Here is a 142,759-nt window from a genome sequence, read left to right as displayed (position 1 = left end):
GTTTTTGACCAATTCTTTTAAGTGAACTAAATTGACTGAATCCTCGACCAAAATGATTTGTTCGTTTGAGTGTCCAAATGATTTGGTGCATTTCACCAAAAGCTACTGCTAGAAGTCGTTCGTGAACGAATCAGTGAACGAACCTAAAGAACTGGCGTAAATAGTTCAGAACTGTTTCCATCAGATCTTTTAGTTTCTTCAATTCCTTCATGGATTCCCTCTTTAGATTGGCAATTGATTTTGGTCAATTTGCTGTTATTTCAGTTTCTTCGCCTTAAACCGTGTTGTGCAGACATTATACATGCATGATCCCACATACACTTGACAACGCTGACATTTAAGTCAAAGCAAAATCTTTGTCAGATTAAATTGTTCATTAAAATATTTTAATTTTATTTTTTTATTTTAGATCGTTTGCATTTAAATGCTGTATTGATTCAAAATGGGATGCAATATTTAATTTTCAAATACAGGATTATTCCATATTTTCCTGGATGGGTAGCAACCTTATTTTTCCCTTTTATTGCTTAAAAGACTATGAATAAATAGTCATGATGTGATGATGTTTTAATTCACTTTGAACTGTGCCAAATGGAGTTCTATGCCATGGGATTCATACCAGGAAGCTGAAGTGTACCTCACGCTCAGGCACGCGCACATGTATGCATTTATATTATTATTATTATTCCTATTATCGCTGGTGTTTGGCCATCTTTCATGTCGGCATTTCTACCGTAACTGATACTCTTGCAGGGTGTGCAGAACGCATTATTATTATAATTGTGGTGAAAACTTGGACCTTTTAATGTTTTACAGATATCTGTCGGGACTCAGGACACTCAGCTCAAAACCTGACAGTCCATCCTGGGCATCCTGGTCACCGTAGTTAAAAGTCTCATGTGCTGTAGTACATCTTTGTCAGGCACAAACAAATAAAATTTAACAATGGCCAACTGTATTTCTTAAATAATAAGTAGCCTATACCCATAATTGATTGGGAGGGAGCGACAACAACAATGTGGAGTGTCAAACTTGTTCTAACATGGTTATACACTAGCAGCCTTCCTGCATGGACTTCAGCTGCAGGGAGTACTCACTAAATGAATCCACTGCAAGAACGAGTCGTTCGCGAATGTGAGACTCACCGGAAATCGTTCAGGATTCGGTGAACAAATCTTTTTAGTAAATGGAATCAAAAAATTTGTGTCCCTGAAAGGCATCGGAACTCCCACCACTATAAAACAGAGGACAGAAGGCACAAAAAAAACCCAATTTAAAATAAAAAATGGAAATGGTCCGGAAACTAAATTAAAAGAAAGAAAATGAGAACATTTCTGCTCAATAAATTGACTTTTATATATTTTTAAATGCTCATTTGGATTCACAAAATTTGGAGAAAACAAAGCTCCAGCATTAAAGGTGCAGTGTGTAGAATTTAGTGGCATCTAGTGGTGAGGTTGCAGATTGCAACAAACTGAATACCCCCCGCCGCCAACTCTCCCCACCCCTCCCTTTCCAACGTCGTAGGAGAAGCTGCGCAGGGTGCAATATAACACTGGTGAAGTAATGCTTAAAAGCTACTTATTCTAGGTGTGTTGTCTGATAGCAAGATAGCATTAGCAGGAAACATATTTTACTATCCGTTTGCAGAGTCAAAGACCGGATAGAAAGAAGAAGAAACAGTCTTTATTTATCACGCAACACACCACACTACAACACATGCTTGCACACACACACACATGCACATGCTTTGATGGTGGCTGGTGAAATGGATTCTCTGCTTTTGACCCATCCTGGCTTGTCCTTCCTCTGGGGGCACAGCCAGGAGCAGTGGGCAGCGTACGTGGACGCGCGGTAATGTTACAGATGTCAGAGGAAGAGGAAGAGCCAGTGTTGCAACATGGCGGTGCAACATGGCGGCCTCCATGAAGCATACCCGCTCTCTATGTAGATAAAAATGGCTCATTCTAAGGTAACACCAACACAACGATTCTTATTTTCATGCGATTATTTACTAGTGAAAACATAGTTATGAATATTATATTCCATTTCTGCCAAGTCCGTTCCACTAAATTCTACACACTGCACCTTTAATGGAAACTGTCTTGAGTTAAACTCCAGAAAGCCAGTGCATGGAAATGATGATTTGCGGTAATTTGGATGTGAAGTTATATGGAGGCATGGATCATTTGATCCAATATTCGATTTTGCACATTTGATTTAGTATTTACAATGTTGAAGCAAGTGAGATTGAACCAATTTAAGAGATTTGTTTAAGAAGAGATTGAAATTAATAAAATAACGCTTTCTGTATTTAATTGGATGTTGATGGGGCCCAGAGCCTGCGTCGTATTATAAAGGGCTGCAATAGAGATATTACTAAAACTTCTGTTTTAACTTTTTAGTTGAAGAATAGATGTTGCTGTATTGTAGATTTTTCCCTTTTTACATAATTGTAGATTATGCACATCTCAGTGGTCAGAAATCATAGGGTCAAATGGTGGCAAAATCAGGGAGAACAGGATGTGGCCCAAGGTTGACCCCTGAGGGACCCCAAATAACACGGAAACAGGCGATGGAATAAAGTCATTGATGGCAACACAATATCTGTCTGAGAATTTGGATTGGCCATTCAATAAATGCTTATTCAGTTTCTCAGTCTCTAAGGTGAAGCTATGAGACTAGGATGGAGTACCTAAGACCAGATTGAAAAAAATGACGTTTCCCTAAACAACCTCCAGAAGTTGCCCAGAAATCCACCTTTCTTGGATTTTAGACATGATTCAAAAAACGTTTCTTGATTTTGAGATGGGCAGAGGCACATTTAAAATACTCATATAGGCATATCGGACATATTGAAAAGAGGCATTACTTATTTATGTGTTAATTCAATTTATTTCCCTCAGTCATTAAATAATTAATTCTCTGGCCTTGTATTCATTCTGACCTCCATCAAATATGCATACAAAGTCAATTTATTTAATTTTCTTTAAGTTTGCATTTGCAATTGGACCAACCAATTTGCAATTTGAAGTTGCTCTCCTGTTGTGCTTGAAAGCTGTTGTTCCACCCAGAATGTCTGACTTATTCCAGGTGTGTGGGGGTATGGAATTCATAAACCTTTTCCTCGGCGACGCGGACGGAACAACTGGTTGCCACAGCAACCAACCCTGGACAATTACATTTCAAGATGTGAGTAAGTTGTGACTTAGCAATACCCTGGGAAAATCAAGTGGCTGATGGCGTCACAAATATGTATTTTTTTCTGAATCTAGTTTTAGGTCAAGCTGTTATTTTACCGAATCTGTTATTTTACCACAGTGTCTATGGCACAAACGCATTACGTAAGGTTTATACATTTCTTTTACATCACTTGTGCAGCATAACGCTGTAAATGGCCACTTTGACCGACAGAGAGAGGTGAAGAACAATGAAGCCCAACGGGTTTTTACCTCCACCCATGAAGAGAGTCCAGTGTGTGTGCATGCGCACAGGTATATAGGGCAGTGTTTCTCAACCACAACTCTAATTCCACTTACAAAATAAAAGAATAATTGAAATCAGCTTTTGTGTTGCAAGAATAATCAAACTGATCGGTCCAAGCCAGAATAGCAGCTCTGTGTTCAACAGAGCAAGATTCACTCCAAGTGACAACTATTCGAGTCACTCGATTTTCCGACTTTTTGTCCATTCAATTCAGTTGCTTTAATTCACGTTGAGCGAGGGAAAGAAGGACGACAGTTAACTATTTTCAGTGTGTGGATTGAAGACTCACTCTCCCGCCCACTCTTTTGTTGGGGTGGCTCCCGACTCCAAGTCAAGTGTTGTTCGCCTCGACCAAAACACAAGTTTACGAGTCTCGCATCACTATACAGCGCCGCAGGAATGAGTCAGAAAACCCGGAAATAAGTTTGCATTTTCGCACTTCCTATTCCCTCGTCTCGAAGTCAACGGGTTTTTTGAATGGATTTTTGGTTCGATGCCTGAAATAAGCTCTGTGGTTAACACAGACCTTAAGAGATTTTCATCTTTTGTTCTTTGACATAAAATACGTCAGTACCCCACTTGTGAATTTTGAAGCTTTTACGTGTCTTTAAAAAGGTGGTGGCTAACAAGTGGCTAAATGAGGCGACAGAGGTTGTCGGGCCCATCAAACGTCATCATGCTGAACACGGAGAGTCAACTACTCACTACTCTGCCTTTACAGCCTCTAGTTGCGTTTGTACTCGCGCTCTTGCAAACTATTCGAACTCAAACCTTCCAGGCTTTTGTGGAAGAGGTCAGCGCGCAAAATCAAATTTCAAGTTGGAAGCTTAGTGGTGACGTCATGCGACTGTGGTGTAGTTGCCTTATAGTCTAACGTCAGCTTTTTACTTTTGGTGATTGCATTTACGCTTCAAAAGTGATGAAAAGTGGTGTTCATCTGTAAAGATTATCTTGCTGAACAAAACGTGTAAGTATCATAAACTTTTGTTTGCTGCAGAGCTTTTTTTCGCCAATAATGCAAAATCCAATTAAAAAATTTGGTCGAGGGACCCAGGGCAATGCTCATGTCCGGGTTGGCCTCCAAAACTACGTCATCCCTGCAGCACTCTATTAGTAGGCCATAATTATAAGCACAGTTTGACATGTTATTCGTGGTACAGCATATTAGGGATAGGGTGCGTTGTGTCTGCGTGTGTTCTGTGCACTGATTAAAATCAGAATCAGAATTGTTTTATTTTCGCCAGGTACATTAACATGCAGTATACTAGGAATTCCTTCTTGTGAGGTTTGGTGCACTTAAGCACGGATCCATCAGAATTAAAAAATAGAGGTTAGCAGTCCGGGAAAAAAGGAGAATAAAAATAATAATAAATGAAATAGGATAATGATAAAAAATAAAAACAAAATGTAAATGTCAAATATGTACAAATTACCAGAATCATCGGAAATTTAAGATATACAAATATATAAATGCGCTACTATGCACAGGATAAATTATTGTTATGGATATAGGTTAAAAATGCTAAATTAAAATGTGAATTATTACTATGTTCTAACGATCTTATTACAGCATGTACAGTTAACACCAGTGTTATTGCATGGACATTGTGAATTAACTGTGTACTGTACTGTATTTCATATTTGCGTCTGGAAATAAAAAGCTGATAAACAAAACTCCCACTCCACGCCCAGAGCCCCGCGGCAGGTGGCGCTGAGGACTTCCTGGACTCCCTGCTGAGCAGGAGCAACTCCTTCTCCGACCCGGCCTCCCCTCTGCGGTCCCCCTCCACCAGCGACAGCGGCGTCGGCGAGGACACCCCGTTCGACCACCTCGACAGCCCTTACACCCCCGTCCCCTCGCAGTGCCTCCCCCAGGCCTCACCCCTGCTTCACCTTCCGACGGCTGACGTCTCCATCGACCTGGGTGAGACTTGCACACAGTAAAGCAAAGCAATTTGAAGCCGTGCTTGCTCCTGGTCCTGAGCTGTGTTCTGAAGACTAATTGGATACCGCGACGTGATCCATAAAATATTGCCTTGGAAAGAAACACAATGTGAACTCTTCACCGCTCTGCGCCTCGGAGGGGAGAAACCTTGGTGTAGAAATTTCTGTTGTCGCACTCCCTGTTTGGAGAATAATGAGGCGTAGTGGCTGGGTCGGAAAAAGGGTCGGAAATTTCTGAAAGATGAATAAATGTTACCCAACCTGTGCTTAACAACTTAAGAATGTTAAGAAAGCTGAAGAAATTCTCATTTTTAAAGTGATTACTCTCAACCCGAAAACACTGAAATTGCCTTAAATTCACAGTGGCCAAGCATGATGTGTGTGTTATCCCGAAGGAGCACTGCAAGATATAAATAGATCATAGGGCATTGTTCTGATCCCTGAGGGGCACGTGCAAACTATTTTGGTCGATTCGGGAAAACCTTTTGAAAAATATTGCCATTCACAGGTTGGGAACCCGGTGACACGAAAGAGAAATTTGGGCTCTCCTACTATCTCACCACAAGTCCAAATTCACAGCTGTCCGCCAGCCACGCCCTAACCGTGAAGGATCTGCTGTTATCCAACACTGGACAGAAGGTGAGAAGGAGAGAGAAAGAGAGATGTTGTTTTGAGATGTTTTTATTTGAATGTAAATGTGGTCAATATTGTCATTCACTGCAATAAACTTTACTTGAATGGAATTCAATTGGGAGTACTGGGAATCAGTTCTCTGTGTTTCCACAGACGCGGCAGAACTCCCAGAATTCCCGGCGGGAGTTAGTTCTCAGTGAGGATGAGAAGAAGCTCCTGGCAAAGGAGGGGGTGAACCTGCCAAACAAACTGCCTCTGACCAAGGTTAGCGCCAACACACGTATGCACCCACACATCAAAACCTGTCAGCAAACACTTCCACAATACACACGCACACACCCAGACACACACACACACACACACACACACTCACACACTAACATAAAAAAAACAAACTCTGCTGCACCTCCTCCATTGTATATGTCTCCTTTGATGGATAAGTTTGAAGAGAGGGTTCTGAAGAAGATCCGGAGGAAGATCCGGAACAAGCGCTCGGCTCGGGAAAGTCGGAAAAAGAAGAGGGAATACGTTGACAGCCTGGAGGAGAGGTAAGGAGGGGGCGGTGAAGGGAACGTTCTCTTTCCATGTGATATTGGATCCGTAAAAATAACCACAGCGAGGGCGGGGGCGTGGAGACAAGGAAAGACACTTTTCATTCCTATGCTGTGGTTGCAGTCGAGGTCCATAGCCATCAACGGCTCTTACGCTCATCGAAGCTGTAACCAATACAACACTTCACTCGTCTGTAGCGTCACCTTAGTCGACAGTCAGGCTGAAATCAGTCAGACTTAAATCAGCTTTGATTTAAAAAAAAAATCGACCATAATGATACCAGACAAACGTAAAGGAGTCAAGAAAATCTCCTTCGATCCGTTCTGCATTTGCTTGGGTTTATCCAAACACTTTGAGCACACACAAGTTCGCGGTGTTTACCCACTCGCTGACTAAATGTATTTTTTCCAAATTCCCAAAACATCTGACTGAGTTCTTGTATGAAAGGATATGTTAGGTACTGCTCATCACTCCCAGCGAGGTGCACGGCAAACATAGGCGAACTTAGTGAGCTCGAAATATAGGAGTGATGGGCTGGAATCCCCCCTGTTGGATAGAAGAGTAGAGCCCAGCAGGTGGATGCAGGGGAGGTGGAGGGAGTGCAGAAACACAGCAGGCAAGAAGGCAGCAGAGCGGGAAGGGCAGGAGGGATTGGCTGCTTCAATAGGCCGGCCCATTAAAGGCGTGGGGTGCCGTCAAGTTGTCTGACAGAACTAGCTCCGAAAGCTATGCATCATTTATCGTTTTCTATGATAGAATGACTTGTGCCTGCGGTTCCGCAAATGATAACACCACTGTACGGCAAGCTAAATCAGCCAAATTTCAATTAATCTGCACTGCTGAAATACAATTTAGGGGGATGGGTAACAAAAACAATAAAAAAAACGGAATGAAACACTAACTGTACCGTATTTTAATACAATGGCAGAGAATGAGTCAACGCTTCTTGTGATTTTGGGTTATCTTGTGAGATTGTTTAAGATTTTTGACAGGTTTCGGGGTTCATTTGGTAATTGAGTCTCTGGAAGAAAGGGAGATGAGTCATGGTGACGTTGGGACTCAGTGATTTCGGGACCAAGTGTGTGTGATTTCCCCTCCGTCTCCCTCATTATCTCCCTCCCCCTGCGCCCTCGTCCGTCTCTCCTCGTTGCAGGATGTCGGCCTGCAGCACGCACAACTTGCAGCTCCAAAGGAAGGTCCACGAGCTGCAGCGGAGCAACAGGTCAGCAATAGGAAAACCGTCATGCTGAACCGCACCTGACGCTGCCTATAAGATGTCCACACAATCTACTTCTTTGTGTTTGGACTTGCTGTCTGTTACTGACTGTTCTTTGTGGAAGTGTTATTTGTGCCTTTTGGCCAGGTGTAACGTCCGATATGCTAAAAAACGTAATTAGCATTAGATTGTCTCTGAGACTGGAACAGCTGACACAAAAATATGTGCTACCACAGTTGGTATTATTTTAAGGGTGCCCAACAAAATGATTTTATACATTCCAACACATACACTCATACACTAATCACTGATGAGTATTTATGTACGTAATTGATTGAAGTTCAAGCTCAACTTTATTGTCATGTCCAACGTCTTGTGCCAGACACCACAGGACATTGTTGCTGAATCTTCACTCATATTAGATCTACAAGACGTCATTTAAAAGCTTGTTCGTACTTTCGTAAGGCATGGGGTCGAGTCGGGACAATGCAGCTGTTTTATTCAATGAACGTCAGAAAATATAATCATCTTCTTCTTTCGGCTGCTCAGGTTAGGGGTCAGCAGAAAATAAAATAAATTCAATTAATACATCTACAATAAAAAATATATTTTTTATTTATTTTTACATTTATTGGTTGTTTTTGTTTTATTACCTCGGAGTGTACGTCGGCTGTTTCCCACCCAGGGCGAGGGACCGTGGACTTCTAGAAACACCCCTGTGCACTTACTTCACTGAAGGTTCCACTTGTGCCAATTAGTCCCTGCCCTGGAGTAGGAGCTAAAAAAGTCCCTCCAGAACGGCGTTCTAAGAACTACGATTGTTCCTAGTTCCTGCAGTACAGACACATAAAAAAGGGACGGTCCCTCAGAAATTTCAAAGAACTCTGAAAAAGTTCCACCTCCTCCCTTTACCTTGCCAGTGCACAGTTCACAGAAAAGGTTTCCGGTTGCATAAGCCAATCTGGTGTATTAGGGCCAAGCCAAGTCTCTGTAAAGCACACAGCAGTCCTTCATGTCCCTTTAAGAGTGGATTCGGCATTGAAGTTCGCCCAGCTTGTTATTGTTGCTGGGCTGAGCAGGACGGTGTTGTTGCCTCACCAGGACATCATCTCATCTACCCAGCCTCATTACTCCTGCCTGCAGCCATTACTCCATGGTGGTACCTGCTTGCTGTTGGCAATCTCTTCCAGTCCCGCGGCTTCCAGCTGTTAGGAACATCTAATCCTACATCCAGTAGTGGCGGTCATAGGCAATTGTGCGGGGCACATTTTGAGCAAAAAGGAAACGTCATTTAACAAAGGTGTACACGTGGCTTTCCATGTGACAATCCATTTTATATAACACTTTGAGTGAAGGAGATTCTTTCCCTCCTTGACACTAATCAGACTTTAAAAAAACCCAGGGAAAAAATGGCACAGGATTCGTCTGAAATTGAATGCGGCGACGAGTCTCTTTGATCGCATCTGTCTGTGTTTCTGTGTTGCTGGCTCTCGTTTCCACGGCGTCACAGTTCCCTGCTGGAGCAACTGAACAGGCTGCAGGCACTGCTTCCTCGTGGCCGTGTCACAACAAGCCAAGCGGGAACCTGCCTCCTGGTGAGCGCGCTCTGCCCGAGCCGCCGCCCGCCGCCAGACGCCCCACCCCCCACGCAATAATATTCGCAGCAAATGAATCATGGATACCTCTAATGCATAATAGACACACGCAGTGCCACCGAGGGCCACATCAAAAACAAATTTGCCCTCCTAGTTCTGATTGTTGTGCCAATTTCATTTTTTAAATGTGTTTCATTTTTCAACAGAATTCAGCGAAGGCTTTGAACTCTGCTCTGTGCTGCAAATTCATGTGTATAGGATGACTCATGCTATTATCTATCTACCTACCTACAGGTGCTGTTCCTCTCCTTCTCCCTCCTCCTCTCCTCGAGTCTTCAGCCTGAACAGTACAACAGGCTGAACCAAGCAGAGGACGTAGAGGCCAAAGGTCAGCCGGGATAGATATACACACACAGACATACCCATTCACTTAAGGATGCCCTAATATGGTAATATGATAAACGCACAGGGTCATCATAGTGATGTCACTACAAATTTACGCATTGATAACAGCCTTATAAGTATGGAGAAGTACCTATACTATGCGAGTACTCATACTATGTACTATATAATCGACTTAGTATGCATTGTAACCGCTCTGATTTCTATGTGTGACCCCTCCGTCAGTTCCCTCCCGCAGCCTGCAGTCAGTGGTGGAACCAGGACGGGGCCCGTCGCCAGTCTCCTCGGCCCCCGCGGGGGTGGAGCTGTCAAGAATGATGGAACAGCTCTGGTCCTGGACAGAGCTCCCGACCTCCGACAGCGACGTCCGGTTGACCCACCGCTAAGATCCCGGCCGCAGATTTGCTCACTGACCTCTCTGCAATTCTTGGGAGACCTGGGCGTTGTCGTCATTTGCGATGCACGGTCTTGCACCGGAAATCCATACCGTACGCTTCAGTGTGATGAACCTCAGATGGATTAATTAACACGTCATATTGAACATAGGAGTGGATATTAAGCTATGTATATGTAGATGTTGTGCAAAATCCCCGGAGATGAGATATTTCTCAGACAATCAGCAGCCGCAGAGATTGATCCCTTATCTCCCGCTGGGATAAGAGATCATTTTATCGTTTCCATTTTAATCTGATCTGTATGAGGCTACATTACTGTCCACACCCGAACGTTATAGTCTTTGGTGGATTAAAGCAGAGAGGATTTTCCCGATTTAACCTTTAAATGACATTAAGATGCCATTTCGCCGGCCACTGCCATAACGGAGTTCTTCCACATTGACTTATTTGCTCGTTCCGCTGTGAGGTCCCAGCACGGGGGTTGATTTATTATATTAAAAATGTACTGGATATTGCTTGCTTGATTAATCTGTGGCTGTAGAACTATTAAGATGTCCATTCATTGCTATAACTTACATATTTATTTGACATAAAAAAATAATTTATAAAGATTTCAAGTGTCAAGTGTGTTGTCTATGTGTGGCGCAGAGGCATAAAGAATAGGATATACTGTATATACATAACAACATCTAGCGAAGGGGGGAGTAAGAGCACACATGTTGCAAAGCCGTTTCCTGCCAATTTCTGGAGAGAACTGCAGCGGCAGATGACAGTGTCCATCTGTGAAAAACAAATGAAGACCTGCTGGTAATCCTTAGGAGCAGCCCGTCCCCGATTCCATTCAAACCGGGGAAGAGAATCTGCCGCCTACCTCCACCGCCTTCCGCTCCTGTCCTAGATATGTCAAAAACGCACTGATTTGTGGACCGGGCGATCGCATGCGTTACCGTCTCTTCGAAAGTTCTGCGTCTGCGGCCCAGCGCTTAAAAGGGACAGAAGGCAAGACTTAATGTGGCCCTCGCTTCGTATAGTGGAACATGTCACATCTTCTCCCTTTTTTTTTTTTGTTTTTTTTCTATTTTGCTGATGCACAGCTCAGCCCCAAGGGGTCAGGAGCTGGGAGATAAAAGACAAGGGTGAGAAATCAAAAAGGTTGACGGGAGTGAATATTCTGTGTACATGACATCCTTTATGAAAACGATGCCGGGCCACTGGAGGTGGGGGAGAAATAATAATTGCATGACTTGCGTTTATTTTTAGAGGCAGCGCTGCGACCCCGCCTTCAAGACGGGAATGATAATGCGTGTGTCTGGGGTAAAACTTTGAAAACGTGCATTTTCTTCCTCCTCCTCCTCCTCCTGCTCCTCTTCCTCCCCCTCCTCCTCCTCCTCCTCCTCCCCCTCCTCCTCTTTGCAACAGACAGACGCTCAATTTACAGATTAATGACAGAAAACTCACCTTTGGATCAACATTAATATTTCAAAACCCCAGCATTGTGAATAGAGCCATTGTTCGGGCTTCTGAGTTTTTTTAGTTTTTTTTTCAATAAAAGAACAACCCTGAAGTCAGAGCGAAGTGAAAGAAAAGAAAAAAAAATACATATTTTAAAGATTATATCAGCATAACTGATCCACAAAACCCAGCACACCATCATGTTTATGAAATGGAATTATTAATCGGGCGGCATTGCGTTATAGAGCGTTTGACGTGGGTGCGATAAAAGCGGCGGAGAATTAAGATGAAATTCCATGAACATATGAGTATATTTCACCCCAGAGCCTGGAAGAGAGGCTAGAGGGAGACGGGCTGGAAAAGGGGCAAGATCGCATGTCTACCCTAGTGTCATGTTTCCATCACCGCGGATCAGAACTGGAGCCCATAAATACCAGTGACTACTGCACAGTCATTTGGGCGGACACATACTGGAATTCAATTTTTAAATATATTTCATTACGCATTGGATTAACAAGAAGCTAATGTGGAGATGTCAGACCAACCGTATTGTTCAGAACGATTTATGAATTGGTTCACAAATCCAGACTTGCCTTTCCCCGCAGTGGCGTACTGTCCTCGGGTTAGTTTTAGTTTCAGTGTGCCCGCCTTCCTCACGCCACAACTCTTCTAAAGTCCAAGAAAATCTCCCAATCAAATGAATGTGGTTTCAATTTTGTTCCACGTAGCACGAACAAAGTCGGACAATCGTGCTCCGGGACACGATTTAATAGAGACATTTTTGTGCCTATGAGCAGCGTTACAGCGTATATCAAACCTGAAAAAAGCAATTCATGATGAAAACACAGTAGAATACAAAATCACAAATCAGGACATGTCAAACGCAATTACTTTGAAACATTTATGGCATAGGAATAATAAGTTACAGTATAAGCCGCTGGATTTGAATATCAAACGAATATTGAACGTAATGCTATATGTGTAAAGATTACGGGGCAGTTTTCGTGGACGCAGATCAGGCCTAATCCTGGACTAAAATCAGATTTCTAATTTAGACTAACTGAAATGGCCTTTCTCAGTCATGGTTTAAGAAAGACTCAGACTTGCTCTAGTCTTCTTCAAATCTAGTCTTCAAAAATCTGATTTCCCGAAGGAAGATTAGAGCTCATCTAGGTCAAAGTGAAGTCTTCAATGAAAGCTGGCCAGAGGCCAGAGGCAGGTTTATCTTTGGGTGAATGGATGTGGACCTCCAGGTCGTCCAGGTTGAACTGGACTAAGAGCAGCACCAAGACCAGACAGAAGGAGCTGGTCCAGATGTCTCTGACTTCCTAGTCTAGAACTAATTAATCTCAAATCATGCAACGTCTTAGAAAAGCGTCTCAGAAATTCTGGATTAATTTAAATAGGATTATTTTAGTCCTGAGATTAGATTAAAACCCCCTCTGTCAAACCACCCTAAGAGTGGAAAAAAACCTTCTCCACTGGGATACTCTCCACAGACATCATTGCCTCACGGCTTGTTTAACGATTGAACCTTTGCGTTCTGCAAGGACAGCCCATGCTGGACCCCATCACAACATTAATATTATTATTATTATTATTATTATTATTATTATTATTATTATTATTAATGGACTTGCACCGATTGGCAAGACAAAGGGACCAAGCTGGGAAGGATGTACAGCAGGGTAGGGTGATGAAGGATAATGATGGGAATGAGCTGACTAGTGAGGAGAGTGTGTTGAGAAGGTGGAAGGAGTACTTTGAGGAGCTGATGAATGAAGAAAATGAGAGGGAGAGTAGAGTGGATGATGTGGGGATAGTGGATCAAGAAGTGCAGCAAATTAGCAAGGATGAGGTGAGAGCAGCATTAAGCAAGATGAAGAGTGGAAAGGCAGTTGGCCCAGATGACATACTTGGGGAAGCATGGACATGTTGAGGTGAGATGGCAGTGGTGTTCCTAATGAGACTGTTTAACACCATCCTGGAAAGGGAGAGGATGACGGAGGAGTGGAGAAGAAGTGAACTGGTACCCATCTTCATAAATAAGGGAGACGTACAGAGCTATAGTAACTACAAGGGGATAAAGTTGATCAGTGGAGTGGTAAGAGTGGTACAAGATATGTATGAGGGCAGTCAGACAGTAGTAAGGTGAGCAGTAGGCATGATGAAGGCATTCAAAGTGGAGGTGGGATTGCATCAAGGATCAGCTCTGAGCCCTTTCTTGTTTGCAATGGTGATGGACATGTTAACAGATGAAATCAGGCAGGAGTCTCCGTGGACTATGATGTTCGCAGATGACATTGTAATCTGTAGCGAGAGCGGGGAGCAGGTTGAGGAGAGCCTGAAGAAGTGGAGGCATGCATTAGAGAGAAGAGGAATGAAATTCAGCAGGAATAAGACGGAAAACATGTGCCTGAATGGGAGGGAGGGCGGCGAAAAGCTCAGAATTGGGGTCAACCATCTAAAGCAGCGGAGAGTGCGGGAGAGAGGTAAGGAAGAGAGTACAGGCAGGGTGGAGTGGGTGGAGAAGAGTGTCCAGAGTGATCTGTGACAGAAGGGTTCCAGCAAGAGTGAAGGGGAAGGTCTACAGGACGGTAGTGAGACCAGCTATGTTGTACGGTTTAGAGGCGGTGGCACTGACAAAAAGGGAGGTGGCTGAACTGGAGGTGGCAGAGTTGAGGATGTTGAGGTTTTCATTGGGAGTGACAAGGACGGACAGGATTAAGAATGATTACATTAGAGGTACAGCTCAGGTCGGACAGTTTGGTGGAAAAGTGAGAGAGGCCAGATTGAGATGGTTTGGACGCGGGTGTAGGAGAGATGAGAGTTACACTGGGAGAAGGATGCTGAGGATGGAGCTGCCAGGCAAGAGGAAAAGAGGAAGGCCCAAGAGAAGGTTTATGGATGTGGCGAGGGAGGACGTGCAGGCGATTGGTGTAAGGGAGGAAGATGCGCAGAACAGAAGGTATTGGAGGCAGCTGATCCGCTGTGGCGACCCCTAACAGGAGCAGCCCAAAGAAGAAGAAGATTATTATTATTATTATTATTATTAATAATAATAATAATAATAATAATAATAATATGAGGACTTTAATCCTAAAATAAAGAAAAAATGTATCCCCCTAAGTACCCAGATATACTACCTCCTAGAAGGAAGGTTGCCCTTGGCGTTGCAGATCTTGTCTCCTGTGTTTGTTCTCCGACCAGGCAATCATGGAATTGACTTGATAACGTGGAGGAAAATATTCGGGTCTTCAATCAATTCCAATTTTGTCCAAGACCGCCATCGCAAAGGCTCCATGTTTTTTTTTCCACCCACCAAAATTTGAAAGGCCATTCAACATCCCCAGCCGAGCCACGGCATTTGAATAAAGCTCTTTGGGTCTGGAGAAGGTGGCATGTTTTGTTATTGTAAGGTTTGATTGAAATCAATGTGGGAAGCGGAATAATGAAAAGAGACATCTGACTTTCTAACTGAGACAGCCTCCACCCTAAGATCAGACCAACACCTTCACATCCCATCCAATAATAAGTGGCATTTTAATTTCTTTGCCGGTTTACGTACTGCTTTGGACATTGAGGTATTGAGGGCTGTGCATGCATCCCAATGAGGTTTTCAAGATGCCTTTCACCGCTTATAAGAAGAAAGTACGTGGGACACAGAGGTATACATCCGCTTTAGAACCTGAAATACCACCACTACCGAGGTGATATTCCTCCAAAATCAGCCGCATTACTGTTTCCTTTCAATTCGAGAGAGAAGCAGAAATCTGACAATCAGGGCCCATTTGTTGTAGATGTTTGCCATGAATGTTGATGATTTCATTTAGCAATATTGTTTGTTGTTTGGCGAAACGCGATGAAGCACTTTTCTTCCAAACATTTGAGTGTGTGAAAAGGCAGTGAGCCTTATTTATAATTTTTTTTGTTGTGGAAATCAGAGACATGCACCCTCTCTCAGGTAAAAGGAGAGTGGCTTCAAAGCACCTATTTATCATCTTCTAAAGAACAACATGCACTGATTGAACATCAGGTGCACAGCCGAACATCATATTCACCTTCACAGTAACTGGTTGGCAGTGTCAAAAAATATACTGTATACTACTTAACACAGTTGAAAAATCTACCGCCACAAGCAAAATTTAAGGAATAATACATTATGCTCTTTATGATTAATTCTGTGTGTTTAGTTCATTGCTTCTAAATACCATAATTCCAATATATGAAAAGTTTCTTTCTACTTTGTTTGTATAATCTGATGAAAACAGAGTATATGCCATCGCTAAAGAATTCTCCCAAACAGACACACACACGCACACACACACACACACACACCTTCATTGTTTACACTAATTCACCAATAAATAATACAAATATGTCTCAACATCTTACTTTAATTTTATCTCTTTTTCTTGAATTTGTTTCAAACAATATTTTTTTTATTTCATTTCAATGGTAATTTCTCACATTTGGTTTTCATTTTAAACATGACTTTTTTCTTTATTTCCCCCGATTCTAGACATTACCTTTTTCATTTAAATATTATTTATTATCATTTTAAATTCAATTAAATTATATTACCGAGAAAATGCATGATGTTCTATAGCCAAAAGGAAGAAAAGAGAGCATCACGTGAGAAAGCAGCTTCATTCTATTGAGGAATCCATAAAAACAAACCACTTCTGGGAAAATCGGAACACTGTTAACCAACAAAAACATGAAGACCTACCCATCCAAAATGGAGATGTATGGGTAAACCACTTCTCCAATCTCTTTAGTCCAAGAGAGAGGAATAAACAGCAAAAACACATACTGTGTATGAGATTAACTAAAAGTTTAGAGACAACCATAAAAGACTATCAGAACTCAGAACTCCCCAATGACACTGAAACATCTTCTTTGGGCCGCTCCCGTTAGGGGTCGCCACAGCGGATCATCTGCCTCCAATACCTTCTGTTCTGTGCATCTTCCTCCCTTACACCAACCACCTGCATGTCCTCCCTCACCACATCCATAAACCTTCTCTTTGGCCTTCCTCTTTTCCTCTTGCCTGGCAGCTCCATCCTCAGCATCCTTCTCCCAATGTAACTCTCATCTCTCCTACACACGTGTCCAAAGCACCTCAATTCGGCATTTCTCACTTTTTCACCAAACTGTCCGACCTGAGCTGTCCCTCTAATGTACTCATTCTTAATCCTGTCCATCCTTGTCACTCCCAATGGAAATCTCAAAATCCTCAACTCTGCCACCTCCAGTTCAGCCACCTGCCTTTTTGACAGTGCAACCTCCTCTAAACCGTACAACATAGCTGCTCTCACTACCGCCCTGTAGACCTTCCCCTTCACTCTTGCTGGAATCCTTCTGTCGCAGATCACTCCGGACACTCTTCTCCACCCACTCCACCCTGCCTGTACTCTCTTCTTCACATCTCTCCCGCACTCTCCGCTGCTTTGGATGGTCGACCCTAAGTGCTTGAACTCATCCGCCTTCTCCACCTCCACTCCTTGCATTCTCAGCTCCTTGCCCTCCCTCCCATTCAGGCACATGTATTCTGTCGTACTTCTGCTGACTTTCATTCCTCTTCTCTCGAATGCATGCCTCTGACTGAACCAAACTATAAGAAAACAAAAAAACAACTATTTGACACATTGGAAAGAATCAACTTAAAACCAGAGAAAACCGGAATACCATTTAATCCAAAACAGAGAATACGCAGGGGCAGATCACCTGGCCACTGTGACCAATCAAAAAACGAAGGAAAAATCCTTGACCACATACAGATTCTGCGAGCAGAGCCTGGCCGTGGAGAGCGGCCACCACAGGCAGGCGTGGCTCCCCAGAGAAGAGAGACGGTGCACCCACCGCACCCAGCGGGAGGTGGAAACCCAGCTACACCTTCTAATCACCTGCCAACGGTACCAAGACATCAGACACACTACAACCCCCCCCCCAAAAAAGGCTTTGAAAACATGCATAAATTAGAAAAAAAAACCAAAAAACGTCCATATCTGCTGGGCGAAATACAGGAATGTGCAAACACAGCAGCAAGATTTGTGAGCTGCTATGACGGGATAAGGGCGTCCAATGGAAAACAAGCACCACGAAGACTGTCCATCACCTGCCTGTTCCTGCACTGACCATCTGCACTGTGCTGATCTCTGTACATACACATACCTACTGTACACACATACACAACAAAGACTTTTAAATAAATTCATTTTAATGAAAACAATGTTTGCAGTGTTTACATAATTCTCACTCATTCGTATTCATATGTTTTTAACTGCAAGCCTACATTTTTCTTTTTTATTTTAAGTCTTTTTTTACTCATCTGGATATATATTATATATATTGTTGTCTTGTTTGTTGATTACTTTCACACTTTGGCGATGTAAATCCCCTTTAATTTGAATTGAATTGAAAAAAAAAAGAGAGAGAGAGAGAGGGCGAGGGAGAGAGGGAGAGAGAGAGGGAGATAGAGAAAGTGAGGGGGGGGTGGCAAGGGAGAGAGAGAGAGTGAGAGTGAGAGAGGAAAAGAGAGAAGGAGAGACAGAGAGAAGGGAGGGAGATAGAGAGAGAGGGGGGTCGAGAGAGGTGGGGTATAGAGAGAGAGGGGAAAGAGAGAAAGAGGGGGATAGAGAGAGAGAGAGAGGGCGAGCGGGAGAGAGAGAGAGAGAGAGAGAGAGAAAGGGGGAGATAGAGAGAGGGGGGTAGAGAGAAGAGAGACAGAGAGAGGGAGCGGGGGGGGGTATATTTAGAGAGAGAGAGGGGAGAGAGAGAGCGAGAAAGGAGATGCGCAGCAGCTGGAGCCGCATGGACCCGGGAGGAGCAGCCCCGAGGATCAGAAGGCACCCGGAGAACCAGCAGACCCCCCCCATTGTGTCCAAAAGATGATTTGAGCAACAAACAAACAAACAAACAAACAAAACAAACAAACAAAAAAGTAAACAAAACATGAAGACAACCCGGATCAACTTCCATCCAGAGCAAGCCGCAGGACGTCCGTGCAGAGCAGCATGCAGAGCAACGGCAGCGCCCTGCTCCCGGAGCTCCCCGGGCTCTGCGGGGAGGAGGAGCGGGAAGCCCTGAGGCACGGCGACGACACCGGAGCGTATGCACAGAACCTCTCCCTCCACTGCTGGCTGCACCTCCTGTCCAAAGAGTCCTCGCTGGACATGCACGGAGACGGCGCCAATCTGCCGGTAGGTGTGGCAGCCTGCGTTTGAACTCCTGTTGCTCACAGCTGTTCTGGTGGAATGAGAAATAATAGTGGTCATAGTGGTGTCAAAGGCGGGGAACGCGGGCAGCGGAGGGGGGCCAATCGCCAATTATGGGGTGGCTTGGGAATTATTTTTATTATTTTAGATATAATAGTCAATGTCATGTAAGGTGAAACACTTTCGCATACTCAGGTAGAACTTTTGTGATAGCCGAGATGTGAGAGCAGGTTGAAAGTCACTTGCTTTATTTGAGCTTTATTAACCCATGAGCCACAAATCTGACCTAAAATGAGTTTGAAACCACTGGTATAAATGATTCACTGCAATATACATAACTTAATTTGAGCTTATTTGTTTGACCCCATGGCCGGTTAAGATGAGCTACTAATGCAAAGATGCAAATTCATTCTGACCAGATTGATTCATTTATATATGTTTTAATATATATTTTTATTTTTATTCTATTTATTATTATTATCATTATTATTATTGTGCAAAATAGTAACAATAATAATTGTAATTTTTTAGGCTATTAATGCTAATTGTCTGTCCTCCTATATGTAAATGTAGTTGGCGGAATAAACGCCTGCTTGTGTTTCCTGCCAGGTGCGAGTTCTCATAGCGCTGGTCTACCTCGTGGTGTGTGTCCTGGGACTGGTGGGCAACCTGCTGGCCATGTTCCTGCTCCACTCCCACCGCAGGGGCCGCCACTCCTCCATCGACTGCTTCGTGATCAGCCTGGCGCTCACCGACCTCCAGTTTGTCCTGACTCTGCCCTTCTGGGCCGTGGACACCGTGCTGGACTTCCGCTGGCCCTTCGGCTGGATCATGTGCAAGATCGTCAGCTCCGTCACCACGCTGAACATGTACGCCAGCGTCTTTTTCCTCACCGCCATGAGTGTCACTCGCTACCACTCGCTGGTCAACTCTCTGAGGATGGACAGCCCCAGGAGAGCCGCCGTCCGTGCCAAGTGTGCCAGCCTGGCCATTTGGATGGTGTCCCTGGTGGCTACGCTGCCGCACGCTCTATACTCCACCACGGTCCAGGTATGTTATCAGCGTTTATCTCTTCATCTCGTCGTTAACACCTGTTAGAGGAATAGCAAACACTTACGCGAAGCAAACCGTGTGCCTGCAGGTGTCCGCGGACGACGAGCTGTGTTTGGTGCGGTTCTCCAACTCCGACTCGGGCCACTGGGACCACCAGGTGTTGCTGGGACTCTATCAAACCCAGAAGGTCCTGCTGGGCTTCGTGTTCCCCCTGGTGGTGATCAGCGTGTGCTACCTGCTCCTGCTGAGGTTCATCCTGAACCGGCGCGCCGTGGTGGGAGAGGTCGGCGGCTGCGTCTCCGAGAGGTCGGACTGCCGGAAGGTCCGCAGCCGGCGGCAGTCCAAGATCACCCGCTCCGTCACCGTCGTGGTTCTGTCCTTTTTCCTCTGCTGGCTGCCGAACCAAGCCCTCACTCTGTGGGGCGTGCTCATTAAGTTCGACCTGGTGCCGTTCAACAAGGCCTTCTACAACGCCCAGGCGTACGCCTTCCCCCTGACCGTGTGTCTGGCCCACACCAACAGCTGCCTCAACCCCGTGCTCTACTGCCTGATCCGCCAGGAGTACCGGGCCGGCCTGAAGGAGCTGCTGGTCCGAATCTCCCGCTCCATCCGGAATGTTCTCACCCTGGCTCTGAGGGGGAGGAGGGTGGAGGGGGTGCCGGACAGCACAGTCAAGATGCACAAAGAAATCAATATGTGATTTTCTTCTATCTTCTTTTTTTCTTTTTTTTTTTTTAAACCTGTGCTGTCAGCATGCTAGACAAACAACACAGAGTATTTGTGCCATTGCATCTAGGACAGAGTTAGTCTGCAAGTGGAGTTGAAGTTCTCAACCTGCAATGCAACTCTTTATTAATTCTTAAATCATCAAGAACTGCTGCAATAACGCTGTCCTGGGGACGACCTATACAATGACAAGAGCACAGTTTTTGGTTATAGAGAACCACCACCAACCCCTCTCTTTGGAGAACTATTTATCATGTTTGGGTCTATAAACAACTGATCACTACATCAAGAGGGGGAGATTGACAATTAAACATAGAACCAAACAACATTTACACGAAAACAAAAACATTGGACGACAACGTGTATTGAAAAGCAGTTAATTAGATCCAGGAGAACTGGAACTACAACTGGTCATGTGGCCTCTTACTGTCATAGTCATGGCAACAAATGAGGGAGAAAAGGAGAGGAATGGAACCAGGAGGGTGCTGAGGTGCACTCGAAGCAAATGTGGTGGTGTGTGTGATGGGAACGCCTGTATGTGTGTGTGTGTGTGTTTGTGTGTATATGTGTGTGTGTGTGTGTGTGTGTGTGTGTGTGTGTGTGTGTGTGTGTGTGTGTGTGTGTAAGGTGTCCACCGATGAGTGTACAGGACTAATGCCAATTGGTTGTGGTGTATAAGGTTGGTATTATGTTGTGGCGCCTCCAAGCAGCGGAAAGGCTCCCGAAGCCCCCCCCAAGCTCCGCAGTAACATAGACACGGCTGCAGGAAAGGCCCGACCACCCTGCTCTGAGGCCACAGAAGACCCACAGAAAACGGCCAGAGGGCCGTGGAGCAACCTCCATGCCCGGCCCCGAGGAGCATTACACAGTCCCAGGGAGCACGAGGAGACCCCGCACCCCAGGGGAGCACACATACCCCCCCCTAAGTATAGGTGCAAGACGGTGGCCGCAGGCGCAGAGCTCGGGCCGCAGGCACGGACAAGATCCAGGCCCGGATCCAGGCCCTGTGCCGAGCCACCGTGCCCACTCCCCGCGTAAGGGCGAGGCCTGCCCTCCCGCAGCCGACCAGACGCCCCACCCACCGTAAGCACCGAGTGCCCACCCACGTAGCAGAGTGTGCTCAGCGTGGGGCACCTGGATGTTAGCCCTCTCCCATGCCGATACAAGCCAGCAGGCCGCCAGATATACGAGCCTGATCCGAGAATTTGACTAGAGCTACCCACACACAGACACTCCTGAATGCAATCTTTTGACTTAAAGTTAAGAAAAATGAAAATAATATTTTCTCTTGCAAGTTACGTACTTGCAAGAGAAAATATGTATTTTTTTTCACATGAGCCTGTTGTTCTTGTAAAACATTTGGAGACATACCTGATGTGAAGATAGCTCATCAAACCATCCCACTTGTACAGCGTCAAGTTTAATCGCGCCATCAATCCGATCAAAAAATATTATTTTGAATAGTGGAATAACTGCTGAATATAATTTGTATTTTTGTGAGTTTGGATGTTTTGTCTTTATCACTGGTTATTATAATTGCAGACACCTTGACATTTTTCATAAAAAGATGTATTATAAAATGTGTTTATTCTTGGAAGATGAAAAAAATGACTATCATTTCCTAAATGTACACTAAGAGTTTTCTCTTTTTCTCCAAATTGTAAAGGTTTTATGACTTTGTTTAGGTAGTATTTGCAGGAAGTATCTAGCAGAAAATATGTTGTCTCTCAATGTCTGCATTGCCAAACTGCATATATATTTATGCATATATATGCATACTGTATATATACAGCATATATGCATAATGTCTCTGCATGTGTGTATGTATACTTTATGTGTGCGTATTGTGACGTAAAATTAAATTTGCCACCTTTCCTGCGGTTCCTGAATCTTTATTTGATTACAACTTCTCAACTAATCACAGTCGACAATCAAGACTGATTACAACCAGAGAGATCAGTCAGAGGCACAAAAAGCTGTTGCCTTTGGCCTTTTGCAACCTTTAAGTCTGAATCTGACTAACAGTGACTGGCTGCTGAAAGATAGGGCCCGTATGCAAATGCCATGCCGCAGTCTTCCCCATAGTCCCTTAATTGTGTTCCACGCCGCTAGTAATTACTGCTCAGATGAAACCCTGCCAGCGCCAGAGAGAGTAATTTATTCAGTCACTGATTTGCTCTGTAGGAAGCTGATGACATTGGTTTACATGGCTAAGGAGACCTGTGACTTTATAAGTCATTGAAAGAAACAGACTCAAAACTCAAAATTAAAATGGCTTGCCAAAGGCCCCCTGCTGGGAAAATCTGGCCTAATCTCCGTTCTAAACGACCTTTTCTCTGCTGCTTCACAATTTAAACAAGTAAAATCTGCTGCCATTTAATTAACTAATTTGCCTTAATTTAATAAAAAATCAAATTGATGCAATAATTAATCAAAATGAAGTGCTGATTGAAAGCACACAATAACTGTAATGACCCTTTTAACCCAGTAAGTGCAATTAACGTGTGCACAGCCTTTCTAGAGGATGTGGACGGCTGTAGAAAATCAAGCACACAGCCATTAAATCTCCCCAGACAAACATCAGCGTTAGAATGGTCCCTGAGCTCAGTGACTATTAATGTGGCAGTGGACGGCCATGCATGCCGTGCTCGAGCTCTAGTAGCAAACACACAGCACAAGCAGCGTCTGTAAGAGCTGTAATGGTGAAGTGGGAGCGTTCAGGAGCCATAACGACTCAGCCGTGAAGTGGAAAGCCACACAAGCTCACAGAGAGGGACCGAAGAGGGCTTTAAAAAAAAAACAACTGCCTGTCCTTGGTCGCGACACTGACAAATTGCTTCTGGAAGCAATGTCGGCGCAAGAACGGTTCTTTGGAAGCTTCTAGAAAATTGCTTTCTGCGGCTGGAGTGGGGTGACACCGTCATTGGATGCCGGAGGGGTCGAGTGATGGATCAGGCCTCGCTATCTGCCAGTCCAAGTTTAGGAGTAAACATCTGGGGCTGGTTTTTTCATGGTTCGGGCCTGAACCATGATATCATTATCATGCCGAAACAGGAATCCTCCTCCAACGTCATTAGTGGGGTCACTTTAAGATTTGCATACATCCCTACGGAAATGGCACGTGCGGACCCTCGACCTCCACCTCATCGATCCCCTTTGGTACGAGTTGAAATGCTGACTGCGTGTGCTCTTGTGGAATAAATGGAAGCAAATATCAAGTGGAAAGCCTTCCCAGAAGAGTGGAGCTGGGAAAGTGAGACCGACTCCTTATTAATTAATAAGCATGATTTTGAGTGGAGATGGAGGAGTCCACATGCCTTCGGCCATCTAGTGCAGGAATCAAACCAGTTCGATCACCACTCAGGCCAAAATTGCATACATTTTTCGAAGAGCCACACCTGGCAGGTACTTGCAATGTGCAAAATTGCACAGCTTCTCATCTTGAAGTGGAAAGTGTGAACAAAGCTCCACTGCCATAGCCCTGCGACCATATGCTCATCCTTGCTCCCCATAGTTCAGCCAGTATGGATCATCTCATTAGAGGTCAGAGCTCTGGTTAGAATAGAATAAAGAAAATGATAGGAGTATCCGAATATATATGCTGTGCTACACTGTGTGTAGACCTGTACTGTTTAAAATAAGACTTGCATCTCTATATGACTTTAAATTAATAAATCATTAGTAGCAATGCCATTGCCGGACACTAGAGGGAGCACTAATCTATCACAATCTGATCAACAACAATTTAAACAAGAATGCCACAATTACATGCTGAGAGGATTCCATTTTGTAAAAACTAGTTTCAATGCTTCTCCCAATTCTACAACGGCCTTTGTCTGACATTCTTTTCTGCAAAGAACAGAGCTTTTTTTTTTGTTCTGCAAACTTGGGAGTCTTTCTGCTGCAAGTTTCAATTCACCATCTTTAAGATCACAGAGGGTTGCACTTGTAATTTCCGTTGAGAGCCGAGAGAACGAACGGCCTTGTCTTGTAGAGAGATAAAACATTTAACACAAATATCAATGATCCCACCTCGAAGCAATTGGAAGAGCCCGACCAAGCCTGGTCCAAATTGTGGACATTATGTAAATCATAGGGTCTCAATAATTACTTTATTATCCCCATATTTAAACCTTTTTTTTTTTGCTATGTAAACACAAGAAATAACAATATAAAGAATTCAAGAGCACTTAAAAAAAAAGAAAGAACTAAGGAGAAGTAAAAGCTATGAATATGAACCTTTATAAATTATTAGGACTCACAGTGAATATATCTACACTAATGATAACTCTTAACAAAATACTTAACATTTTAGGGACCTAAGAGTTATCAGCGCTCTGGAATAAGCGTCACGAACAAAAACCCGCTTTCCTCAGGACAATTGGTACAGACTAGAACCACGGTGATGAATTTCAATGACATAATCAAGGTTGCGTCAGCCACAACTGGGATGGTTTGATTGATGCCGTTATGTAGTGATCAACATGCGTAGCCACATCTGAACATTTTGCTCCAAAGGTTTCAGCACAATTGTTATATATCTAATGAAGAAAATGGAACCACGATGACTTTTAACCAATTTACCCCAAAAAAATAAAAACAAGTTAAATCATTTCATTGACGGCGGTTCCTCTCCGCATATTAATTGAAAAATAGTTGAGTTGCTCTGGTAATATATTGCACCAGAGCTAAGTTGGACTTATAATTCCTAAGGGTATGAATAGTTTTTAGAGATCAGTTTTTTCTTTTTAAATAAATTGCCAAAAGGTTTTGGAATTTTTATTTTCATTTCATGATACGATGTTTGGTTGAAAAAATGCGACTTTTGGAATAAGAACCTGAGAAAAACTTGGCGGGCTGAATAGATTCCCAAGGCACTAGGTCTAAGGCTTATATTGCTTGTCCATCATGGAAATTCATTATCAGAAACATGTGAACATCCTCAAATCTTCCCACGGTTCCTCTATTAAGTCAGGCAGACATGCATTTTTGTTTCCTTGACAGCGTCCTTTGTTCTTGGGGCGCAAAACGAACAGAAACACACGTGTGAATGGTTCGCATTGAAAACCTGTGCGCATTCAAAGTTAAAAATTTGCTATAATATCTGAAGATTAAACATGAGCTTCGTGATGAAAAAAAGTCAACACAATATTGGAGCGCATTTGACTTTTATCCTGAGAAACAGTGATTAAAAAATAAAAATAAAAAAGGAACAGCATTGTAGAACCCACTGGTGTTTACACAAACCATCATTATACAATGATTACTCAAAAGTTAAAAACATAAAACAAAAAGTTCACATCGATTAAAAAAGAAAAGAGAAAGAAACCTAACGTCTCGGCAGTGTCTTTTTAAAAAAGTGTGTTTTGGTCTCTCTTGACAAACTGAATGCACACTTGGTGGAACAGTTCAACTCCCTGTGACCAGAACGAGAATCACAATCTCTTTAATGTCCTGTGCAGCCGAGGTTACGTAGCGAGGGTCGCAAAGGGGGGGGGGAAACAGGAGATAAAGTTGTGGGTGGATGAGGTTTTTTTCTTCTTCCTTTGAGACCGTGGAAACCCCAAATTGAGCACAGTTTCTGTTATTGAAGTGGTATCGGGAGGTCGGTGTGCGAGGTTTCGCGAAAGAAGGTCCCCGAATTGCTCACTTCCATTTTGTATTCAAAAGACACACAGCACCGCTTTTTGGGGCGTCGTCGTGACAAACAAACGATACAGTTCTAATAGAATCTTTAATAGAGTCTTTGTTTTGGGGGGCGCCCGACCCAACAATCTCATTTCCTGCTGGATTGAGTTCCCCACCTCTGACGGAGTTCTTAATAGAAAAAAAAAACAAAAACGGTGGCTAGTCCTCTTCTTTTACGGTCGTTGGAGACTCCGCCCTCTCCTTCTTCCCTAAAACCGTCTCCTCTGCCAGCTCTTGCGTTTGTGCTTTGGCCGGTCTCTTCCTTCCTTCCTTCTTGATCTCCTCCTTCGCCTCCCCCTCCTCTTTGAGGGGGCCGCCGGAGCTCTGGCAGACCGTGGGCCCCTCCCACTTTGGAACTTCCAATCCCAGCAGCTCCATCAGCAGCCCCATGACCTCGTCCACGTAACCGTGGATACGCAGGTGAGCGTGTTTATCCTACGGGGGGGAAAGCAGAAGTTATTAGTGGAAAATGAGATCAAAGGTTCCGCCGGCCAGCGCGAGCAATTTTCTTTGAGCACCGACACGGCGGCTCGGGCCAGAGTTTGCCGCGCCCGACTCACGTGTTTAGTGGGCTGCAGGTTGACGACGGTCAGCTTGCCGCCTTTTTTCTTGGTGAGGAGCGGAAGGTCTCCGCTGGGTTTGATCTGCAGCGATGTGCCCAGGGTCAACGCCAAGTCTGCTTGTCTAGGGATGCAGGCGGACAGTCAAATAAAAATAAACTATCAACGGATATCAAAGAAGTCCCGTATAACAAGTTAAAAATCTGTTTGTAGTCTGTACGCAGCTACCGTTCAATGTCCAAAGAGCCACGAAGAAAGAGCTTCAATGCAGAACAACTGAACGCGATCGAAGCATTTGCTTGCAGCGTTGACCTTTTTGATGAGGACCTGGCAGTCAAACACGTTCCAGGGTTTTTTCGGGCGTCAGGCACGGTGACATTAACAACGTGGCTCGGCACCAGTGCTCCAGAGCCAATGCCATTCATTCCTATTTTTCAGACCCTGGGTTTATACTGAGGTGGCTGCCCTCAGGCTGGCGGTGCTGCATCTGTCCTCAAGGCCTCTGTCCACTTTGTGAATACATTTTTCTTTTTTTTATGTTTATTTTGACCACCTTCCCCTCAAAAATACATTAGCATTTTTCCCTTTCATTGTCTTAACCCTATCTAGGGGCGGAAATTCACCACATGAGGGTCAATCAATGGCACGAGGCAAACATCCTTTCTCAGAGGCATTTGTGATGAGCCATAAAAAATGTAACAATATGTTTTTATAGATTCTTCTTGAACAGCGTCCTGCCTGCAACAACAGAGGCCTATTTCATATTAATGACAAAGCCGTATATATACAAAAACATACCCAGCAACATAATGACGAGGTGGCTTGAGTGCAAATCTTTCAAATACATGCAGAGGAGAGATTGCGACTGTACAGATTGAGTTGTTTCGTAATGGTGTCACATTTAGTGTTTCACGACAATCTGTCAAACAGGAAATGAAGAACTAAGTGTTTGGAACAAAGGTTCCTTTGTTAGGTTGCTGAGAATACAGTATATCCGCACACACACACGCGCAAATGCACAAACCCACAACTATTTTTTTCTGGGATTTCGTGGAAAACATCCATGGAACCATCTCTTAGGAATAGGAAAGAAAGGTTTGATATTTCCAATCATTTTGCAAAGAGATGCGACTTATCGCCTGGACACGCTCGACTCCTTCAGAGCAACCAAGCTTTGTAGGTTTTCTAAAAAGATAATATCTACCGGTAGGACTGCCTCCTCCGGGGGTTTGGTTGTTAAATCCTCCCTCTCACACACCAAAAAAGCCCACTCTATTCAAAAAGACTGCATTATATATACAAGGTATTATTATTATTATTATTATTATTATTATCATCATTATTATTATTATGTGGCTGAAAAGAAATAGGCCACCTGCATGTGACCTTTGAAAGAACACACGTGCATCCCAACACTCTCCACAACAACACATATATAATAAATGCACCGAGGTTACTGGAACAGGACTAGAATTGGAAAAGATCAGTGGCATATGCAGAAAATGAAAAGCCAAAAAATAAAAATAAAAAAAAAAGTAATAAATTCCATTGAGGAAAAATAACTCTCACACATTTGTATGGCTGGGATGGTAATGACAAATCTATAAAGTGCTCCAGCAAATGTCATCATACAGTATGTACGGCTGGGTTTCAACGTGCTATAATTATTCCTTCTGTTGTACAGCCTGCGGTATGTTATTTAGAAATCCAACTTGGATGTTGAAAGAACTTGAGCGGGTAAAAAGCCAGAAACTCACGAGGTGTACGATATAGAAACGATATGCCACGTGCGATCAATACCTTGCAAGCTCCTCTGCGTTACACCTTATATCCACCATCTTGTTTGGTTTGTTCGCTGTTAGCTCTGTGTCTCTGGACGTTCTATTTTTCTTTATCGTCTATTTGTAGATTTCTCATATCCAGAGGGTTCATTCTGGCAGTACAAAATGAAATTCAAGGACTTTTCAGGCACTTTGGCACAAGAGAGGCTATTTTCAAGGTAGTTCAGTCCTTCGATTTCTTAGGATGAAATTCAAGCACTTCAAGCATCTCAAGGGCTTGATAAGAACCCTGTATCCATGACGACTTGAAAAAAATAAATTAATAATAATAATAAATAACGCAGCGCTTTTGATTTCAACCACTTCCCCACTTTTCTTCCCAGCGGTATCTCACCTGCTGGCGTCTTCTGCTTTCATCAGGTCTTTTTGTGGAAGAGCGTCTTCCCAGTCCAGTATGGTGCTGATGAGCTTCCCTCTGTTTAGCGCACACACACACACACACACACACACACACACACACACACACACACACACACACACACACACACACACACACACACACACACACACACACACACACACACACCCCTTGCCATAAGCAAGGATAAATTACGCTAGCCTGACTTACGTCTCCAATTTTGGCCAATTCGGATTTTCATTCAATTGTACGTTCATAATGAACCATTGACTGTTAAATAACTTTTACATTGTCGCCCAATCTTTTTGAGTTTATATCCATGATCTGAGAAATCACATTTTCTTATATTTTGGTCTCACTGGTATATCTGCTGTAGGTCAATGAAAAATAAATCATGTGATCTGATCATACTCACGGGACAGGACAGCGACATATATGGACTACCGCTGCAATTTTCAGTTACCACAATAGTGAGATTGCTGATTTTGACACTGTGTTTATTATTGTTCATTTTTTTATTAAGGAACAATAATAGAACACGGAACTTCCTCTGAGTTCCAATAAACAAATTATGGGATTGTCACCAAGTTTCAGCATAATTGAACCTGTAACTCACTGAGTTTTAGTAGGACACAACATATAACTAACGTGGAAATGTCCGGTTCAAACTTCAGATGAAAGTCTCTTTCACTTTAAGTGCAAATATACATTTATATTATATTTATATGGTACTTGCCTTTCCAAAATAATTTGCAATCCTTGCCAAAAAAAGTAATAATAATAAATGGCCAATTCTTCTCGCTTTCATTCACTGGAAGTCCTCCTTAGCTCACCGCGCATTAAACCAACTGAATCAAATCGAACGACTCGTTTTACTGAGTGACTCGTCAAGAACCGAGTCTCAAATAAAAAATAAAAATAGAAAAAAAGAGTCAAACCTTTCATCACGAGCGGCGCTCCCCTGTGACAGCGGTAGATACGCAGTCAGTACAATGTTGGAATATTGTCAGGCGATAGATAAAAAAGTAAGTAATCTAATCTTCTTTGTTTACCTTGAATTACCTGCAAAGGTAATTTCGCTCGCTTTTTTTTTTTTTTCTTTCGCTCTTTCATTCATTACGTTGGTATCGGGTTTGAGTATCACATCATTTTTACAAGTATGAGTATATGAGCACTGTATCGGGCGTGGAAATTTGACCGCCACAGAATTGGAAAAATATATCGGTGCAGCTCACATTTTATATGCAAAACATTAGTCACATTTTTTATTTTATTATTACACCTCAGTGGATAATAAAGTTCCTCTGCGCTCACTGCGCTGCATATCAACCGATGTTGAGTGAGTGAAGTACAGAACCACATCTTAAAAAAAAAAAAAAAAGTGTTTTAAGGGCACACAAATTTGTAGAAATTGAATGTGCAGACCATTAGGGTCAGTTTAAGTGGAAAGGCAACGATTGCAACATTATAAATTATGTGCTTATCCATTTGGTAATCGATTGCCACAATGCTTTTCTGTCTTTCTAAAAGGGACCTATTAACTCACTCTTCTAACTCACTTTTTCAGTGCTTTAGTCTCTGATGGGCCAACTAACACACAAACAGTGAAGTAAACATGTCCTGAAACACCCCGTTCAGATTTTTTTTTCCTTTGTACATCACAGGGCCCACAGTAGAATTAGAACAGCCCCCATCTGAGTAACTCAAACAAATATTTTAATAGAAAGAGAAATAAATTCCAACTGTCCGTGAAGAAACTGCAGACAATGGAAATTGAAGTATTTAAAAAAATTATTCTTCCATGATTTTTTTTTTAATTAAAAAAAACAAAAAATAAAAATAAATAAATTAATAAATAAAAAGCAAACCAATTTTTATTTATTTATTTTATTTTACGTCGTTTACACCACATGAAAAAAAAAAAATCACCGTGTCCGCGATTGCCGGTGCGTCCTGGTGCTGTGTCAGTGTTTCCCACAAGCTTGGAGCACGGCAATGAAAGTCAGGAATAACTTTTAAATGAGGCCTTGTAGATCTAATATGAGTGAAGATTCAGCAACTGGAGTGCTTATTTCTCACCTCAAATTTGTTCAGAAACAGATTTTGGTGGACTGATAAGGTGAAACGAGAGAAAGTTAGGGAGTAAATACAACAAACCCAGAAGCCATGCTCAAACGCTATTGGCTCACAGAACTTTGGGCCTTGGGAGGGTGACTCCTCCCACAAAAAAAACAGCCAGTTTTGGAACAGGATTGAATAGAGGTCCTGTATATAATGGCTAGAATGCATAATCTGAGAGGTATTTTCAGAAAAAAACATCAAAGACATGTTTAGGGGACCTAGAGATAATGTGGATACATACACCACTACATGGGTCATACCTGTACAGTACATACGGTGCATTACCTGCAGGCTCTTAGTCCCCTTGAGCGGACCACGTCACAGTAGCGCCCAGTGGGTTTGAGCCCCATCACCCCGATGACCTGCTCCCTCACATACTGCCTGGGAAAAACAAACAAGATGAGAAAAAGAGAAAAAAAACCTGAAACGTTCCCTCCCCTGAGAGGAAGTTATATAAAGCCAAGGACAAACTGGAACACTCCATAGCAGGAATACAAGCTGTGTGTGTAAACAGATGGGAGTCGGAGCGTCGGAGGCTCGTTTTCAACATCTGGGTTATTGAGGGTGTCTGTGCGTGCGCCGTACCTGCCACATTTCTCGCACTCCTCCACAAACATGTTCCCGTGAAGCTCAGAAAGCAGGTCTCTGAGAGAGAGATGAAAATATAAAAAATAATGATCAGAGTCGAATGGAAGCACACGGTGCAAATTCTCTCTTTGCTTCCTCAGTTGATTTCTAGCTGCCAACTCTCACTGTTAAATATATTCAGGCGGCACTTAATAAAAAAATATAAATGAAAGTTGATGGAGTATTTCCAACAGCACACGGTGGTCAGATATGCATGCATGAAACGGGATATTGGGACACCTGGCCCAGGGACATGTACCATATGACAAAAGTCCTGACCCAAATTTCTGGCGTAATATCATGTATAAATTCAATGAGCCGTTGAAATGCCACGTACACACACACACACACACACACACACACACACACACACACACACACACACACACACACACACACACACACACACACACACACCTTTTTGGTGAAATTTCAGGATGAACCTAGAATGCACTATAAACTTTACAGGTGAACTTAATTTGACCTTCTCTAAACTTTTGAATGCACATGTCCAACTGTTCAATGTTTCAGTACGTTTTGCAGAACTTGCTGTTCTCTCCACAAGGAGCTGAACGGCAAAATTCACAACCGGTGTTTGATCCATTAATCGACCAATACATTTCCTGGTTCAATTAGAATTGGTATTTAAACAGTTCTCTTCATCATGCTGTTCACATTTTGACATCATGAGACCAAGACGACACCTAACAATTGATCAACAGTACCTCACCATTGTGAGGCTTCAAACAGGATGTTCTCAGAGGGAAGTGGCCACTGAGCTTAGAGTGTCACACACACACACCTCTCTGAGCCAAGCCATCATAGCAGCATGCTTCAAAGCCACCACCATCATACCGCTACCCAAGAAATCCCCCGCCTCAACACTGAATGACTACCGACCCATAGCACTCACGCCCGTCATGATGAAGTGCCTTGAAAGATTGGTCAAGGCCCACATAACATCCAGTCTCCCCACTACACTTGATCCATTCCAGTTTGCATGCCGTCCCAATCGCTCCACTGATGATGCCATAGCAACAGCACTCCACCTATGCCTGGCTCAACTGGAAAATAAAAACAGTTACGTGCGGATACTGTTCATGGACTTCAGTTCCGCCTTCAACACAGTCATCCCCCAACACCTGGTAAATAAACTCAGCGAAATAGGCATCAGCACCCCACTCTGCAACTGGCTACCGGACTTCCTTACCACAGGCGGTAAGAGTTGGCAAAAACTCCTCAGAGACCATCACTGTGAACACTGGAGTCCCCCAAGGATGTGTGTTGTCCCCTCTGCTGTTTACACTGGGGACGCATGACTGTTGTGCCAGATACAACTCAAACCACTTCATTAAGTTTGCAGATGACACAACAGTTGTGGGCCTCATCAGTGACGACAACGACTCAGCCTACAGAGAGGAGGTACATCAACTCATCAACTGGTGTGACAACAATAATCTCCATCTCATCTCATCAAAGTAATTTCCCCCTGGGATTATTAAAGTATTTCTGATTCTGATCTCAATGTAAACAAGACAAAATAAATAACTGTGGACTTCAAAAAGAAACACACACCACACATCCCACTCACCATCAATGGCAGTGCAGTGGAGTCTGTGAAGAGCACCAAGTTCCTGGGGGTGCACATTACAGACGACCTGACATGGTCAATCAACACCACCTCCCTAGTAAAGAAGGCACAGCAATGCCTCTACTTCCTTCGACGGATGAGGAGAGCTGACCTCCCCCCTTCCGCCCTCACCACCTTCCACAAAGGTGCCAAGGTCCCAAAGCCCTACAAAGAGTGGTGAGAACAGCAGAGAAGATCACCAAAACAGCATAGCCGTCCATCCAGGACCTGTACCCGTCTGACTGCCGCAAGAGAGCCACTAATATCATCAAGGGCCGCACCCACCCAGCACACAAACTGTTCACCCTCCTACCTTCTGGCAAGCGGTACCGCAGCATGCGGTGCAATACCTCCAGATTCAGGAACAGCTTTTTTCCAAAGGCCATCAGTCTACTAAACTCACCAAATACGACATGAACACGACACCCACAAAGACCAACTGACTGCACAATATTTAAATTTTTACAATACATATGTATTCCCTTTGGTATACATATGTATCCTCTTGCTGCTAGCTTTGTACTGCACCTTATTACCTTAATAACGTACCTCATTTGACTTCTTGAGTATATTAAGACTATCCTTAGTCTTGTTGTGTCGTTGTGTCTATTGTTGTTGTCTTTTTGCACTTTCATGTTATATGTTGTGTGTTACAAATATTACTTGCACATTTGGAGTATGGGGAAACGCAATTTTGATTACCTCTGTGTAATTACGTGTTGCATGGTAAGATTGACAATAAAGTACACTTTGAACTTGGGGAATAAGAAAGAAAAGTGTGATACTCCCAATTATTTTACAAAGAGATGCGACTTATCGTCTGGACACCCTCGACTCCATCGTAGCAACCAAGCTTTGTAGGTTTTCTAAAAAGATAATATCTAGGTCTGCCTCCTCCGGGGTTGGTTGTAAAATCCTCCTCCTCACACAGCGGGTTTAACCCCCCCCCCAAAAATCCAGTCTGTTCAAAAAGACTGCATTATAAATACAATTATTATTATGTGTGGCAGAAAAGAAATAGGCCACCGTCAAGTACACACACACACACACACACACACACACACACACACACACACACACACACACACACACACACACACACACACACACACACACACACACACACACACACACACACACACACACACACACAGCCCAATAAGTAGGTGCAAAAAATTAGAATTTCTTTGAGTCAATGTTGCTGTACGAAAGTAAATCATTTATTCAGTGTAACCGTTCTAGGAAATAACCAGAGTTATTTGTTTTGTTTGATCATGTTCCTGAATGCAAATAATAATAACAATAAACAATAATAAATAAACTTGTAGTTAGCTAGAGGACAACACCGATAACAGAATAATAACAGAATAGTTGGCATCAGATTTCATAGCGAGACAATATATCTTGGATATAATCAGCCTATTACCTGGGGAAGCCAGACCTGACATGCAGGCCGTCCACGTTCTGGCTGATCAGATACTTCAGTTTGCCGGCCCTCTGCAGCCCCAGCAGCGCCATGTGAGTCAGGCTGGGCCTCGCCGCCTCGAAGGTGGTGTCGAACTGGGGCGACTCGCCCTTCTCCTCCATTGTCCACACCCCCTTCGGCCCCCTGGAAGAGGATTCAAAGGAGGTGAGTGACAAACTCAGCCCTTAACTCGGGGTAAAAGCAGCATGGAGGGGAGAATGCACAAAAAAAGGATGCACAGACATGACGAAATGCTTGGACGTGGCTCTGAATTTTGTCACGCGACTTAAATGTATATGGTGTCTGAGCGACGCTTGGATTGGAGATATTGACGGGTAATAACGAACGGGGGTAACATTTAATAGAATTTGGAAAAATTGGTATGAATCGGCAATTAGATCAGACTTCAATGATAGAGATGATATTAAAAAGGTGTAAATCAAGATTCCCCGGTTCAATACTGCAATGTATCACTATTAATTTCTAAACTGATAAAATTTTCTGATTCTCTAATTAAACAGAAGGAAAACACAGCTTACTGGTAATGGTACAATGTGGATACAGATATAACTGTAAAAAAGGGAACTGATCCCTTTTTTAAATTTTCTGTTTACCCACTGACCCACTCTTTTATTATCACTTTGCAACATGGTCAAATACATTCCGTAGATAACCGTGTTTGGATTTTCATATACAAGATAACCGATACAATACGACAGATTTTTTTATATAAAGTTTTCATCCGTGAAATCTTGGAAATTCACGGTTGCGATGGGATGTCTTGAGAGGTGTACCCGACTGTGCCAAGTCCTACGGCGGAAACATTTGATGGGTATTTTCGCCTGGATCAGCATCAATCACAGATTCGGCAAAGCGAGGCTCCACTCTACTCCGAGCGGGCTGCTCCATCCCTTCTGATTCGAGCTGCGTGGAAGAGGATTGTCGCAAACATACATCAAAGCCGTCGCAAGCCTATTTGAAGTCCAAGGTATGAGCCACCAGTGTCGACATGAATTGCCTTTCCCCATTCACAGTCACAGTCACCAGATCCCAAAGGCTTTGTTCCGTCTTGGGGGGAATTTGAAAAGAAAATAGGCGAAACATACTGTACATCACAGGACTCGGCTGAGGAAAGGGCATGGATTCTTGGACAGCGAAATTACTTGTGGATATGAATGTCAGTCAGAGTGCTGATTAAGGGAAATGGTGGAGGTTCTATACTGGTAAAAATAATGAAAAATAAAATCCAAAATTTTCCCTGTGTTTTGATTTGGCGTATTTTAGCTTTATAGGAGTGATTATGATGATGGAGCTAGATTCTCAACATCCCCCACAACAGTGAAATCAAATCTAACTTTCGTTCATTTCAAAATACAACTGGATTCCACTACTCGTAATAACCAGGATACCAGGAGCGATGTGGTCTAACCACCATCTTGGCTACGGCAATGACTCTGGAGCACATTTGTACACATCCTGCACTTCCCTCAAGTTCCAGTCGAACTTTCACAGCCTTATTGAACATCTCTAATTTCCCCATCTCTAATTCAATCCCCGCTAAGCCGAGCCCTGTTAAAAGAGTAAGCAGCATTAACATAGAGAAATGTGGGTTACCGTTTGAGTGCTTATCGCCAGGCAAGAAAAACTAACAAATGCCGCGCTGCCGAACTTGAAAGCCGGTAAAAGGTCTGTTGATGGGATTATAGTACGTGCTACAACTTGAGACCACTCAAGGCTCGGTCTCCCTGCAGGGGCAGTGGCTTAGGGCAGGTCGTCTCGTAATAGTACGATTGCTGGTTCGATCCCCGGCTCCTCCTAGTAGCGTGCTGATGTGTCGTTGAGCAAGACACTTAACCCCTTAACTGCTCCCCGGGGGCCATCATATGGCAGCCCACTGCTCCTAGATACGTTAGTTACTGGGGATGGTAAAATGCAGAGAAATGCAATTCATTGCCTCAGTACTTGTGCTCTGTGCAATGACAATTAGTTGAATCGAATATAAATCTTTTATTCTCTATGTAATATGTATATTGGGATTCAATGCTTAATAGTCTGCACAAAGACAAACCCTTCAAAGCAGCTTGACACGCAGCTGGTCTAATTACACTTGAAATAGTCATCCCTGGGTGTGTTTATACTGCATTAAAACCTGAAAGACTGGATTAAATCTGCGATACAAACTCCGGGCATAGAGTTATTTTTATCCTTAAGCAAGGTTTGTGATCACTGTTTATGTTTTCCATGATGATTAGAAGCATTCCTAACTAAGAATTTATAAGACCTTGCCCAGGAGCACCTTCCCTGCTTACCTCATCTATATTACCATAATGCTAGTAACTACTCCATGTATGCATTGAAGCCCTGGCGGTGCTGATTTACTTGAAATTCGGATCACATATTTTTCCACTACTGTATTATGCTTAACACTGCCTGTAGCACGGAATGTAGTGGAACATTTCTGTACTCTGAGCTTGTGAATTCTACTGGCACAACCCGGGCCAGTTAAAGTGCGTTATCCACTGGCCCGGGGAGGGGGCCTGGGGGCCGTCGCAGAACTAAAGCCTTGAAACTTAATGAGAAAAATCGCTCTGCTCAGACAGGAGCAGCAGAACACACTGTTTACCTATACGTCTCATTGTTGCTGCTCTTCAGTGAGACTGGTTTGGACATGTGCTCTGAGTCTCTATCAACCTCATCTGATTAGATGTGGGTACTACAAGCAGCGGCTGGGGGGGTGAATTTGGGTTTTGGCATGATTTCTTGGGTCATTTAAATGTATAGTTACATTTGATATACAGCACAGTACAGTTGATATTTGGATTTTATTTGTCATTCAGGATTTTTTCTTTGTTCTAGCTAATGGAGCATTGTAAGACGGTTTCTTTTTTTCCCCAATTGATCAAAGTACTTTCAAGTACTTTTTTAAGCACTATATTTTCATTTAAGGGCTTCACACAAATAAGATCGATTTTCAATGCGAAAAGAAAATACAATCTTAGTCTCACTGTATATTATTTATATATATTATTAATCTCATCGTCATCTACTATTATATGTGTCCAATCCAGAAATGAAAATTACAGTAAGATTTGAATAACAAAACCAGGTGGAATAGGAGAGATTTTAAATGATCATGTTTCTTTCAAGGATTTGTTAAGCACTTCAGCACAACAGGGGCTATTTTCAAAGTATTCCAGTGCTTGAATTTCTGAGGATGAAATTCAAGCACCACAAGGATATGGTAAAAACCCTGTAATTAGAGGGTGAGATAACTGTACTCTTTAAATCTTTACATTAGGCTGTCAAGTGTGCTCTTAATGACCAGAGGAGATGAGCTGAAACCATTGTAGGTGTGTGTGTAACCTGCACTACGCATATATTATGCAATTATAATATACATTATTTCATCCGTTTGGCTATTTGTGTTCTCCTTTGACCGCTCACTGTCCTCCCAGGATGTAAAACTAATGTGCTCTCAGACACTATGTCTCTGCGTGTGTGAGAATAACTATTGTATGACACCAGGTGATCAAACCACCACACAACATGGGTTAGCTCACTGTAGAAGTGAAAAATGGAAAAGAAGGATTGCATTTTTTACCCACTTCTTTCCGATGCTCTGTAAACCCAAAGACGGCCATTTCTACTTTACTGTATCCAACAATGGAACGATGACTCGGACATCGGAGGAGACATTATTATTTCAAGGAGTTGGTGCTTTAATGCCTTGCGTTAGTTAAAACAATTTAAATCATGGCTCGATTAGAGTGAAAGTTAAAAAAATGAATGACTTCATAATGTTAATTAACAACACAACATAACATGTTAATGGAATTAATTGGTTGTTTGATTTAAATGCAAAGTGCACTAAAATGTATACAAATAAACTGTGTGTGTGTGTGTGTGTGTAATAGATAGATATAGATAGATAGATAGATAGATAGATAGATAGATAGATAGATAGATAGATAGATAGATAGATAGATAGATAGATAGATAGATAGATAGATAGATAGATAGATAGATAGATAGAGGTAATAGGCCTGTAGGGGAGGTAGACTACGCCTTCAGACAGAATGGCCGTATATGTATGAATGTATGTATATGTACAGTGGGGCAAAAAAGTATTTAGTCAGCCACCAATTGTGCAAGTTCTCCCACTTAAAAAGATGAGAGAGGCCTGTTATTTTCATCATAGGTACACCTCAACTATGAGAGACAAAATTAGAAAGAAAAACCAGAAAATCACATTGTCTGATTTTTAAAGAATTTATTTGCAAATTATGGTGGAAAAGAAGTATTTGGTCAATAACAAAAGTTCATCTCAATACTTTGTTATATACCCTTTGTTTGCAATGACAGAGGTCAAACGTTTTCTGTAAGTCTTCACAAGGTTTTCACACACTGTTGCTGGTATTTTGGCCCATTCCTCCATGCAGATCTCCTCTAGAGCAGTGATGTTTTGGGGCTGTCGCTGGGCAACACAGACTTTCAACTCCCTCCAAAGATTTTCTATGGGGTTGAGATCTGGAGACTGGCTAGGCCACTCCAGGACCCTGAAATGCTTCTTACGAAGCCACTCCTTCGTTGCCCGGGCGGTGTGTTTGGGATCATTGTCATGCTGAAAGACCCAGCCACGTTTCATCTTCAATGCCCTTGCTGATGGAAGGAGGTTTTCACTCAAAATCTCACGATACATGGCTCCATTCATTCTTTCCTTTACACAGATCAGTCGTCCTGGTCCCTTTGCATAAAAACAGCCCCAAAACATGATGTTTCCACCCCCATGCTTCACAGTAGGTATGGTGTTCTTTGGATACAACTCAGCTTTCTTTCTCCTCCAAACACGACAAGTTGGGTTTTTACCAAAAAGTTCTATTTTGGTTTCATCTGACCATATGACATTCTCCCAATCCTCTTCTGGATCATCCAAATGCTCTCCAGCAAACTTCAGACGGGCCTGGACATGTACTGGCTTAAGCAGGGGGACACATCTGGCACTGCAGGATTGAAGTCCCTGGCGGCGTAGTGTGTTACTGATGGTAGCCTTTGTTACTTTGGTCCCAGCTCTCTGCAGGTCATTCACTACGTCCCCCCGTGTGGTTCTGGGATGTTTGCTCACCGTTCTTGTGATCATTTTGACGCCACGGGGTGAGATCTTGTGTGGAGCCCCAGATCGAGGGAGATTATCAGTGGTCTTGTATGTCTTCCATTTTCTAATAATTGTTCCACAGTTGATTTCTTCACAACAAGCTGCTGACCTATTGCAGATTCGGTCTTCCCAGCCTGGTGCAGGTCTACAATTTTGTTTCTGGTGTCCTTTGACAGCTCTTTGGTCTTGGCCATAGTGGAGTTTGGAGTGTGACTGTTTGAGGTTGTGGACAGGTGTCTTTTATACTGATAACGACTTCAAACAGGTGCCATTAATACAGGAAACGAGTGGAGGACAGAGGAGCCTCTTAAAGAAAAAGTTACAGGTCTGTGAAAGCCAGAAATCTTGCTTGTTTGTAGGTGACCAAATACTTATTTTACCAAGGAATTTACCAATTAATTCATTAAAAATCCTACAATGTGACTTCCTGGATTCTTTCCCCCCATTCTGTCTCTCATAGTCGAAGTGTACCTATGATGAATTACAGGCCTCTCTCATCTTTTTAAGTGGGAGAACTTGCACAATTGGTGGCTGACTAAATACTTTTTTGCCCCACTGTATGTGCCAAATAAACCTCTTGAATCTTGAACTCAACAGCATTACTGGCCACAACTGTCTGGCAACATTGACTGTTGCAATTCCACTGTGTTAGAGGATAGGGCATTATAGACGATCGAGGTTGTAACCGTGATAGATTTTTATAAGATGATTTTATTGTTCATCTTTAAGCCCTTTAAAACATTCCAACGATAGCAATAGTTTAGTAAAGAATCTGAAAAACTTCCCCTCGTCCATCTTTACTGGCGAACTTTAACAGCCAATCCCCCAAGGACCAATCCTGCCCACATTTTTAGATTTAAAAGCATCAGCTAGATCCTAAAGGAAATACTTTTCCATTCACATTAAATTCCTGCTGTAACAAGAAAGAAATTATTTTCCAGGCCTTTCTGTTACGATCTGCACATGTATTCTAGTGACATGGTGGCACAGTGAATTGCACTGCCACCTCACAGTGAAAGGGTCCTGGGTTTGATTCCTGTATATGATCTGACCAGCGATGGACATTGAAGTTGGTCCCCAGGCGCTGTACTGTAAGCTGCCCACTGCTCCTGGCCTGCTCCCCCGGAGGAAGGGCAAGCTATGATGGGATAATTTTTTTTTATTTTTTCTCTCCACGGACTCCATCTGCGTGTGTCAGCCGTAGCTGCACGTAATGCATGTGTTGTGGTGTGTGTGTGACAATAAAGACGAGCTAAGCTTGCATTCCAATTCCAAACCGCAATGTGTTTCTTCAGACATTCTTGGCAATTTTGTCATATTCCATGACAATTTCCATGACTGGAAACTACACATTACAAAACTCCAAGTTTTCCAGGACGCAACAGAGTTATGTAGTACCCACTCTCCGGTAGTTTGGGAGTATTTTTTAAGATTTATACAACTATACCACGGTTTGATGATATCTTTTATTGTATGCACACAGTGTACTTATTAGTGCACTCATAATAAGCCTTCAATATGGTTTTAAAGATTGAATAAAATATTTTATATGCATCTCTTGATTTACTCTGATCTACTCATGATTCAAAAATGCCCCAGTGCAGATTCTCCATTATCCCAGTGTAAGGTTTGTTCTACATGTCCCTATAAACCACCTGTGTGTGTGTGTGTGTGTGTGTGTGTGTGTGTGTGTGTGTGTGTGTGTGTGTGTGTGTGTGTGTGTCACCTGAAATCCGGGATCCCAGATGAGGTGCTGATTCCCGCCCCAGAATGGACCACCAGGTACTGGGACTCCTTTATCAGCTGAGCCAGGGTTTTCACCTTCTCTTTCAGTTCTTCGGAACTATCAAATGTCTGTCACGGAGTACAGAGAGGGAGAAAGGCGGTGTGAGTATAATGCACAGGGACTAACTTCATCCATTTTCAGAGCAGAAATGACATGAACCTCACCGGATTAACAACACTGGACGTGATCTTAGATGCTAAAGCCTGGCTAACCACCGAGTTTGATAACAGAAATTGATACAATAATCACCTCGGGAAGTCCGCAAACACCTTTATCTGCGTATGGCGAGAGCCCGGCCGCGTAATTCACAGACATAGCGGGGAAACTCGTCTTGGTTCTTGAGGGAAATGTTGCCGCAAAATGTGAAGTACGCGCTCGCCTGTGTATGTGTGACGTCATCGACGAGCGCCGACTGTGCCGCCCCCCCGCTTCACCCAACGACTAAGCTTTTATTTGCAGTCTTCATTTATAGTTGTATTTAACAAAATATACAATTTATAATCTAATTTATAGTATAGTAATAGTACAGTTATTCGATATTCATGAATTTCCTGCAAAAAATGTTGTATTTGCAAAATCATATGGTTTAAAATATTACATAGATGCATACTTATATATTTTTTTATGTTTAGAAAAATAATTGGGGAAAAACAAACACTCGAATGATTAACTTTTCGAATTGATTGAAGATATTTAGCGAAACCCAAAGATTGCTTTGTTTTTCCTTTGTTTATTTGTTCACTTATTTATTTGTTTTTTTATTCCCGATGTTAAAGCATACTGGGCAGCTGTGGTGTACACAATTATTTTACAAGATACATTTTCTACTATATATTTGAAAAACAGCAAACGTCTTAATTGTGTGCACCATTTGAAAAGGGGTGGACATCTCAACGAAACACAGTTTTGTTTTTTTTCAAATTCAAAGTTGCTTCAAACGGCTATGAACCCACAGCACCACATGGCTCATTGAACATATTAATGTGGTTAACGTTTTAACAGACAATACCAATCTCTCTGGGTTATGAAATAAATTGTGTGTGTGTATATATATACATATGTGCCTGTTTCCTTTTTGGCCTACACAACTTTCTATTATGGCACTAAAATAATGTGTAGGGTATGATCACTGAAATATAAGTATAAAATAGCTAGAATTCATTTGGTGGACATCAGGCAAGAGCTGGGGTTTAACAAAGACCTGCAGTATTTATAGTTTCTATGTGTTTTCTAACTGTTAGCAGCATTGGGATTTACCACCCCCTAACGGAGGAATCTGGAATTTCGTAAAAGGTTCAAATGTGACATATCAGCTGGCTTCATTTTCAAAAGAATGAGTACTAGATTTTCAATAAAGTTCTTTATTTTTTTTTATTAAATAGCCCCCCAAAAAAAAAAAAAAACAAGAAAATAAAATTATGTGATCATCCATACAGCTAAGTGTGCATATTGGTTAGGTTTTTTTCCGCTGAAGCCGTACACCAACTTTGAAGACCACCTAAAGACTGAAGTAGCTTTTTCCTTGATGTAATAACCAAACCTATCCTGAGAATTTCATTAACAAGTCGAATCTGAGTGAATAAAAGCAATATTGCAGATGAAAAATATGCACAAAGAACAGAATGCTCTAAAATTCACAACATCGCCCCCTCACCCTCCATCAGTGCAGAACAGGAAAGTTGTTAAAAATGAAACATGGTCACCATTTTCTTTTTTAGCCTCCAAGGGGCTGTAACAACAAGCTTCACTGGCCCTGATACACCATCATTTGAAGGACGTGTTTCCCGCAGAAACCTTTTCCCCAATTAAGCCAGTCACCCCGTTATGCAGATCCAATCACTCCCAAAGACTGGTTACATGCAGAACATCTAACCAAGGGACAGGAAAGTAAAGCCCACAAGAAACAAAAACGGCAAACAGACATCAGAACAGAAAACAAACTGTTCAGAGTCATAAAAAAAGGATTTCAGCTTTCTTTCAAACTATTTTTAAGTCTCTGACTCCGTCCAGACCTCTCAGGGATGGATACTTTGGAAAAATATACCACAGATGTTTTTTTTATTCTTATTTTACCATTGGTAGGCCCCAATAACCCAGGCAACTCCATAAACATGTCTACATTGAAGAACACAACCCCACACTGAAAAGAAAGATGAAAAAAAAAAAAAAAAAAAGTCATCAGAAGACCACAGCAAAATTCAGTTACATGGCACCGAAATGTCCACAATGATCCATTGTTTGCCATCAGGTCTGCCGGACTGAAAAAGTACCTGTGATTAATGACCACAGGTCTTTTTTTTTTTTTTTGATCAAAAAAAGAAGAAAAAATAACAAACCGATTATGATCTAGGTTAACAGTCCAAACATAGAAAGAGATGAGCTTCCAATGCATGCAACAGGTGTTTGGGGGGGAAAAAAAACAAACCAAAAAGCATCCCGCCGCGAGACGGGTCCCTTCCTTAGAGGAGCGAGACACACCGTATATCTTGGAATCCTCCGTGATGCATGTTTGAAGTCAAACAAAACCGGGCGGTTAGAAGTCTTTCGTCTTCCCTCGGCCGCTGAGGCCTACAGCAGCTTCACCAGACTCGGTTACAATTCGGGGGGGCGGGAGGGGGGCGGGGGTAAAGACAGGAAAGACTAGTCCAGATTAGTAAGTGTTTGCACCAGTGCAAAGGTTGCCAGGATTTCAAACCAATAACATGTTGAGAGGATTAAACAGTTTGAAACATTGCTGGTTTTAGGTTGTGGCCTTAAAAGGTTTATGCAGCAGGTGGCAATAGTTTTGATATATTGGAAGAAGGGGTTTAAATGTTGCTATTGTGCTGGTGCAAATCTTACCAGATCAGCCTCTCGCCCTGCGGTGGATCGAGTCTGGTCTCTAAAAATGGTTCAGAGGCGCAGAAAACTCACATCTTTCTCTGCAAAAAGAACAGGGATGCTATAAAATGCTATTGTTCGTATAACTAGAACTTCTAGCGATTCAGGGAAGGGGGGTGGTGGGGGGTTGGCTAGACTGGGAGGACGCGGGCGGCGATGGCGGTTGGGGATGAGATCAAACACGTCAGGACTCTTCGTTCCCTGAGTCGTCTTCGTCGTAGCAGCAGTCGCCGTCCTCGTCCTCCAGCTCCTCGTCGTCGTAGTAGTCGTCGTAGAAGAGGTCGGAGCCTTCGTCGGGCGGCGGGGCGCGCGTGCGGACGCAGTACTCGGCGAGGGTCGTGGGCACCTTCACGCCGTCACGCTCGGCCTCCGCCTTGGTCGCCAGCACCTGTTTCCTGAGGGGAGTCGCGGACGGGGAAAGAGCTTTGGTAAGTTGAGCCCCGGCGGGTCGTTTACGATCGTTACGTTCATGGCCGCCGGGTGGCACGCCGTACCTGATGATCTCTGCGTATTCGCGGTCCTTGCCCTTGCTGTCCCTCCATTTGCGATACATGACGGAGGCGTCGACGTTGGCGGGGGAGAACGTGTTGGGTTCGTTCAGCAATGAAATCACACTCAGCAGTATAGTCCTGAGAGAGAGAGACAGGCTGGAGTGAATCAAGGGTCAAACTGGACTGGACCTCATGTCACACAGACAGTGACAGCACATGGTGTGAATATATACACTCACTGAAGTCCCTTTCCCACTTGCACTAGAAGCCGTAGCTCTACTAGCAATGTTCGGTATTGGCATCCTGTGGGAAAGGGAGCCGGTGTCGATAATGTAAATTTCCCCACTCTCCAAATAGTATAATTTCCGGCAGATAGCCACTACGGCTGTGAATGGAAGTATGTGGGAATTGAAGCAGTAACATTTCTGTAAAGAAGGGGTGGAGTCGAATCCAAATAAAGAACAAATAGTGGGTTTTTGCGAATATTTATTTAATACAAATGTAAAAATATATATATATTCGTTTTCGGAAAAAAAAATAATAATTCAGATCCGAACCGAGGAGCTTGGCTGCAAAGACGAGAAACCGAAACACGTCCAGTCTCTACGGAGACATTTCTTTATATTCTTAAATTGTATTCCTTTTCTTCTTAAAAATGCCACTCAGACCCTAGACGTTCTTTTTAAAGTTAGGGTTGTTGTGCGACCATGCAGGGGCATTGGGCACAAGTGCTTTGCTTGCCCACCGGCTGCACCGCGGCGCGGAGCTGGGGTAGGAGCGAGCGGACAGGGAGAGGTAGAACAGGTGCATACCGTTCTTTCTCTGGAGGCAGAGAGTGTGGGACAGGTTAAAAATGATCACACTGATTTAATAACTTTGGGTTTAGGGTTATTGTGTTTGGAGACGGGGGGCTCTGTTCCCTCTCAGTCAGCGGAGGGAATTATGCTATTCTCTAATCAGCTAATCGTGTGCAATTCATAAAATTATGCAGATCAAAGATCAAAAATGTGGTCTCAAGTGTTTTCGACCGTGGCATGATTGTTGGTGCCAGACGGGCTGGTTTGAGTATTTCTGTAACAGCTGATCTCTTGGAATTTGCACGTACAACATTCTTTAGAGTTTACTCAGAATGGTGTGAAAAACTAAAAACATCCAGGGAGCGGCAGTTCTACGGACGGAAACATCTGTTGATGAGAGAGGTCAACGGAGAACAGACAGACTGGTTCGTTGACAGAAAGGCCACTGTGCAGATAACCTCATAACCACTCTGTACAGTTGTGAACATTGAACTTCGAGGCTAAGCTCATTTTTTGTTGTTTGGAGTAGGGGTGTCACGATTCTCCAAATCCACGATTCGATTTGACATTCGATTTTAACATCAAGATCCGATTTAAACAAAAAAAAAAAATTCAGCACTGACGGCTATGCCAATGCTAGACTAATGAATCTTGATTTGTAAAGAAAAACACTTGTTTCTCAATAAGTAACTTTAACTTGAATATTAAAAATGATGAATAACAAATATGGGAATATTTAAACAACACACCAAAACAGTTAAGGGCTTTAGCAAAACGAGACTTTAGAATAATAAACAATAAGTTACTTATTACACTACTTTAAAGTTACTTAAAAAATTAAGCGCAGAAAAACAGATGCTATTTTTGCCAGAGGGGAACGCTGGTAGTGAAAGGCAAATTACTACCTGCAGCGCCGCAGCTCCGATCAGAGCCATCTTTTCTCCAAACAAAGCAAATAAAAACTCCAGACGTATTTAATTTACTCCCTTTTCCGCTGCTGCTCTGGAGCAGATTGTAAATTGCCCCTGAAAAAAAATCCCACCCACATTCTCACAGCCTGGTGGCAAATATTCCGCGGCCCGGCACGGCCCATGAGCCAGTGGTTGGTGGATTGTGCATTGGAGGACATTCCCTCGGTGATGGTCGGGTTTATTTCCCACTTTCATCACCACATCAGTGGAATAACTGCACATTCTGGTCCAAGGTGCACTCTCCCTGGTACACACAGTGAAACGACGGAGGAGAGGGAGATGCGCCGCAGACTTTCCACAGTGTTACCGGGGATATCTATCTTTAATGTGCATTCACTGTGCAACAAATTGGATGAACTAATATTGAATTTCATGAATTATTATTATTTTTTTGATATTCAAATTCCATTCAAATTTTGTTCCTGCAGCCCTTGTGCCAGATGGGCAGTGCAGTGTGCGTTGAGGGATGCGGCTACCAAAGGCAGCTTTCCCAACTCCGAACAAAATTTTTAAGAAAGTCGGTTTGGCGCTCTGGAGAGCCGCAGGCGACTTCCGCTGGCGCATGCTGCATTTGTTTACCAACGGATCTTGACCGCCCAGATATGGCAACCATGGCGGACAACATTACCCACAAAAATATGGGAGGATCGCTAACCTGATTGGGATTTTGAAGTTCGAAACTGAACATTCATTTAGATCAGTTTTCGATTTCGACTCTGAATCGTGACACCGCTAGGTTGGAGATTTGGTCTGATATAATTTCATTTTTGGAGCACAATATCACAGAAGCAAGCACTTCCTTTTAATCAGACAAGGGAAAAAATTATCCCTGAAATATGATGAAAATTAAAATGTATTAAAAAAAAAAAAATTATGTATGTATTTGTAATGTATTTTTAAACATTTTCTTTATCATTATTATTACTAGTATAATATGGTACACTATTGTTATTGTTCTTATTTTTATTATAATTGTTCTCCTTGGCACTTTTTGGGCTAAAAGTGTCTGGAACAGGACAACCTCTGGAGCTATGGACAGGGTTGAGGTTTCGTTAAAACAGGGACATCGCAGACGGAGAAGGAATAAGTGAAAAACAAACTTCCGGTCAGGTAGTGGAGAGAGATGAGTTTGTGGAGTAAGACGCTTTGTGACATCTTCATCCAACTGACGTTATACTGAATGTGCAGGTTGAGGCTATGAACGACCATTCGCACTGTGTGAGCTATGTGGTAAACTGCACCTGTGTGTGTTTGTGTATCGCCGCAGTTTTGTGTAATATTTTGTAAATATAAAAGCATTCTGTTCAAATATAACCCGGTGCCGCGTACATAATCTCTTGAACTTGAACTCCTGTGGCATTCGAGCCAGTCCTAACACGCTAAACTGTAAGAGTCCAAAACAGTCCAATGCATATTCAGTCTTTGTGTCCTCACACATGGAGTTTGCTTGCAGCTCCAGAACAATGAGTCCGAATCATGTCAGTTTGCTTTTAGTCCCCAAAGCTTAAAATTTGATTAAATGTCTCTGAGGGATGTGCAGTGTTTAATCTGTTTGAATGGAACCGTGTTGTGGGAACTTCCACACGGAGTGATTTCCATCCACAGAGACACCGTGAGGCAGGACTACAGGTAGTAGACAGTCACCTTCACATTTTTAGGAGAAAGTCATAACACACAACAAGGGTATCCTTGTAGTAGTAGTTCTGCGTGTCACCAGGACTCGGAAAACTCGCATCACCGCGTCATTATGTGAGCCGATAAGGCGTTCATTGGAAACTCGGAAAATTGTACTTGTTTTAGTCGTAACGCTGATGTAGGAGGAGCGCAGCACAAACTGCTACGTTCCATAGGAACTTGAACATTTGGAATTGGTGTCCATAAACGACCCTGTGTATTGCTTCCTGCAGCTATATTCACAAGGGGTCCACCCCGTAGGGATTGTTATTGTTAGGATTGAGATGTCGTTAGAACTGGGATGTCACAGAAATGTTGTGGTTGAAGTTTTGTCCAAATCCATCCACATATAAAGCGGAGATCAGTGAAAAAACAATTAAACTAGACCAAAATCTGGTGCCTCGTGCCTCACAACAGCACACAATATGTCACTGAAGAATAACATTTCACTTTGTGATGTCACATTGAGGGAATGTCCATGCAATGGCATTGGCTGTACCGCAAAGTCACTCATTACAATTAAACGGCAGACAACATTGAAACACCAGCAAATAGCTTCTGCCTCAACGATGATGTTACAGGCTATTTACCCAACATCTCTGGCATCAAATCAGGACAAACTAAAAACCTTTCTTCAACATCTGCATCCGGACTTCATCTGATGAATTTTACAATGGCGTAGCTTTCTCACCAGAGATAAATTACAGATTTACCAAAAGTTGTTAAAGACAACACACCAGTACATTTGGAAAAAATAACTTAGGTAAGGCTTTAGGCTTATTACTAAAAAAAAGGTAAGCTTATTACTGTTCATGTTGTATATTACTGTTTGTGTGTACTTTCGGTGTTGTATATTACTGTTTGTGTGTACTTTCGGTATGACAATACATGGACTAAAAAGCACAGAAACAACTTGATAATGGGTTGTCTAATGATAAATGGAATTTAAGTGAATAATTACAATTATCATCACTAACACTGTTCTTATGCTATGTAGGTTACAATCAAGACTCTTATGAGGTGGTTGTAACAGGGAGCCCACGCAAGGACACAACGAAATTGTGGTTTCCACATAAACCTCCCAATTCAGAATAATAACTTAGGTTGGACGAAGTTGCGGCCCTCGGACCACAAAGACATGCAGGTTACATTGCGTATTCACATACCTAGGAAATAATCTCTAGATAAACTGTCATTTAACACTGCTTTCAATTATGTGCTTAACCTAAATTAGTCATTTGTTTTGAACAATATTACAACTATGAATGATATCATCAGGTTGGAGAGATACATGTTAAAGTCATGAAGACGGCATTGTCAATCAAAAAAAATAGGGAATTACTGGATGCTAGGTCGGTGATGGAACGATGGTCATGAAGCTCAGCCTTTGAGAAGACAATTAAAGGCGTGACCAAAGGACAATAGTAGACAATGAAGATGCTGACAACTCGCCATCAGGACGACTGTATGTATCTCACAAGTACAAAGAACACGATCATTCTAATGAGAGCAGATGTACAAGTCGCAGAGAATGACATTGACATGAAACTCCCAGAGGAGGAACTGTTAGAAATAGTGGGCATGATAACATCCACTAGTTTGGCAAGCAATCATGTATGCATCAAGTGTGGGGAAAGTCAGGAAGTTTCAACACTGACGAAGACCACAATTGCCACAGTCGTAATAGATTACATAATCATGCCAAATTCTGCTGAGAATCAGACTGAATCCAGGTAGTTTCATGTATCACTACGGAAAATGTTCAAAATGTAATTTGTCACTTACGCGATTAAAACGGACCCTGTGCATTGCTGCCTGCAGCTATATTTATTATTATTATTATTATTATTATTATTATTATTATTTTAAATGTATGATCAAACATTAGGGTATGGTGTTTGGTGGTGGGGTATATTAGGGTGTGAGGTTTTTTTTTATATTGATGAAAATCTGAAAAATATGCAAAGGCTGAATCATTATGATTATTATTATTATTAATTATGATGAGGCAAAAAAACATTTAAAAAGGGCATCTATTCTGGTAAGTATGACTCAACAGATGTATAGACATTGTTAATGGATCATGACTTTGTTGAAACAAATATTATTTCAAAGCTTGGGAAAGAAGCTTTATGACTTTAGTGTTTACAGTATAAATAAGGTAAATTGGCATTGAAAAGAAAAAGGTTATTTCTGCACCATATTCTAGTACTTAACTCTTATTGTTAATGTTTTTTACTCTTATCTGTCCCTATCGATTAATCGTTAGGTTTCTAGGAACTTCATGTACCGGAGAAAACATACCCAACATACCCATGTGATGTGTGTATATATATATATATATATATATATATATATATATATATATATATATTGCTGTGAACAAAACACTGTGGCTTCTGACCGCCCTGAACGGTGGGTTTTCAAAGGTTTCTTCTACCCTCTACATGAGCTGAGGTCAGCTCGTCACAGATTTCTTTATATGGTCATCTGCTCCACCCGATCCACTGCGTGTTTCTCCAAACAAAACCAATAAAAAAGGGTGTGTTTTCACAAGCTTTGAGCGCGACGACGAAAGTCGGAACCAACTTGTAAATGAGTCCTTGTAGATCTAATATGAGTGAAGATTCAGCAATTGCATTGCTTGTTCCTTGCTTCAATTTTGTTCACAAACCGATTTTGGCAGACTGATAAGGTGAAATCGGAAAGTTACGGAGTAAATACAACGGAAACCGGAAGCCATGCCCAAAAGCTGAAACCCCATTGCCCCACTAAACACTGGCTGAATGCATAATTTGAGAGATATGTTAACCAAAAAAATAATAATTAAAACCTGTTTTTGGGGACCTTGTGACTTTAACTTGTGTGAAAGAGCATAATAGGTCCCCTTTAAGTCACAGGAAGAGAATAGGACCCATGGCACTAACCTGACATTCTGGGTGGGATTCCATCTCTCGGAGGGCAGCTCTCCACTCTGAGGGTCGTCCACCGGCGGGTGAAGTATGGAGATACACACGTCTCCGTTCTAAAGAAATGGGTCAAAGTCAGTCAATAAGAACAGGAAGAACAGGCTATTTCTGCTTACGATCAAAGCACAGACGGCAGTAAAGGGCACAACAACTGTTACTGTCGTGGCGTGTTTATTTCAGAATTAAGATTAAAAATAGGCCCACACTACATTAACATCACACTTGCCTCATAGATATTAGGATGCCACATCTTTGTAAGGAAGCGGAAGGCAGGTGGCGAGTATGGATAGTCTATTGGGAACTTGATCCGAGCCTGGAGAGGGAAGAATCGGTATTATTGTGGATACATTTATGAAGCATAATTTGGAGGAGCGTCAAAATAAATACCTTTAAATAAACAACCCACTCACCTTAAAATAACCCCCTTCGTAGTGAGTATTGGGGGGGCCGAAAATAGCCACTTCCCAGTTGTACAGATCTGCCTCGTCCACCAGTGTGATCTTAAACCCCTCGACGGGCTCTTCCTGGAGACTTTTCATCTCCAGCATGAGTGCTTTTTGCGAGCTGGCTACATGTGAAGGGCCGTGTTGCGCCATAACACCTCAGATACTTCAGGTCCTATGTTATCGCCAGTCGACGGATGACGAGGCTGTTTACTCGGCCAGAACCACCCAAAGAAAACCCGTCTTTGTTTACAACAACCGGGCAAATGATCAGGCCGAACCTGGCAACCCGCGACCAAGACAAACCCAACGCTCTTTGTTATACGAAACGGACGCCGAATCCAACACTAAAACGCTGAATCCCTGTCCAGACCATCGTGGCTGAACCAGCAGTTCCAGATCACGGTCACGGATAAGCCCTGGTTCTACCGACAGCTTCTGGCTAATGGAGGCAACAAGGTCTACCTCGGGCTCGGTGTTTGCAAATTCGTTCGCCTGTTCGATACAGCGATATATTAAAAAAAAAAAAAAAAAAGACTCGCTAACTAAATAAATGTATATATATTTGACCCGATAACATCCAAAAACCAATCTCTGAACTGTAGTCGCCCCCAGAATAAACTGGTCTTCGACCAGCAGCGGGTTGAATAAAGAATGTTGCTGAAAGGAATCCCCTCTCCCCCCATAAAAGCCAAAGGAGCGCGATGCATTCTGGGAATTGTCGTTCCGGATGCCCAGCGAGTTGCGTTTTATTCAGCCAAGTCCTCGGCGAGGTCACATATTACCGCGCGATAATCGCACCCTGAAAGTCAAAACGTCTTTGTATGTAGACGGTGTACGGCATCGATGATATTTTTACACACCATTCAACTCATACTAGTGACTTTAGAACTACATTCGCCACTTCCCTAACATCACAACAACATGACATGTTGTTTGTTTCCGAAGAGCAGTTTTGACCCAATTTCACATTGAAACTGTGATTGCCTAACGGTAAATTGTAAAAAATTGAAATTCCATGAAACGTTAGAATATATAAAAATTGAACCAAAAGTCAAACTTAAACAACGGCAATAAAATAAAACCAATTTATCCGCGTAGTGATGTCATTATTCGGCGCCGAAACCCACAGGAAGCCCACATTAGTGTTTTCATATTCGCCTGCACAAAACACGCACAACAACAGCATGTTAAAAATACTTTTCTGTTAAAAAAAACGCACGTCGAAATATTTTGTGCCCTTACGCTGTTTTTGCATCGCCATTGGGGCGATATTGGGTAATTTGCACGGAGAAAACCGTTTTTACGTTAACGTTACGTCCTATTTGCGCGAGTACCAAACGGACCCAATAATAAAGACACCATGGCGTCGAAACGGAGAAGTCGGCTCCGATCCAGATCTCGAAGTTGGACCAGAGATAAGGCGAGACCCAGGCTGAGCAGGTCTCGGTCGCCCGAAAACAGGTTGCCCCGGGCCGTGAGACGAGGACGGTCCGGCAGCAGGGACTCCGACAGCAGCCGCGGCTCTCCTCGCCGAGCGCGGCCTCAAAACAGAGACCGCTCGGGTTCCGGGAGCAGCTCAGACAGCGCTCACCGGCGCCCGGCGAGTCGTCTCAAAGGCAGATCAAGGGATCGATCCACGTATGTGTGACTTTGAACAAAGTATAACATTTGGTTTTGAGCGTACGTTGGTCCGCATTTACATAAAATGCAGGTCTTTAAAATGTCTTCAGGCGAGTTTTGCAAATGTGAGGCCTTCAAAAGCGTCATTGAAATAGTCTTGTATTTTAAAATTTGAGGTCTTAATTTCGACAAACAGTTTATCTGGTTTCATTTTTCCACCATTTTTGTTATTTTATTCAACCAGGAATGGCTCACTGAGACAAGAGAGTCCTGATCAGGGCAGCAGCGTCACACAAACATGTAGGGATGCAGAAAGCAAAAAAAAAATTGGTTAATTTCGTCAGTCAAATTAAAAAATAATAAATAAAAAATTCGAAAAATGTTTACATACAAGTAGATTATAATAAACTGTATTCACCAAATGTGCAACGGACAAGAAACCTATTTTAGTGAGAGTGTACACATGGTAATAATTTAAAAAATGAACTCTTAATTTTTATTCCAGTGCCTTATCATTTATCCAAGGGAAACTGTTCATATCATCATCTAGTTCATAACCTAAATTTTTACATAAGACTTTTACCTCTGTCCTGTAACAAATATAACGAACCCACCTATTATACTGCATTACTACTATACCTTAGTTCAATAAGAGATGAATAAAAGTTCTTCAGTGTAGTTAGAATTAGTATTTAAAGGCCTTAAAAAGTATAGAATTTTATACTCACTGAGCACTTTATTAAGAACGCTTGTACACCTTTTTATTCATGCAGTTATCTAATCAGCCAATCGTGTGGCAGCAGTGCAATGCATAAAGTCATGCCGATATGGATCAAAGGCTTGAGTTAATGTTCACATCAACCATCAGAATGGGGGGAAAAAATGTGATCTCAGTGTTTTAGACTCTGGCATAATTGTTGGTGCCATTCGGGCTGGTTTGAGTATTTCTGAAACCGCTGATCTCCTGGGATTTTCACGCACAACAGTCTCTAGAGTTTACTCAGAATAATGCGGGAAACAAACTTCCAGTGAGCTGCAGTTCTGTGGACGGAAGCGCCTTGTTGATGAGTTAGGTCAACGGAGAATGGCCAGACTGGTTCGAGCTGACAGAAAGGCTACACTAACTCAGATAGCTACTCTGTAAAAATGTGGTGAGCAGATAAACATCTCAGAATGCACAACACGTCGAACCTTGAGGCTACAATAGCAAAAGACCACGCCGGGTTCCACTTTTTTCAGCCAGGAACAGAAAGCTGAGGCTGCAGTGGGCACATGCTCACCAAAACTGGACAGTTGAAAACTAGAGAAAATCAGCCTGGTCTCATGAATCTCCATTTCTGCTGTGGCACACGGATGAATGAATCCATAGACCCAACTTGCTTTGTGTCAATAGTCCAGGCTGGTGGGGGTGGTGTAATGGTGTGGGGAATTTTTTTTTCTTGGCAAACTTTGGGCTTGTTAATACCAATTAATCATCACTTGAATGCCACAGCCTATTTGAGGATTGTTGCTGACCATGTGCATCCCTTCATGGCCACAATTTACCATCTTTTAATGGCTACTTCCAGCATGATAATGCACCATGTCACAAAGAAAAAGTCGTCTCAAACTCGTTTCATGAACATGACAATGAGCTCAATGTTCTTCAGTGGCCTTCCCAGTCACCAGAACTGAATCTAAGAACACCTTTGGGATGTGATAAAAAGGGAGATTCGCAGCATGGCTGTGCGGTTGACAAATCTTCAGGAATCGCGTGATGCAATCATGTCAACATGGACCAAAATCCACCAGAATGTTTCCAACATCTTGTGGAATCCATGCCAAGAAGAACTAAGGCTGTTTTGAGGGCAAAGGGGGAGGCCCTACCCAGTATAAGTATAGTGTTCCTAATAAAGTGCTCAGTAAGTGTATGTCTTGATACCAGCAGACACCCTGATTTAGCCATTTAGTGAAGCGCAATCCCGTAAAATGCATGTACTAAATGAACCTCATAACATTTAAACACCTTCTCCATTTCAGCTCAGATTCAGATGACCCCAAGTCTCGAAGGAGAAAAGAGAGGGACGGCCAGAGAGAAACCCATGGTGATCGAAGAAGAGGAAGGTCGCGGACTCCCTCCGTCTCGGGAGGAGAGAGCAGTGACAGGGAACGGAAGCGACGGCGGAGTCCTCAGAGAGGAAGAGGAAGCCCCGACATGCATGGGCGCAAGAGGGAGACAGAAAGGGAGAGCAGCATCAGGAGGAGGAGTAACAGCCGGGATCGGCGGAGAAAAGAGGACTGGAGCCGAGAGGGAGAGAGAAAGAAACAGAGCGAAGAGCGGGAGCCAGGAGGTGGGAGAGGGAGGGTAGAGGGGGAGGAGGAGGACAGGAGAAGGCGGCGCTCTGCCTCCGCCGAGTCGTCCGCCAGCTCGGGGTCAGAGCGCGAGACCCGCGGCGGCTCTCCACGGGCCAAGCGTGCCGACAAGGAGGATAAGAAGAACCAGAGAGAGATGCTGAAGGCTCTGGAGACGCCGGAGGAGAAGAGGGCCAGGAGATTGGCGAAGAAAGAGGCGAAGGAGAGGAAAAAGCGAGAGAAGATGGGCTGGAGCGAGGAATACATGGGATACACCAATGCGGACAACCCCTTCGGCGACAACAACCTGCTGGGGACCTTCAAGTGGCAGAAGGTAAGTGAAGGAGCAACAATACAATACTACCTAATTATGTAATTCATTTTCAGGGTTCTTACCAGGTTCTTGAGGCCCTTGAAGTGCTTAAATTTCATTCGGAGAAATGTAATTACTGGATGGAATAATTTCAAAATAGCCCCATTAGTGCTTGAAGTGCTTGAAAAATCCTTGGAATAAATACCATCATTGAAAACATTTGATATTTCCTCTAGTTTTGTTATTCAAATGGTCCAGAATCGCTTTTACAACATAGATTATGTCAGGTAAATGTAAATTTAATCGAGCATGGTTGGAAATAGACGCTTTTAATTAATGATAATGAGATTAATAATAGAAAAATATATATTTATAATATACACTCACTGAGCACTTTGATAGGAACACTATACTAATATTGGGTAGGGCCTCCCTTTGCTCTCAAAACAGCCTCAATTCTTCTTGGCATGGATTCCACAAGATATTGAAAACATTCCTTTTAAAATCTGGTCCATGTTGACATGATTGCATCATGCAAGTCCTCCACTGCAAGTCAGTTTCACATTCATGCTGCGAATCTCCCAGTCAATCACATCCCAAAGGTGTTCTGTTGGATTCAGATCCAGTGACTGGGAAGGCCACTGAAGAACATTCATGCTGGAAGTAGCCATTAGAAGATGGTAAATTGTGGCCATGAAGGGATGCACATGGTCAGCAACAATACTCAAATAGGCTGTGGCATTCAAGCAATGATTGATTGGTGTTAACGGGCCCAAAGTGCCAAGAAAAATAATCCTCCATGGACATCAGCCTGGACTGTTGACACAAGGCAGGTTGGGTCCATGAATTCATGCTGTTGGCACCAAATTCTGACCCTACCATCTGTGTGCCTCAGCAGAAGAGTTTTTCCAGTCCTCAGCTGTCCAGTTTTGTTGAGCCTGTGCCCACTGCAGCCTCAGCCTCTTTGTTCTTGGCTGACAGAAGTGGAACCCGATGTGGTCTTCTGCTGTCGTAGCCCATCCTCCTCAAGTTTCGAAGTGTTGTGCATTCTGACATGTTTATCTGCTCACCACAACTGTACAGAGTGTTGGCTGGACGTTTTTTGTTTTTCGCACCATTCTTAGTAAACTCTACAGACTGTTGTGTGTGAAAATCCCAGGAGATCAGCTGTTACATGACTGCTCAAAAGAGATCCCATTTCTTCCCCATTCTGATGGTTGATGTGAACATTGCACTGCTGCCACTCGATTGGCTGATGAGATAATTGATTGAAGATTTTTCTAAATTCAATTCAATTGCATGAATAAGTAGGTGTACAGGTTTTCCTAATAACATGCTCAGTGAGTGTATATACTAATATAAATAATAGACAAAACTATTTGTTTGGCCTTGAAGTCCCTGAAAATGGAAAAAAATGTGCATGACGTACTTGAAAGTCCTTGTATTTCATTTTGTAATGCCAGAATGAATATCTGAAAAATCCTGCATTTTATTTCAAGAGGAAATTGGAAAGTTTTATTTCATTTTTATTGTCATCCTACATTTGGCGGGCGTGTATCTAATCCAGTGCACTTTGATTTTGTCTTGTGCACATGTTTAGGCTTTGGACAAGAAAGGGATCGGTCACCTTGGAGAGAAAGACCTTAAAGAAAGGAACAAACGCATTCAGGAAGATAACCGCAGAGAGCTTCAGAAGGTATGACTGCATTTTTATTTTATTTTTTCTGATTTCTGATATTTCAAGTCCCCACTCTTTGCAGTTTGTTTCTTCCCACATTTTTTTCAGGCTGGTTTATTGAGCCCTTTTCACTTGTCAGAACTAAGAGATAAACCCATTGTAAAGAGATCCGGTAGTAGCCTTTAGTACTGTATAGATTTTAAATGTATTTCACCATCAATTTTGCTTAATTACCAATTCAGATACCACAAATCGCAAAATACATACCTACTGCTGCCTGAATTGCAGAACATTCAATGCCCGTCAGTACTGTGGTTAACACCGGACCAAACCTAAATCTGTGCAGGTGAAACAGCTGCGTCTGGAGCGAGAGCGAGAGAAGGCCATGAGGGAAACGGAGCTGGAGATGCTGCAGCGGGAGAAGGAGGCAGAGCATTTCAAGACCTGGGCCGAGCAAGAAGACAACTTCCATCTGCACCAGGCCAAGCTACGGTGAGGGTGGATCAGTAATAGGAATAACTTCCCCAGAACAGAGCATTAAAATTTCCAAATGGAACTTTTTCACATGAATAGATAAGCCACCATGATGAGGATTGTCCTTATTGTTGTTGGATGGATGGAATCTCGAATAGTTACGCATGAATTTTTTTTTTATTGTTTCGGCGCTATCATGGGTTCTCAAAATGGCAATAAAAACCATAATAGATAGTACTCATTACCCATGACAGTGTATACATGGTTAATCGTTAAGATAATCAATATAAACAATGGCTCAATAAGAACGTAATGGTGTTGAAATCTGTCAAATCTGTCAATCGTTTCTTACGAACTTTGTGCGTGGCGCATCTAGGTCTAAGATCCGTATCCGCGATGGCCGCGCCAAACCCATAGACCTGCTGGCCAAGTACATCAGCGCCGAAGACGACGACCTGGCCGTGGAGATGCACGAACCCTACACCTTCCTCAACGGACTCACCGTCACCGACATGGACGACCTGCTGGAGGACATCAAGGTATGTGCGTTGCCGCTAAGTGTGAAAGAGGCTTGTAGGCGGAGAGCAGAATCTGATCCTTTACACCATCCTCCTTTTACCCGGCAGGTGTACATGGAGCTGGAGCAGGGGAAGAACGTGGACTTCTGGAGGGACATGACCACCATCACAGAGGACGAGATCAGCAAGCTCAGGAAGCTGGAGGCCTCCGGGAAAGGACCAGGTACCAAGAGAGGCTTTTGGTTTCTCCTCGCGTGTGGCACAATCCTGCGATCAGTATACTCATGATCGAGACTTTTTTTTTTTTTTTTCTTTTGTTTAGATGCTTTAATTCAGGGTCTTACCAGATCCCTGAGGTGCTTGAATTTCGTCCTCAGAAATTGAACTACTGGAATACCTTGTAAATAGCCCCTTTTTATGGTGAAGTGCTTGAAAAGTCCTTGAAAGAAATGCGATTATTTAAAACCTGTCATATTCCCAGTGGTTCTGTTATTCAAATAGTAACATAATAAAAAAAAAAAATCCAGAATCCCTTTTTAACAAACATAGATTATGCCAGGGAAATGTGGAACACTAACTTCAAGACAAGCAACCAGGAGATTACAGACCCCATGCGGCATTCAACGTAAACTCGGAAAATTGTGCTGCATTTCAGAAAATCTGGGAAACTATAAAACGCACTCAACATGACTAAACCGGACCCCATGTATTGCTGCCTGCAACAATTGTTATTTTACGTGAAGTCCTTAAAAATGGAAAAAAATAGTGCTTAAAAATACTTGAAAATCCTTGAATTTCATTTTTTTATGACAGAATGAACCCTGTGAAATAAAGTTCATATTTAATACACTGACATTTTTATTGTCGCTGAACTATATAGAGTATGGTTAAGGGACATTTTTGCACCATCCTTTTCTCTTTGTGTGTGTCAACTAATTATGCTCTTTCCTGACTCTACGGGTGTGTAGTAACTCTACTTCATCATAAACCTTTCTCTGTTGTCATGGCGAGGGTAAATAGTCAGTGGGAGACTGGGACTACATTTGGGAGTTCTCACCGCTCGCCCTACCTCTGACCTCTTACCTCAGTTGACCGCCGCGACGGCATCAACACGTCGGTGAGCACCGACATCCAGACGGTGTTCAAGGGGAAAACGTACAGCCAGCTGCAGGCCATGCACCTGAACATCGAGTCGAAGATCCGAAGCGGAGGTTCCAACCTGGACATCGGTTATTGGGAGAGTCTGCTGCAGCAAGTCAGGGTGTACATGGCCAGGGCCAGGTACGCACCGGTGTGTGTGTGTGTGTGTGTGTGTGTGTGTGTGTGTGTGTGTGTGTGTGTGTGTGTGTGTGTGTGTGTGTGTGTGTGTGTGTGTGTGTGTGTGTGTGTGTGTGTGTGTGTGCACGCAATAACACAATGTTTCAACTTTTCCTTTTCTCAGATTAAGAGAGAGACACCAGGATGTGCTGCGCCAGAAGCTGTTCAAGCTGAAACAGGAACAAGGAGTTGAAAGCGAACCTCTGTTCCCCATCATTAAGGAGGAGCAGTCGGATGAGGAAGAAGTGTAAGATCCACTAAACATTACACACAGTGTTATAGGCGCTACGAGGACGCAGTAGTAGCAAAAAATATCCCAAAGTGGTACAAAAGCCTAATGTTTAATTAACTTAGTTGACCAATATGATAACAGAAAGTCATATATGATCTAAGAAAGTATATGTAATGTATTATAAGAAAATATAATACAGGGAAATATTTGTAATATATAAGAATATATAATATTTAAAAAATGTGGTTTATTAAAAGATGTGTACTATAAGAAAATATAATGCAAGGAAATATTAACATAGAATAAATTATATCTATTTTTTATGATTAAATCTTGAATAAATGTAATATAAGAAAGTTAATACAAGGAATTATTTGTAATATTAGATAATATATGTATATAAGAATATATTTGATTAAACAAAAATCAATATTTTGTGTATGATTCAATTTTGATTTAGATATAGAATATTTTCCTAATCCCGGTAGGATGGCCACCACCTCTACTCAGGTGTGTGTGTGTGTGTGTGTGTGTGTGTGTGTGTGTGTGTGTGTGTGTGTGTGTGTGTGTGTGTGTGTGTGTGTGTGTGTGTGTGTGTGTGTGTGTGTGTGGCCCCAAATCTCTTATCGCTCACATCTGGGTGTGGTTCTAATCAGGACTGGGAGCCGGACGGAACCGGAGGCTGGGGCCACCGTGGAGGAACCGGGTCCATCCACAGCGTCCTCCCCCACGGCCGGGCCGAGCAGGGATGCAGCGGAGGACGAAGAGCAAGCCGGACCCGCGGACGGCGAGGCCAAGGGGGACGGAGCCGACGGGAAGAGCGGCGAGGAGAAGGACGAGGCAGAGGAGGCGGTGCTGACCGAGGAGGACCTGATCCAGCAGAGCCAGGCGGAGTACGACTCGGGCCGCTACAGCCCCACGCTGCTCACGCCCTCTGAGCTGCCGCTGGACACGCACACCATCACCCCCGAGGAGGACGCGCACAGGCTGCACCTGGCGCGCAGGCAGCTGCAAGTCACTGGTACGAGAAAACACACACACTTTTTTTTCTTTTTTCCCTTCCTTTCTCAAACCTGCAAGATCACTGACATCATAAGCCCCTTTCACACATAGGTCCCATTAAATTACAGGGATAACCTTTTTTGGCACTAAGGGATTTTCACTATTCACCCATGCAGCTACATTCAGGAACATTTCCATCTTGTGCCTTTTCACACATGCTGTGATAATGCCAGAATAGATGGGGCGAGGGACAGTCTGTTCCAGTGTAGATGCGATTGTTTGGACAATCTGTGTTGCCAACGGATGTACAATCTGAATCCGTTTTTTTTTTTTTTGTTTGTTTTTTTCCATGGCTCTGAGACCAGCGCTTTGGGTTCCATCTTTTGGGTTAGGGTTATTTCGTCTGGGAACAGAGCTCCGTCCCCGGACGCAATAACCCTAACCCAGTGTTACTAAATCAGTGTCATCATTCATTTTCAACCTGTCGTGCACTCTCTGCCTCCAGAGAAGGAACTTTCTTCACCCGTTCCACCTCTCCCAGTCCCCTCGTGCCCTCTCGGGCTCCACGCTCAGGTGCAGCCGGCGGGCAAGCGAAGTGCTTGTGCCCGATGTCTCCGCACTCGAAGCACTTCATACTTCACAAACTGACATACACCATGTAGTGCAGCTCTCCATCCCAAACTGTAGAAGACACGTCAAGGGCCTGAGTCACATTTTTAAGAAACATAAAGACCTGTCTCCGTAGCGCCTGGACGTGTTTCAGTTTCTCATGTTTACAGCTTTTTCTTTGCAGTTAGTTTCGGACTCTGTATTTTGCAGGAAATGTTCCAGAACAGTTCAGTAATAGACTTGTGACGTGCGAAATAGACAAGATGCAGGGTTTTTACCAGGTCCTTGAAGTGCTTGACTTTCATCCACAAAAATTGAAATACTGGAAGACAGGTACTTCTTACTTAACGACCCACCATTTTAATGACCGTTCGGACTCACGACCAGCTCTCACCATTCCTTATTGTACACTGCGTACAAAACCACGGTGTCTCAGCGTCAAGCATCTCATCGCACATCATCCTTTATATACTACATATACAATACACTGTATACTATATACACTATACATACAATATGTACTATATACTATAAATACTATATACACTATATATACTATATACAATGTATACATGTCATCTCATCATTGTTCTCAGTCTCGTTCCTGCAGTCTGTCAGTATTCACTACACTAGTGTTCACAATGGCCACGCCCCCTTACCGTGAATTAACGGGTCCTCGCTTATCGACCAATTCGCTTAACCACCTAGTCCTAGGAACGGAACTCGGTCATTAAGTGAGGAGTACCTGTACTTTGAAAATAGCCCCTTTTGTGCTGAAATGCCTGAAAAGTCTTTGAAAAAAACGTGATCATTAAAAACACTTGATATTTCCCTTGGTTCTGTTCTGTCAAATCCTAATCTGATAAAACATTTCCAGAATCGCTTTTATGACATAGATCATGCCAGGGAAATGTACCTTTCATTATGTCAATGGGATTCATAATAGATATATTAATTCAGTGTACACTTTACTAGGTACACCTGTACAATCCAATGTAATCCAATACACCAGCTCAGACATAAAATATTGCTTTATGTTGCCTATAATGTTCAGATTTGTTTTGTTTTTTTATGCCGTTATAGAACCTTGATGCTAAAACATAATTGAATGAACAACTATTCAATTATATGTTTTAGCATCAAGGTTGTGGTTGGTGGTGTTGTTTCAAGTATTCTGTCCCCCTCATGTATGTCAATTGTCAAAAAAAAGAGAAACACCTCTCAATATAATGTAGTGCAGTACACCACATTGTCACAGTTCATAGTTCAGTACCTCAATTGAATTTATACATTTCTGGCTCTAAACAAAAACTGAACGTTGTAAACTTCATAAAAGTGGAATTCATGGCAGAGCTGGTGTGTTGGATTACATTGGATTGTGCAGGTGTACCTAAGGAAGTGGCCACTAAGTGTGTCATAGATATACTAATATAAATAATTGACAATGAAACTATTATATTTTAAGAAGTCCTCGAAAATGAAAAAATAGTGCATAAAAAAGGAAGTGAAAGTCCTTGAATTTCGTTTTCTAATGTTCGCAGCTCACATAAAAAAATCGGCAATGATGGCAATACAATAAAAAAAGGAAAAAATAAATATGGGAACGTGAAAATATACAGTTAATTGTACACAATAATATGTGAAAAAGATAAGTACTATAATCATCCCCGAAAAAATCTTAAAGAAGCTTTTCCATTGTGTATCTACTCAGTTTTGTAGCCTCTTTTTTTTTTTTTGCTTTCCTTCATTTTTACCATCTTTCATCTCCTACTCTGTGCTGCCGGACCCTACTCCAGTGCGGTCCTGAAGCAGAAACCTTATTTCTCCTGCGAGCGTGTTGGCAGTTCCTCCTTTTACCGTCTCTCCTCTCCCCTCTGTTCCAGGCGACACCATCGAAAGCGCAGAGGATGCCTTCGTGCGGCGCGCCAAGGAGGGCATGGGCAACGACGAGGCCCAGTTCAGCGTGGAGCTCCCCGTCACGGGCAAGATGTACCTGTGGGCCGACAAGTACCGCCCCCGCAAGCCGCGCTTCTTCAACCGCGTCCACACCGGCTTCGAGTGGAACAAGTACAACCAGACCCACTACGACTTCGACAACCCGCCGCCGAAGATCGTCCAGGGCTACAAGTTCAACATCTTCTACCCGGACCTGATCAACAAGCGCTCCACGCCGCAGTACTTCCTGGAGCCCAGTCCGGACAACAAGGACTTCGGCATCCTGAGGTTCCACGCCGGGCCGCCGTATGAGGACATCGCCTTTAAGATTGTCAACCGGGAGTGGGAGTACTCCCACCGCCACGGCTTCCGCTGCCAGTTCGCCAACGGGATTTTCCAGCTGTGGTTCCACTTCAAGAGGTACCGCTACAGGAGGTAAACCCTGGAGGCCACGTTCCTGTACCCGGTTGTTGATTACCGTTAATTTGTTTAGGTCATTTAGATGGGCTGACACAACAATGGTCTGCTTATTTGTATAACTAATTTGTATTGTATCAAACCAAAATTCTACATTAAAGATGGTTCTTTTCCCTCCTTTGTTGCTTTTTCGCCCTCGACAATACTGCAACACTTGGTATAACTCGCACATTAAAAATTTATTCTACAACCATTTTTTTGGCCAGCTAAAATTAATTGTTGAACAGAAGACACTGTGATCCCTTCTCACGAAAGCTTCCCATTAGCTGAGTTATTACCAGTTCGCCATCTTTTGAAGCGACCGGGTGATTTGGACACCTCGATTCTCTCCGCTTGAAACATTCTTGGCGAGGCTCATCGTGTTGAAACGACATCAAGGCCGCTGGCTGTGATTGGAAGCAGTGACGCACCACACAGAACAGGAAGAAAGGAGCTTTAATACGAGAGAGACAGGAACCCCTTTCGCTGGCCTGAAAACAACTCTGATGAGCTGGAAGTGAAAAGACTCCATACACAGTGTTTTCTCTGCATTCATCAAACTGGTGCAGAATGGCAGTGCAATTAAAATCCAAACTTTTTACTGATCAAAAATGGTTGAGCACAAAACTTGCATTTTTCTTTGTAAAATAACAATGTTAGGTTTTAACGAACATCCACCGTGTAAGCGCAACTTCTCTATCTGCATAAAGGCAGACGAGTGATTAGTCCAAAATCATTATGTAAATGACTTTAAAATAAACAGAGCCGGAGGAAACACTGCATTTGATCGAATATGAAAGTGAAAGTGAAAGTGTGTGTGTGTGTGTGTGTGTGTGTGTGTATATATATGTGTGTGTGTATATATATATATTAAAAAAATACAATGAGAAATCAATCTTTCAAAAACACGTGGGTTTAAAATATGAGATCAAATATCCTTTGTGTGCATATCAACCTAAAATACTATTTGAAAAAAAAAAAAAAAAGTCTTAAAAGGAAGGTCAGGGTTTTCTTGAAATTGCCAAACATTCCTCATTAATTCAAACAAAAGGAAACTTTTTCTTTTTTTTTTTTTTAATCCACCCTCTTCAAGAATCAGTTAAGTTGATTAAACCCAGTGGAGCGCCCGGTGGTTCACCTGGTAGAGTGCATACCGTTACGGCTAAGTCCAGCCAGTCCAGGTTTGAATCCGGCCCAAGGCCCTTTGCTGTTTGTCCTCTGTCTCCCTGCTTTTCCAGCCTCTACACTGTCTAATCTAATAAAGGAAAAAAAACATCAACCCAGTGAGTTCCATCAGTTAAGACGCTGGGCAGTATTTACAGAACAAGGACTTTCAGATTGTCGACTCGTCGTCAATGTACTGCAGGGAGGCCGCGCTGACGTTCTCCCCTGGGCTCTTGTGGTTACTCCCGTTGTCCACCTGAGAAACCAGCGGACTGCCCTCTCTCCGTGTTTCCTGACCCGTCTCGGTAGACCCCGCGCAGTTCTTCTCGGCGGTCTCCTTGCCCCCGCACCTCCATGGTAGAGGCAGGTGGCCTTTGTATAAGTTCCAGCCCAGCAGAACGGCGAGTAGGACCATCAGGATCCCCACGGCGGCCTGCAGACCGGCCACCGACGGGCCTCCCCTCTGGGCCTGCAGGGAGGTTTGCTCTCCCCTCCCGCTGCCGGCGGCCACACTGACCTGGTAGTTGGCCACGGTGGTGGTGTAGCCTTTAGCGCGGGTCTGCTCCAAGGACAAGCAGCTGTAGCGGCCGGCGTCGGAGGCCGAGGCGTTGAGGATGAGCAGCCCGTCTTCCAGGACCTGCAGGCGGGGCGAGGAGGGCAGGGGGAGGCTGCCCCACCGCCAGCTCGTCACCGCCAGGTTGGAAGGCGGCGGGCACCGGAGTTTGAGGTTTCCCCCCGGCCAGACTGACTGGTCTACGAGCTTCACGGGGCCTGGGGAACATAAAGACATTAGTAGATTCCAGGCTATGCAATTTCATGTTAATCCATTTGGCTACATTTTATTTTTTTGGGATGGCTTTTATTTATTCATTTATTACTTTTTTTTCCCCCCATTTTTATCACATTTTAGATATTATTTTGATATCTGTTTCTGTTTTCTATCCACGAGTAATTGTTACTTTTAGCTTTTGAATTAAATTAGTAAAAAAAAGTGTCAAAGTAATGAGAAATAAAGATGAAATTGAAAGGGTTTATAGGACAGTTGGGACTATTTATATTACTTGATAACGAACACTGTTACATTGAAAAAAGTTTTTATACATTGAAATAAAGTATTTCAAAAAAACAATGTTAATCCAACTTGGGTCACTGGGTATGAGAAATTCTCCCGTAGGCGTCCAATCATAAGAAAAGCAAACAGGGATAAGCTTCATGAAAATCTACATTCTACATGAAAGTCACATAACTGGGCCCTGAGGGGAACAAGGAACTGAATAAATACCTTCAAGGGCTTTTTTTTCTGGTTGCAATCGCACCGGCAGGAACTGTGTCAGTGCAGTTTCAGCATGATTTCTGTGTTGTATTTAGTCTGTAAACTCACCTTAGTTCACCTGATCAGTACACCAAAATCTGTTTATAAACAAATTGTAGGTGAGAAGTAAGTAACCCACTTGCTGAATCTTCACTGGTTAGATCTACATGGTGTCGTTTGAGTTTGTTCCGACTTTCGTAAAGCAAAGGCTCACATCCGGACGCCGCACTGGGAATTTTGTTTCATTCAATTAATGTCGAGAAATAAATAAAATAAATACATCTACAGTAAAAACACAATTTTTATTGTTTTTTGGGTTTTTTTGAGCAAAGTGTAAGACTGTACTTCACTGCCTAGAGCGATACAACCAGGTTGGGGCGCACTGAGTACGCCGCTCCGGTTGAGGATCGAGTCCACGGCGAGGTCTGGGGTTTTTTTTTCTCTTTTTATTTTTTTAAGATTACGTGTCAACAAAGACATGTTTACTTTAAACGAAGCGTCTTATTTTTGGCTTAGGTTGTTGTTACCGTTTCGCACGGGTTGCCAGTACCGCATTGGCTCATGTGTTCAACCAATCGCCGTGCACTTACGTCACTGACGGTTCCTCTTATGCCGGTTAGTCCCTGCCCTGTAGCAGGACCTTTAAAAAAAAAAAGACCCTAAAAAATGGCGTTCTAGGAACTACGATCGTTCCTAGTTCCTGCAGCGCGGACACACAAAAAAGGTACGGTTCCTCCAAAAGTTCTTAGAACTATGAGGAAGTTCCTATTCACGCACATTGTAACTGAAGGATGAAGAAAATGTATTCTACTCTCTGAAGGTTGGATCAACAGAACATGAGGATGAACAAACAATTATGGAGTATTCCTTTTAAAGCTTGGTCCTTATGTGACAGGAATCTGGTTTTAAGTAGCGTCCATCTTGTTGTCAGTCGTAGTTTCTTTGGTGTTAAACTCACCGGAAGCCGGGCAGAGAGTGGCATCTCCTTGTTTCGCACTCTGGATACATTTCCTGAGGAAGAAACAAACAAAACAACTTAAAAACAAGTTGAAACGACAAAAAAATCCAGACTCCTTTACGGGCGACCGGCTGCCTACCCCCGCGCTTGAGAGACGGCAACACATTTATTGGTGGTCTTGTCCCAGCCGCAGTAGGGGTCCCTGGCCAGAACGCAGTCCATACAGGACGTTGACCTGCCGCAGGTCGCCAGTGGAATCTGCACCACGCCGTACTCGGACCCTGCATACAGCTGGCCCTACACACACAAACCCATAATTAATACACAAGGCCGTGAGTAACATCAGCCCGATTCACAACATCAGCATCCCGTTACCGTGACGTCAGAAAATTTGAGGACTTTGATGGGCTCCGGCGTGGGGAAGAGCTGCACTTCCTCTATGATGAACATCTCTCCATCGTAGTTCACGGCTTTCACCAGAGTGCCTTCCTCTGGGGAAGAAAAAACCCAAAGGAATAGGATGTTGTCGTTCAAATTACGCTTGTTGAGAAGGGGTCTGGACCAGTTGACCAAATACCCCAACCACCCACCACCATACCACGCACCTGTTCCGATGAACATCACGTGGTATTTCTTGCCGTCCTCCGCCTCCACCTCGTTGGCGATGACCCGCGTGAACATGGCGCCCCTCCACACCAGCAGGGGGCGCTCGTCGATGGGCCGGACGGCCTGGTCCATGAGGGGCCTGTCTTTAATGAACTGAAGGGTCCTGTCCGGGAGGTCCAGCGTCTGATTGATGCCCTGTTTACGAGCCTCATTGTCGATGCACTAGAAGAGGAGGGGGCAGCGAAGGAAGGAGCGGGCGACCAAAAGCGAAAGCGAGGAGAGTCAGCTTCCTGCCGTGCCACAAGAGAAAAGTACAGCTTCCAAGCACGCGGGTGCACACACACACACACACACACACACACACACACACACACACACACACACACACACACACACACACACACACACACACAGACTCACAGCTCCAGGCCGAGGGGAGGGGATGTCTCCGCTGTACATAACCCACTTCACAAAGGACGTTTCCACGGTTACTGGGGTCTTGTACTTCCCTTTTGAAAACACTGCGCTTATGTCTGACACGCGGTACGCGCAAACCGCCGACACACCGGATGATTCTCTGGAACACACGAACGCACGCACGCACGCATACACACACACACACACACACGTTAAATGTGTGATAAGTTGGCTCTAAAGATAAGGCAACGCTTTAGAACTATAAAATGGCCCAAATAAAAACTACAATAGCCATGTGGCATTTCTAATACCAGCCTGTTATGAGAAAAATAAAATAGTGAAAACAGGTCGCGTAGGGGCTTATCTGAACATTCATTGGTGTCACTCTGCATTGCCTGTTGGTGTATACAATACAACCTAAATCAATATGAAAATGATTTGAGACACTTGAATAAAATGCATGAACTGAATCATTTACAGGGTGACACTGTTTGGATGCTTTCAACCGTTCATTTGTCTGAATTCTGCTTTCGCAAAAAAAAAAAAAAAAAAAAAAAAGTTAATTATTGTCATTTTTTCCCGGACAAGCAACTTTTGTGCCTGGACAAGTGAAAATGACTCTGTAAATTGACTCTGTGCCTCATAAAAGTAAAAGTGGAGCCGTGCCGTCAAGCGTCGAGCTTCCGTGCGACTCACGGCTGCGGTGTGAAGACGGCGTAGAACAGGCAGCTCCTCCAGTGCTTGCCGGAGTCGCACCAGAGGTAGGTGTCCTGGATGACGAAGGGCAGCTGGGACTCCAGCACGGGACAGTCCACCCGGGCCTTCAGGAAGGACGTCCACTTCTTCTGCAAGGTCCTCTGCCCCCCCAGGTCCCCCTGGCGGACAACACCCCAACACACAGCCGGTAAAAAAAAAAACCCAAAAAAAAACGATAAATCATGAACATTAAAATAAATAAATAATTGCAAAAATCAATTAAAAGAAGGTTCAGGTCAGAGGACGGAGTGTTGACGAAAGCAGCGGCGTCGGCACCTTGCAAATTCGAGCCACGCGAGACACCACGGGTCGGCGGACGCAGTCGTACTCGACGGCGCTCTCGCTGAAGAAGACGTAGACTTTATCGTCGTCCCCTTCACCGCTGTCCTGGCTCTCAGGCATCTGTTCCATGGAGATGAAGTTGGGCTCTGGGGAGGAGGGGAGGGATATAATGTCCAGCATAATGAGCCCCCCCCCCCCGTCGTGCAGAAAACTATAACAGCGAATGCAATGGAAGTGAGCGCTTGTGTCGCAAGATCAAAATTGCGAGGCTGCATGTTCATCTGACTGATCGGTCCCAGGCGGAATAGTGGCTTCGGCGGAACAAGTTTGACTCTGAAAGTGAGGACTATTCGCAGCGTTGACAGGTCAGACAATTTCTTTTTGAGATTGGGTCCCCGACGAGTCACTCACTTTTCCCGACTCTTTGTCGGTTTGAGCGGAGGGGACTGAACCATGAACGGGAGTCGGAGGCGTCCTGCAGCTCAGAGTTGTGAATGGAATTCTCAAGAGAACCATTTCATTCGCTCAAAATGATTTGCTTTGGTGAAATGCAAAGGGGAAATGGGTCACATTGGTTTGTTTGTTTCATTAATTTGAATGCAGGGGCCTGTTTTCCCAAGGACTTGAATTGAATCCCGAGTCATTTAAAAGATTTGTTCGCTGCGAGCGACTCGTTGGCCATTCTCCCATCGCTGACAATTAGCAGGCCATAATACAAACACGGTTATACATGTTTCTGACCGTTTTTAGCGTTGAACAGGACAGGGGTGAGATTTTATTGAATTCATTGTTCATTGATTTCATTGTCAGAAAGGAGGACAAAAGGTTGGTAAACACTGTTGGGGCGGGGCGTCTCACCGTTCAACCAGGAGCTCTTGAACTCCGTGCGTATAGAGGCGCTGGGGCTGCTGGAGCTGGTGCTGCGCATGATCACCGGCTCAGAGCCCAGGAAGTTCATCGAGGTGGCGGAATACAGGTCGCCATCTGGCACGGGGGGGGGGGGGGGGGGGAAATAAAATCCTTTACTGCAGGTCCTGTATCTTTTTTAATCATTTACCGTAATTGTCACTCACCGGCCATGATGGAGGAGTAGCTCTGGAAAGGATTAAAGGGACACATCCCCTTGCCGTCGTGTTTTCGGTTCTCCAGCGAGAGCGTTCCATCCGAGTATGACTACACAGACATCGGCACACCAGTGTGAGGGCTTTTGAAAAATTGTTTTGTTTTTGTTCAACAATTAAAATCATAAAACAAACACTTATCGTGCTGATTATGCAACAACAACAAAAAATATTGAAGAGAAACATATGACTGGTCCACAAAGAGGAAACGGCCGCTCTCAGTTCGTCTCACCATGACGTCACACTCTGGGTCAAAGGCGTTGGTGCCACAAACGTACATCTTTCCATCGTCCATCGTGTGCAGGATCCGAATGTAGTTCTTGCACTCCGTCTGTAAATACATTTTTAAAAGGCTGGCCATGACACAGTTTACAGGATAACCATGAATAACCGACCATTCATAGCCAAGACCCACCCTGAGATCTCTCCCTTTGTTTTTACATTCCTGTTGTTTCTCCATGGGCGCTTCCCATCTCACCTGGAAAAAAACAACAACAAAAAACGCAACACGATAATTACTAATTAATTTCCCAGGGCTAAGAAAACGTTCCGGCTGCTTCGTTCCAAAGTGGCTTGGTTGACAGCGTCCTCCATACTGTCAGAGGAGGTGCGTTCTCACCGAAGCGTTCTTGTTGGCGATCTGGTTCAGGTCCAGGGCGTAGATGACCTCCCGCGCCCCCAGCAGCAGGAGGCCCAGGTCTTCCCTCAGGAGCATGGTGGAGTAGTTCCAAACGCCCTCCTCGCGGAACAGGCGACCGTTGTCTCCTGGAGATGCCGTCGGAACCGTCGGTTATCTCACACGGGTACCGACCATTGATCAAAGCGCACGAGAAGCGGGCGGAGGCGCAGGCGACACTCACCGCTGTAGGGTACGGTTTTACGGGCGACGCCGTCGGGGCGGGATTCGCCCTCCAGCGCGGCGGCTGGCGCCGCGAGCCAAAGGACGCTCAGGGGAAGCAGAAGACGCATGGCTCCCTTCGCCCGAACTCCCGAACGATCTGAACCCCTTTTCTTTCTCCTTTTTTTCTGTCTGATCGGGGAAATCATCAACTGGGCGAGGAGCCGAGCGTCGTCTGGAGGGCGCTCGCCCCTTTACCGGCCTCCTCCGGCAGGGTGTCCATGGCGAGATGGATGGCACGAACCTAAAGATATAAAGAAAGGGGAGGAGGAGGAGGAGGGCTGAAACAGAGGCGATCTCGCAACGAGGAGTTTGGCAACACGGCGGTGGGCGGCGGCGCCGGCAGCGGTGTTTGTAAGCACAACACACGAAACAGGAGGTGGGGACAGTATTGGGGGGGCGGCGAGTTGCCCCGACAGCGAGTGACAAGATAACACAAAGGGGGAGAAGAAAGGAAAAGTTTTGAGAGTAATGGGTGCGGAGGGGAGCTAAAGTCAGCGTGGCAGTAATTCTGCCAGTGCCATAGTCATGGTAATGCGGGGTCGTGAAAAGCGTGGGGGGGAGGGAGGGGGGCGGAGGGGATGTCAACCCTCAGCCTCTCAGCTCTCCTGCAGAAAGCACCAAGCACACACACACACACGCACGCACACACACACAACACCATAAGACATTCAAACAGGATATTGGAACCGTGGGGGGGGGGGTCTAATCCCATCCCAATGTGAAGCCAGTACAAGCTGATCTTAATGCACCTCAGCTCAAATCAGTTACATGTCAAATTAATCGGCAGTCATTTGAAGAAATGACTGACTAGCGGGAGGAGCCTATAGGGGTGTGTTTGAGTGTGTGTGTGTGTGTGTGTGTGTGTGTGTGTGTGTGTGTGTGTGTGTGTGTGTGTGTGTGTCTCTTTCCCAATAGGTGACCGTGCTTCCTGATGGGCTGCAGCATGTTAAAGAATGCTGCTCAGATAAAATGTTTGGCTTTTTTTTTTTTTCGCCCTGAAGCCACAGCTACAACGAGTCAACACCCATCCACCGGCTCTTAGATTTATAACAAAGAACGGATATTCCATTTCAACACTGAGACAATGTTTGTTTGTTTGTTTTTATTAATGAATTAATAATGTTCGCTTTGCATAAACGCGTAAAATGATTTTTTGAATTTGTATTTCATTTTTATCCTTGATAGTCTTGATCCATATGATCCACATAAGTGGATCAATAGGAAGTTGGTCGTGTTTCTATCAACACTTACCTGTCCACACACTCCCAAGGCTGCAGCCGCCTTCCCGCAACAAATCCGGGCCACCTGCAAATCCAAAGGTTTCCCCACAAACTATAAAACGGAAAAGCAGGCGAACAAGTCCAACACACGACAAGGAGATCCGACGAGCCGCCCGCTCTCCAGTGAGAGGAATGAACCTTGCACTTCGTGAGAAACGCCCCGGGTTACTTCCCCCGCATTTCCACCACTAAGGCGCGCAACCACACCACCGGGCAAAGCGCGAGGAGCCTTCCTCTCCAGAGGCGTCCAGCTCCTTCATCTCCGTGGGACCTTCTGCGAGACCCTGCCGGGGCGGGGGTGTGGAGGTGTGGTGCAGCGAAAGAAAGAAAGAAAGAAAGTCATGTGAAGGGCTGCACCGCCTGCACTGGCCCAGCAGAGGGCGCTGATGATGATGATGATGATGATGATAATAATAATAATAATAATAACAACAACAACAACAACAACAACAACAAAAAAATAAATATTTTTTATTATAAGTGTGCCTGGCACTTATTGTTACACTACATGTTACAATGTTTTATTTGTAATAATAATAATAATAATCTTCTTCTTCTCTCGGCTGCTTCCATTAGGGGTGGCCACAGCAGATCATCTGCCAATTCCTTCTGTTCTGCGCATCTTCGTCCCTTACACCAACCGCCTGCATGTCCTCCCTCACCACATCCATAAACCTGTAAATACATAATTGCCTATTCCATATACATAAGCATATTCCCTCAATCGATTCCATTTTATTTCATTTTATTTTATTGTATTTTATTTTATTCTATATATTTTTATTCTATTCTATAAGTATTCGACTTACTGTATTACGTTTTAGGAGTCAGTTAGTTGGTCTACTAGAAATACATTTTTCCTAGGACATATTGTGAGTTATCACCGTGTGTGTTGCATTACATTTCACTGCATATATGTATGAAAGTATGTATATGTATGTAACGAATAAACCTCTTGAATCTTGAATCTCCTACACACGTGTCCAAACCATCTCAATCTGGCCTCTCTCACTTTTCCACCAAACTGTCCGACCTGAGCTGTCCCTCTAATGTACTCATTCTTAATCCTGTCCGTCCTTGTCACTCCCAATTTAAACCTCAACATCCTCAACTCTGCCACCTCCAGTTCAGCCACCTGCCTTTTTGTCAGTGCCACCGCCTCTAAACCGTACAACATAGCTGGTCTCACGACCGTCCTGTAGCCCTTCCCCTTCACTCTTGCTGGAACCCTTCTGTCACAGATCACTCCGGACACTCTTCTCCACCCACTCCACCCTGCCTGTACTCTCTTCTTCACCTCTCTCCCGCACTCTCTGCTGCTTTGGATGGTCGACCCCAAGTACTTGAACCCATCTGCCTTCTCCACCTCCACTGTTATCATTCTCAGCTTTTCGCCGCCCTCCCTCCCATTCAGGCACATGTATTCTGTCTTACCCCTGCTGACTTTCATTCCTCTTCTCTCTAATGCATGCTTCCACTTCTCCAGGCTCTGCTCAACCTGCTCCCTACTCTCGCTACAGATTACAATGTCATCTGCAAACATCAAAGTCCACGGAGACTCCTGCCTGATTTCATCTGTTAACCTGTCCATCACCATTGCAAACAAGAAAGGGCTCAGAGCTGATCCTTGATGCAATCCCACCTCCACTTTGAATGCCTTCGCTTTCTCTAAATCCACAAAGACGCAGTGCAACTCCCTCTGGCCTTCCCTGTACTTTTCCATCAGCATTCTTAAAGCAAACATTGCATCTGTAGTACTCTTTCCTGTCATGAAACCATACTGCTGCTCACTGATCCCCACCTCTCCTCTTAACCTAGCCTCCATTACCCTTTTCCATAGCTTCATGCTGTGGCTGATCAACTTTATTCCCTTGTAGTTACTACAGCTCTGTACGTCTCCCTTATTCTTGAAGATGGGTACCAGTACATTTATTCTCCACTCCTCCGTCATCCTCTCCCTTTCCAGGATGGTGTTAAACAGTCTCATTAGGAACACCACTGCCATCTCACCTCAACATGTCCATGCTTCCCCAAGTATGTCATCTGGGCCAACTGCCTTTCCACTCTTCATCTTGCTTAATGCTGCTCTCACCTCATCCTTGCTAATTTGCTACTTCTTGATCCACTATCCCCACATCATCCACTGTTCTCTCCGTCTCATTTTCTTCATTCATCAACTCCTCAAAGTACTCCTTCCACCTTCTCAACACACTCTCCTCACTAGTCAGCTCATTCCCATCATTATCCTTCATCACCCTAACCTGCTGTACATCCTTCCCAGCTTGGTCCCTTTGTCTGTCTTTTGCTCTATGCTCTCCTGTACTTCCTCATTCAACCATCAAGAGTCCTTGTCTTCCTTCCTCTTCCCACATGATACAGTGGTATCTCGACTAATGACTGCATCTACTTACGACTAATCCAAGATACGAGTAGTGATAGTCGCGAAAATTTGTATTGACTTGCGACCAACTACACCAAGATACGACCGTGGAAATTTGTAGTTGGTGCGTCTGCGGCCAGTCAGCAGTCAGTTAGCGGGCGACCTACATCGTGTGTGCATGTAGTTCATGGCTTATCGATATTTTTTTCATATTTACTGTGATTCTGCTGTGTATTTTGTTTATTTTCACCCTTCATGATTCTATAATTTATATGGGAAAAATTGCTTCGACATAAGACTGTTTTAACATACGACGGTTCTTATAAAATGAATTACGAGGTACCACTATACACCGAGTACCTTCTTGGCCGTCTCCCTCACCACTTCTGCAGTTGTTTCCCAGTCATCTGGTAACCATTCATTTCCACCTATTGCCTTCTTTACCTCTTCCCTAAATTGCATGCAACACTTCTCCTTTTTCAACTTCCACCATTTTATCTTTGGCTCTTCTTTCACTCTCTTCCTCTTCTTGGCCTCCAGAGTCACCCTACAGACCACCATCCAATGCTGCCTAGCAACACACTCCCCTACCACCACTTTGCAGTCACTAATCTCTTTCAGATTGCACCTCCTGCATAAGATGTAGTCCACCTGTGTGCACCTTCCTCCACTCTTGTATGTCACCCTGTGTTCCTCCCTCTTCTTGAAATACGTATTCACAACAGCCAATTCCATACTTTTGGCGAAATCCACCACCATCTGTCCTTCCACATTCCTCTCCTTGACACCATACCTACCCATCACCTTCTCATCACCTCTGTCTCTGATCCCTTCGCCAACATGTCCATTGAGATCTGCTCCAACAACCACTCTCTCTCCCTTGGGGACGCTCTCCACCACTACATCCAACTCAGTAAAGAATTCTTCTTTCTCTTCCATCTCACACCCAACTTGGGGAACTGACCACATTCATTATCAGCCCATCAATTTCTACCTTCATGCTCATCACTCTGTCCGACACTCTCGTCACCTCCAAAACACTCTTGACATATTCTTCCTTCAAGACTATCCCTACCCCATTTCTCCTGCCATCCACTCCATGGTAGAACAGTTTGCACCCGGCTCCGATACTCCTGGCCTTACTCCCCTTCCACATGGTCTCTGGTACACATAGTACATCTACCTTCCTTCTCTCCATCATGTCAGCCAGCTCTCTCTCTTTACCCTTCCGATTGCCAATGTTCAAAGTCCCTACTCTCAACTCTACTCTCCTACCCTTCTTCCTCTCCTGATGTCTCCAGACACCCCTTCCCCCTCTTATTCTTTTTTGGCCGACAGTAGCACAATTTCCACTGGCACCCTGTTGACTAACGGCACCAGTGGCGATCGTTGTTAACCCGGGCCTCGACCGATCCGGTATGGAAATCAGATTCGTTGTCTGCATGTTTGATTTGGCAAGGTTTTTACGCCCTTCCTGACGCAACCCTCTCTATTCATCGAGGCTTGGGACCGGGACTGATGATACACTGGCTTGTGCACCCCAGTGGCTAGATTATCAATAATAATAATAATAATAATAATATAATAATAATAATAATAATAATAATAATAATAATAATTATTATTATTTTTATTATTATTATTACTATTTATTTACTATTTATTTATTTATTAACAATTAATACATTGAATATAAATATATTTCATATATCAAAGAAAATATAATAATAATAATAATAATAATAATAATAATAATAATAATAATAATAAATAATAATAATAAAATAATTAAAAATAATAATAATGATAATAATGATAATAATAATAATAATAATAATAATCGTCATCATCATCATCATCATCATCATTATCATCATTATCATCATCATACAATAATCAAAAACAAAAAGGAAAATGTGAATCCCCCCCAACAGTACATAAACCACTAACCAGGAGAGTTATAGTAGAGATTACAATCCTCTGTGCCTTATTGCTCATAGCAAAAGTAAAATCGAGAAAAAGATGGGCCACAAAATGCAACCTTTCATTGGTAGCAATTCAATCTGGTAGATTGTGCAACTCAGAGAAGAATAAAGTCAAATGTTGGAATGTCAGCGCTCCTCTTGCATAACATTGGTCTCTTGACTTTCTGCAGATAAGAATAAGCTAATAAAGTTGAAAAAGTGATTGTGCAAAATGTTGTGTGATCATTGTTCACTATGATTGAGTTATTTACTGCATCTAATACCCTCTCATATGTCCCTTTATGAAGGCATTTTTATAAATAAATGAGGTTGTTGAGATTGAGGTGTTGAGGTTTTAGATATAACTGAAAAAAACAGAGCATCCATGCAAAAGTCTATTTAATACAGTTGATATTCAACAAATACCGTCTATTCTCAGATCACAGTGACTAAACGGACACGACACTGAAGGTACATTGTACAAATTTACAAGAAACTGGTTGGATCTGTGCGAATAATACCTCTGGTGACTAAGATGCTGGCCCGTTCTTTTTTTTTTAATTCTTCACTTATGCATTAATGATTAGATAAGGAGGTAGAAGGCAGGGCACGGCGTCAAATTCCTACCAACCAACTGTCCAAATATTATCCAGTGGAAATCTGTTTTGCCATTCGGGCAGGCCAGTCCAAAGGTATTGTTTAAGTTTATTATTCATGTGCTGGTGGGATAATACTTCTCTGGGCTCTTCAGTGGACAAACATTCAACCTTTGCATACACATAAGATTCACACGCTAGTTTACGTCTAAAATGACATTTGTAAACATTTTTGATTCACGGACCAGCGGCGCTCAGAACACTTCACAACAGCGCGCACACACAGTACCAGGGAATAAGGAATCACTTAAATATCAGCACCTTGAAATACAGTAAATACTTGAGTCGTCACTGAGCCACAACAACACAGTACAACCAGGAAAACAAAGCGATGAACGCACATGTTTTTTCTTCTTTTTGGAGAGGCCAACCGACCCGGTCCCTGAAGACCGAAGGCAGGGTTTGTCTGTTCAGCTCGGGCAGCTTTCCAAGCGGCGGACCCATGGTCACGTGTTTCCTCGGCCTGTATTTTCCACTTCCTGGTAGTCATGGTAGCAGCAGGAAAAATCAGCAGCGGCCGGAGAACAGGTGTAGTTTAAAATAGAAAACAGAAAAAAAAAAAAACAATACAAACCCAACCCCAAACCAAAATCTGGTTTAGTTATGGGGTTGTCTCTGCCTCTTTAATGGGGATTCCAGTTCAGCGGTCAACCGGTATTGGCCTGACTGGAGCGCATATCTTACGCAGCGCGACTGTCACATCGCGACTCCGAAACATTCCTCAAACTCTTCCCCCGAAGACCAAAGACAGCTGGTCGATGGAGAGCCACTCGCGTTCCCTCCCACAAGGCACGGCAGGGCAGACATACTATAGAGGTTTTTCCATAAAGCCAATGTCACTCTTGGCTCGCTCGCCTCTTCTCCAGCTTGAGCTTGAGCTCCTCGTTGAGCGCTGCGGAGACACAGGACAAGAAGAGCGGGAGACTGTCGAAAAAAGCAAAGTCAAGAGAACTGGGAAAAACGCGGCGAGACACTCACTCTGCGCTAGGGGCGAGGGGGAGAGGATGAGCCGCCGCATGGGGTTGGTGGGCGACGATGGCACCGGCGAGGTGAGGATCCGGCGGTCGGGGGCGGGAGACCTGGATAGGGGTTTACCGGACCACCGATCTGGACACACAGGTGGACGCGAAAGAGTTGTTTTCACTTATGTTTATCTGTATTTCTATGTGTTTGCGTGGGCTGGTTTTGAGACCAGGATACCTTGTTTGGGGGGAAGGGCGGGGGCCTTTGGCAGAGGGCTGGACGGCGCCGTGTGGAGCATCCTCTCTCCGTTCTCGTCGTTGGAGGAAACGTAGGCTGAGGACGACAGAAGCGGGTCCGGTACGGTCACCAGAGAACAGCGGTAATACGTACACGGGCGGTTAAAAGGTGAAAAGGGTCAGATGCACACTCACTAATGTTCTCTTCGTAGGGCTCCTCCAGCAGGAAAGGCTGGAGCGTCCCCGCGGTCTTCGCTACCAAAGCGTCTATGACCTCGTGGAGTGAAGCGCAGGGGATCTGGAGGGGAAAAGATGGCGAGTGTTAAGATGCTTCCAACGGTTTATCTCATCCTGTTCCCAGCGTGTGTATATGTTTACTCACTGGGTTTTCCACATCGATGACATAGCCTCCCTGCTCCCGTTGGGTCACACGGTAGTGTCGGAAAACTGACCTAGAAGGAGAAAGGAGAAAGTAGTATTGTGAAACACATATATATATATATATATATATTTATATATATATTTATTTATTTCAGTGTGGGGGAACCTATTGAGCGAGTTAAAACGTATACTAGCCCGGAGGGTCGGCGTTACCCGTTCAGGTCCTGCCGGGTGGTGACGGCCAGGGAGCATCCGTCCCTGCCCGGGCGGAGCAGCATGTTGCCACAGTCCGGGTGTCTCTCCAACAGGACTTCGGCCTCTGTACGGGACACTGGACGGAAACACCTGCAAGGGAGGAAGCCACGTCATGTGGCAACACACACTGCCTTATTTTGTCACGCCCCCCAACTGGGATCCGTACTCACGCCGGGATCTCTCCCACCAGGGGCACGGACAGCGGCGACGGTGGGGCGCGGGTGGGCGTGCGCGCTCTCCGCCTGGACCGCTCCTTGTCCACCACCTCCCGCAGCATCTGCAGCTGGCCGGGCAGCAGCGTGAGGCAGGCCGGGACGTTGAGCTGCAAGCACAGCGTCCGGTGTGGGTGGGTGGATTGGTGGGGTTGGATGGGTGGGGCTTTCTGCTTTGGCGCCGACAATACTGAAGGCTGGTTGGTTGTGTGAGGTGCGTGGTCATTTACTTACATCTATGACGGAGTAAAGGAAGCCTTTCCACAGCTCCCTCGATTCCAAGTTCGGGGCCTGAAAAAGAAAAAGGAAAACGATGTCAGCAACAGTTTGCGAAACTAAAAGTCTGTGGGTTGAGTCTTAATCTTGAAACGTGAACTCTCCTGATCTCAGGCCCCTTGTGTCCGGGACAGGCAAGTGTAAAAGTTTATGGCTATTATTTGTTGACATTTAAAAGTAGGTTCATTTACCCAGCCAAGACATCACTACATCAAGATAATGTTTGATAAAATGCAACAATTCCACAATACTGAGGCCTCCTTTTGAGTGGAATACAGATGACTTATTATATTTTACTCCAATATAGTACCAATATATCAAAAGATCCCTAAATTACTATTGGCCATATAAGGTACAGATGGTCGTCTACGGTACAGCCCCGATGTGTGTGCCTTCAATGACTCACTGTGAGTTTGGTCTCTCCATCCTTCATGCGCAGGATGAGTCTGGCCGCCTCCAGGTTCCGATCTCGGCTGCAGTCGTCTTTTAAGGACACAAACCCGCTCAGGTCCAACCTCTCCACATACTGGACACAACACATGGACATAAACAGACCTGGAGTTTCAGCGGCAATGGCTGAATAGAAAATGAGTACCGCGGTCCAAACTCACATGGGTGTCCTTCGCATTGTTGAAAAAGAAGAGTGCATTCCCACACAAGCAGGTCCACAGACGCCTGGATGCCTGTGATGAGAACATACAAAGTGCCCCCAAAGTCATAAGCAAAGAAAAATATGAAGATTATGATGAACAGTGTGTTGTTCTGCACGCGTGTATGTGTGTGTGTGTGTGTGTGTGTGTGTGTTTTACATCTATCATGCATAAGCTCATTTTCTTTGTCTCCTGGAGATCCCCTGTCCCAGGAGAATGATATGGGAGCCGGACCTCAGCTGGTTCCCAGTCTGTGACCATCAGCATCACATGCAATATCCTGCACCTGAGGCAGCCTGGCCGGGCCAATTAGACTGAAAGTGTCCCAGTAATAGAGGGGGCTGCCTCATTTATTTTAGTGCTCTATTCATGCATGACACCCACACGCCTTGCTAGATAGCCCAGAATATCTATTATCTAGGGCCTCTAATGCTTAAAAATGTAACGCAATAACTTTGCGTCTGTGCGAAACATTTTTCACACATATAATTATGTTCTCGGCTTTAATAAAGTTTTTGCACATGCGTGCATTTTTTCCTTTATGCATATTGCATCTGATACTTATTTAATTACAATAACTATATTTAGAATGGTGCCCATAATATTAGACGCTCCAATGACATGCACGCTTCTATTTTGTCAACATCAGCCGTGACTCATTCGTTGATACATGTGGCCATTTGATGTACATGCAATGTGCAATCCGCAAGATAATAGGAAGATAATAATAATAATAATATTTATAATCACGATGATAACAGTACAACAAATGAAAATTATGATAATAAAAATCTATCCAGCACTCTCGCTCGCCTCGCCCATTCGGACACCACCGCGAAGTTGACAGCTCCGTGTCGCCGCGGAACAGGGTGGGCTTGGCGTCTAGACTCTTCCCCACGCGCCGAAACGCCGTGACACTTCCACGCCGCCCATCCTACCTTCTCTTTGGGTCCCCGCTTCTCCAGGTAGCCCTCGTAGTAGCACGGCGGGAGCTGCGCCCGCGATCCGCCCGGGCCCGGGCGCTGCTGGACGGCTGCGACCGCCATGAGTCTCCCTGGCTGGGCACCGAGCGAGGAGACAAAGGGGCGCTCCGTGATCCTGGGTGACACGCCTTCCCGTGAAAATAACCCCACAGCTGTAACCCACCCACCCACCCACCCACCCTCGCTCGCCGGCACTGTCACGTAGAGGCAGTGCGCTCATTAAACATGTGGTAAAGAGTGAGATCACTAATGGAGTGTTTTGGTGGATCGATGATTAATGGAGTAAATGAATGGATGAGTGATGGGTGTGGGTACTGTAGTGGGAGCCGCGTCATGAATATGCAGGAGTGTTTTGATATGTCACTGATAACATGGACATGTTTATTATGGAATCAAATTAAACAACAGCATGGGACACAAAACATTTTTCCGTTCTATTTATTTTAAAGACAAAATAAACATTTACATCAACGTTATAATAATACATTTCGGGTTACACATGATGCATTCATAATAAGAGATAATCCCTACATCCTGCAGATAATCTCGGATAATCCTGTTTTTATTCATCCCACCGTGTCACAGTTACAAAAGTAAGACATAGCGTACATTAAAGGTTTTTTAGTGAAGACACATGTGGGGGCATAAAACGTGTCCCCTGAAAATCCCGTTTTGGTTCAGCGTATTAAAATAACGCTGTAATAGCCAAATAATACTTCCTTCACAGACATAGCATCTAGGGTTCTGGCTTTTGATACGATACACATACAAATCAGACACGAAAGTGTCAAAAAACAAAGTCAAATGAACACGTCAGCCGCAGCTTCTGGGATTAGCCCTTTGTTTCCACAACATCATTTGTCATCAATGTTCTACGAGGCGTGTGATAGCACAACCTGAGCCCCCTCGGAGCCCCCACCCCCGACTCCCCTCGGAGCCCCCTCGGCCTCTCATTTAGTCTGTTCCACATCTGGTCGCCACCTCGGCCCTGTGACTCAGCACGGACCCCCGAGGCCATTCGTCTAACGACACAACACAACACAAGCAGACATAGTGTTAGAAGCATGCATACAATGGGTAAAATGAAAAGAGTTCCCCCACCATCAGCCTGGGAATGAGGTTGGTGCAAAAGGGCCACCGTGGGATCATACCAGGGGGGTAAAGAATGAAAGAGGGGCAGGTGGTAAATAAAGATGAGCGGGGGGGAGGGCATAATCCTGTGCTGTCCGTCCCCCCACTGAAAAGGCCTGTCTGTTCCACTTCCCCGCTCCGAAGGAGAGGAGTGCCAATAAGGGGACAGCCAAAGGAGAAAGTTGTCATGTTTTAGTGTGTGAACAGAGTGGGTCTTCACAGTTTGCCCTTTAATAGGCTTAAACCAAACTCAACCCGGAGACAGTGGCTGGGGCCTGCGCACAATGGGATGGAGATAAGACTTTTCCCATTACGCAGAAGCCTGGTTTCAGCTCCTACAACAGTTTGTTGAATCTCCCCCCCATCATAGAACACCAAAGAAATGTTAGCACTGATAATAAAATAATAAATGTGTAATTCTAATCTATAACAGCATTTTTGAAAATTGTTCACAATTTAAGGATAGACAACGGCGTAAAAGCCACTGATCAACGTTGGTCAGTGGCACCGCCAGCGGCCTCACAAATAAGGTTGCGAAAACAGCAATCGAGGGCTGTGTTTTAAAGGCTTTCGCATCATTTTACACAGGGGGGGAAAAAAAAATAAAAAATCGATTTTCATTTGTGGTGAATATAAGGTGGGATGTCTTTGAATACAGCCGTTTCAGTGCTTGAAAACAGGTCAGATCTGCGGTGGAATGTATTGGCACAAGGCACATTTAGATTCAATACAAGATCAGAACTGCTGCTCCTCACAGGTTTGTGCAGTGATTTTTGGCGCGCACACACACACACACACACACACACACACACACACACACACACACACACACACACACACACACACACACACACACACACACACACACACACACACACACACACACACACACAGTAAACTAATAGCGACCATAGACCATGATACCACGAATTGGCAAATTTCAGGAACGATTCTTTGCCGCCCTCCACAGGCGGGTTTGAATAAGACAACAACTACCGAGGAAAGCTTGACTCCGCTTGCCGCTAGAGGGCAGCCGAGGATACTAGTTAAAACAAGCGGCCACCACATCCATTCTGCCATTACCAGAGCCTCAAGTGACACAGACAGGTCAGGGGGGAGGGGGTATGTTTTGTAGTGAATAGTAAAAAAAGATAAAAAATAAAACAGAACAATACAGGCAAAAATTACCCATACCACACAAAAACGACAAATGTAGTGTCATTTTGGGTTTAGACCTTGTTCACGGGCACCATTGAGAGGTGTAGTGTGGAATGTGCAAAGGTGTGAAAACATTAGTAATAAAAACACCCGAGGTGGGACACAAGTACCAAAGTACCAAAAAACTGGAACCGATCAACAATGTGTTTGTTTTAAATCCCGCTCGCATAGTGACTGACTCCATCTTCGTACCAGTGACATGGCTGAAAGCCGTCATAATCTTAACGGAGGTATTTGATATTAAAAAAAAAAAAAAAAAAAAAAAAGATTTGTTTTTCTATCGCCGCCATCCTCCCCATCCACTTGCCCCCACGCCCCCATGACTATGGCGGCGCTACAGCGGCACCACCACCTCCACGTAGTTGTTGGGGAAGTATCCCGACTGGTCGCGCAGGGTTCCCTCGTACCAGTTGTCGTCAATTTTGTTGGTCAAGGTGATGATGTCACCCTCGCGGAAGCCCAGCTCGCCCTCGTTCTCCGGGTCAAAGTCGTACAGGGCCTTGCAGCTGGGTGCTAGAGGAGAAAGGGAGATGTGGAGAGGGGGAAAAAAAACAGCACATCAACTGGGGACATTTTGTGCAGTGGCAGGAGGGATTAGGCAGCAGATAAAGAATGAAAAGGTGGCAGGGGGTTGACAGGTAGAAATGCCCTTTAACAAGATTAGTACATTCTCGCTTCGCCGGGTTGAATTCGCAGGAAGTATTGTCGTCGAAGGTGTGTGTTACTGGCGTGTTTTCCAGAAGGTCGTCATACAGGAGAGGCGACTGAGAGTTAGTGACTGATTCAGTTATAAAAGGAGGATCTATAGATGGGGACCGACAACATGTTTTTATTTAATTCCTATACCATAACCTTAAGGTTAATTAGTAAACACATTCAATCAGGGAAGATTGTTTTAATTGGTTTAAGGTTTCCAGAGCCGTGTCCACTCCCCCTCTTTAGCTCAGGACCTGATGGACCGGAGGACAACAGGATTAGTGGACCCCCGTAAACACCTTTTTAAAACACTCGCCTTCCTTTAATACAAACTAAAGCCCATGGAGCCTGTGCTATCATCTCCGTTTGGTGCACTCACTCGCTCTGCTCTTGATGGAGGTCCTATGGAAGGACGGACCTGGACGATAGCATTTAGATCACAGGAGAAAAAGACATGAGAATAGGAAGTTGCGATATACTGAAAACGCATGTCCACACTGACATTTCATACCGGCAGAGTAAGATGGAGCGTTTGCCAGGGCGGCTGAGTATCCTCCGTTGGAAGGCTCCGGCTCTCCATAGTCGTAGGTGGGTTTACGGGTGTGTTCACGCCTCGGACGAGACTGGGCGTCAGCCACCCTGCATCAGCGGGAATATGAACACAGAACGTCCGACGTTCAAATGAAAAAATAAATGAATTTGAGTTTAAGTTTGAACTCAATTTAGGACCATTTTTTAATTATGAAAATAAGAGCTTTTTCCATTTAATATTTACAATATAAAGAAAAAAAGGCAATTTGTTGTCATTTTGGTATTTTGTAAACACAATGTGGAGACATTCAAATTAGAAAACAAACAATCTTTCAAATCAGCGTAGGTTCCAACTCAATTTACGACAACCTTTTGTATGACAAAAAGAACCAAATAAGAACCCCTCCTCTGTTTGATATGTACAATATTAACAAAAATGCAATTTATGGATTTATTTTGTTGTACGGGGCAAAGGAAACCGGGACAGTTAGAACATTTATTTTATTTTGAGACCCAAAGTCGTTCAAAAATGTGTATTTTTCAGGGAGCGGAAAAGTCGCCCCTGTGTTTATTCAGTCACTTTAGTGAGAGGCGAACAATTCCATAGCCTTAAAAATAGAATTTCCAACTTTTAAATACATATTTAGGCCTTCTTTTTTGCTAAAGGTGTTCTCTTTCCTGCTTTTCAAAGGGGCACAAGTGGTCGCTCTATCAACCACTGATGCCCGCGTGCGCCCCCCCCCCCCCCCACGCCAAATAGTCGAATATTCGCATTGAAACAGCCGAATCCAATTAGACAACATTCTGAGCCCGGCACAGCCCACTGGAAAAATCCAGTGTCTGGTTTATGTTGACCTATTTATAGCTTTTTCATTTAATATTTCTGTCTAAACAACCAAGCCCTGTGGTCTGTGCTGTGAGGGTTTTCTTTACAGTGAGGATCATGAGAAGGTGTTTTCTTCACAGTTTTGTTCTGCACTGACCGATCTCGGAGCGTGTCAGACAGCTCCTCGAGGATCTGCGCTGCCTGCTGGTGGTACTGCAGCTGCGACTTCACCAGAGATACCAGCTGCGTGACCTGCTCCACCTGCTGGCATGCCCACAGAAAAATATAACCTTTTAAAAACCTGACAAAACGGGATCAAAACGCAAATCAAAACACCATCTGCTCACAAATGTCGCCCACGGCACCTCATAATTGCATTCGTCTCCCATGGTCACTTTTGCTTCGGCGCGAGAGCTCCGGAGTGCCGGTGCGCTCGGCCAGCCGTGAACAAAAGTCAATATGCAACAGAACAGGTTCGACTAGTTTGCAAACACCAAGTGGAAAACAGCCTTGTCACCTGAGAGATACCGCACACACTGACGTTATGCAACCTTTAAAGTACCGGCCAGAGAGGGACACACCGTTAATGAATGCCACAACGCTCCTGCTCTTAGCAAAGAATAATTCAATGGCTTGGCACCCGCCTTTAAATGGCACCTGTAGAGCTGAGCCGAGTTCTGACATTTACATTTTACCCCCCCCCCCAAAGGTGAAGTCTGTGTCTGGCATTTGCGTAAAAATACTGGATGCATCAGTCATCAGCTTTAAGATCTCCGGTTGCCAAGTACTGAATGAAGTAATGAGTAGCGACACTACAATTTTTTCGGCCTAATATTTTTTAAGGCCCATAGCCTGTGTGGGCGTGGCTCACATCTGTCTCCAGCAGGTTGTGCATGGATCCCTCGGCCAGCTCCTTGGATTCGTGGAACTTCTCCAGGGCCTGTCTGAGTTCCTCGTCTGGGATCTTCCCCTGACGCTTCTTCTTGTAGTCATAGTCCAAACGACGTCCCTCCAACTTCTTCAGCTGGTGCTAAAGAGATGGAGAATAACATGGATGTTATTCCCATTTGTTGATCATTTTGTGTGACAACTGTTAAGATGCTGGACAGTTTACAGTATTTAAACTTCAATTTGTGAGTCTTAATTCTGTCCATTTTACCTGGATGTCCTTGATGTCCTTGTCAGCGATGGCCTGCAGCGGGTCAATAAAGTTCTGCTTGACATCGATATCCAGAGAGTCCTTGGCCTCGGCCAGCCTCCTCATCGACTCTCCGACATCTATTAGCGCCCCACCTGTAGGCGCGCGCACACACACACACACACACAGGTGTTGCATGTTAATGATGGCGCATTAGCACAGTCAGGAAAGTGATGACACATACCCCCCCCCCCCTCCACATGTGACATTAGCAGGTCTTGTGTCCAGATGCCCATTAGCAGGATTCTCTCTCTCTCCCTCTCCCCCTCCTCGCCGACAGGTTTTTGGAGATCACTGAAGAAAGTCCCAGATCAGAGGAAAATAATTACGCGTTCCCATAAGTGAGAGTGTGTGGTGTGAACTGCACACAACGTGATCCGACTGCTCGCCGAGCGCTCGCAGATGGCTTGCAGATGCCGGCCAGATATCAAGCAGGTTTAATATCTGGTGATGTCGGGATTAAGTCGGGAGTGATGCAATGAGCGGAAGCCAATGACAGCAGACACGGAGTGTGTGTGTGTGTGTGTGTGTGGAAATATACCTATTTCTAGGTTTTTTATATATTTCATATTTAAATTCAGCTTTTATTCATTTATCATTTTTATACAGTTATCAAGAATCGAATAAAAAAAATGATCCTATCCCGCGCATGGTATCTCGTCATTTCCTTCTTTGTTTTTCGTAACAAAACGTAGTTTGGAGACCCAACATTACTACTCGTTCGGGTGAAAGATCTTGTAATGTGTGACCCCCTGTCACTGATCAGTCATGTAGTGTGAAACCACAACAACTTCAATATTCCTGATCACAAGACAGAAAGTTGTGTAGTGTTAACAGTACAACGATCTGACCACTTTGAAAGTCGTGTAGTGTGTGCATGGCATTAGCCCTCCATTATTCTATGGATTTTTTTCCTTTGCAGATTGATATTTACAATAACAATACATTTTGATCTCTGGCTGCCCAAAAAACATGCTTACTTGTAATGTTGCATTTTAATTATATTGTTAATGTCCCCTTGGGGTCAAATGTGTCTATCACCAATTTGGATGAAACCATTTAATAGAGTAAAAAAAAAAAAAAAAGAAGATATTAACAAATACATTTCAACTTTGTATAAAAAAGAAAAACACATTGAAATGGAAGTATGTACAGAAACCTAAACAAATAAATAGAATCACCACTCCTCAACCAAAGAGACAAGCTAATTCGACCACATAAACTTTTAAAAGTATCTATCTACACTGCTGCATGGGCTGTATGAAGTATTTGTGCCATTGATTTATACAGTATGTGTCACCTGACCACATAATAGTAATATGGCTTTAATAATTGCATTATATAGAAAAACTTTTATGAACTATTCCAAGGTGTCCCTTCGCACGTGAGTTCTAAAGAACTTTAGAAGATGAATAAAACAATTGACATTTCCTATTGCTGTGCTATCAACAAACCAGGACCTGACATGGCTGCTAAATGGAACATGACCATTTCCTGTGGTGGGACCATTAAGATTTAGTCTTAAACCTAGTACTTAATACCTTATTACCCCCCCCATTTTACCCATGTTTCGCTCAAAACTTCTAGCTTTTATCCCATCTTATCATCCATATGGCCCCATTTATCGCTCCTACACTGTTTCTTGACCTGTAGTTCACCATCCCTCCGCTCTTCTCTTACCAAAGTCGGTAGAGTCGCTCATCTCCTGCCCGTACTTGGTCATGCTCTCTCCCAGGAGGCCCTCGGGCTGGGGGTAGCCCAGGCTCCTCGCCTGCCCGCGGATTTTGGACACCGTGTTGAGCATGGTGAGCTTGGCTCTGAACGCCGGATTGGGCTGGAGGTACTCAGTGGTTTTAGAGATCAGCTCCAGCACAGCTTTGCTGGTGACATCTGCTCTCTGGTCGCATAGAAAGAGAGAAATACATAATAAACATGAATGACCCCTGCAGACAAATATTTAATGGACGTTCAAATTACTGGCACATGTATATTAACCCTCACCCTCTCCAGGTCCCTGAAGTCCTCATCTAGTTTGGTTCCCTCGGCACCACCAACCTTTTCACTCACCCTCTGGGGATACAGAAGGTAAAAATAAAGCAGTATTAACAAAGTATAACGACTGAAGTAAGATGTGTGCTCAACATTTTCTCCATCCTGTTTGACATTGAAAAACTGGTCCAGTGAAACGCCAAGGTGTTATTTTTCTGTAAAATGTTGCATAGCCTGGATAAACCAGTTCTAAAACTCTATGGCAGGGCAGTTTTTCACTTTCCTCAGTACTGACGGTTCCGTCTTCCCCTAGATGGAATTCCCTGCTTTCCACTGATAGAAGCAGTTCCATCAGGTCAGTGAAAATATGCTGCAGTTTCCTACACCACAACCCAAGTCAAGGAAACCAGTGCTCAACTTGCATCCTAAGCTTCCCTTTAGTTTCACAAACAGGAACAAACAAATACACTCTTTTGCTCACAAATAACACCCGTGGCGTACGCATTCCAAGCCTCTGACGCAGACACCAAGACAAAGTTCCCGTTTGTTGTGCTGGCTGACAAAATGGCGTCTCTCACTGAAAAAGTATGTGTTCCCTGCTTCCTTGACTTTGAAAAGTTGTCAGCTCCACACTGTGAAAAACCCCTGCGAACAGACACAGCCAATTGATTGTCCTAGTTTATAGAAACAGGCTGGGTTACATTATTTTGAAGAGGGGAAACCCTAAACATGTGTCACTATGGTCTGGGCAACTGTTGGGCTGCAAGATGTGTCAAAGGCTCAGCCATTGCATCGCTTAATCGTGACTAATAGACAGCTGTATTACGCAGGGCATTAACTCAAATGAAGATTTAAAAGATATTGACAAAGCATAATCTATGCAGCTATGTTCCCCACAAACACAAACTTAGTGTGTGTGTGGGGGGGGGGGGGCAAGATCTGACCTCACAAAAGGACAAATTCATTTTTTCCATTCCCAGTCTTAGTTCCATATACAATCACACCTTTAGATACAATTTGCTATGGATGAGGTGGAGTTGAGGGGGCAAGTGCCAAGGTATTGTATGCAGAATATAGCACTGGGTTTGGTCTCGACAGGTCTTAAAATAACTTGTCAATATTAAATACAATGAACAAATGTTGGCTGGCAGTTGGCTTAGAATAAGACAGCTACAAGGAGCTGGTTTACTCCAGGAAGACTTTCTGGTAGAGGAGTGGGTGAAGACTCTCCTCTATCAGAAAGCCTTCCTGGGGTAAACCTGCTCCTTGTAGCTGTCTGCTCTGCTTATTTTTTTAAATCTTGTTTTTATTCTCGTTTCACACTTTATTATTAGACCAATCACATTGGTAATGCTCCTGGTTTTTGCAACAGATTGGCCTTCAACTTGTTTTGACATGATGCAATACTTTTTTGTCTTGTGTGCACTAACATGGCAAAACCCATAACTCCAGCTATGCACTTACCCTAAAGCAAGGCTACTGGAGTTCAGTGTCACTGAGTTGCGCTGCGCTTCTGAATAACAAAGAACCTGCTGAACCGCAAGTGAAGGCAAGAAAACTGGTCATGCAATGCCAGGTCAGTCAAAACAAGTTGCAAAACGGCCCCAAAATAATACCCCTTTCCCACTCGATTCCCGCCTGGGGCGCTGTTGGCACCGTGCTCCGGCAGGTTATCTCCCAAATAGGAGCCTTTCTGTGTGGAGTTTGCATGTTCTCCCCGTGCTCACATGGGGTTTTCTCCACCTCACGTCAGTAAGGACCCCCACCAAAAACATGCACCCATCATCGTCTGACCAGCGATGGACACTTATCACCTGGTCCCCGGGCGCGTCCACGTATGCTGCCCACTGCTCCTGGCTGTGCCCCCGGAGGAAGGACAAGCCAGGATGGGTCAAATGCAGAGGATCCATTTCACCGGCCACCATCAAAGCATGTGCATGTGTGTGTGTGTGTGCAAGCATGTGTTGTAGTGTGGTGTGTTGCGTGACGAATAAAGACTGTTTCTTCTTTCTTTCTTTCTCTGCGCCAAAAACCCTGTAACACCACTAACATCAGACATTTGTCATCAGTGGGAAAGCTAACACCTGGGTTTCAGTCCCAGGGCAAATGACCCTGAAATAGACACCGGTTTTTAATTCGGCTCCATCTCTGATCGGCTCTGATGTAAACAGGACATCCTGGATGACCCGCTAATTTTGGCCCCTTTACCGATGCAATGCTACGCGCGTTGAAATTCCAGCCATTAAAGCATTAGACAGGAATATCCGTGTATCATTCGATCATTTCATATCCATTTAGAATCCCAAATCATATTAATGTAAATAATTAGTAAATTACTCTTTTCCCGGCATGGGGGGCCATGAAATGTTTTGAGTGTGGGGACCACAGCGGTAAACCCCCGCCCTCATCGCCAGTCTCCGAGCCACTCCAGCATGGCCACAAGCCGGTCCCTGAACCAGAGCGTCTGCGCTCCCCGCCACGAAACTACTGGTACTGTCACTGCGCATTGGGAGCTGTGTGGGTGGATACTCCATGCTACTTCTAGTGTAGCGTTGGGTCGTTCACGAACAATCAAATTCTTTTGAACGGCTCTTTTGTAGGAATAAAGGGAACGGCGTCTCGCTGGGTGATGAGCTGTTTTTTCCCCCCCAATTTCTACAGTTGTATGCCATTGTTTAAGTTGCTGTCTCCTCTACAGTTTTTTTCCCTCCATCACAATGGAACCATGACTTTTCCGATGTGTTTGTGACATCAAACATGACACACCAGAAAATAACAACAATTCTCCAGGCAATGGGAATGGGTGTCAATCGCAATGGGTGTCAATCGCTTATTTTTAGCGGGTTTTTTAAAAAAAAAACAGGTAATTGCGGCCTGCAGTGATTGGCTGGCTTGTAGCTGCTGCAGTAGTGGGCCAATCACACGTTACATTCAATCGAAGAACGCTTGTGATGATTGGCTGCGAGGAAAACCATAGAAAGTCATTTTTTTCTTGATCTGGGTACAAAAAGGATCTAATGCAGGAATCATTTGACTGGAGAAGTTTTGATACTACTTTGTATTGCATTATTTTGGTTGATACCTTAAAAAAGGTATTGAGTACCAACACCCAGCCCTATGTATTATTGATGCCTTTTTCTTGATTTTTCTGACGAAACAGATTCATTCCTTCAGCTAGGCTTGGAGACCTAGAATCTGGTTTGGGTGCAATGGTGGCATAACAAAGATTCCAATCCTCAGACTGAAGCACACGCCCTGTGCACAAGTAATGTCTCTTTGCTCAGTGATATTGCTAAAGGAATGGTAGGGATCATGAAAACATTTGCCAAACATTTTGTAGGCCATATCTTCATGAACGCGATTATTCCCGGTGCTAGGTTTTTGATTCCATAATAATTTGGCCCTATTTTTTTCGTCAGTAAACAAAATGTAACTCACAATCAAGAGAGACATACTTAATCCCATTGTAACCATCGAGTAAAAAACAATGTATATTTGGTGGTTTAAATGGTTTAAAGTACAACAATTTCACCTCAGAGCGGCTCAGGCAGTACTTAACCGATTCAAGAAGTGTATTAAGTAGGCCTATCTTGAAGATATACTGAATAGGCATTGAAAATCGGATTCTTCCTCACTCTTAGAACTTATATTCATAGGGGTTTTGAACTTTCCACACAAACCAGGAATGTTTAGTCAACATTTGTAATGAATCCCGCTGTAGTATCTATAGTCCTGCTAATAGAAAATGAAAACAAACGAGTGCTCATGGATTGTTAAAGGCAAATGGATAGAGGAGACATTGTACAAACTACCTTAATTGTGTGCAATTTCACTAGCACCTTATATATAGCAGCATTGTGGAAGTAAAATTTAGGGAGCACATAATTCAAAAGCAAAGTTTAATCTATTAATGTGCTAAAACCTACGTGTTACCATGACAACTCAACTCCAGCAAGGTATCTCCGCACTACTTTAGCATTAGCTTGCTTACAACTGGTATTATTTTAAACACGTATTAACTCTAAGCATTCAGCCTAGCATTCAAAGGTGATTGAAAGTGTTTTAAAAGTGAACACACACATCCTACTTTCTCACTAACTTTTAAAACTTCCGCGGGAAGCTAATGCTAACCGTCGCTAGCTCGTTTAGCCGAGCTGCTATTTGTCCGAGTTGATGGGAGCCGCGTTTCTTACCTGGCTCGCCTTGTAAAACTGCTTCTTAAGTCCCGCAACAGACATCTTGCACCCGTGTTACTGTCGTTTCAATGTTGGGATATTTGCCCGCGGGACCATTCGTGACTTTAAACGTTGTTTTGTCAACAAAAAAATAATAATCAAACAAAGCCTTCTCCGCACACGTCCACAGCCTTGGAGAGCAGAACTTGCCAGGTAGCCGCTTCTCCAGTGGCGGTGACGCAAGATCGGCGAACGACCCGCTCTCGGCGAACGGATCTTTTGAACGACTCAGGAATCGGCAACGGATCGGCGCAAGCGAGTGAATCTCCGACTCACAAATTGAAAATGATCACTCCGGAGTAAATCGAAAGGTCACTGCAGGACAAGGCCCAGCCATTTACACTTTAAATGCAACAACGTAAATAATATTAATAGAGAATGCAGCTAAAATAACGTATGGGTTCTGTTTGCATCCTTCCGCATTCAAAAAAAACAAAAAACAATTGAAGGCGTAATTAGATGAGTCCTGTGGGAATTCCACTCACAGCTGACGAGCCGACCGACTTTTCTGGCTCTTTTCCTCCCTCGCTCGCCCGCTTTTTATGTTGAATCGAAGGGGCGACGGGTCGGAACATTGAACGACTCTTTTTAATGAGTCCCTCGTCAAGAACCGAATCAGAAGAAATAATGCAACCTCTCATCACGATTTTCCATGTGTTGGTTCCATCCCTCAGATAAACTGGGACACACACACACACACACACACACTTCTATATTATGATCATGTGTTTGGCTTATTAATTGGAAAAGTAAAACTGTTTCTCCCATCAAGAAAGAAAACTTGCAGACACGCTGGCATATTTCAAAAGAAAAGACTTTATTACATTCTTAAAACCACATATAATGTATCCCATTGGACAATATATATATTGAGTTGTGCGACTCAAGTTACTCTTAGACTAGTAACATACCTCTTGTATATTTTGTCATGGGAGGAGGAGGGGAGGGGGGGGGGGCAAGTGTCGTTTCTTTTTTTGGAATTGTTCTATTCTTTCGATTAAAAAAAAGTAAATCACTTACTTTACCAAACAAAACAGCGGAAACAAAAAAAAGAAAAACAAAAAGCGGATAAAAGACAGACGGATAAAAGACAGACGCTATAAACGAAAATCACAGCAAAAAATAATCACCACCCCCCCCCAAAAAAAATGAAATTCATCATTGATTCCATTAAATTGATTTTTTTTTCCTCTCTCTCGCATATTCCTACGTCTTGTAAAGATCATGTTACAACATTAGATGGAAAGGGGGAGGAGGGTTGTTTTTGTTTTTTGACACTTTGTGAGTAACATTCACAAAAATAGAACGAACGTCCACAGTGACCATGGTTATGGGTCTCGTCTTAGGTGCAAAGGGCGTGAGCACAAGGCTAGAAGTGGACACTAGTGCTGGGGGGTGAGGGGTAACTGCAGAGAACACAGCTAGATCCCTGAGTAGCGCTGAGGAAGGGACAACCCTGAAGAACCTGATACTGAGATATCGCCATCTCCACCCGAACATCATGTGGATAAAATATATATATATATATATATATATAAATAAAATCCACCAATGAAAGTCTGTTGGGTCGTATTGACGTCCGATGGCTAACTCAGGGCGGCAGCTGGTGTCTCTGTCAGGCCGTAGACCGTTGCCTCGCGAGATAGATCCAAGAAAAAATAAGTGCTTGGTGTTTGGACAGGTATGGGGGGGGCAAAAATGTACAAAAATAATAGTCGCCCTGACCGGGGCAGAGCCAACGACACATAGAACAGAACCGCGGCCAAACCTGTAACCACGGAGACCTTTTCGACTGAAGAGATCCGACGACACATACCCACTTGCTGGTTTGAAGAAACATATGCGTGGGGGAGAGAATACCCCTACCCCGCCTCCGTTCCCTCCCCCGCATAATCCCCGAAAAAGAGAGTCTGAATTCATAATTCATCTTTTCTGCGTCCTCTCCGTTCGCGGGGGTTGGGGCTCCGGGAAACCACAAGAGTCACTGCAAGCGAACGCAAACATGACGAAACAGTGTCCGTCCGTCCTTGCACCCCCCCCGCGTATCGACAGTACGTGGGGGGCATCTGGGGGCTGGGGGTGGGGAGGGGGGGCTGTTGCCGTGGAAACCTGAGAGTGCGGTGAAACGGAGTCCCAACGTCTTTCCGAATCCAGCCGCCGCTCTTTCTTGTCCCGTCCTCTCCTCGTACTGCACACACGCACACACACACACTCTCGCTCTCACGATATAACCAATATACTTATCTATGTACAATATTATTTAAAATATTTTGCTTATAAATTGTGTACATTAAATTAAAGATAATCTCATCTTTTTTCCTGTCTCTAAGTGGCATGTACAAGGGGGGGGCTGAGGTTTCTCATTGCATTACACGAGCCGACGAAGGGCAGCACCGAACACCATCTTAAAAAGTGTGCGCGTGTGTGCGTGTGCGTGACACCGCGGGGGTCAATGAAAACGGCTGTTTTGTTTCCGTTTCACGGGATGAAGAAAACTACTCTATGTCTTGGTCCCGTTGAGATGGTCGGTATGACGACGCCGAACGGACGTGCTGGCTGAGAGGTGAGTAGAGGTGGAACCCGTCCCCGTGTCGTGCCGACAGTATTTGCCGAACTCTGCCCCCCCGCTCCCGAAGCAGCCAGAGTTTGTGGCTTCCTGGCTTGTGCACTGGTGCTTAAAACATTTGAGGTACATTCATGACTGACTGGTTGGTTGATCCGGTGGATCAGATATCACAACAACAAACACTAAAAAGCATTTGGGCTTGGAGCTTAACTCAGGCTGAGTGGGCTTGGTGTTATCATAATGCCCCCGTCGGCTTATGACGATGATGCTGCTACAATTTGTCGAGGGCCGCGAGCAGGCGCGCACGCGGCCTGTAGTGTAAAAAGGTGCTTCGCCCGCTGGGAAGGTGGAGGACTGGCTTGGGCTCATGGGACACTGAGTGTTTCAACTCCTGGATTGTCGATTATCTGCTGGTTGTTGAGCTTGGACGTCTATATCCTTCTCATCCCTCCTCCAGCTTCACACACACACACACTCTCTCTGGCTTGCTCCGTCTCTCGCTCTCTCCATTTCCCTGTCCAGTCTAGCTGCGGGTGGAGTCGGGGAGGGACATCTCGCTCGCGAACACTTCCCGGTACAGTGGGGGGAAGCTGTAGGCCGTCTCGGGGTGGACCAAGCGGAAAAACTCCAGTTTATCGACGTGGAGGTTGCAGATGGACTTCATGACGGGCAGCTTGGACAGCATCTGCGAGGAGAGAGGGGAAGGAAAGAAACCCGTGAAAAACCAAGCTAAACGCACACCTCATTCTGCACACGGCTGCCCGGTGTTGACGACTCGTCCCGCACCTTGTCTAGCTTCCCATCCACAGCGCCGCTCATGTGCAGACTGTGCTGAAGAGCCAGGTAGACCTTCTCCTGGAGCTTCTGGACCTTGGGGCCCTCCGTCAGCCACGGCCGATCTGCAGGAAATGCCACGTTGAGTGTCAGATAAGCACTTTAATCCCTTTTCCCTCCACTTTAACATTGTGTAACAAGAGGAGTGGAAGGTGTAATGATACTCGACAGTGTTTGGCCCATTATATCATTAGTGGGCGGGCTCCCCGCTAATCCTTAATGCCCGCCAACAAATAGGCCTAGAACGAATTTTGGCAGCCGACCCACTAGATCCTTCAGCGAGGTTCCCAATTTCCACTGCCCGCGCCCAGTGTTCTCCCGCTGTCAAAATTCATTTGCTTTGCGATTTTTCCATTATTTTCTTGTGCTGTGCATCTGTCGTTATAACAACCTGTTGCACGGAGCTGGCCAGCTGATGCCCTATTTGATCAATAGCAGAAAACCACTTTGTCATAGTCGATACATTAGATTGGTGCCTGTATTTCATTTTATTCACAGGTGCAGTGTGATCGGCTGGGTGGCTGGTTTGTTTGTTTTTGGGACCTTGGTCTTAATTGGGAAATTAGCATTTTTACGTTAAAGAAGCCTTAAAAATGCATTTTCTTCTGGCTAATTATTTTTTGTCAAATTAAAAAGTAATTGAAATTCAGGAATCAGTAATCGCATATAAATGAGTAACCTGCAACTCAGAATTTTCAGGCAAAGGAGCCCAGACCCCCCTCTACCACTACCGTTGGTTGCTTACATGCTTCAATTCTAGAATTTTCTTGTTTTCTTTGTGTATAAATAATAACGCCAGAAACAGACAGAAAAGCTCACCTGGCGATAGCAGGACGGCAGCGCTGAACAGAGCCATTTCTTCATCGGAGAGCTGTAGCCGGCACAGGCATTTCCCCAGGTCGAACACCGCGCTGACCAGGTCGTCACAGCCTGGAATGGACACAAAACGTTGTTAGACCCCGATTTCTCAACCGTCACATGGAGCCGAACTGCGCTTGAGTCCCACACTCACCGAGTGCTTTGAAGAACTGCGCGGGGGCGAACTTGCCGTCGAAGAACAGGGTGCTGTTGTTGACGTTGAAGGCTCGGCACATGCGTATGAGCAGCACCTCCAAGCAGCCTGCAGGTGTAACCACAGATAGAGGCAAAGAGGATGGAGACAGAGTGGGAGAGAGAACCAAAGTAAGCAAGTTTCAGAATTAAAGATACACAACATTAAAACCACCTAATGTGTAGGTCCCCCTCGTGTAACCAAAACAGCTTGGACCCATTGAGGCGTGGACTCCACAAGACCCATCCTTTAAGTCCTGTAAATTGTGAAGTGGGGCCCGTGAATCTGGCTTGTTGTTCCAGCACATCCCACCGATGCTCAATCGGATAGAGATCTGGGAAATTTGGAGGCCAAGTCAACACCTTGAACTCTTTGTCATGTTCCTCAAATCGTTCCTGAACATTTTTTGCAGTGTGGCAGGGCAGATTATCCTGCTGAAAGAAGCCACTGCCATCAGGGAATACCGTTGCCATGAAGGGGTAACTTGGTCTGCACCAATGTTAAGGGGGGTGGTACGTGTCAAAGTAACATCCACATGAATGCCAGGACCCAACGTTTCCCAACAGGACATTTCCCAGATCCTTACACTGCCTTCGCTGGCTTTTCTTCTTCCCATAGTGCATCCTGGTGCCATCTCTTCATCAGGTCAACGACGCACACACACACGGCCATCCAAATTATGTAAAAGAAAATGTGATTCATCAGACCAGGCCACCTTCTTCCATTGCTCCATGGTCCAGTTCTGACACTCACGTTCCCATTGTAGGCACTTTCAGTGGTGGACAGGGTTCAGTATGGGCATTTGACTGGTCTGCAGCTCCAATTTTTCCTGCTTCCAACACATCAACTTCAAGAGCTGACTGTTCACTTGCTGCCTAATATATCCCATCCCTTGACAGGTGCCATGTTGTGGCTAATCAGTGTGTGTGTGTGTGTGTGTGTGTGTGTGTGTGTGTGTGTGTGTGTGTGTGTGTGTGTGTGTGAGTGTGTGTGTGTGGTGGGCGGTTGGATGACGAGTGTGTCGTTTTGCTGCTCACCCGCTTTGAGTAGGATGATCTGATCGTTCTGGCACAGGTCCATGAAGCCGGCGATTCGCTTGGCGAACTCCACTACGTATTGGATGGCGTTGGTGATGTGGTGGGCACACTGCTGCCACATCCACTCAGCCGGCTTGAAAATAAAAATAAAAAAAAAAACAACAACATTATTCATTATTTCAAATCCATTCATACCATTCTGTCTTGCGTCGATGACAGTTCCTGGTTCTAAACTTTGAGTACAACATTACAACATAAATTTTTTTTCGCTTCAATAAATACAAGCAATAATTGTAATTGTAATCATTTAATAATACAATTTTAATCAGTTGAGATAAATAATAATTGAAAGTCATTCACTGATAATCTGCGAATGATCATGATTTTTCAGTCTAAATTCATGACCCAAAATTAAAATGGAGAATATTTACTTATTTCTTATTAAACACTTTACTTTCTATTTAATTGTCTCATCATTTAAAGCCCTTCAGTTTTCTCTAATTAAAAAAAAACTATTTTCAGGCAACACCGACTTTATGACTTTTTTAAGACACATTAAAAAATAATGTTTAATTTTCTCTTTTTTTGAATTAACTTACTGATTATATATAAATGTAAAAGATGAAGGGATTTTTTTTTTTTAAACTAGACAATTCTAACAGATCTTGCATGTGTAAGCACCTTGTTCTGAAAGCTGCGTGTTTCCTCGGGTGAGTATTGTGCCCAGGTGAAGCGTTTCATGTCATCTGCGCTGTATTGACACGTCTCCAGGTGAGACTTCAAGATGCTCTGGGTGATGCGCTCTGGAGCCAGGAAACAAAGTCCACACATCAAGAGATGCTACCACTTCACATATTGATATTCTATCGGGAAAACAAAACTAAACATACTAGTTGGAAAATCATTTCAAATCAATATTCTGTCTCAATGTATTCATTTATGTGGTAAGTAGCCATGTAATAAGCGGCATAATGTGCAGTCAGTGGTTCATTATCACCAATAACCCCTTGATCACTCAGTTGGGGGTTGTTGTACAATAATGACCGGCTGGCTGCACATTATCCCTTACTTATCTGATTAAAAGTGGTTTTGACACCACACTTTGCCCTCTCTCCAGCCACTCACCAAGGTCCATCATCGAGCAGTCATCGGGCAGATGATCCAGCAGCGAGTGCATGTGCACCAGCTGGATGCCGCTGCCGCCGTCTGCCCCATCCAGCATGGTCTGCTGAGGCGAGCTCTGGTTGGACAGGGGGGAGGACGAGGACGACGAGGAGCTGGAGGTGTTGCCGGCGCTGGCCCCGCCCCCCAGCAGGTCCAGGCTGCAGTACTCGCTGGTGTCCTCGGGGGTGAGCGGCAGGTCGAACAGGTCGGGCAGAACTGCAATGTCGTCCAGGTCGCTAATCGTGGAGCTGGAGGCGGCGCTGCTGTAGGAGCGGCTCAGACCGCCCTCGCCGTCCTCGCCCCGCACGCTGTCCTCCCGCGACAGCGACAGGCCCGTGGAGCCCTCGCTGCCGGAGCCCGTGCTCTCCTGGGACTTCTGGTGCTTCTGCACCTCGGCATACAGGCTGTCGCGCTGCTTCTTCGACATGCGGCCGAACTTGACGGCTGAATGAGAGAGAGGGCATTCCGCTATTCGTTAAAGCAAGACACACGGTGACAAGTTACAGAAGCGCTAATTATTAAGAGTGTTTTCACATATAGCCCTCTAAAAACCCACTTAAAGTGGACAAAAGAGTGGACAGTGCACAATCCACTTCCCATTCACACTAAAGACCACAACTTTGATTTGTGGGTAATCTCTTCTGGAGCAAGATGGCTGCCTTTGCATTGTGTGCTTTCCTCTGCTTTTTTAAAGGTCAAATTATTTTAGTATTTTGTATAATTATTATTATTATCATCATCATCATCATGATCATCTTCATCATTCTTAGTTTATGATGTCATTTCATATTATTGTGACCTGCTGTGATGTCAGCAATGAATGGCAAGCCTCAGGGGCAAAAGAAGTAGTGGGTGAAAATCCAGTTAAAATGGCTCAAATGATGCCATGTGTGAAAACACCCTTACATAACAACGTTTCGAACAGCCACCTTTAGGTTGGGTAAACAGTCCGTAAGAAGTGAATTCCTCACCATCTCGGCTCATGCCCAGCGCCAAACATTTCTGCAGGCGGCAGTGCTGGCAGCGGTTGCGGTTGGTCCGGTCAATCAGGCAGTTCCTCTGGCGGGAACACGAGTACATGGCATTGTTCTGCTGGCTGCGACGGAAGAAACCCTGGAGATAGACACACATCTACATGAGGTGTGTACGTTTAAGAAACAAAGCCTGTGCTGATGGGTTTTTTTTTGTGACTCCCAGTGTCCTTACCTTGCAGCCCTCGCAGGTGATGACTCCATAGTGGATTCCCGAGGACTTGTCCCCGCAGATCTTACAGGGGATGACCTCGATTTGAGCTGCAAGAAACCACAAAGTCCAAAGCGTCCACGTAAACTTTTGAATATGTCGGCTATCATTAGGTTCACTCAAAAACAACTCCACTGAGGAGAATCGCTTCAAAAGATTAAAAAAAAAAAAAAAAAAAAAAAAAAAGGAAAGAGAATGTCTGAAAAATGTTATTGCATAACGTAGTGCAAATATTCAAAGGCGCTAGCACTGGAGCCTGTTTGTTTGGCCTACGCTCCCCAGCGAGAGAGAGAGGAGAAACTCTATAGCAGGTCTCCAGCGGGACCATGTGGGAATAGTTAAAGCGAGACTGGAGAAAGTTAAGACGGAGCATTGTGCGAGGCTCATCTGCTATTTGGGTATAACGTTTGAAAAATTGATCGATACGGTTACTTCACACAAGTGCAACAGATAGACAACACAGGGTTTGCAACGTCCACGAACAAAAGCCATGCTTTGTTCTTTCGGTAAAAAAAAAAAAACCCCAAAAAAAAACCAACCGAACAACAATGTATTCTTTCACGAGCTGTTGCTCAGATTCATTTCCCGCTGTTTAAATGGTGGTCGTTTGTGGCTAAATTGCATTTGGCTGATGAGAGGATATCATTAACGGTGGAAAAGGCAAAGGAGGTATCGGAATGGAAAACTATTCAGGAGCGTGCGTTACCGTCGCTCCTCTGCACTGGAAAACCGCTCCCATTTTTATTTTTCCCTATAAAAGAAAAGCAGTCTCATGTCTCTCTTTTTCTAAAAACGGTTGACTAAAATACACAGACTGACTGGGGCAGCTGCAGGCATGCAATGGAAAAAATCCTCCCCGCTCCCTCCTGCCCTCCCTCCCTCCATCCCTCCCTCCCTCCCTCCCTCGTCTTTCCTCACCCCTCCCTCATTTGATGATTATATAACTCTTGTCTGCGAGAATTACACACACACACACACACACACACACACACACACGCGCGCACACACACACACGCCACGCAAAGTCCCGCCCCTCCCCTGGACTCCCATTGGCCAGCGGTGGTGGGAGCCAGTCCCCGATTGGCCGGCTCTTCAGCGCGGTAGCCTGCCGGCCCATGTGGCCGTTGTCCCACTGACACACTTTCCCATTGCAGGGGGGATGGGTAAGGGAGGGAGGTGGGCGCGGGCACGCAGTGCTTCCACAAGTCTCGCCGCATGGCTTCTTTTTTTTTTTTTTTTTTTTTTTTTTTTTTTTAAAAGGTGGAAGGGCAGCGCTCTCCATCACTTCCCCATGAACACCCCCCACCGCTTCCCCCGAGGCTCTTAAATTTGCCAACAATTTTTTTTTTTTTGCGTAACAAACAGAGCCCGGGCAGCGATTACGCAAGTGTCAATGTATCCGTCACAGATATTTGTTTCCTATTAAAATGTCAGAATTTTGACTTTATTCCATGCAGAGACTTTAATACGTAATGTCATACATCCAGAGTATATAAACTAGGTCAGTATTCATGGGAAGCCTAATAAACTGAAACTATCGTAACCGCTTATATTTTTCAGGTTTATTTTCCATTGTCCTGCCATATTTTTATTGTATACAGTTAACTAGGAGTTATTATATATTTCACCTTTTTCCCCATATATATTGCCAATTTTTCATATATTTATTCTATTGTTGGTTATTACTGCCTGTTGTTTTGATGTGAGTTACTGGGACATTACAATGTCCCCCGGGGATGAACAAAGTATCAATCTAAATGACCATTCTGTACCTGGCGTGAGAGTGCATACCAGCCATGCATACTTTGAACTTGCAAGATGTTTCACTCTCCCCACCACCGTCCCATTTGACATTCAGCTTCTGTTTATACCGTTTCTATTCTTGGCCTGTGGCAAGAGCCAAAATTTAAGCAGCGTCCCCCCCAATCTATCTCTCTCTCTCAAATGGAAAAAGCATTATCTTAATTTCATTTTCACTTATTTCTGTAATTCACTCATTTTCATTGGTTCTTGTTAAAGACTCATGTTGACGCACGCACGCACACGCACACACACACACACACACACACACACACACACACACACACACACACACACACACACACACACACACACACACACACACACACACACACACACACACACCTCTCAGTGAACCTCACAGATGATGTCATTGATAATACTTTATCTGGATAATAATAGTTCTAATAATCTGATGTGAATCAGTCACATAACCAAATGAGAATTGCTTAGTGAAATTTGCCCCCCCCCCCAAAAGAAACCCAACTTGGATTTTAAAGCCTGCAATTCAAATAATAATACATTCTGCGACACACCCAGCTCCTTTGAAGGATTGAAATCCCAGCAGATGGGGACAGCACAATGGCCTAAATGTGTGGGTTTTTCTTTTTTTCTCCCAAATCAGGAAACTAAATGTGTAACCTTGTTATCTTCTCCCGTTTAGTGAAAAAGGGCGTAAAAATAAACTGCTCCACTTTATGGCCGCGATGGACCCCTTCCTTGTCTTGTTATCAAACACGGAACAAGTGGGTGCGTCGGCGACAATAAGACGAATGAACCGCTTTTCATCCTCAACAGACACAGTAACAACCCGCCCCACCCCCCACCGCCGGAGCCAAAATACTCACTTTCGCATTACATAACGACTAGTTTACTTGTGACAAAAAGCCTAAATGTATATTCACACGCGTCCGCTCATGTTTTTAAAAACACACAGAGGCCGTTGACGTTAATGATGATCATTAATGATCTCTCTTCCTTTTAATTTATGGAGGTCAACGGGTGAAAAATTAAATATTAATTGGAACATTTAATCACCGCCGTTCCCCGAAGAGGAAGTAAAGTGAACAATGAAGTAAACAGAGGAAGGGAGCCAAATATGTGATTATGGCCGTCGGTGTTTATCTTCCGAGAGTAGGCCGCGGGTAATGAACAGCCATAACAGACGCGCCGGCTCAAATAACGTCAGCGCGCACGCAGGGCCGTTGCCAACACGTCCCAGCGAGTGGCCGAGAGAAGCCGGTGTGAGCGGGTTCCATGGCCGCCCCAATGAGCTCAGGCCTCCCTTGGTTTGTTTAAATTCGGATATCCTGCCAGAAAAAGGGAACCTCCCTCGACCAGAGGCCCCCCTCCCTGCGGTCCCCCTTCCTTTTAGTGCCAAGATTCTTCCCTTTCCCCTGCAAAGGAAAACCCCTTTTGCTGTCCTGCACTGCGAAAAGGACAGACTGGACTGCGAGGCCTCTGACCCATCTTTTTTGTAATACAGTACATATGGTCATAAGCATTGGGTTTCCACTCTGGTGCACACAACGCATGCACAGATTTTACTTCATAGACTACATATGAATGCAAATTTGCAGCACAATTTCCTATTCTAACAGAGCGTTAATACAGAGGTTTATTATTAATGGCATTTTTCCTATTTCTTTAGTTAATTTTTAGGTTTATTGCATATGGCCATTTTGCTCTATTGTTATTCTTATACCACCGATATTATAGTCTATTGCTATTTTTTTACGTGAACTGATGTAAGGCCGCAATTTCCCTCCGGCGATGAATTAATTATCCATCTTAACGTTTTACATGATTAAGCAGTTCATACCTATAAACTCTCATGTACAGGGACCGGCCCCTCTGAAATGAATACATTTCGAACAATATGACACAATAAAAAAAAAAGAGAGCATGTCGGGCTGCCGGCGCTATTTCAGAACAGTCGTAATTGGGCGCTGCCACTCTGCCCAAGTTCAAGATCAAGTCGGTGCCGCGTCGAAGGCGTCGCGGCCGCAGGGGGCGCTGCGCTGCGCCGCCCTTCCCTCGAGCTCCCGCCCCTCCCACCGCTGAGCGCCGTGAAATAACGCCCGCTGACATAACTGGGTCAGTGTAACAGCCAAGTCCCTCCTCCCTCCGCACACTCACGCAGGCGGCCATGCTGGCACCGCCATCACAACAACATCCCCGAAATCTGGAGGTTAATTTCTCACACTCACACACACACACACACACCCCCACACACACCCACAGACCAAGAACTTGTCACCCCACAGACTAACCCCTAACATGATCAGAATCAGAAAAATATGCGTCCATAAGTCTAACTGGGAAAATAACCAATTCACAGACCAACACATCCATATATGCACATGTTATGTGTAATAGAATCCAAATATTGGATGGGGTTAAAGTTATCCCCTTCAGCAGCTGATAATATCTGGATTACATAATTACGGTTCTGTCATAAGAGTCACTCCACTCAGCCCCCGCCCCCTCCTCCCGGTAATTGCATAACACAACACGGATCACCGTGCACAGTTTACAGATGGGAGTCCCGGGTGGGATTATGTGACCGTTATTTAACTCTGAACATGGAAACAAAACGCGCGTGTTAAATTATGCATCGTGGTGCATTTTTAAATTTGTTTTTTTTTTTTCCCAAAAGTGAACCTGATTTACGAGGAAAATAAAGAGTATGTGCAATCGCCTCTGGTTAATGAATGGCTATCTTTGTTAAAAAAAAAAAAATTGCAAACGTGCGATACACGCGCGCGCACACACACACACACACACACACACACACACACGCACGCACGCGCAACTTTCACGCTGTCCGTGCAGTCGTGACGGGCGCACGGGGAAAAGAAGAACTCGCGGTAACCGCGACCGTAGGGTGCGCATGTGGCAACGTGATCCACGACAAAACACAAAAAAAAACAAAAGAAGAAGAAAACAACACACACCGCCGTTCACCGAGTTGAGCTTGAATCCCACACGACGAAAGACAAGCCGCTCACCTCTCATTTTTCTGCTGTTATTTTTCTCCTGACAGGATCCCCGTCGACTCGACTACATGGGGCTGGCGTCCAAAGAGCGAGAATGGGAATACAAATAAACAAACAACAACACCACCACCACGCTGGAGCCACGAACGGACCGGCCGGCTGAGGCGAAAAGACGAGCAAAGGAAGCCGGCGCCGCTCGCATGCTAGGCTTTTCTCGTAGTTGTTCCTTGGGGAGGAGGAGGAGGGTGGTGGTGGTGGTGGCGGCGGCGGCGGCGGCGGCGGGGGGGTTTAACTTTCGACAGAATCCTCCCACGTCGGTTCTGGCTTTGGCTGTGACTGCTACTCCGCTGTGACTGGTCCACCCTGCTAACCCACTTCCAGGAGCGTGGACTCTCACATGATCCCGCCCGCGAGCGCCCCGCGGGAGCGCGCGCGAAGGAGGCGAGGAAGTTGCGATCGCTTTTTTTTTTGGGGTTTTTTGTTTTTTTGGTCGTTGACGCGACCGCGTCTGCGGATCGTAACTCGCGGTTTTATTTGAACCCCCCCCCCCCCTCACACACACACACACACACACACTGGTCGCGAAGTGAGGTACAGGGTTGTTGTTGTTGTTGTTGTTGTTTTTTTAAATCATTTATCTGGACTTGTGTCCAAATAGGTTTCAAGTTTTTTTTTTTTTTTTTTACAGCAATATATTTTTTGAATGCTTTTCCAAATTGCTTTTTTTTTAATGCTGATCCATATCTTAACACCATGTTTTACTACCAACCATTACCTTACTAGTTATATTATAATTATTATGTCAAATCAATTTTGTGCCGTCATCGTCTCTTTATCCCCCCCCCCCCCCCCCCCCCCAAATTTCCAATTCCAATTTTATGATTTTTAACGCAGATCCACATTTTTACACATTATTATACATACAACTATTTATTTACTAATTAGAATAATAATAATTTTCAAATTTCATTTTTTAATGGTCGACATTTTACCCAATTTACATACATTTTTGAAATTGTAATACATTTTAGATATATCAAATTTTTTCATGGCCCCATTGCTTTGAGTGAGTCTTTTGAAGAGTGGGCGTTTACACATTAATGATCAACACCAGTAAAACTTCACACAAGATTAGTTGAAGATTAAAAATAAAAATGAAGAAAAACACCAAAATCCACACTAAAATTCCCTTTAAACTTATGCATTATGCATTTTATGCATTGTATATTTTGCAGTTATGCCGAATGCATCATAATGCGCAAGAATTATGAAATATGCATGATATTCTAAAATATGAGCAATATTGTACATATTGAAATACGACTAGCAGGGGGTGAAATGCAGAATCTTGATTATGTTTACTTCACCCTATACATAGACTGTGATGCAGAAATATTGTGCGTGCATGAAAAAGGGAAAATCCTCCAGGCAAAGTTAGAACTGGCTTCAATCTACTGCTGATTTGTGGATAAAGTACTAAAATCTGATTGTACTGTGAAGGGGGGAGGGAGGGGTCTTATTCAAACTGGGTTAGTGGAGCAACATGGCAGAACTGTACCAAGGTTCTGCAGTTTTCTTTCTCTCTCTCCCTCGCTCTCTCTCTCTCTCTCTCTCACCCCCTCTTTCTTATTTTTTTATTCTTTATTTTTTTGTGTGTACTATTGGAATCCCAGTAAAGTACTACACAAGTTAAAGAAACTCAGACTCTCTCTCTTGATCCCCCCCGCCCCCTCTCCCTCACTCTTTCCCATTTTTCCTTACTGCATTCTTCTTTTTCCCCATCTTTTTCTTTTCTCTTCTCTCTCCTCTCCCGCCTTCACATTTGCAGCTCTCTATTTTTGAATAAAATGATAAATTCTCACCATTGAGCTTTACATTACAGGTTATCCCCCGTTGATTTTTACTCTCCTCTCCTCTATGCTGTTGTTCTTGCCTCTCCCTCCCCCCCTTCCACGTCTCCTCTAAAGCCCCTCTGTTCTGCGTCTCCCTTGACAACGGCAGTGACCCCCTGACCCCAGCTCTCTCTCTTACGTAACCACCAAGGGGGGTGGGGGGTGGGGGGGGGGGGGCGAGTGGGAGGAAGAGGAGGAGGAGGGAGGGAGAAGGCAGACATTTTCTAGCCCGACATCCCTCAGTTTTGCTTTCCCCGTCACGTCAACTTATTTTCCCTCCAAAACGCATGAGCTGTTGCTTTAAGTGACATCATATTGAGAAAGTGACATCATTTAAGCCCTCAGAGGCGCTCAATTCAAAAGCTGGTAAATTATGACATATTTATGACAGATAATTTGATGTTTTATAACGTTTGATCGGTTAGTGGGGTCCGTCAAGCGTAACATATCACTGATAATAAATAGAGAAAACAGTTTTTAAATATATTCTTTGTGATATTTATGAAAAGAAAAAAAAAAAAGTACTGTTATTTACTGTTATTTGTTTCCTAATGAATTTAACCCTGCGTATATTTTTTGTGTGACAACCATTTTAGGATGAATTGTTCCACCCCATCAGATTCCCTCAATCACAAGTAAGGGATATGTAATGGTTGATATAATTAAGGCTTTTGTGCCTGAGGTGGGAAAATATGTTTTCTGTGAAGTTTAACACCTATATTATACGATGAAACGTCCAAAGTTATTGATACTTTGTTATTTAAAATTCTGAAAAGAGACCGAAAGAGGCCGAATGGCCCCGTCTCATGGAATGACTCAATAATAATAATAATAATAATTGATCCACCTCACTACATCACAGGGAGGCAATCTTCGCGATAGTGATTGCATGTAATAACTCAATGTGTTTCTCTTGGAGCGTCTCACATCATTGTGTACAGGCAGGCATGGCATAAAAGGCATCCTTCGGGGCTGGATCTGACATCTTCTCCAAAGCAACCAAACACGAGCAGAAACAAAAAAGAAACAAAAAAAAACAAAAAAAGCGAACAAACCCTAAAGCAGCTGTTGAATACAAAATAGTAGGCTGTTTTTTTTTGGAAGAGAATTGGTCCCTGCTTTTGGGTTTGACTGTCAGGCATGCAAGGGCTGTGGGCTGGACGACGGGGTGGGGGGTGCGCTCTGGGGGTCGGGTGAGCTCTTGTTGCCGTGCGACGGGGCTCTCGTCGGAAAGGAGCCTCGCAAAGGTTCCTCCTGATCTACATCAAAGGCCCACGGCCACCGGTATATCCTTGTGACTCACCGCGGTCGTGAATTCGAAGGCCTCCTTCACATCAAAGAGCCTTTGTAGAGATCTGGGACTTAGTGTAACTGATTGGCTTCACATGCTTCCAGCCGGGGGCCCCAGCGCGGCCCCCATGGCCAATCGCTCTCCCGGCCCCGCGCTGGTGTCAACACCCTGCATCACAGTGCGGCGTTTCGAGGGGGGCCTACGCGTCCGCGCCCTTCGTCACGGGGCTCTGCAATCGCAGCGCTTCAGTCTTGACTTTTGCACAGATTGACACAGATTTGTAAAAATCAACGTGAGTAAACACAGCCCTCCGCCAGCAAAACAAACAAACAAGCAAACAAAAAAACAAACGAGCATGTGCGTCAGCCAGGCCTGCAAGGGTGATTTTTCGCCGGGAATACATCCAGTTTCTACCCTCCACCCCCTTCCCTGCTCTAATCCCCCTCTCTCTCTCTCTCTCTCTCTCTCTTTCCCTCCCGCTCTCTCCCTCACTCCGTTAATCTCCCCGTGTTCCCTTCTCTCCGGAGCCTTTAATCCCTCGCTCCCTCGCTCGCCCCCTCCCTCTCTCCATGAATCTGTAATCTGGACCTGTGATCTCGGCTGCGTCACTGGGCCAGGGTTTTACCTACAGCATGAAATAGACGTATTTTTCTCCTCCCCTCCCCTCACTCTCTCTCGCCCTACATCTCTCCCCCCTGCCTCCTTTTCTCCGGTGCCAGGGTCTCGTCTCCCTCTCTTCGTCGCTTTTCTTTCGCGACAACCTTCTCGGCCTTTTTTCCTCTTTCTCCTTTTCTCTCTTATCTGATCTGGTAAATGATCCTATACCACCGCTGCTCGGGACAGGTCTCGGCTCTGTGCCACATCTAACCTGGCACCACTGAAATATGATTAAGGAAATAAGATCGGGCCATGAATGAAGACTAACCGAAGACTCTCTGTCTTTCCCTCTCACACTCTCAATTACTCAATTTCATCTCTCTCCCTCAAACATAGCTCAATGTACAGACCTGTCTTGACACACACAATAGCCATCATCCCTTTCTGTCGCTTCTCTCCTCCTTTCACATGCCTCCTCTTTTGTTCGCTCCTCAAAAAAGGGACCCACACCCACGCGGCTGAATGGAGGGAGTGCTGGGAGCTGATGGATTGATAATAATACACCATACACCTCAAATTCAACAGACGTGGCTATCATCACAACGCAGAATGCGGTGCTTGTTGGTAGTCAGGTGGCGGTAATCACCCCAAATAACAGAGTTTGATGGCGAATGGATGTTTTCTCTATATTATGAATATGTTTTGGCTCCTTCGCCGATCCCAGTTATTAGCCATGTGGACTTTGCAAAGCTGGAACATCGGAACAAAGACGAGTGCATGCCGTGCGGGGATGGTGTTTGGGAGGGGTTTCCATGGCGTTTGTGTGTTTATCTGCTGTGCGAATCAATCCATAGGAGTCGTCTCAGCTTGACCCAGTTCCACCTGAGGGGTATACTGTGTGTACCAATTAATAATAAGATCGTATTTCCGTTGGTGGGGAAAGGCGGAATTGTCTTCTTATCCTTACGACTGTCTTAACTGTCGGCCTCGCCTCATCCCAGCCCCGTGACCCACATCCATCCATTTATCCATCCAGCCCTGGGGCATCGCAGGACACCAAATAGGCCTACACGCCTTATCTCACAACTCCTTTATCCTATCACCACCACCACCCTCCCCCCACTTCTGGACCCACCACTCCTTTCTCCTTTCATTTTTGTCCAGAACTCATTTGTCCTACCCCCCAACACACACACACAGGCACGCGTACGCACGCATGCACGCACGCAAGCACACACACACACACACACCAGACCACTCCATCGTCTCCATGCTGTCACAGTCCCCAAATTGTTTAATCAGGAAGGAATGACGGGAAATCAAAATCCGACACAAGACATGTGATGGGTGTAATGCTTTTACTACAGTTGGAACTGCAGTAGCAAATTCTGGGGGCGGGGGGGGGGTCACACGTACTGGGGAAATTGCACTTTTATAACCTCATACGAACGTCGGCAACAGAAGCAGCTTGGTTTACAGTGTGAAATACGGTCATTAAGTTTTACAACCCGTGTCTTGATGCAGGTTTTTTTTGAGTCTCTGTTTCTACATCAGCCCGCTAAACGCACACCTTATGTGTAAACATCGCTCAGTTGAGGTCTCTAGCGCTGCGATGTCATTTATTTTGTTGAAATATGGGCAATCTGTTATTTTAACGATCAAACAAACAGGTCCATTGCATCACAGCCAGTAGGATGTGGGACACTTAGTGGCGGGCTGTGGTATTACACCTCCTCCCCCCCTTATGACTTATGTAATACTTGGAATTTGTCCTTTGTCATCCATTTTTCATGATTTGGAGTTCACACGGTTTAGACTGCAGAGCCACACGAACGGTCCACAGCTTTTCCTGTGTTTACTGGGTACAAACATTGCAGGGGGATGTGGGGGTGGATGGGGGGGGGGGGTAATCATACCAATTTTGTCAACCTTTAAAACTTGCTGAAAATAAATTGCAAAGACACACACACACACACATGAAAACACAGGCACACTGAAGAAGACAGAGTCCCTCATACAAAGACATGCAAACAATGTGTCAATGAGTGGGTGCTGCACACACGCACACACACACACACACACACACACACACACACACACACACACACACACACACACACACACACACACACAGGTGCCATTGATCACATACATTATGTAACACTTGAGCATTATGTAATTTTTCATCAACATCAAAACTTGGCCCAAACCATTGCAAACATGCATGATTCATAGACGAACATGGCGCGAGAACCCCGCCTGGCATTTGCGAAAGTGTTTACTTGAGTTATCTCCGTCTCTCTCCGTGTGATGCACCCGGTAGAAACGCTGATGGCCGTTTCGAAAGGGGGCACGACGGCCGTCACCCCTGACACAGACCGGAGCAGACTCTCACCCTATTTCCTTCTCTCTCTCTCTCCCTTTTTTTTCGAAGAGCTCATAACAAAGAAAGCAGATGAATCGTGAACGAAAAGTCTGCATTGCGTCACAGCAGGGAGTGGAGGGAAGAGGTGGTGGAGGAGGAGGAGGAGGAGGAGGAGGAGGAGAAGGAGGAGGAGGAGCAGGCCACAGCAAGGGGAGAGGGAGGAGTGTCTTCACTGACCTAGATACAGTGGTGGAAAGACCCCCCCCCCACCCCCCCACCCACACCGACCCCACCCCACACCATCACCATGCCCCCCCCTGGCTGCTGATGTGTAAAGGGCACTTTCAAACACCGGCAGACAGGCTGGAATGAACGCAGGCAGGCATGGAGGCATGGGGGAGGCAGAGCGTGAGCGAGCCAGAGAGAGACAGGCGGGGGCCTGAAAAGGGAGGCCCGCGAGTCAGGAGGAATGAATGAGACCAAGGTCGGAGCAGACAGACGGATGCCGAGCGACATGCGTTCAGACGGACCTGTAGACTTGTAGAAGACCTGTAGAAGGATAAACAGAAGTTTCAAGGGAGTTATAAGGGGTCCGTGGTCCATGGTTTCCTTCCAGGGCTTTTTGGCGGATGAGAACATCGCTTGCAATGAAATCCGACTTAAAAGGATTGTATAGTATCATACCAATACCTGGGATGAGATGAATCTAGCCCCTGTCCTTTTTGGGGAGGATTGGCCCGGGAGAAGCCATCATTGTTTGAGGTTTCGTGATAAGAGGAGGGAGAGGATTTATATTGAATTTGGCTTCAACGCCGGCAGCTGGATTCGACGGTAGATTCCGTCACAGGCCAGTAAACCCACCAGCTCATACCACTCGCTATTGCAAGTTATCCAGCCGAGGTACTATAGGTCAAAGGATCGACTACTCCACCGTATTTGACATCAAGAGGCATAAATAGATAGGGACCAGTCTTGTTTTAATGCCTTGCTCGGCAGCCTTCAAAAAGCCTGGAATCAGCGAACACTCGTCCGTGTCGCTGGAAACCAAAAAACAGGCCCACAGCTAATCATTTGGACGACACAATTCAAAAAAAAAAAAAGTAAGTAAAGCATATGATTCCTTAATTATTTTTTGCTAACTGTAGACGATACCTCCCCCTTTTGTTTTGATCACTTTATCCTCCGTTCAGTCTGTGGCTCCGGGGCAGTTTGCTGGGTGTTCTTAGATCATTGACGACAGATTTCCATCAGCATGGACCTCGACCATTTCACTCTGGGGCTGTTCTGTCACCTTCCTTTGTCTGAAAAGACACCCTGCCCCCTCCGCGGACCCTGAGCTCCAACGCTGGAACCCACTTTATTGTGGACCGGCGCACTGATAACCCTGGTGACCCCTGGAGCTCTACTCCCCCCGCCGGACTTTGCCTCGGATCTTGATCGACTTTATTGAGTTGACGTTGCTTCTCGAGTCGACACGAACGAGCGGCGAAATTCCGAGACATTGCTGGACGAGGCGCGTTTTTGTTTCGGTTCCCGCCGAATGTTTTTAATTTATTTGTATGTCTTCGAGAAGTGGTGAAGGACCGATCGGGGCGGGAGCGGGCGGCGGCTCGCCCGGCCAGCCGGTTCAGCAGAAGAGGATCAGCAATCAGCGCTGCGGCCAGGAATCGGGGCCTTGTTGGCGGAACCGAACGGAACGAAATAAGAGGCGGCGACGGGGTCGGTCGGGAGACACGGCTCATACAAGCTGTCTTCTTCCCCTGTTTTCGCCTCTCTCTCTCTCTCTCTCTCTCTCTCTCTCTCTCTCTCTCTCCCCCCCACCACCGCCCTCTCACCCCGTCCTCTCATTTGCCTCCCGCTCACGGCCTCACCTTGAGCATCCGTGATGTAAGACTCGTGAACGACTCGTTTGCCGTGAACCAAATCCTTCAAATGACTCAAGAATCTGGAGTCACTCCTGCAAGAGTCCTGCATCCAACCCTTCCTTTCCCGACACGCGGCCGAGCACACGGGCTCTCACACAGGAGAACCTCAATTCGTGAACAAAAAAGCCCCTTCAACAAAGCAAGCTCCTTGAGTTTTCGTTTCAGCGAGTGGGCGAGCGAGTGGAGATCACCGAGGACTAAACTAATGAGGGAAAAAAAAGCTATATGGCATAATTCATGTTGAATGTGGCCGACTTCCACTTTGCAAACTCGCACTCACTCAACACTTTATTGAAGTGTCCCATTGGGGGGAATCGCGTTGCACTCGTTTTGTTTCGGCTGTCATTTTTCCAACACTGCAAATCTACGATCTGATCAAACATTCCACGGACCACAATATGTATTAACATAACAAAGCGGTATTGTTGTGTCCAGTAGTCTCAGTATGATGTGTTTGAATATTTTATATGTTCTCAAAGTTAGCTATTATATGATGTATATATATCAAATATAATATTGCAAGTAAATATATTGGATATTTGCTATACAATTTTATATTTGGTTGATGAACTTATCCTGTGCATAGATTCACATTTTGTACAGTCTATATATTTAGCATAGTTGGCTATTTTTGTTTTTTATTTTGCTATTTTTGTATATGTGGTGTCAAAGTCAAAGTCAAAGTGTTTTATTAGTCAAATGTACAGTACAACACAAGGTCATTTGGTACAATGAAATTCTTAAGGCGTGACAGGCAACAACTACGTAGTGGGCATAAAAAGATAAAATAACAAGGCAAAGATAAGGAGGAAATAAAAATTGTAAATAAAATAAGAGTCGAATATAAAAAAAGTAAGAGTGGAGTTACAAATCAGGGCAAGAGGTCGCAGTGTATTTACATCAAAATTAAAATAAGAAAATAATCATAAAATGGAAACTAAAAATTGGACATTGGACATTGTAGCAGTATCAATAATAATAAACGCAAAACTCCGAGTAGAAGGCAGAGCTATTGCCGGTGCGACCTTACGAAGGCACACCTGGAAGTGAGAACTACAGGGGCTGTGGTTGAAGCAGCCACACCTCTCTTGGGTCTGGGTAATTTGGCCCGGAATCAGGGTGGCTGTTCGCCTGTTGCTTGTCAGAGCAATCAACGAGCAACAGGTAAATCCCCCATCGCCACACACACACAGTGAGAGCACACTGTCATGACATGCTTGTTGCTTGTCATATTATGCCACTCTCTACAATAGACTGGTGTGTTGGCAACATCTCTGCCTGTGTCTCTGTGTCAGAGGGCCCCGAAAACCCCACTCGCGTGGCGTGCGGCGTGTGGCGTGTGGCAGGCGGAACTGCCACAGTATACTTCTGTATTTCTGTATATTTTTATATATTATGTGCTATTTTTGAATGTTTGCATAGTTCCTTGTGTTTGAAAATGTAGATGGCCAAATAAACAGATTCTGACGTAAAGATAGATTCATCAAAGTACACTTGATTAACATCTGACTGATTTTAATATTTATTTATCAAAATGTGTCCTCAAGTGAATACATCATACACCGGTTGCCTTCCTCTCCGCTCCTGTTGCAACTCTGGTCCCGCCTCTTGCAAATCAGCTGGATATAACAAACAGTGGTTCTCCGGATGTGCATGAACAAAAGTCAACACCCGGGGGTTTACGCTTCAAAACCACACACAGGCAATCTTAATCCATGTGGCAACGACTAAAGCCTCAAGCCAAAAGTGAGCAAAAAACAAACAGGAATCAACAAACTCAGACGACAAGAGTTGGTCTGTGTTGGTTAAAAACAAGTATAAAATAACATGTTGAAAGGGAAGAAATAGACGCGGGGCATCACACAAACACACACACATTGTGCCGCCGCAGACTCGCTTTGGCCTAATTAGTCCGACGCTATGCCGATGGTGTTGATTTTGAGGAAGCGGGCTGGCTTCTGCCAAAGCAAGAGCAAAGTTATCAAAAAATAAAAAATAAAAAAATGAATTTTAAGGGTGGAAAAAATTGTTTCAAATGTCAACCCCAACTTTTTCTTTTTTTCTTTTCCACTTTTTTGATAAAAAAATAAAATGGGAGAGGGATTAAACCAAATTAATGCTGCCTAGTTTGCAGAGCTGGTTCTGTTGAATTCAAAGGCAGCACACACTTCCACGCCGTTATGGGCCGGCCTGTTTAAACCATCGCTTCTGTTCCGCCTGCTTCGCTGCCTGCTTCGCTGCCTGCTTTGCTGTGCTCCCTCCTCCGCTGCATCCACCTGTTGTGCCCTACTTCTCTTTGCAATGGGGGGGTGGGGGGCGATTTGAGCTCCCCACTCCGCTCGACTCGCGCAGTAGAGCCCCAGACGGTGGCCTCAAACGAAGCACAATAAAGATCTTTTTAAAAGTAAATCTACGAGTTGTCCGTGAGCGATAAAATGTGACATCTGTGGCTGTGCTGATTCCCCTTTGTGCAGTCACCGAAAAAGGTCAGGAGTAGATGGAGACGAGGTGATATATTATGGTGGTGATGGGTCACAAACAGAGGGGGCGTTTTTTTAGATGTAGGTGACATGACGTGTCCTCTTCCTTTCCGCTCTCCACCAGACTGTATTATTATTATTTTGTAATTTCCTCTCCCGTCTAGTACTTGACTCCCCCTTGAACCCCCCGACCCCCCTCCTGCCTTCACCTTGATTGTGTTCTGACCCTGTTTTTTTGTTTTTTCTCCCCCGAACACGACGCAGTGGAAATTGTCACTCGATAATGAGTCCCATTTGTTTTATTTCAAAAGCTGGGCTAAAGAGAAGGAAATAACAACACCAACCAAGATGACCCCCCTCCCCCAAAGCCCCGCACAACTTGCACAATAGTTTCACATGAAAACCCCCTTCGATGCAGCGTCGAAAACCACGCACACACTGGTTTGTATTTCGCAGCGCTTCACCCGATGAGGCGGAAGTTTTCAAACTGGAAATCATGGTTACAGCACGTTGTCAGGCCGAACTACGTGATGCACCGCAGTCAACTCGGGGTTTCATTTTGAAGTTTCAGATGCTGTTTCACACCACAATTGATTGTCCTTTGAAACGGAGGAGGTCATATTACAAGAAATTGAATAATTCAGAAGGAGAGATCCTACTGCGATACACTTTAAGTCATTTCACTGCTCATACAAGTGCAGGGAAATTGTCTTATCAGTAAGTATGGACTTTTTACACTTATCGGATATTTTTGGGGGGTCTGCTGTTTATAGCTTTCTCGCTCTCGACTCGTTGCAGGTCAGCATGTCCAACAACGACACTTGCAAGTTAGAGATCCTCCAAGGCGTCGCCTACGCCCCGCTGTTTCTCCTCGGCCTCCTGCTCAACATCGCCATCCTACGGGCCATGGCGGTGAACCGGTGCTCGTGGACGGACACGCACGTCTACATGCTCAACCTGGCGGTGGCCGACGTCTCCCTCGTCCTCTTCCTGCCCTTCCGCGTGCTCGACGCCTTCCTCTGCCTGAGCAAAACCCCCCTCTGCACCTTCCTCATCTCCGTCCACTACGTCAACATGTACACCAGCATCCTGACCAGCGCCGCCATCAGCGTCCACCGCTGCCTGGCCGTCAGCTTCCCCATGCGGGTCAGGTCGTGGCGTTGGAAGAAGGGCGCGGCCGCGGGCGTGTGCCTGTTCATCTGGACGCTGGTGGCGGGGCTGTGCGTCGTCTACAGCAGGTCCAACCGCCCCGAGAAGCTGTGGACGTGCTACGAGAGGCGCAAGGACGACGCACTCCCGCCGGACTTCCTCGCCGTGCTGGTGGTTTTCGGCTTCGTCGTCCCGCTGCTGATCGTCGCGTTCTGCTCCGGCCGGACGGTGTACGTCCTGTGGAAGGAAAAGGACGCCTCGGCGGAGAGGAGAACGATCATCGGCATCGTATCGGCGAACACGATCGTGTTTGTCTTCTGCTACACGCCCGTCCACGTCTGCTTCCTCATCAACTACTTGGTCGAGCCGCCCGCGGACTGGAGGTCGGCGTCCATCAGCGCGCCCAGGTATTTTATGGTGGCCGAGTGGATTGCTACGACAAACTGCTGCTTGGATTCTATCAGCTTTTACTTCATGTTGACATCCTTTTCCTTCTCAAACCGACAAAAGTGAATGAAATGTATTTTGCGTTACTATGAACCCATTTGTTTAAAGTCAGACGTTTATGCCAGACCAAAGCCATATGCCATAAGCGATATTAAATGATCATTCAATGAAAACATCTTGCATATGGCCTGTGCTCCGGAAGTCCAGCAAATGTTGCAAAACACAGATTAAATAACATTGCATGGCACTGCAATATAAAATTGATAATCGTACATATGTCATCTGAACCGAATCTCCAGGTATTAGTTTGAGCTAATGGGGTAAGCATTTCACTTGTGTGTGTCTTTGATTATGTGCATGTGTGTGTGCTGTGATATTAATAGCCGATACCTCAACCATCCGACCTTTGGTTGACCTTCCGGCTCTTCATGTGAGGTTCAAAAGCTGCATATCAAAGTAAAGAGCTGTGGACAGACAACATTTTATGTGAGTTGTTTTTTTTGGGGGGGCCTGGGGCAGCAGGAGTCGGACAATTATGGCTGAGCAACCCCATGGATTCATGTCTAGAAAGTGAGATTTGTCTGCGGCCAGATCAGATCAAATCACATCACAGGCTTCAGATAGACGAGCGCCCACGTCGAGCGCCCTCTGGTGGTTAGGAATGAAAATATGCCAAACGCCACATGAGCAAAGGTCCCAAACCTACAACGTGTAAAGGTGGTGAATTCAAATAAAGGTTACAGCCAATGCAGCAAATATCACAGACAAGACGGCATCAACAGTCGATAATATAATGCCATTTAATAGCAGTACCCCAAGGATTGATGGTTATTATAACAGCGGTGTCTAAGCAACTGCAAAAAAGTTCAACAGGCATCAGTCAGGTGAAAATTTTGGGCTCAGTTCTGGTGGAAATCATCACACCCGCCACTCTTCTCTAAATAACAGCTTAATCTCAACAGTTCAGCCCGAGTCAAGCCACAATACTGTACACACGGTCTTATTCACAGCATCGTCATCATCATCATCATCAAGTAAAATAAAATAAAAAAAATAAAAAACAGAAAACCCACTTGTCAAACTAAAAAAGTCCCCCTGATGAATACCTCTCCCTTCAGATTGATTATTTACAGTATTTACATTAAGTACACTACACTTCCTTCTGAAAACACAATCAAAATAATCATTTGTGCTTTTTTCCCCTCCCCCTTATTAATTAACCTCATAATGATTATGGACAGAATCAATCGATACATTCACCCATACTCAAGAACCCACCCCACCCCCCGTATGGCAGTTTTTTTGGCAATGACAACAAAAAGGAAAGAGGAAACAATCAAAAGACTTCAGAATAAGACACGATTTCGAATGGTGGTATATTCCATTACAATACATTTCATTTCGGTGATGCACAATTTGAAGATCTGCTATTAAACCTCTTTCAAACGTCATAAACCCTGGAAAAAGACACACCAGCTAGTCTTAGTGATGTCAGTTAATAATACAATACATGATCATACATGTGGTGAGAAAAGGGCGGTCTTCATTCGTATATAGATATATATTTACAGTACAAAGAGGCTCTGCGTCCACAAGGTAGTTAAAAAGAAACAGATCTTCAAACTGTGTCGGTTGCATTCACATGAACGGAGCTTGAACCTTCTTAAATGTTCTGTCAAGGTTAAGGCCGAAAACGGACATTCAGCACGAATGAAATGGAAATGGAAGTCTTACTGTACTACAAAGCTTGGTAGACTGCTCATTCAAATGTTTTTTTTAATGGCACAAAACAATTAAATTAATATAAAACAAAAATAAATATATTTTTCTGTTTTGTTTTTATTTTTAAATTGTATATATTTTTTACTGCAATGTCCAGGCAACAGCATGTTATTCCCCACTTGGGTTTGGCACATAGAGATGGAAATAAAAGCAAGGCATTGGTGATGTTGAAAATGTTTCAATCTGGGAACAGATTGACGTTAACCACGTAATTCCACAAGGACGCAGGTCGTCACTTTTAATAATCATAAACAGACAATAGTGCCCGGGGAGGGGGGAGGGGATAAAAGGTGGCAAAAAGTCATCATTTGTCAAATTAAAGCAGAGGTGGAAAGTCTGGGTTCAGAAAGTAAAATTCCACTCCGGGACTTTCAATCGACCGTGTGTAGTGGCTAATTCAGGCTCAACCCCGACTCCAACTGAGTGGAATCAGCTGGATCAGCGCAGTGCTGGAGCAAAAACACGGCGGGACTTTCGCTTCTTGAACATGGATTTTTCCACCCCGGGTAAAATGTTAACTTTACTTTGTACAGGTAAACAATATGCCCAGGTCGGCAGAGAGCGGGCATCTTTTTATTTTTATTTTACAGGCGAATGGTATTATGAGCCTCATCGGGGGCAGTCAATTATGAATAATTTCCATATATGTCTTTCTTCAAATCCCTTATTATAAGTTATTTTTTACTTTTTCTTCATTTGAATCTTATGTTCCTTAATTTTTCTGCTTAAGATGCCGCGATATTATACAATATTAATGTGTGTCTGTGTGTGTGTGCGTGTGTATAATTGCATGTGTGGACAAACCATGTAAATACTGCATAATACTTCCATAAACTCCCACACTCTCCTGACAACCCCCCCCCCCACCGTGGACCGTCTCCGATACATCTATACCATTAGTTCCCAAACATTTTTAGTAGTGTACCCCCTCTAAGATCTTTTTTTCAGATTAGTTCACCAGCATTGGGAGAAAAAAGAATACCCCCAACAGTACATGTAGGTACCCTATTTGAGAAACACTAATCTATACATCTATGTATCCATCCGTCCATCCATCCATCCATCCATCCATCCATCCATCCATCTGCATCTGGTTCCGTTGTTCGCTGGATGTTTTGGTGCAGTCTCCCTCGTGTATCGTTTTTTGGAGTTATTGATCGTTAAAGAGTCCGTGGAAGTGGAACCGATGGAAAGATGAGGCGGCAGCAGGGATAGTGCTGACGTTTCTGTACGACGCTCGCGCTCTCTTTTCTCTCTCTCTCTCTCTCTCTCAGCAAAGGTGAGTTATGGCCACGGGGGGAGGGAGACGACGCGGAATCCATGCCCGCTGTCACCCGAGAGAATGTGGATCAGCGTCCTTCGAAGTGTGTGTGTGTGTGAGTGTCCGAACCCATGAAGAAACTAGAGCTGAGAAAGACAGTTCACTTACAGACATTAAAACACGCACGCACGCACACACACACACACACACACACACACACAAACACACACACACACACACACACACCGCCCTACCGCAAGACATTAGAAATCCCCTCATGTCCACAGTCAAGAAAATACTTAAGTCAGTGTGTTTTGGCCTTGTTTGGCTGATAAGTCACTCAGAGTTCAATGGGGGGACTTAATTCGGGAGAATTTCCATTTACAGTCCCACAGGTTTGTGAAGGGGAGAAAACAACCCCCCAGAGCATCAGCCAGACAAAGATTATCTTTGTCCCGTCTTGTGGAAAGAGAAGGCAGTCACTACTGTATGTCTTTGTCTTCATCCCCCATCCTGTCTTTAATCTGCCGTTCAAGCTACTTTCTCCCTTTCTTTCGTTCCCTTCCTTTCCATGCTCTCATTGCCCTCCTTCCTCTCCTCGTCTCTGGCTGTAGGGGGAGGGAGAGGCGACTCTCTGCATTGCAGACACAGCAACAGCCTCAGCCTCCGTGACCAATTAGTGCGAGGCAGTATTTATGAGTGGTAGACTTAGCGGCCAATCATAAAAGAGAGAGCCCTGCCATGGTGGGTGGGTGGGGGTGGGGGGCCGAATTACAAGGATTTAATTGACGCGATGGAGTGAGCAGGAGGGCAATTCATCGAGAGATAGGGGAGAGGTGTAGTATAAGTAGGTAAGACAGCCCGAGCTGCGGACGAAGAGAGAATCTTGGTCTTTCATTGGCCGGCCTGAGTCCTCTCCCCGCAGCTCTTCTTGCTTATGAGCTGGCTCAGATCCACCAGCTCCCCCAACTCTCCCCGCACCAGCGCCCCCCTCAGCAGAGCCCTGCCCAGGCCGGGGGTGTGCTGCTGGGCGGTGTAGGGCAGGCCGCTGGGGGCCGGCATGGGGGCCGGAGGCAGGGGCACCATGCCGTGGCTGCTGAGGATGTATCCCTCCGGGGCCGGCCAGCGCAGTGGCAGGGGCTCCCCATTCTCCACCGGAGCGCTGGGGGCCGAGACCACCCGCCGACGCTCGGGCGAGTCCTGTGGGGTCATCGGGTAGACGTACTCCCCAGCGGACTTTCTTAGGGGTGCTTTGGGGGTCCCCCGCACGCCTTTCTCCTGCTTGCTCAAGCAGACGTAGTGCTGGCGGGGCATGTCGTTCCCCCGGCCCTCGCCGCCGTGCCTCCCCCCTCCGCCCTGCTGGAACAATCTGGTGGTGAGGTACACTGAGGGGGGCATGCGGCAGGGGGAGCCCAGGCTCACGGAGCCCCCTCCCAGGTAGGTCTGGCTGGTGTCCCAGCCCCCAGAGTTGGAGTCCGAGAGGCGCAGGCCCCGGCGCTTCTGCTGGGGCGTGTGCTCCGGTGTGGGCAGGAAGCCGGGGTCCAGATCCCCGGATTTCACCCAGCCATTGGGCATGACGAACAGCGTCTCCCCACCTTGGGTACAGGGGCGGTCCCCGCCACCCTGCCGGGTCACGCTGAGCACGGAGCCTCCCATCCCACTGCCGTTACCCAGCAAGCTCCGCTCGCGCCGCTGGATGGAGGACTGCGGAGTGTTGCCGTGGCGGCGGTTGGCGGGCTTATGAGCCATGATCCAGCAGACCGCGAGGCCAGACAGCGCGGCCCCGATGGTGAAGGCCGAGACCGCCGAGGCCACCAGCAGGTTGAGGGAGACCAGACTCTCCGGTTCGATCAGTAAGCTCTGCTGGAGGATTCCTGGAGAGAGAGACACGATTATGTAGATGGAGTTTCTTATTATGGGTACATTTGTCCACAGGGTACAGTTCGAAATTACTGTTATGCTGCCTTACACTATTCTCCAGCTACTAAATAGTAATTTCACCCCTTGCGGGCATAAAATGGATTATCATAACTAAAATAACACTCTTAATGCATTAGTGTTGTTTTTTTTTGCAGAGCGGATTAGGCTAAAACTTGTCTCCTCTCGAGCCTTTAGGCTCTTCGGGATTGCGGCTCGGCAAGGCCTGCACTTGTCATTAGCCCGTGCTCCAACCGCAACAGCTGACTCTCCATTCCTCCTCCCCTCATTCTGTTCCTCTCCTCAAAACATTTCCATCCTTCCATCCTGGCCTGTCCAGTCTCCCAGTGCCGTATTACCATTACCTCAGTGTTTCCACCCGGCCATAATCACTCCCATCTGCAGACACAGCAGCACATGCCTGTCTCTGGCTCTGGCTCTCCGAGGCTTCTCACCACTCGGGTCACAGTCTGTCAGCCTTGCAGTCTAGCATTGCAAAGTGCCGGAGCGATTGGTTTCCGGAGACCGGGATAGAAAGTAGATGGTCATATATCACTGTAAAACTGATGAGGCTAAAGGAGGTTTGGGAAAGTGGAGTGTTTTACTGTAAAGCAAAATACACATGTGTAACTAAATGGGTTTGATCACTTTGGGATGGACCTCAGACAGGTCCATTCAGGGTTTTGTTCTTTTCCTGGAGAGGAAAAATGATTTGGGAATGGTCACCAGCAACTTGGCTCGTTTCACAGCTTAGCATTTTCAAAGTTTTCGGAGCCTCCTCCCTCCCGGCCGCTGCAGCGCTGACATTTATGTCTTAGATTTCGGTGACATAAGTGTTTGATGTTAGCCCCTTTCCAAGCGAGCTTACTGGCCGCCAGCCTCCACCTATTTCCCTGCCAGAAGCTCGGCTTTGAGAGAACAAGCCATGGTCGCGTTTGACCGGCGTCCCGTCTTGCAGCCTTGAATGGTCTAATGGGAGCGACACCTCCTTCACACCCTCTCTAATTAAACCGTCACTTGCAGGGGTGGTGGTGGTGGGGGCTTTAACCAGGGGGAAGTGAAGGTGAAACTTCAAAGAAAATCCCTTTTACACTCCCGCCTTTCTCGCCGCTGACAGAGCTGTCACAAAGACTCAGTTGTGGACATGCCATTCCTTCCTGATGGACTTAAATTCAGCAAAATGACATAGGGGGCAAATCACATTTCACGCTGGATAATGAAAGCTGTGACAAACTATGACAAATTTGATGGATATTATCGTTTGCCATTGCATTGAGTTCTCTCTCAGAACATTATGTTCTGAGAGAGGGGTGTTTGGGGTGCGATGACTCATTGGGCCACTAGATGGCGACTGTTTCAGCGCAGCGACCACCAGCCATGCAGCGTCCATGTCGTCCTGCTGCAACCTACCATCACAGTCCCCGAGATGAGAGGTGGTGTTGCCGTACTCCACGTCTTGCTGAAAAGGCAACCTGGAGAAATGATGAAATGTTCATTATAAATAAGATGTGGGTAACCCCCCATGAATTCTAGTCTGTTTTTGGGGGGCACACCGTAGTCTGTTCTAGTTTTGATACAAGAAAAAGTAGAATTATTCCTGTTGAACCAATGATCTGTTAATACTAAACTGGGTTTAAAATTTTCTACTGTTATAGAACTTGGACAATACACTCAATATATTTTACTTTCTAGTATTTAAACTCTCGCATTTCCAACAATAAAAACATTATATCAGTCTTTCACCTGTATCAGGGTAGGGCGGCCAGCCATCTGCCACGTATAACTCACATGCGCCCAGCACTAAAAAGGTCCATAAATCCATTGTGCCAAAGTCGTTTATTCACATTCACCTTGTGGATACCGCCGCTACGACACAAAAGTACCAGTGTGTGTGTGAGCGTGAGTTTACGTATGTGTCACTCCTCCTCTCACCTCGTGCCCGGTCTGAGGAAGGAGCAGGTGCTGCCTCTGGTCCAGCCGCAGTAGGGGTCCCTGGAAGCCAGACAGCTCCTGCGCGCACAAACACACACACACACACACACACACACAGGAAAATGAAATGGTTCCAATTAAATAGACACGAGCAACAGACACATAAACAGAGTGAGTGAGTAATTATCGTCGTGAGTTCTACAGTAATTACTGTTCTTCCCAACACCCACATCTCTGATTGTCTTTGTGAGTGAGCCGCTCATTAATATAAACCCAAGGTTGTAAAAATATATTTTGTAATCAAAAGTATCTCACGCTGCTGAGGTTTGGAAAACAAACAGTGCCTTCCGCCGATTCCCTCTGACGTGTAATAAAATCAACTCATTTCTGGTCCTTTTTTTTGACTCACTTCATGCAGCCCGAGTGCAGGTGGCAGCGCGAGGTAGGAACTCGCACCAGACAGGAGGCGAAGGCCAGCAGCAGGGTGTGGCTGGAGCGATCCAGGGACAGAGACAGGATCTGGCGAGCCTGGGCGGAGTCCTCGCCGCACCTTACGATGAAAAGAGAGAGAGACAGAGAGAGAGAGAGAAAGAGACAGAGAGAGAGAGAGAGAGAGGGAGAAAGAGAGAGAGAGAGAGAGAGAAAGAGAGAGAGGTCAACAAAAATAGGAGGAGGAGGACGGGGGTCTTAGGGATATCTCAGTTTCCAGGCTCGAAACCCACTTGTCGGGGTTGAACCCTTCCACCTCCTCCAGGAAGACGCTGCCGTCCGAGGCCGAGTCCCCACTGGGGACCATGAGGAACTTGAGGACGGTCCCTCGCGTGGAGCCCAAGAACAGCACTGTTCTGTTCTTGTGGGGGCCTGCCTCTGTGTCCACGACCATGGCTGTCAGCTGGTACCTGGAGGGACGGACAGAGATAGTGAAAGGTAGTTATGAATCCTTCCGCAATCCATTTTCGCGGCCATTAAAATGTAATACTCGATATAAAAATCCTTCCGGAGAGGAAGTGAGTCGTTCCGTACCGGCCCATCGTTTTGACCACCCAGGGTCGGTGTCCCAGCAGCGGGACGGTCTCATCCATCAGCGGGTGGGTCTTCACAAAGTTCAGCACCTCATCAGGAAGAGCGGTGGAGGAGCTAAATCTGGAGCCCTGCACGGCGCAGCCCCCCGGCCTGCAGTCAGCGAGAGAGAGAGGGAAGGGAGGGAGAGGGAGAGAGAGAGAGAGAGAGAGAAAGAGGAACGCAGACAGAGCATATACTATATAGGAGATCTTTCTTTTTCTGCTGCTGAGTCAAAGGCGCTGGTGGTCATGGACACGGGGGGGGCCCTTAGGACCAGTCTCTCTGCAGCAAGTGATGCGTTACCTGGGTTTAGGCACCAGCTCGTCGGGCACAGGGGTCCAGATGGACTCTGGGGATTTCTGCTCCTTGAATCTCCCCTCAAAGACGTAGGCCAACTGCTGCATGTCGAACACACACACCGCCGAGCCGGGGATGCTGTCGCAAATAGGGGGGGATACAAAGTTGAGCTGAGAACCCTGAGCTGGAACTAAATCAAAAAATCTGGCCCCAGTAGAATGTAGTTGAATAGCCCCGGTGCTAGGGTTGAACGATTGTTTCTATTTTCATATCGTCCAATCGTGGCTACTCGAGATTGCCGATAGGTGATCTGATCGCCGACGGGGCGGCAGGAGTAGGAGGGAGTGGGGGGAGTAACGTCACAGCACGGCAGTGAAATGCCAGCCAATGGCTCCGCCAAGGGGCAGCCGAAGGGGCCACAGCCACCCTGATACAATCACTGCCCCCCCCTCCTTGAGGGTCCCACCAACAACAAAACAAAACAAATAATAAGTGTGTTTTTTGTTGTAATTATCATCTTGAGCGTGGCTCAGTGTCTGATGGAGCCTTGAAATAATCGAACCGTTAAGCGTTCTGCGAGCAATACAGTTAAAGTTAAGTCAATAAATATTCATAAAAGAGTGTGAACATTTTATTTAAAATATTTAAACATTAAAAAAATCAATTTAATAACAATGTCTCCTCTATTCAGTCCATTCCCAAGTCCATGTGTCTGTGCTTGGTCCGACAACATCACAGCATCATGTTCCATTGAACATTATCATCTTATCTTTAATATCACAATCCAAATCATATCCATATCGTTTACTGCTCTTATGGAGTGCAAAGCAAAATTTTGGTGAGCAGGGGTGTGGAGAAAGGAGATGCGGGGTGTCAGGTCCATGGAAAAGCAACGGCAAACTGGTTTGTAATTAGGGATTTAAAATTCACTCGTCACTCGTGCTGATTAACGGGGCTCAGCGGGCAGACAGGCCGCTCCACCGGAAACATCTCTAAATGCACCCTCGGGTGCAGATTCTAGGGATTATTTTTTAGAGCACCTTAGTTCTGATAGTAAGTTAGTTAAAATTGCCTTAATATCGGCATAGGAAAAACCAATCGTCAATCATCCCTTCAATTGTCGATATACGATCCGATCACCAATCGGCACAAGCCTACCTGGTACAGACTGTTGTTACGATGGAAGATTTAGAAAATTACATTTTTCTCTTTCACTGGACTCAGTTTTTATGGACCTATATTACAACATGCCTTTCCAAATGTGATTCTGTTTGCAAGTTTGTGTGTGTGCGCACCTATTGGGCGGGGTGGAGAACAGCCCCAGGATGACGTCACGCCCCTGCATGTGGATAACGCCACTGGTGGCGTGCAGGAGATTGAAGTAGAAGTGAGAGTCTCCGGGGACGGAGCAGTTGAGCCGCGCCTTCAGGAAGGACGTCCACTGCTTCTCCAGGACACGCTGCGAGCCACCCAGGTCCGCCTTGCACACACGCGCCACGCGGGACACCATCACCTGCGACACCCATATTAAAGATAGATAGATAGATAGATAGATAGATAGATAGATAGATAGATAGATAGATAGATATATAGATAGATAGACAGATAGACAGATAGATAGATACCTTTTCAAGGTGGTGAAACTCCATCGCCATCTCTCTGAAGAAAAAGTAGATATGAGGACCCCACTCCACTGCGCTCACGAAATACGGCTCTGCAGAGGGAAATAAAATGCATACACAAATATGTATATAAAAGCTGGACGACCTAGACGCGTGCCTTGAGGCCTTAAAAATAACGATCCATATTGACGGACGCGGGGCTGGTAAAACAATCACATCTACGCGGACACTTGCCGTCCACTGGGGTCGGCCGTTTAATATTCATGCCCCGTTTAATTTATCATCATGGACAAGCAGAGACACATTATTTATCATTTATTCATGCGGCCATTCCAGCTTTGACCTGTCGGGGCCTGTGTCTTCTTCTTCGCGGAAGTCGGGCTAGATTGATGGCTGCCGGCTTGTTAACACCCGGGACCTGTCAAGACGAACAGCCCTCCGTACGGTCAAATATCGAAGCCCGTTCCAGTTAAATTACAGTTATTAAATCCAGTGGCATACGCTCCATCTTTGCCCTTCACACCTGAGATTATTTTCATTCTACGAGGCTCCTCTTGTGTTTTGGTATTTCCTTCAGACACCACAGAAAGTGTTAACTAATTCATTCCACCTTTGCTTCTTCGCCACCATCCCACCAAAGGTAAGCTAAAGGTCCGGACGGCATTTTGGCGCTGCGTGCAGGTTTGACAAGTACCTCGGAACCACTTGGAGTCGTGTTTGACCGTGCGCAGGGCGGGGCTGTCGCTGAGGCTGCGATAGATCACGGCATCGATGGCCAGGAAGTCCGTCACGGTGCCGGTAAAAAGACTTCCGTCTGGAGGGAGGAGGAGAGGAACGGGCAGAAAGAGACAGAGGCAGAGGTAGAGATTAAAGAAAGGAGGGGAGATCCAGATGGAGCGATAGCGCAAGGTCGGACAGATTAAAAACACAGCCGCCAGAGCGGAGAGGTCCGGCCATAAATCATTTGCAAAGGGAAACACAAGGGCACACGAACAAAAGCTACTGGGCTGGGCGGGTTGCGGAGACGCCGCCAGTCTGAGAGTTCCAGACGCGGCGGTATACCGGAAAACACACGGCGCTGCCCACCTGCGAAGAGCGCCACATTGGCGTGCCGCGGGTCGTACGGGCAGCGCGCCATCCCGCTGACCGTCTCGCCCACCATCTCCAGAGTGTCCCTCTGGGGGGAAAAAACGGCGAAAAGCAGAGCATAAGAGGACATTTATAAGACATTTCATGGAAGGGAAGAGACGCACAGACCGGCAGATGGAAAGAGAGATGGCCGGGGTCTCACGGTGTAGTTGGCGCAGAGCGGGTTGAAGGCGTTGGTTCCACATACGAACAGGCCGCCGTGCTGGCTCAGGAGCACCTTGATAAAATTGCGGCACTCCCCCTGCGAGACGAAAAAGAACAGGCACACGGGAAGAAAAAGATTAGAGGGCTGAAAAACGGCTAAATGATAAATCCCAAAAGTACTAGTCAGGATGCATGAGTAATAACTGTGAGTGGGAAGGATGCAGATTTACACCACTTTCAATTAAATGTCCTCACATCCTATGACTGTATCCTAATCTTCCCAAGTGGTATTTATTAAAGTGAACCGTACGTAATGCTTATACTTGTGCCTGGAACATGGTGCAGATTTAAGCACCTTGCTTCAGGGCTCTATTGCAATTAGTCAGAATCTCCGTCACCGTGTCGTTTCAAAGACTCCCGGATCAAGCTGAACTATCAGTTGTTTCACCGCAGGGCAAAGTCAAAAGTTTCTTTTGATTTAGCTTTTATCCGACCTGTGAAATTGAGAAAATCTCTGACTATCTGGAAATCATAGATTCCAGGGATCCATTTTAAAGGGACCGTCTAACTCTCAGTGTCTTCTTCCTCGCTCGGCAAACTGGGGACTCTGTGTTTTCCTCTTCCATCGACATCCATTTGAAATGACAATGTTTCTCCCCACCCTCCATTATTTTAACTGCCTGAAGGTAATTTACACCCCCCCAGACACGCACACACATTTTCCTCACATTGTCGCTTCCCATCGCCTACACACCTACCCCCCACCCTCGTCTCCCTCCTCAACCGATTTTCAATTACAGTGCCCTCCCCGAGGCGGCGTTGGGTCTCGCTGCTCCGTTTCTTCTCAAATGTTTTCAGGTGCTTACCTTTTTTTTTTTCCCTCCCCTCGCCACCAGTGCACCGAGAGCTGGGGTTTCCGCCCTCGGCAGTGAGACACTCCAAAGTTAAGTTTCAAGGTTTCGTTCAAAATCTCGTAAAAAAAAACCCAAAAACGATTCTCGCGGAGAGCCGCGGAATTATGCGGAGGTGATTTTGAAGCGGCAACAAACTGCGGGGACGGGGTATTACGACGATGTGCCTCTCAAATCCCAAACAAAGAGGGGGGGATCCTTCCCCTTCCCCATCGCCCCCGCCTCGCCCTGCGCGCTCCTCCGTCAAACATTTCAGTTCCAGTAAAACGAGCGCGTATCGGAGAGACGTGAGGTGCAAGGAAACGTGCCTCATGTACGTGAGAAGGATAGGGTTTCTCATATTCATTATGGGATGGTGGTGGCTTTGGGTAATGTTTCACCGAGCCCCGGGGGGATTAAGTGATAAGCCGAATCTGTATCAACAAGATAGAATATCCGCAAATGTGTCTGGGGCGAGACGGGCAGGTAGGAGAATGTGCTGCCAGCGTGTCCTCGGATCGTTGGTAGATGACAAAAACACACGCGAGAATAGATCTCATGTTCGTGCAGGCGTGAGAGAGGGAAATGTATGTGATTTCAAATAGGTGTTGTATGCTTATAAACACTCTCTCGCTTATGTCATTCTAAACACACAGTGGGATTACTAACCTCGTGCTTGCCCTTCATCCTGCAGACCCGGATGTCGTTCTTGTTTGACTCCCACGTTCGCTTCTGTGAAAGCAAACCAATCACAACCAGGAGAAGAAAAAAAAAAAATTTTTCCTCGGTGTGTACCTTTGTGTGAGCTTGAACGTGCATGTGTGTGTGTTTGTGTGTGTGTGTGTGTGTGTTCTCACCTTGCTGTAGAACATTTCATCCCCCGCCATGTTGTCCAGCTCCACTCTGTACAAATCATCTCTGCAAAATACACCAAAATGACGTAAATATCAATCAAGAAATAACTTATTCGGATTTAGTGTAATAGCAAAGTAAATAAATGGATGGGGCGCTTTCATTTGCATACACTGTTTCCAGGACTATGCCGTGTCAGTGTGTGGAAGGCATCGACGCCTCAGTCAAAAGAAAACAGAGAACAAAACAAAATGAAATGAAATGATAGCTGGAATGGCGGACATTAACATGTGTGTCACCCCTGCTGGCTGTCACACAGGGTTGCTATTGGTTACCTGGCTCCCACGTAGAGTGTGCGATTGACTTGGAGAACGGTCTGGATGTGCATCTCCTGTCTCTGGGCCGAACGGTGAGCTCTACCCAGAAACACTGGGTACCTCCTTACCACTGTACGCACGTCGGAAAGGGAAAGGGCAGAACAAAAAAAGCATAAAACATACTGTAAGACTCGCTAAGTTCCTAAGATAAGGGTCCAGTGGTCGGTGTGCAGACCACGGAAACCGCAGCTCATTAATGTCATCCAAGTCATTAAAGGACAGATCGTATACAGATGTGTCTGAGACAAGATGTAAATTGGGCTCCGGTGGTCTACTTTGGCAAAGCAAGATAGACAATTAAAGAACCACCCACAAAATAGACTCAAGTGACAGCAGTGCATCTTCAGTGAAACTGGAGGTAGAACATGCCACAGCCTCGCACAAAAATGACTGGTAAGATCATCTCAATATCTTACATAAGCCCGAGATTAACACTTCTAACTTCCAATGCAGTGAATATTAGCATCAAGACACGAGTGCTTAAAAATCAGGAGGTGATTCTGAGTCCAGACCTATGTCTGCCATAGTTGTGCGATCTCCTCTGATAGCGTCTTTTATCACTGCTATGCAGACGACACTTAAGAAGAAGAATCCCTTTACTAGTCTCACAGGTGCAATGCACTTAACTCACACACAGAGGAGCGGTGGCTGCAGAAATTCAGCCTCTGTGTTTTGGTCCCATCCCAGCTGTCCTTCCTCCAAAGCGCAGCCAGGAGCAGTGGGCAGCCCACACTTCAATTGCGCCGCGGTTGTAGGTCGAGTTGTAGTTGGGACAGCACAGGAGAGTGTTCTGCATGTTTTCAATTGGGGTCTTTTTTTATATTGGAGGAGCCCCATGTGAGCATGGGGAGAACTCCACACAGAAAGACCCCTAACCGAGAGATAACCCACCCGAGCATGGTGCCAACGGCGCCCTAGCCAGGAATCGAACCCAGGAATCTTCTTGCTGTGAGGCAAGAACACGACATCCATCCTCAACCCCTTCACACGCTCAAAAAAGCTGCATCTCTACATGCCTCAACAACAAAAGCGTCAGGGCGTCTCTGCAACCACCCTCAGCTCAATCTCGAGGAAAGAGAGCTCTTTTTTTCTCCATGAGAACGACTGCCCTCGCAGAGGCCCCTCCATTTACAGTCGAGAACACTGCATTTCCGTCTCTGGCTGCAAACAACCTTGGGTGAACCTGGACAAACAAACTGCGCTGCTCTGCCTACATAGCTGCGATCTCCCACTCCTGTAGATTTTCACTCCCGAACAACTGCCGAATACGGTACACCCGAAGGAGCACAACTCCTGGTACTGTAGCTCTCTTATGGCCCGGCTTCCTGTCTGTACCGTCAGACCTCAAGTGCGTATTTCAGAACCCTGCCACCCGCCTGGTGTTCAACCAACGGCCATTGAAGTCATCTTTTGACCTCTTTGATAGCTCCTTGTTTCGACTTGAAATCCAATTTAAGACCCTGTGACTCACCTCCATATGACACTTCACTCCAACACCCCACCCTTTCGACCGGCCCCTCCGTGGCTGCATGAACTCATTCAAGTCACAACTCTGGCACCTTAATGGTGCACTGGGCTCAGTGAATGGCTGAATCCATCTTTCCGCCGAGACTGAAGACCTATCTCCACCAGACTCCACCCGCACTGACCTCTCAACCTCATAAGGATCTTCAGGTCCTTCCCACCCTCTGAAGGAGGGGTGACTGTGAAATACCGTACATTCGATTCAACTACCGGTGATTACTGTCCTTATCTGGACAAAAGCCTTAATTGACTGCAAACTTCAACCCCTTCACCACATTCCAATTCTCTGCAAATCAGAGAATTGGAATGCGTTGAAGGGCCTTCATCTAACTTCTCTGCTCTGAGCGCAGAGCAAACAAAATGGATGGACATAAACTTCACACAAGTGCCATCCGAACTGCGACCAGGGAGCCACCGGGTACCATCTCAGACAACAAATGAACACATTAAAAGTGTGAAGTCCCGAAACAATTTTGAGGTTACCCAACGACAAGGCTAAGGGCCAAGAAGAAAAAAAACACAGCTGCCTACTTCACGGGAAGTTGTGTCCGGAAAAATGAAACAATTCCATTATATTCCTCCAGAGCCAGCATTGCCAGGGACAGTCATGTTTTGAAGTGCTCTTTTGAAGGATCTTTATCTCCGAGGGGGATTTTGTGTACTGTTACGTAAGTCATATTATTTTCCACCTTACAGTGCATTTTGAATGGGCATTAGGTACGGACACAGGGATACATCATCGGACTGTGGGGTGGCTCAAAAAGAGGTGGAGGCTGTGATCCACGGGCTCCGCAGGGGAGCCTTCATCATCCGGAGACAGAGCGGGAAACGTCTTATTGTCCTTGACTGCAGGGTGAGAGTGGGTGAGCATGGCTATCCATCTCCATCTCCATCCCCATCCTGCCTTCTCTCTCTTTCCTCCATCGCTTCCATCCATCCCCCGGAATCCTCCCGCACCTCTACCTTCCTACATTGGTCCTTTCCTCCTTTCCTTCATTCCTTCTGTGTCTCATCTATTCTGTCCTGGTCTTCTAAGTGTGTGTGTGTGGGGGGGGGGGTTGGGGGTACAGGGACTCTCTATCTATTTGTGGGTCCTGGTTTTTTTTTTGAAAACGGCTCCACATCAAGGCTATAACCTTTGACCTCCCATCTTCGGATTCACCGAGGAGTCATTCATCAATGCTCCACACACACACACACACACACACACACACACACACACACACACACACACACACACACACACACACACACACACACACACACACACACACACACACACACAGGAAAGAACACGTACCCTCTAGGGGAGCGTAGCTGAGTGGGCTTGGCTCCTCTGGGAATGAGCCATCAGCCACTTGAAGCAGGAGAAGAAGAAACGTGAGGGGAGGAGTCGCGGTCGCCATGGCAGCACAGCACAGCACATGCACTGTAAGGAAAAAATAGAGCGAGGAGAAGAGACATTTCCATGACCGGGGTTTTCTGACATTTTGACAAGATTTCTCAGAATGCGGGAGTCGTCAAACATCTCATGGAATCAGGTGTTTTTGGCGGCATGTGCGTGTGTGTGTGTGTGTGTGTGTGTGTGTGTGTGTGTGTGTGTGCGCGCGCCAGAAGTCCAGCAGAGTGAATGCCGCCACCAGCTTGCGTTCACCACAGCGCTAATGTCTTCCGATTGTCCGCACGGAGGTCAGAGGTTTCGGGAGAACGTCTCCATTGTCAAACTGTCTCAATTGATTGGGATGGTCAAAGCCATAAACCACCCCTTGGGACAATACACGCGCCGAGGTAGAAAGGCTGCTTTTGGTGGTAATGCTCATTTGACGATTGTGTCTCCCATATGGCACTCATTGTGTGCGTAAAACCAGTAAAAGGAAAAACCCCCGAGTTCGTTTAATAATCATGAAAGGGAGGAAGAGAGAGAATGGGGAGAGGAGGGAAAACTGGACATTCCTCCACGCCTCTCTCCCCCAAGGTCACAACAGTTCACGAAAAGCTGTAAATCGCGGAGCGCCGAAAGGAACAGAGAATCGGGCCTCCTTAAAACCGTTTAGAGGGTCAGGCGGTCAAAGCGGTCTCACACACACACACACACAAATGCGCGCACACACACACGTGCACGTACGCAGGTCAGTCAGAGAACCCGAGCCACAGTACATCAAGATCCAATTCACCGATAAAATCCTGACAGTGGGATAACATTACCACAGGTAGGTTACTGCCAGACATAAATTCCCACACTCACTCACCCACTCCCACCATGCCACATATTTTTGAATTATCATTATTATTATTATCGTCATTACATAAATATACCATTATTTGGTTGCGTTCACTCAAACCACTCACACTCCGCCGCGAAACCACTCGAGCAATATCGAGCCTATTAACCGCCGGACTCTCTATGAAACAAGCATTATCAAGCATAGAAGCGAAAGAACCAGAAGGAGAGATAAAGATATTAATATGAACATTATAAAGCTTGTGTGCCTCGTCCTGCTGCTGACAGTAAAGCGGATCGATGCGGCGGAGAGCAAAGAGGGAATATTTGCATGTGCGTGACGTTCCTTGTCACATCAACTCGCCTGCCGTGTTCAGCGCACCCCCCCCCCCCCCCACCCCCCCCACCCCCTTATCTCCTCTCATCCTCCCTCCTTTCGCCTGCATTCCGCCTCTTTCTTTCTCTGGCTCTAAATGCTACCGCTGTTATGTTTTTTTTCCCAGAGATGGAACGGCAAGGGTTCGGGAGCCGCGGCCGGTTGCTAAGGTGACCATAAATATTCTTTTGCCGTGTAGGGTATACACACACACATACACTCACGCACAGACACACACGCAAGGATGATGCCGGCTGTATGGCAAGCGCACGCGTGCTTTTTTGATTGACAGTCATTTCAGAAATCCGCACAGAGGCGTTGAGGACCGCGGTTATTACCCTGGAGGGGTGGGAGGGACTTCAAAAGGGGATTCAAGCCGCCTAGAAGGTTGAAGGTTTGAATTCTCCTCCTACCACACATCACACGCATGGATGAGCCCTGGGGGTGGGGGTCTCCGCTGGGACTCCCGCTGATTAAGGGGGGGGATTTCATTACGGTCAATTCCCGGCGAAAATCACAATGTAAGGTTTTGGACGTGAAAACGGAACCTCCTCCGTCCCAGCGGGGGCGAAATTGAATGTTTAACGGCTGTCGTTTCTGAAAGCATCTGGAAATCCCCCTCTCATTAGAGTATGAGTTACAAGCTTGGATGAGCCCATTCCCCATAAAAAAAAACTCTGCCTTTGCCTTTTTGCAGATAATGTATCCTCATTAAGGCACGTATCGATCTGAGCTATTGATCCGTAAGATTAAACATCAAGACACGGGGGGGTCCAAGGCCAGAGTCTCCGCCTGGGCCCCGGGGGCCCGTGATCCGTGGGCAAGGGTGGTATTTTGGGGATGGAGAGAGAGAGAGCTGCATAGTGACAACTACTGGCCGCGTTATCATTTTTTGTGACAAACAAGAAAGGAGAGAGAGAGAACGGGGAGAAATGGCCGAACGAAAAAAGTTGAAGGAAAATCTATCAGATCTACGGTATCGGATCTGGACGAAACAGGGTTTTGGACATCGACCACGGCTATCATGGGATGCAGGTGATGACAGGTGATGACAGGAGACATTCACAAGACAGTGTAATCCCTCCCCTCCACCCCCTGCCCCATTTGCTCACTCTCGCATCATTAACCAATCCGGGGGGGGGGGGGACAGCAGCGAAGGAGCGTGTTCGCCTGGTGACCCCCTTATCACCTTGTTTCCATGTTTGGCGATGTGCCGCGTGTCAGAACGCAACGTTTTCCACCGAAATGTCCCCCTCCCCACCCCACCCTGACAGCTGATCAGGAGAGAGGCGGTGTTGTTAAGAGATTCAAAACCGTTTAGGGATACGATTAAAATCATTATCTCTCGGCCCGATTAGACGGAAAAAAAAAGAATGAGATGCGCAGGTGACCTTTGGTGTGAAGCGAGGCCGGTCATATTCGTCCGAGGGCCTTTCTGCGATTAGAGACGTCCGGCAGGATCGATACGCTCCCGTTGTGTTAAACAGGAGGTAGTAAAAGAAAACATGATTTCATTTCTGAAATGGCAATCGGGGGTCATTTGCTGGACACGGGGAAACGTGGCCAGACTCTGATTCAAAGTACAGTTCATTTTGTTACATACCCAGACTGGTGAGCTGCTGTACTGTAAGTAACAAATGGTGCTTGTCGCACTGTGGGGAAACAAATGCTGCACTCTAAATTAAAGTGCCACACTCTGGATTTTTCAGCCAATGCTATCCGCTACACTGTTATACGCAATTCTTAAATGCCCCCACAAACACCACAAACCTGATGCTGTTGTGTGTGTGTGTGTGTGTGTGTGTGTGTGTGTGTGTGTGTGTGTGTGTGTGTGTGCGCGAGTGTGCATGAGTGTGAGTGTGGCTACATAATAGAATTCCTCATACATTTCTCCATGGCATTGACACCGCGCCCTCGCTATAACAGAACTGTATGTTCTGATGCATAGAAGGGAGTTTGTCCTTGTGATTAAGCCCACAGGCGAAAATTCTCTCTCTCTCTCTCTCTCTCTCTCTCTCTCTCTCTCTCTCTCTCTCTCTCTCTCCCTCTCCTCCTCTCTCTGTGTCTGTCTCTCTCTGGCTAGCTGCAGCAGCCACTCTAACTCGGTGCCTTTGTTACCGTAGCAACCGATAGCAAAGATGGGAAGAGGCTGTCTGTTGCGGTGGATGTAGAAAGGGGTGAAAGCGGCCCGGCCGTGCCTCTCATGCCAACAGATACACATACATTCACATAATCACAGTATTAAACATATAAGTACATGGGTGTATGTGTGGGCGGGTTTGTGTGTGTGTGTGTGTGTGTGTGTGTGTGTGTGTGTGTGTGTGTGTGTGTGTGTGTATGTGTGTGTGTGCTGGGGGGGGCGGTGGGGGTTGGGGTATAAATGAATAAATAAATGAGAGAAAGGCATTTTGTTTCCGCTTGATCTACACATTGATTGGCACCCGAGCGCTCATTTCAAATCGATAGATCAACAATGAAAATTAATATGCTCTATATATGTGATCAACGCATTGATTACACACTACACCCTGTAAATAGAATAGACGGTTTTCACCCCTATGAATACACTGTGAATCGACCCAACAATTATTATTATTATTTTCTTTAATGTATTTTCTTTTATTCATTGATTGATTTGTATTTTATTTATTTGTTTTGTCTATTTATTTACAGAAAAAAATATATATTTTTTTACCATAGCTTTGTTATATGTCATTGTCGATATTATTTAATTTCATATTTAGCGAATGTTATTCATGAATGTTCTCATTTTGTTTAGATATACAATGCTATTACTATGAGCTCAAGGTGTGGCGATGGTGCAATAGGGGAGGGGAGAAAAGCAGTTTGAGTGGGGAGAAATATATTGTAAAATTGTATTATCAACTTCAAAAACAAACCAAATAAATAAAAAGTCTTGGACCAAAAATAATAGGCAGAACTTTATTTTCCTGGTGTTACGAGCGTGGAGCAGGACAAATATTGAATAACTCCGCTTTAATTAATCATTCCGGGGAGCGGAGCGGCATCGACACTCCGGCGCCCGTTTAATGAAGCGCCGACCCCGACGTGTCAATTTCCTGGAAATATATACTCTGACGTAAAAGATTTTTTATTTTTTTCCAAGACACCGGCCCTCTCATCTCGACATATAAGCGGCCCTGTATAGCAGGTTAAAAGCCCTGCTGGAATGAAGCACCATGCCCCGAGGACAGCACGCACAGACAGGGATAAACCGGGAGAAGTGGGTCACCTTCTCACTTCTTCACTCCAAACCCCAAAAGCACTCCGGCTTCATTAATGGACTTAAAGGGGCATTACCGCTGGATCTCCAGCTTTGGAAAGTGTCGTCGCCATCTTTATCCGAGCCTGTTTAGTGGAAGCTAATGGAAGGGCAATTTATGGAGCGAAGGTAGCGCTATTTTCTGGTTTGGATTGCGTAACTTGACTGTAGTTGAGCAGGAAGACCTACACAGAAGTGTCCCGTCTTACATCTTATCAAGGTGGAGGCGATGGTCCTGGGAGCAGGTCCGATCAGAGTGAAAGGTCACATATTATTCTCCTTTTCAACAAGTTAATGCAGGTCTCTGAGGTCCCCAAAACATGTGCTTGAAGTTTTTTTTGCTAAAAATACCACTCAGGTGATGCATTCCAGCCATTCTAACATGCCTCTATACTCCTCTGTTTCAGTCCTTTTCTCAATGGGCTGTTTGTAGCTTTAAATGCAAATTAGCTTCTGCTCCCCACGCCCCACCCCGGCTACATGCTGCTTAGCCTGTTAGCTTCCACATAGTGCCCGAAAAAAAATGCCGCACCTTCACAGAGGTAGTTCTAAAGACACTCAGATGGGCGGTATTATTCTAATGAGCCCCCACTTGACGTTGAAGCAGGAGGCAAATCTGAACGGCCTGTTGAATCACAGGTTTTCTGACCGACCCAGCTCGCAGTAAACTGACTGGGTTGTCTCATTTCGCAGTTTGTGTATTAGCAGGCCCATCAGAGACCCAAACGTATGTCCACAAGCACTGAAAAGGCTTTCAGAGTTTTTCATAATTTGCTGACCTTTAAGAGAATCTGCCTTTGTATCTTTAAATATTGTAATAAACATTAGATCGACGGGGTCATTTATATGCTAATGGAAAAGATTGCTGACTGCACAAAGCCTTGATGTGCACGCTATCTGCGCATATGTGTGTTTGAGACAGACGGAGGGAGAGAGAGGGGGGTGTAGGACAGAGAATGGAAGACAGATAGAGAGAGAATTAAGATAGAGAGTCAGACGGACACAAAGACTCGCAGGCAGAGAGAGGGAGCGAACGAGCGGAGATAGCGGCGGAGAGCGACCGCGAGATAGGGCGAAGAGGGGAAAGGAGGAGAGGGAAGCGGAGGAAAAGTAATACAGACAGAGCGAGATAGAGGGAGGGGAGAGGGGAGAGGGGAGAGGAGAGAGGGGAGAGGAGAGAGGGGTGATATTCCCCTGGGTTCGTGCCATAGGTAATTAAAATAGGATGGACACTGCTGGAGACCAGCCAGGGACAGAGAGAGAGAGAGAGAGAGAGAGAGAAAGAGAGAGAGAGAGAGAGAGAGGTCCATCTCTTTAGAGACCTTCCCTCCAATCAGAACATCTGCCTGAAGCTACTGGGATACTGCTGATGAACACGCCAGCTCCTGGATTTTATATATATATATATATATAGTATCCATAAAATATACATATATATAAAAAATATATATCAAATATATATACATACTTGTATATATCACACCCATACACACTAAACACACAAAAGGCTTCAACATGGATAGAGAACATGAAGCCTGAAAATGTGCCTGCAATAAAGAGAGCAAGGTATCTACACCCTCACATGGAAACCAATCTGCACACACACACACGCACGCACACACGCACGTACACACACACACACACACCACACACACACACACACACACACACTCTCTCACACACAGACGCAGTTTTCTATTCTCCTGTCGCCGTATCAAGCTGCAGCAAGGGCAAACGTTGCTAACCGGAGCCTCGACTGCAGCAAGCACATATACATTCAGCGCACAGCTCTGAGCTGGAGGCCGGCGCATGAGTATGCAGTACACACGCTCAGACACACACAGAGTCGGCCACGCACACACACACACACGCACGCACGCACGCACGCACGCACGCACACACGCACACACCAACACGCACCAGCCACGAGCAACTGACGAGAAGGACGCAAGCCGTAGATTTGGGTTGTGTGAACATACACTTACCCAGAGTTCAGCCTTTCATTATCCACTTCCCAGATAATCTTTACAGTATGAATAGATGTGTATTATGCGAGTAATGAGGGCTTTTCTCGAATATGGGTGTATTTTCCCCCAACACAACACCCAGGAAAACCACTTCCTCTGTTCAAAAGGTGCATCCACGTAACACCAAAGAACACAAGGCATTCTCATATTTCTCATATCTGTCGGTCGTCCCTGGCTACAGCTCCTCTGGTTCCTCCTCCCCGCCCTGCAACACAGCCCTGCTACTACATGATGCAGTATGTGGCCTATGTGGCAATTAGTTTGGGACTGGGGCGTATATACTGTAGCGGGAGCGCCGCTGGAATGAAAGGAAGTCTGGCTTCTCAAGATTTTGCATTGTGATCACCTGTAATGAGGATATATATAGGTCTCGCTCAGAGGATCACAGCCCACCGCCCCCGATAGGTGGTCCGCGCCTCGGATATTGGGTGCCAAATAACCTGCTCCAAGATACGACCAATATAACAAAACACACACACACACACACATGCACGCAGGCACATACACACACACATAGGAACCCTAGAATCCCTTGTCCCGCCTTGGAAGTATAATTATGCTTCTGCTCTGTTTTCATCCCACCCCACCGAGTGGTGTCCAGGCCAACAATTAATGGAGGGGGAAAGAGAAAGTTGTGTTTTTCTAAAGATGGGACAGCTCGGGAAAAAATAAGATGGGGGTGGGGGGGTGGGGGGAGATTAGCAGCAACAAAGCTTCGTCGGCGCTTCTTAACCATTGCTGGAAGCCGAGAAACGAAAGGACTCGGCTCGTGCGTTTATCTTCCAATGGAAGAAAAAAAAAAACACAAAAAAAACCCCAGCTAAGCTGCCATAACAAAGCCTGTCTTTTCTCTTTTTTCGCCAAATTTGTCGGACAACAAAAAAGCGACGAAATTATGCGAAGGAGAGACTGAGCTTTCGAGAACAAACCCCATAAAATTCTGCAGCGGGACGCGAAAACGTCCGGGTATCATATCTTTTTTTGGAGAACAGGTCGTACTTCCTGAATCCAG

The 142,759-nt window shown here is 45.1% G+C and overlaps 11 protein-coding genes across 11 annotated transcripts in view; 4 read left to right on the top strand and 7 right to left on the bottom strand.

The window, feature by feature from the left end:
- Positions 1–10,214, top strand: part of LOC307238336 (cyclic AMP-responsive element-binding protein 3-like protein 3-B) — a gene marked incomplete at both ends in the record, with an annotated part of 10,643 nt that extends 429 nt beyond the window's left edge. Inside the window, 8 exons of the mRNA XM_080011268.1 lie at positions 5,179–5,410; positions 5,939–6,069; positions 6,217–6,327; positions 6,505–6,611; positions 7,769–7,837; positions 9,342–9,426; positions 9,721–9,814; positions 10,054–10,214. Of these exons, the coding sequence (XP_079867394.1) occupies positions 5,179–5,410; positions 5,939–6,069; positions 6,217–6,327; positions 6,505–6,611; positions 7,769–7,837; positions 9,342–9,426; positions 9,721–9,814; positions 10,054–10,214 (990 nt within the window). The remainder of the gene's footprint in view (positions 1–5,178; positions 5,411–5,938; positions 6,070–6,216; positions 6,328–6,504; positions 6,612–7,768; positions 7,838–9,341; positions 9,427–9,720; positions 9,815–10,053) is intronic.
- Positions 10,215–18,694: 8,480 nt separating this feature from the next.
- LOC307238335 (relaxin-3 receptor 1-like) lies at positions 18,695–20,648 on the top strand (the record flags this gene model as incomplete). The annotated part of the gene is made up of 3 exons (XM_080011267.1): positions 18,695–18,880; positions 19,505–19,945; positions 20,037–20,648. 3 exons carry the CDS (start codon positions 18,695–18,697, stop codon positions 20,646–20,648), a joined length of 1,239 nt encoding a protein of 412 aa, XP_079867393.1.
- A 5,195-nt stretch (positions 20,649–25,843) lies between these two features.
- On the bottom strand, positions 25,844–42,267 carry sirt6 (sirtuin 6). The gene is made up of 8 exons (XM_080011316.1): positions 42,152–42,267; positions 41,843–41,970; positions 34,926–35,108; positions 31,828–31,887; positions 31,528–31,623; positions 29,098–29,178; positions 26,923–27,046; positions 25,844–26,797 (listed from the first exon to the last, which is right to left on the bottom strand). The coding sequence occupies exons 1-8, from the start codon at positions 42,215–42,217 to the stop codon at positions 26,522–26,524; spliced, it is 1,014 nt and encodes a 337-aa protein (XP_079867442.1). The 5' UTR covers positions 42,218–42,267; the 3' UTR covers positions 25,844–26,521.
- Positions 42,268–44,893: 2,626 nt separating this feature from the next.
- cdc34b (cell division cycle 34 homolog b) lies at positions 44,894–52,765 on the bottom strand. Its single transcript, XM_080011319.1, has 5 exons — positions 52,095–52,765; positions 51,911–51,997; positions 51,643–51,740; positions 45,277–45,411; positions 44,894–45,177 (listed from the first exon to the last, which is right to left on the bottom strand). The coding sequence occupies exons 1-5, from the start codon at positions 52,278–52,280 to the stop codon at positions 44,967–44,969; spliced, it is 717 nt and encodes a 238-aa protein (XP_079867445.1). The 5' UTR covers positions 52,281–52,765; the 3' UTR covers positions 44,894–44,966.
- A 725-nt stretch (positions 52,766–53,490) lies between these two features.
- cactin lies at positions 53,491–64,750 on the top strand (the record flags this gene model as incomplete). The annotated part of the gene is made up of 10 exons (XM_080011305.1): positions 53,491–53,768; positions 55,770–56,415; positions 57,995–58,090; positions 58,419–58,564; positions 58,923–59,085; positions 59,173–59,287; positions 60,153–60,345; positions 60,506–60,628; positions 61,270–61,634; positions 64,108–64,750. 10 exons carry the CDS (start codon positions 53,491–53,493, stop codon positions 64,596–64,598), a joined length of 2,616 nt encoding a protein of 871 aa, XP_079867431.1. The 3' UTR covers positions 64,599–64,750.
- Positions 64,751–65,061: 311 nt separating this feature from the next.
- Positions 65,062–73,671, bottom strand: LOC307238371 (semaphorin-4E-like). Its single transcript, XM_080011306.1, has 15 exons — positions 73,384–73,671; positions 72,092–72,373; positions 71,851–71,996; positions 71,647–71,709; positions 71,464–71,562; positions 71,184–71,283; positions 70,969–71,094; positions 70,105–70,256; positions 69,769–69,947; positions 69,076–69,232; positions 68,655–68,877; positions 68,425–68,540; positions 68,189–68,346; positions 68,050–68,102; positions 65,062–66,550 (listed from the first exon to the last, which is right to left on the bottom strand). The coding sequence occupies exons 2-15, from the start codon at positions 72,276–72,278 to the stop codon at positions 65,949–65,951; spliced, it is 2,361 nt and encodes a 786-aa protein (XP_079867432.1). The 5' UTR covers positions 72,279–72,373; positions 73,384–73,671; the 3' UTR covers positions 65,062–65,948.
- Positions 73,672–79,248: 5,577 nt separating this feature from the next.
- Positions 79,249–82,455, bottom strand: stap2a (signal transducing adaptor family member 2a; the record flags this gene model as incomplete). The annotated part of the gene is made up of 11 exons (XM_080011320.1): positions 82,324–82,455; positions 81,347–81,418; positions 81,142–81,261; positions 80,694–80,750; positions 80,418–80,569; positions 80,206–80,337; positions 79,994–80,063; positions 79,807–79,909; positions 79,613–79,708; positions 79,391–79,519; positions 79,249–79,304 (listed from the first exon to the last, which is right to left on the bottom strand). The coding sequence occupies exons 1-11, from the start codon at positions 82,429–82,431 to the stop codon at positions 79,249–79,251; spliced, it is 1,095 nt and encodes a 364-aa protein (XP_079867446.1). The 5' UTR covers positions 82,432–82,455.
- A 798-nt stretch (positions 82,456–83,253) lies between these two features.
- LOC307238376 (endophilin-A2-like) lies at positions 83,254–94,332 on the bottom strand. Its single transcript, XM_080011315.1, has 8 exons — positions 94,151–94,332; positions 89,970–90,038; positions 89,649–89,865; positions 87,930–88,063; positions 87,642–87,800; positions 86,928–87,034; positions 85,925–86,052; positions 83,254–85,230 (listed from the first exon to the last, which is right to left on the bottom strand). The coding sequence occupies exons 1-8, from the start codon at positions 94,193–94,195 to the stop codon at positions 85,052–85,054; spliced, it is 1,038 nt and encodes a 345-aa protein (XP_079867441.1). The 5' UTR covers positions 94,196–94,332; the 3' UTR covers positions 83,254–85,051.
- A 655-nt stretch (positions 94,333–94,987) lies between these two features.
- Positions 94,988–107,268, bottom strand: LOC307238025 (nuclear receptor ROR-beta-like). The gene is made up of 10 exons (XM_080010868.1): positions 106,898–107,268; positions 102,051–102,136; positions 101,816–101,957; positions 100,806–101,288; positions 100,362–100,483; positions 99,681–99,813; positions 98,605–98,712; positions 98,412–98,522; positions 97,545–97,657; positions 94,988–97,443 (listed from the first exon to the last, which is right to left on the bottom strand). Exons 1-10 carry the CDS (start codon positions 106,902–106,904, stop codon positions 97,282–97,284), a joined length of 1,467 nt encoding a protein of 488 aa, XP_079866994.1. The 5' UTR covers positions 106,905–107,268; the 3' UTR covers positions 94,988–97,281.
- Positions 107,269–118,239: 10,971 nt separating this feature from the next.
- Positions 118,240–122,746, top strand: LOC307238334 (G-protein coupled receptor 55; the record flags this gene model as incomplete). Its single annotated transcript, XM_080011266.1, has 2 exons — positions 118,240–118,991; positions 122,689–122,746. The coding sequence occupies 2 exons, from the start codon at positions 118,240–118,242 to the stop codon at positions 122,744–122,746; spliced, it is 810 nt and encodes a 269-aa protein (XP_079867392.1).
- Positions 122,747–122,910: 164 nt separating this feature from the next.
- On the bottom strand, positions 122,911–135,255 carry LOC307237858 (semaphorin-6B-like). The gene is made up of 16 exons (XM_080010641.1): positions 135,141–135,255; positions 132,275–132,386; positions 131,945–132,005; positions 131,757–131,819; positions 130,196–130,294; positions 129,991–130,081; positions 129,599–129,718; positions 128,908–128,996; positions 128,578–128,795; positions 127,289–127,420; positions 126,947–127,096; positions 126,646–126,822; positions 126,333–126,473; positions 125,924–126,001; positions 125,402–125,463; positions 122,911–123,948 (listed from the first exon to the last, which is right to left on the bottom strand). The coding sequence occupies exons 1-16, from the start codon at positions 135,244–135,246 to the stop codon at positions 122,969–122,971; spliced, it is 2,679 nt and encodes an 892-aa protein (XP_079866767.1). The 5' UTR covers positions 135,247–135,255; the 3' UTR covers positions 122,911–122,968.
- Positions 135,256–142,759: the final 7,504 nt, after the last annotated feature.

Source organism: Zeus faber (genome assembly GCF_960531495.2).
Source record: "Zeus faber genome assembly, chromosome: 12".
Taxonomy (NCBI): domain Eukaryota; kingdom Metazoa; phylum Chordata; class Actinopteri; order Zeiformes; family Zeidae; genus Zeus; species Zeus faber.
This window is presented reverse-complemented; position numbering and strand designations above follow the sequence as displayed.

Bases quoted from the DNA above. Each gene is read 5' to 3' on its own strand.
- LOC307238376 (XM_080011315.1), bottom strand. From the start codon at position 94,195: ATGTCTGTTGCGGGACTTAAGAAGCAGTTTTACAAGGCGAGCCAG. The intron at 89,866-89,969 runs GTGAGGGTTAAT...CTATGCGACCAG, and splicing joins ACTTCAGGGACCTGGAGAGG to AGAGCAGATGTCACCAGCAA. The intron at 85,231-85,924 runs GTATGAAATGTC...TTTCTCCTCTAG, and splicing joins CGCTCCATCTTACTCTGCCG to CACCCAGCTGCAAGGCCCTG.
- LOC307238025 (XM_080010868.1), bottom strand. The intron at 101,289-101,815 runs GTGAGGAATTCA...TCTCTCATTCAG, and splicing joins GCTGGGCATGAGCCGAGATG to CCGTCAAGTTCGGCCGCATG. The intron at 98,713-99,680 runs GTGAGCAGCAAA...TTACACCTGCAG, and splicing joins GATCATCCTACTCAAAGCGG to GCTGCTTGGAGGTGCTGCTC.
- LOC307237858 (XM_080010641.1), bottom strand. From the start codon at position 135,246: ATGGCGACCGCGACTCCTCCCCTCACGTTTCTTCTTCTCCTGCTTCAA. The intron at 132,387-135,140 runs GTACGTGTTCTT...ACGTGCGTACAG, and splicing joins CAGCTACGCTCCCCTAGAGG to TGGTAAGGAGGTACCCAGTG. The intron at 123,949-125,401 runs GTAGGTTGCAGC...CTCTCTCTCCAG, and splicing joins TCATCTCGGGGACTGTGATG to GAATCCTCCAGCAGAGCTTA.
- LOC307238371 (XM_080011306.1), bottom strand. From the start codon at position 72,278: ATGATTTCCCCGATCAGACAGAAAAAAAGGAGAAAGAAAAGGGGTTCA. The intron at 71,997-72,091 runs GTGAGTGTCGCC...CGGCATCTCCAG, and splicing joins TAAAACCGTACCCTACAGCG to GAGACAACGGTCGCCTGTTC. The intron at 71,095-71,183 runs GTGAGTGACAAT...CCCCCGTGCCAG, and splicing joins CTACTCCTCCATCATGGCCG to ATGGCGACCTGTATTCCGCC.
- sirt6 (XM_080011316.1), bottom strand. From the start codon at position 42,217: ATGTCTGTGAATTACGCGGCCGGGCTCTCGCCATACGCAGATAAAGGT. The intron at 31,888-34,925 runs GTAATAGGCTGA...TCTCTCTCTCAG, and splicing joins GTCAGGTCTGGCTTCCCCAG to AGACCTGCTTTCTGAGCTTC. The intron at 26,798-26,922 runs GTGAGTCGGGCG...TCCCCCCCGTAG, and splicing joins ACCTGCAGCCCACTAAACAC to GATAAACACGCTCACCTGCG.
- cdc34b (XM_080011319.1), bottom strand. From the start codon at position 52,280: ATGGCGCAACACGGCCCTTCACATGTAGCCAGCTCGCAAAAAGCACTC. The intron at 51,741-51,910 runs GCAAGTGTGATG...CCATTTCTTTAG, and splicing joins GGCATCCTAATATCTATGAG to AACGGAGACGTGTGTATCTC. The intron at 45,178-45,276 runs GTACGGCGTGCC...GACTCCCCTCAG, and splicing joins GAATACGCAGAGATCATCAG to GAAACAGGTGCTGGCGACCA.